The sequence below is a fragment of the Balaenoptera musculus genome, chromosome 14, assembly GCF_009873245.2.
Source record: "Balaenoptera musculus isolate JJ_BM4_2016_0621 chromosome 14, mBalMus1.pri.v3, whole genome shotgun sequence".
NCBI classification, from domain to species: domain Eukaryota; kingdom Metazoa; phylum Chordata; class Mammalia; order Artiodactyla; family Balaenopteridae; genus Balaenoptera; species Balaenoptera musculus.
Window position 1 is genome coordinate 67,106,441 of NC_045798.1, and position 144,179 is coordinate 67,250,619.

General features: G+C 39.8%; 3 protein-coding genes across 6 annotated transcripts; 2 read left to right on the forward strand and 1 right to left on the reverse strand.

The window, feature by feature from the left end:
• Positions 1-9,454: 9,454 nt before the first annotated feature.
• ELAC1 (elaC ribonuclease Z 1) lies at positions 9,455-24,677 on the forward strand. Of its 2 annotated transcripts, XM_036823590.1 has the most exons (5): positions 9,455-9,549; positions 11,026-11,274; positions 15,357-15,521; positions 20,968-21,435; positions 23,427-24,677. In XM_036823590.1, exons 3-5 carry the CDS (start codon positions 15,365-15,367, stop codon positions 23,891-23,893), a joined length of 1,092 nt encoding a protein of 363 aa, XP_036679485.1. In that variant the 5' UTR covers positions 9,455-9,549; positions 11,026-11,274; positions 15,357-15,364; the 3' UTR covers positions 23,894-24,677. The 2 variants fall into 2 exon arrangements, with proteins under 2 accessions (XP_036679485.1, XP_036679484.1); XM_036823589.1 differs by lacking the exon at positions 11,026-11,274 and having other exon boundaries at positions 9,456-9,549.
• Positions 24,678-33,530: 8,853 nt separating this feature from the next.
• Positions 33,531-60,338, reverse strand: LOC118906729. Its single transcript, XM_036874299.1, has 4 exons — positions 59,893-60,338; positions 37,514-37,626; positions 36,190-36,268; positions 33,531-33,662 (listed from the first exon to the last, which is right to left on the reverse strand). Exons 1-4 carry the CDS (start codon positions 60,336-60,338, stop codon positions 33,569-33,571), a joined length of 732 nt encoding a protein of 243 aa, XP_036730194.1. The 3' UTR covers positions 33,531-33,568.
• SMAD4 (SMAD family member 4) lies at positions 60,195-117,669 on the forward strand. Of its 3 annotated transcripts, XR_005022579.1 has the most exons (13): positions 60,195-60,326; positions 75,370-75,746; positions 76,620-76,794; positions 77,222-77,251; positions 81,945-82,157; positions 85,175-85,294; positions 85,389-85,505; positions 86,937-86,990; positions 99,498-99,681; positions 100,713-100,881; positions 109,503-109,641; positions 110,183-110,295; positions 111,141-111,277. XR_005022579.1 is itself a non-coding variant. In XM_036874259.1 (12 exons), the coding sequence occupies exons 2-12, from the start codon at positions 75,498-75,500 to the stop codon at positions 111,350-111,352; spliced, it is 1,662 nt and encodes a 553-aa protein (XP_036730154.1). In that variant the 5' UTR covers positions 60,196-60,326; positions 75,370-75,497; the 3' UTR covers positions 111,353-117,669. The 3 variants fall into 3 exon arrangements, 2 of the variants coding, with proteins under 2 accessions (XP_036730154.1, XP_036730155.1); XM_036874259.1 differs by lacking the exon at positions 110,183-110,295 and having other exon boundaries at positions 60,196-60,326; positions 111,141-117,669; XM_036874260.1 differs by lacking the exons at positions 60,195-60,326; positions 110,183-110,295 and adding an exon at positions 60,704-60,722 and having other exon boundaries at positions 111,141-117,669.
• Positions 117,670-144,179: the final 26,510 nt, after the last annotated feature.

Here is a 144,179-nt window from a genome sequence, read left to right on the forward strand (position 1 = left end):
TTATAAAAGATTATCAAGCGGATATTTGTTCTCTATCATTATTTGTCTTATGATATGACTTACCCTATCCTTTGTCTTTTCTTTCTCTAAATTATCAGCCTCTGGAGAAATGAGATTCTACATTCTCCTTTGGTAAGGAGTTGCTAATGAATTAAGACCAAAGCATAATAATTATCAAGGGGTATGGGGCATTATTTACTCTCAGATAACTGAGAAAGCCCAAAGGGGAGAGTAGAGGAGTGGGAGAAGTCTTGCCTTAGAAAAAATACTTCATCCCAATGCTCCTGTTGCTTTTCCCAAGCCCATTCAGTATCCCTCAAAAATAACCTCTTCAAACTTTGAACAGCTCCAAGGTTGAATTCACCAAAATGGGATCAGCTCTGTTGCGTGTACATACTTGAGAACATTAATATAAAGCTCAAAGCTCTCTACTGGGATTCCATTTAAAGGGACTGTCCTAAAGAATGAAGTAACACCAATATCGTATTTCCTCTCCACAGGTGCAGGTACATTGCTGACTTTATAGAAAATGGCAGAGAGATTCATTATTTACTTGGGCTCTCAACTGATTTATGATTTGTACTTTCATGTACATCTAGATGTTAAAATGAAATAAATCCTCCACAGACAAGCTAAATAAAGTAACATACTTAATATTTAAAATATTCAAGACAATTTTACTACAGAAAACTTACCTCTCATCTGAAGTCAAGATGTTTTAATGTAAGTGGACAGAAAGCTCAATGCTTTTTTCCAAATTGTATAAATTAATCTGGGCCTGATTAGGACAGGACTCTTATTGCATAATTCCCTTAATCCTTGCCAGCAGTTTCTCAAATAAACCAGTGATTAGATTTTAAAACAATAATTATTTTCGTTACTTGGATATGGAAAATAGTGCCTCTCAAAGAGAAAAAGTCAGGGTCTGGAAATGTGTACATAGTTCAGTGACGTAAAACACACAAATTACGTCAAATGACTGGGATGCTTTGTATATTTCTGTAACAGCTTTTTGCCAGTAAACTGACTCTTTGATATGGCTATTTAATCAATCTTGGTTTTCCCAAATAAAAACTTATTTTCCCCTTTGCTCTTTGGGAAATTACCCCTACATTCAGCACACTTTTAAAAGTTTTAAGACGAAGGGGAAATTTATGGGTATATACTACCCAATTTTCAGTATGTCCTTTTATGTTCTAGGAAAACTGTTCCCCTTTATTTTCCTAATTTTAAGTGTACGTCCTAGCAAATCATTGATTCCTACATAGTCACTGAATTATCACCAACACGTTAGGTATGTTCAGTTAGCAAATGATGATAAACTAAATTTTATGGATAGCACCTACTCTGCCGGGCATTGTTCTAAGCATCTCACATGCATCAGCGTATTTAATCCTCACAGCCACCTTCTGTCACTGTGCCTCTTTTACGGAGAAGGACACAGATGCTCAGATAGGTTAAAAGATTTGCCCAAGTTCTCTGCTGGTGAGAGGCAGAGCTGTGTGTCAACTCAGCCCTTCTCAGGGAAGAAGGGCCTCTGTGACTGGCGATTTTATCTGGATCTTAAATACCTTATCTTCAAGAATTGTTATTTCAGATGAAAATTGTTCACCTATTATGATATTAGTCTTAGGTCCTTTTTAACTTGTTTTACCAGTTCCTGTGATTTTTACTTTTTCCCATTTATAATTCAAATACAACATAAACCTATTTAATTTGTTAGTCTTAAGCATTTAAGTACTGGATGTAAACAAAAGAATTGGTTTTGAATTTGATAAATTACACCAAAAATTCCAGCTCACTCCCGTGTGCCACAACTACTGAAGCCCGCGTGCCTAGAGCCTGTGCTCTGCAACAAGAGAAGCCACCACAATGAGAAGCTCGCGCACCGCAACAAAGAGTAGCCCCTGATCTCCGCAACTAGAGAAGGCCCGCACGCAGCAACGAAGACCCAATGCAGCCAAACATAAATAAATAAATAAATTTTTAAAGTTAAAAAAAAAAAAAAAAATTCCAGCTCACTAACATCTTTAGATTTGCTAATCTTCACAAAACCACCAACTGCTATCACTCTGTGCAAATCAGTTTCAATAGTGCTTCTACACTTTGTATCTTGACATCTGCCAATGTCGATATGAATTGGAATTGTAAGATATATTTTTAATTATGTCTATTGCATTACATCCATATCTATAACTTCTTCCACTAAAAGGTCATAACAGAAAGTAGTAATATAAAAATGTATGTGTGGAATAAGGAATTTCTGAGATCTATTTTAGCTAAATATTTGACAAAGTAAAATTTCTGCCTAATGTTTTATTATACTTTGCCTAATGACCTTTAACTGAAATTAAAACCATATTTTGCAATTGATATTGTGTTTCCTTTGATAGCATCCCAAGCATTCATTATTGACTTGAAGGAAGCCACACGTAGCAAAAGTCATTGCTTACCCTTTCTCACCTTTGTATTTAAGATAAAGAGATGGAATAAGCCGTCTTCTGGTAATAGCTTATGGGAATACCAGTTTAAGGGGAATGCCTTGTGTAGAGTGTATTTTACCAGATTGACTTACTCCAGATGGTTCCAGGAGTCAGTCTGAAAACTTCCTAATGGTGTGAACTGTTTTCTTCTCATTCGTTATAAATTTCTTCTCATAAATTCTACTGAGATGTGTGTATTTTCTTTTTTTAAATCGAAGTATAGTTGATTTACAATGTTGTGTTAGGTGTACAGCACAATGATTCAGTTTTTATATATACACATATTCTTTTTCAGATTCTTTTCCCTTATAGGATATTACAAGATATGGAATATAGTTCCCTATGCTATACAGTAGGTCCATGTTGGTTATCTCTTTTAAATATAGTAGTGTGGGGGCTTCCCTGGTGGCGCAGTGGTTGGGAGTCCGCCTGCCAGTGCAGGGGACACGGGTTCGTGTCCCGGTCCGGGAAGATCCCACATGCCGCGGAGCGGCTAGGCCCGTGAGCCACAACTACTGAGCCTGCGCGTCTGGAGCCTGTGCTCTGCAATGGGAGAGGCCGCGATAGTGAGAGGCCCGCGCACCGCGATGAAGAGTGGCCCCCGCTCGCCGCAACTGGAGAAAGCCCTCACACAGAAACGAAGACCCAACACAGCCAAAATAAATAAATAAATAAATAAATATTAAAAAAAAAAAAAAAACATATAGTAGTGTGTATCTGTTCATCCAACACTTCGAGATGTGTGTATTTTCTTAATAAAATTTTCATATGCATCAGAAATGTATGACCTTGTTTTTAAAGGCTGCTATATATAGTGCACTCCTAAAACTTGGTATTATTTTAAACCTTAAAATTAACATGCACACTCAGAATACTTGATCCCTTGGGACTATGCTGCTAGACTGAAATTCACTGTGGAGCTAGTCATGCTCCCCATTTTTTCATTTCCTTCTGTTTGGTTCCCTACTCCCTTTCTCTCCTTATTTTGTTTAATCAGAGGAGTAAAGGAATGAGTTCTCACCTCTTCCCCCTACCACATACAGATTCTAAGACCCTAACGTTGGGATACTAAAGCAGGAAAACTATGTTGATTTTGTGATAAAGGGGGAAATGGTATAATAGCTCATACTTACTGAGTACTTCCTTCAAGCCAGGCACTGTTCTAAGTACCTGATACCCACTTACTCATTTAAACTTCACAACAACCTTATGAGGTGTTAGGTACTGATATTTTCCCCATTTTACAGATGTAAGGTCTGAGGCGCAGAACTCTTAGGGTCACATAGCTACTTAAAATGGCAAAGCCACTATGCAGAGCTCTTGCATCCTGTTTTGACAAAACTCTGATCCTGTTTAAACTAGATTCTCCACGTCCTCTGAGCACAGGCTGAGCAGCACAACACGGCTGTAGAACATTCCAGTCGTGCTCAGTCAAAATCACTAATTTCAAGACACCCTCAATGCTCCTGGCACTTGCCCGTCCAGCGACTCCGATACCTTCCCTGCTGTCAGATTCCCTGACATCCTCCCACATCCTTGCTCTCAAGACAGCTTTGCTTCCTATTTCACAGACAAATAAGACGATCAGAAGAGAATGTCCTCGAGCTCCCCTTCTCCCCATCTCCCCAGGAACCTTGAGAAAGTGAAAAGCAGCAGCTCCTAACTTCCAGGAGCTGGCCTGATACTAGGAACTCACAGCTAGGCCTCAGCCGGTGCTCTCCTGTTGAATGGAAACCATCTCACGTCAGACAGGAACGTCGACATCAGACAAGGCCACTCTGACCACAACGGATCAAGACCAAAACAAGGCTACTCCACAATCACGTCTACACACGGACAAACCTGAGCATCGTCCAAACCACAGAAATAACCTCCCTCGCGCCCTCCCCCCGGCCCCCACATTCTGGCTAATATGCTTGACTACAAGACTTTACCAATTACAGTTTTAGCCTCACTCTGGTCTGCATTCCCTATAGAAAAGGTTTATTGAGATAATCAATCATAGGTGTGTCCCCGCTTCCTGACAGCACCCAATCCAGAGTGAACCCCAGCTTCCGTGGGCCCTCTGCAAAACTACCCAACGAAACCCCGAATCCTGTAATAGGTGCTTCCTAACACACTCATACGGACACCCCAGAGTTCCCCATGTGTGCGCTCTCCCCGGCTGCAGTGAGTGAGAAACCCAACTTGGTCACAGTTACAGCTGTGTTCCTGGTGCTCTTTGGCTGGAGGGCAGTGGCAACCTGCATCTGCACCCACGTGCTTAGGAATGGGCCACACTCCTGTCAGCCAGGACCAGCCCCCCACTTGGGCATGAGGTACCATCTCCTCTCACCTGCTTAAGGGCCTTGCTCATCAGTTCTCCCCTCTCTGCATCATCCATTTTCCCTCTATTGGATCACTGTCATGCTGACTGGGGCCGGAGGACTCTTGACTCTTCTTCCCCTCCAGCTATTGCCCTAAGTCACTATTCTTTAAATCAAAACCCTTCAGTACTTCCTCTATACTTCCTGACTTCTATTCTTCTCCTTCCACTTGCTCTTGAACCTCTGCAATCAGGCCTTCATAGCCAGCATCCACAGAAACCTACACACTGCCAAATTCAAAGGTCACACTTTTATTTTAATTTTACTAGATCCGTAAGCATCATTTGTCACAGTTGATCACTCCCTCCTTTTCATTGTTATTATTTTTTAATATAGATATAATTTCAAACTTATAGAAATGTTGCAAGAACAGTGCAAAGAACTCCCAAGCGCCTTTACCGAGATTCACCAATTGTTAATATTTTGCACTATTAGTTTCGTCATTCTCTCTTTCTCTCTCACTATATAAATATTTATTTGCTGAATGATTTAAGAATAAATTGCAGACATGATGCCCCTTTACTCCTAAGTACTTCTGTGTGCATTTCCTAAGACCAAAGGTATTCTCTCACATAATCACAGAATAGGATTATTTATGTATAGTGTCATGTCATCTGCAAACAGAGTTTTACTTCTTCTTTTCCAATTTGTATTCCTTTTATTTCTTTTTCTTCTCTGATTGCCATGGCTAGGACTTCCAAAACTATGTTGAATAATTGTGGTGACAGTGGACATCCTTGTCTTGTTCCTGATCTTAGAGGAAATGCTTTCAGTTTTTCACCATTGAGAATGATGTTTTCTGTGGGTTTATCTCTGTGCTTCCTGGACTTGGGTAGCTATTTCCTTTCCCATGTTAGGGAAGTTTTCGACTATAATCTCTTCAAAGATTTTCTTGGGTCCTTTCTCTCTCTCTTCTCCTTCTGGGACCCCTGTAATGCAAATGTTGTTGCATTTAATATTGTCCCAGAGGTCTCTTAGGCTGTCTTCATTTCTTTTCATTCTTTTTTCTTTATTCTGCTCTGTTCTTCTGCCTCAGTTATTCTGCTATAGATTCCTTCTAGTGTATTTTCCATTTCAGTTATTGTATTGTTCACCTCTGTTTGTTTGTTCTTTAATTCTTCTGCGTCTTTGTTAAACATTTCTTGCACCTTCTTGATCTTTGCCTCCATTCTTTTTCCGAGGTCCTGGCTCATCTTCACTATCATTATTCTGAATTCTTTTTCTGGAATGTTGCCTATCTCCACTTCATTTAGTTGTTTTACTGGGGTTTTATCTTGTTCCTTCATCTGGTACCTAGCCCTCTGCCTTTTCATCTTGTCTATCTTTCTGTGAATGTGGTTTTTGTTCCACAGCCTGCAGGATTGTAGTTCTTCTTGCTTCTGCTGTCTGCCCTCTGGTGGATGAGGCTATCTAAGAGGCTTGTGCCAGTTTCCTGATGGGAGGGACTGGTGGTGGGTAGAGCTGGCTGTTGCTCTGGTGGGCAGAGCTCAGTAAAACTTTAATCCGCTTGTCTGCTGATGGGTGGGGCTGGGTTCCCTCCCTGTTGGTTGTTTGGCCTGAGGGGACCCAACACTGGAGCCTACCCGGGCTCTTTGGTGAGGCTAATGGCAGACTCTGGGAGGGCTCACGCCAAGGAGTACTTCCCAGAACTTCTGCTGCCCGTGTCCTTGTCCCCACAGTGAGCCACAGCCACCCCCCCGCCTCTGCAGGAGACCCTCCAACACTAGCAGGTAGGTCTGGTTCAGTCTCCCCTGGGGTCACTGCTCCTTCCCCTGGGTCCCAATGCACACACTACTTTGTGTGTGCCCTCCAAGAGTGGAATCTCTGTTTCCCCCAGTCCTGTCAAAGTCCTGTAATCAAATCCTGCTAGCCTTCAAAATCTGATTCTCTAGGAATTCCTCCTCCCATTGCCGGACCCCCAGGTTGGGAAGCCTGACGTGGGGCTCAGAACCTTCACTCCAGTGGGTGGACTTCTGTGGTATAAGTGTTCTCCAGTCTGTGAGTCACCCACCCAGCAGTTATGGGATTTGATTTTATTATGATTGCGCCCCTCCTACCATCTCATTGTGGCTTCTCCTTTGTCTTTCGATGTGGGGTATCTTTTTTGGTGAGTTCCAGTGTCTTCCTGTCGATGATTGTTCAGCAGTTAGTTGTGATTTCGGTGCTCTCGCAAGAGGGAGTGAGAGCACGTCCTTCTACTCCGCCATCTTGAACCAATCTCCCTGTAGCTAAGTTTTTAAAGAGAGTTTTGAATTTCTTTTATTTTATATTTTGATTTTATGACTAGAACAAACGAGCTGCAAAAAGTTATGAGATGATCAGGAAAATTTGAACAGTGACTGTATATTTGATGATGTTAACAATTATTGTCTTTGTATGATAATGATATTATGGTTGCACTTTTTAAAGTCCTTATCTTTATATTTATATTTATATACTGAACTGTCCACCATCATTATACAGAGATGAGATGTTTTAAAAAAGAAAAGATCCTTAAATGTTTTAGAAGTGTTTATGGGAAAAATGATACTGTGCCTGGAAATGAAAATAATCTAGGGCTTTTTGTCGCCTTTGGAGGGGCAGGGGTTCTAGGTGAAACAAATTGGACCAGGTGTTACTAACTGTTGAAGATGAGTGACGATTACACATAATGGTTCATTAAACATTTTCTCAACTTTTGTGTATGTTAAAAATTTCCCATAATGTAAAGTTTTAAAAATGAACAAAAAGCACTATCCAGTATTCTCTAAAGCTATAAGAACCTCTGAGGAGTTGTAAGAAACCTTGATTGGGGTATGGGTGGTGGGTGGCAGGAACCAGCCAGGAACCTCTGGAGTGGGCAGATCTATGGAGGGTACCGCTGTGGGGAAGCCCTAGCTGAGTTTTGATCGAGACCTAGCTGTAAAATGTGTCTTTCTGAGCACGTCTTAGCTAGGCAAGTGTCAGAATAAATAACGTTAAAGGTCCAGTTTTTAATACTTTGCTAAACCAGTCCCCACACAAAAATATCCACCTTATTTTTCCATTTCCAGAACACTAATCCAAGTCTCGACCATCCTACAAGAACCAGTTCAAGTCCGTTTCTTTTTTGGGGGGGGGGGGCACCCAGCGCAGCTTGTGGGACCCCTCGACAGTGAAAGCGCAGGGTCCTAAGCACTGGACGGCCAGGGTTTTCCCTAACCCTTTCTTAACTGAGTGATCTCCCTATTTCTATCGTCTTATCACTCCTTTTGGCTTCTCTTTTGTTCCCTCATATTGTTAGTGGCTTCCTGATACCTCTTTTCCCAACCTCAGTGTATGCTCCTAAAACCAGGGGCCATGACATACTTAAAAAACTCTCTCAGCATCAAAAATAATACTATCCACAAAGTCGGAGCTCAGTTAACACTTGAATAAATAAAAGCTTTGAAGAGGCCCAAAAGTAAATGATCTAATGGTTTACTGAGCAAAGCAGTCGGGGTCGGGGGGAGAATGGGATCTTGATCCCCCTATCCAGGTAGTTTTAAAAACCTCACATCCACAGCACTTCTATTCCTGTTATGAAGCTGTTGGATACTTTGACCACTTTGAGCATGCGAGCAAATGCCAGTGCATCTAGCACTGCATAGGAGCATGAAATTTTTAAATTATTATTATTTTTTTTGCCTGAGTTGGGTCTTCGTTGCGGTGTGCAGGCTTCTCCTTTTGGTGGCTTCTCTTGTTGCAGAGCACAGGCTCTAGCTGCACGGACTTCAGTAGTTGTGGCACGTGGGCTCAGTAGTTGTGGCTCGTAGGCTCTAGAGTGCAGGCTCAGTAGTTGTGGCACATGGGCTTAGCTGCTCTTCAGCATGTGGGATCCTCCCGGACCAGGTCTCGAACCCATGTCCCCTGCATTGGCAGGGGGAATCTTAACCACTGCGCCACCAGGGAAGTCCCAAGCCTGAAATTTTGAAAATTGGGATTTAAATCAATGAGTGTTTTCCCCGTGGTTTGTAGTCACTACATGCAGTTTAGGCCCCGGCTCTTCACTCGCGCGTCCAGCAGGCTATGCTGTGCGTTCACTAAGTGAACACACCTGCGACGCTCGTGCGTGCACAGCACAGGCCGCTTCAGATTTTCAGCAAACATTCCCACAGCACAGGCAGCTTCAGATTTTCAGCAAACATTCCGCTGTATCCCTGGAACAGCAAAGTGAAATGGAGCGGAGACTCAGGATCTATAGTAACGCTGCTATGAACTCTGATTCTAAGGCAGCGCAAGCTTACACTTTCAGATTTAGTGATTAAGATAGAACGATTCATCCCCACGAAAGAACAGACTTTACACAAAGATATGCCAGAGCAAAGCATCTGGTAGAACACTCTTGTTTGAAAACATTACACGGAAAACAAAAAGCTGAACAGTAGACGTTTTTCACCTTGGGGGCTCTGGTCCTCACGGGTTGCCGCCACCATCGAACCCAGCGCGCTGGTGCGGGCGTGAAGGAGAGGGAGCCCCACTGCAGGACAGAGCAGGCGCCCAGGGCCGCTGTCCAGCCTCCAGGCGCGGTTGAGCTCCAGCGGGAACCACCGAGCGCGGACCTCCGGCGCCTCCTAGAGCGGCCTCACGCGGGCACGGCCGGCGGCACACTTCCGCCCGCGCGCGTCGTCTCCCCGTGGACGGCTGGGCCTCGCTGCGGGCCTGCGCCTCCCTCGGCTCTTGCCGCGGGTCTCGGGGAGTGGGTGAGTGGGGCAGGGCGCGCCGGAGGGGGGCGGGCCAGGGTCTGCGCCGCCGAGGCCTCCCACGCGCCCGCCGAGCGGGCTGAGGGCGCGCTTCCTGCGGACTCGCGGGCCGGGACCGGAGCAGAGGACCCAGGCCCGGGAGCGCCGGGGAGCGAGGACGCGCCTCGTCCACCCCCACCCCCAGACGGGGGCCTCAGTCACCCGGCCCTCCTGCCGACGCCCACCCCTCCTTTTGCTACACTGATGCTGACTTGGAGGAGAGGCTGGGCTGGCCAACGGTTGGAGACCTGGCCTCTGGCCCTGGCTCGGCCTTGGCCGCTCACTCTTATCTCGCGGGCCACGCTTTATTCATCTCTAAAATGGAGGCTGGCAGTATCTGCCGTGCCTGCACCACTGGGTGATTGCAGGGCTGGCACTGCCTGCCTAGAAACTCGCTCTGAACCCGGCAGCCTTTAGAATCTTCTGGGAAGCCTTCCAAGTGCTGAGGCCCCAGAATCACCAGGTGTTTGTGATATGGAGCCGGGACTGAGAACCACTGGCCCAGAGTGTCAAGTGACAGTACTGCGATCGATCGTGTGCTGTGTTCTCGCCCGGAATGTGCACTTCCTCCAAAGTGGATCATAGTCATGAGAAAGCAAGCGGCTGGGTTTTTTCTTTTTTTGTCCAAAAAGACAGGGATCAAAATCTGGTTTGGTCACTTATTTCCTAGTGCTTAGAATGGTGCATGTCACAAAACATGCACCACTGATTAAATAAATTAACTTCCGATTACTTCCGACCTAGTGGAAGAGTTGATTATTTGGCTTGTTTTTCAACTTTTTGTTATGGAAACTTTCAAATATATACCAAAATAGAATCGTGTACTGAATGTACCAACTCATGTACCAACTCACAATCAATCAGTTTCATCTGGTACCTTCACCCCCCACTGGATTATTTTAAAGTAAATCTAAATGTACCATTTCATCCATTAAATACTTGTTTGTTTACAGAACACAGTAACTCCTTAAATATAAAACCATTATCAATCTCGTAAGAATTTCATGTTACCATCTATCCAGTGAACGTTTACATATCCCCTATTGTCTCTTTTTTTCCCTCCCATTATCTGGTTGTCCAAATCAGGAGTCAAACAAGCTACACATGCTACACTTGGTTGACGGCTCATATCTCTTCATCTCCTTCCTCTTTATTATTGTTTTTCCTTGTATTTCACTTGTTGAAGAAGCCAAGTCATTTGTCCTGTAATGTTTCTTACATACTGAAATTTGCTTTTTCCATCCCTGTGGTGTCCTTTAATAAACTGGTATTTAGATGACAGCCTTTTCCAGATGCAGGTTATACTTTTTGGCAAGAAAACCTCCTAAATTACTGTGTACTTCATATTACATCGCATCAGGAGTTGGATTAGGTCTTGTCTCTCTTTGTGGTGTCAAGATTGATCACTGGACCTTTTCCGTACAAATTGTATTGCAGGGTGACTAACTAATTGATCAGGGAAATACAGAAGGATGCCAGCTAATAACTACAGAAGGAATGAGAGAATATCACCTTGGCAACCCCTAATGAAATCATTGATCCTGGAAATGATCATTAGTGGCCGTTAACGTCAGAAAAAGAGAGACAGCCAGACAGCGTGTGCTCCCTGATGGAAGTACCCAATAGTACCACTTGTCAAGTGTTCTTAGACGATGGGTGAGGGATAAAGATGAAACAGGATTGACTGTGAGTTGATAATTGTTGAAGCTTGGTGATGGGTATGTGACAGTGCATTATACTAATCTGTGTTTGAAATTTTTCATAACAAAAGTTTTTTTTAAAAAAAGATTGACTAGTTGACTAGTGAGCTCACGTCAGCCTGATCCATCCATTATAGTTCTCCATTAGCCTTTCACTAAGTGGTTCTCAAAACTGACTGCAGGTTAGAATCACAGGGGAAGAATTTTTTTTTTTTAATTCTAAAACACAGATCTCTTGCAGAATTTCCTGTTTAATTGTTCTGGGATGGAGCCCAATCATTGATATGTTTTAAAAGCTCTCTAGGTGATTCTAATACTCTCATACTCTCCAGGGTTCTGTACCACTGGCTTAGATCTATTATTTGTTACACATGCAAAGTGATTATATTCTATTATACTTTCTGCATTTATTACCTTAAATTTTCAACTTTCTACATTCTGTGTATTCTTCCGCCTCTTGCAAACTGCAATCCAATAAGAAAGCCTCTGCAAATATTATCAGAGGAAGTCTTGATCTTGGAGGTGAAAATGTGGAGTGACACATGGAAAGGACACTAGCAATAACCTAAAGGCTTGTGTGGGGGGGTGGAGAGACGTACCACCCACCTGCTGTGTGAGGTGACTGTATCCCCAAATGGAAAGGGAGATCAGGTGATATGTAGTTAGAAGAGCATGTTCAGCATTATGACACATTTCTTAAAAATCATCAATATTAAGTAAATTAAATATAAAATATAAATTAAGTAAATTAAATATAAATTAAAAATAAATAAATGAAATGCTGCTTATTGCAACCAAAAACAATTCAAAGATTTAAAAGAAAAGTTAATAATCTCCACCATCACCACCATCATTTTAATCACCCCTGAGATAACCAATATTAGCAATATGGTGTATATCCTTCCTCACCAGACTGTCTTGTATAATGTAGAGGTTTGGGCATTGTTATAAAAATGAGATTATGCCATAGCCATCTGTAACTTTTCTCATTGTCATCCCTTCAGGACAAGAGTTACAGACCTGACTGAACTGTAGAATAAATAGTTCATGATATGAATAGACAATAAAATATTCAGTTGTTTCCCTATTGATATATATATATATATATACATATATATGTGTATGTATATGTATATATATATATTCAGATGGTTTCCAAATTTTAGCCACCTTAAAAGTAGCACAATAAACATCATTGTACACACATCCTTTATTTCTGTAAGGTCGATTCCCAAAAATGGGATTGCTGGGTTAAAGTATGTTGCTATTAGCAGCATCATTATTATTGGTAATATATATTGCCAGATTACTCTCCCAAAACATAATAGCAATTCATACTAACACCACTAGTAAAATGCAGGTACCCATTTTCCCTTGTCTTGGCTAGCACTGGATAGCATTAATATTTGCCAGCTGATGTGTGGAAAATAATGTATCTTTTTCTTTAATTTGCATTTCTTCTAACTACTGGGTGACTGAGCACTTTTCATGCTTATTGGCCGTTTGGATTTCTACTGTGAATTTCCTGTGTATATTCATTGCTTATTTTTTTATTTTATCAGTTTTTTTGTTTTTATTAATGCATTTACTTGGACCATTTCTTAGGGGCATTAACCCTTTATCATACAGTACAGTTTTCTCCAGGTGTTTTTTTTGGTCCTTTGACTTTAAGAATCTTGATATATGAAAGTGTAGTAAAAATGTCGTCTCAAAAATTTTCTGGGTTTCATGTCTTGCCAGTAAGGGCTTTCTCATCCCCAAAGTTATATACATATTCTCGTAATTTTTTGAACATATTTTTTTGGACCTTTCACATTTATATTTCTAAACCATATGGAATGTATTTTTATATACAATGCAAAATAAGAATCTTGCTTTCTTTTTTCTGCAGAAATAGCCAATTACGTCAGTGTTGTTCATTAAAAAAGCCACCCTTTTTACTCTTTTGTTGTATATTGATTTCTGTACGTACCTGGGTTTATTTCTGGACTGTCCCTTCTCTGTCACCTCTATTTTTGTGCCAATATTATTCTGTTTTCTTTATGCCTGATTAGTGTAGTATGTGTTAATATCTAGAAAAGTTAAGTCACTACTCAATGCTTTGTGTACTTTTCTTGCCCATTCTCAGACATGTATTTTTTCTTCCATGTGATCTTTGGGTTGCTTTTGTTCCAAGATAAATCCCGCTGGAAATCTGATAGAATTTACATTAAATATATATACATTAATTATGAAAAGATAGACATTTCTGTGATAGTAAATCTTCCTATCAGGGAAGCTAATGTGTATCTCTTTTTGGGTCTTTTACGGTCTATTCCTTTCCTATTAACTTTCTAGTTATTTTATAAGGCTTCTTTTTCTCTTGTGACTGAGGGTTTTTTTCCTTATTTTTATTTTTATCTGGTTATTGCTAGGACTGAGAAAAGTTTCTGATAGATTTTTTTTCCCTATAGATGATATATTTATCCAGCTTGCTGTCCAATTTTCTTGTTTTAGTAGTTTTTCTTAAACCTATATGTTTGTTTTCTTCCCTGTCATCAGTGTGGATGCTCTATAATTGTTTATATTGATATATAAGTTTGAGTTTGTGCTTATTTTATTTGATGCATATCTCCTATCACAGAAGTATATCAGAGATAGATGTGCCCAAAAGTAGTAAAAGGAAAAAGAGATCTCAGGAGTTGGCAGGAATCTACACACTCAACAGGTTATTGCTGATGACTTATAAGAGCAGAAGCCCAGGTGCTAACCCCTCATGGACTCTATTATTAGGGGAGTGAGACATTCACTCAGCATTGCTGTGTGGTATTAGCATTACTGTAGAGTGTTGTAGAGCATTGCTGTGGTTTATGATGGTTCAGAGAAAGGGCTGCTCACCACGGGCACCAGAGATATCACTTAGTGAGCATAATTAAATTCCAGCTCTTGCCCAGAATCTCACTAGAGTTGTTTATTTATTAGAAAGACTTTTTTAAAAAATTAATAAGGAGAAAGTACAGGGTTCTTATATACCCACGCCTCCCCCCAATTTCCGCTAATATTAACATCTTACATTAGTGTGGTAGTGATGAGCCAATATTGATACATTCTTTTTAAAAATATTTATTTATTTATTTATTTGGTTGCACTGGGTCTTAGTTGTGGCAGGCAGGCTCCTTAGTTGCAGCTCGTGGGCTCCTTAGTTGTGGCAAGTGAACTCTTAGTTGCAGCATGCATGTGAGATCTGGTTCCCTGATACATTATTGTTAACTAAAGTTTACATTAGGGTTCATTCACTCTGTATTGTATATTCTGTGGGTTTGACCAATGTACAATGACGTGTGTCTGTGTTTACTGCATCATATAGAATAGTTTTGCTAAAAAATCCCATGTGCTAAATCCCATGTCCTAAAAATCCCGCGTGCTCTACCTATTCATCCCTCACTCCCTTCCCCCAAACCACTGTCTTTTTTTTTTTTTAAACAACAGAAATTTATTCTTGCACAATTCTAGAGGCTAGACATCTGAAATTAAGGTGTCACCTGGACCTTTGTTATGGATAATAAAGCTACAACATAAGGAATGCTTAAGACAGAAGGTGACATGATAAGAGTTGCCCTGGAGCTAGTGTCCTGGTGTCTGAATCCCAGCTCTGCCACTTACTAGCCGTGGGACCCTAGGCAAGTCACTACCTCTCTGTGCCTCAGCTTCCCCATCTCTAAAATGGGGATGATGATATAGTACCCACCTTGTAGAGTCAAACCACTGTGTCCATTCCCATAGTTTTGCCTTTTCCAGAATCTCATATAGTTGGAATTCAATTATAGTTATTAATTGACTGGGTTTGGCTTTTTTAAAATTTATTTTTGTTTGTGTGAGCAGTCACACAAAGTTTGGTAATTTGTGGTTTTAACTGATTAAGAGTTACTAAAATCTTTCTTCAGATTTCTGTGGAAAACTATTAGAGAACAGGAATGCAAACTATTCTTAATAACCAAAACATAGGTAATAGTAAAACTCACAAGAACCTGTTTTTGGTGATTCTGAGCAGTGATGTGTAATAATCCCTAAGGGATCTTCTCGTTCCAGGGTGGAAGATGTCTATGGATGTGACATTTCTGGGGACAGGCGCAGCATACCCATCCCCAACCCGGGGTGCCTCTGCTCTGGTCCTTCGGTGTGAAGGCGAGTGCTGGCTCTTTGACTGTGGGGAGGGGACCCAGACACAGCTTATGAAAAGCCAACTTAAAGCAGGTTAGTGTGCATTCAGCTCTCTCATTAAGGCTGTCTCTTGTTCTGCTTCATTTTCTTGGCTTTCCTTGGGCCTTTTGCTTAGAAACAGCCCTGACAGTTGCACCCCATTTCAGTGCTGGAGCCCTGGCAATACTTGGAAGGTGCTGGGGTATCTGGCCACACCCACTAAACTATCTTTCTTCCTTCTTTCCTTCCTTCCTTCCTTCTTTCCTTCCTTCCTTCCTCCCTCCCTCCCTTCCTTCCTTCCTTTCTTCCTTTCTTCCTTTCTTCCTCCCTGCCTCCCTTCCTTCCTCCCTTCCTTCCTCCCTTCCTTCCTTCCTTCCTTCCTCCCTCCCTCCCTCCCTTCCTCCCTTCCTTCCTTATTTATGTATTTACTTTTCATTCTTCCTGTAAATGTTGAGAGCAAGGATTTCTATAGGCTTAGGGCATGGAGGATGGAGTGGGTTACATCAGACATATTAAATAGACATTGCCCAAGCAAAGGAACATACTTACGTCCACCAGGAGCTAGGTGTAAGTATCATGAGAGAATACAAAGGGTGGTAGATGTTCTGGGGAGTGAAATGTTCTTTTCCCCTTGGGGTCATTCTCAGAGAAGGTGATCTGTGAGTTGTTAAAGGAGGAGGAAGGGTTCCCTGGGCTGGGGAGAAGAAGGGCATTCCAGCCATAGGGAACAGGGTGAGCTTGGCACCGGCAGACTGAAGAGTACAGTGTCCGCCAGAGCCTTGGCCCAGAGTCAGGCAGACCAGGGTTCCAGTCCCAGCTGTGTCTCGGCTTATTACCTTAGCAGATCAGCCAGCTTAAGCTTTGCTTTCCTCACCTTGAAAATGGGGTTAAAAACTCGACGTAGAAGGGGTGTTGTGAGAACTGTATATAATAATCCCTTCTCTGTGTGGTTGTCTCCTTCTCATCAGTTAAATCTTAGCTCAAACGCTGTCTTCTCAAAGGCTGAACCTCCGGGGTTAAGTAATGTCTCCTCACCCCAGGCATTCTACTGTTTTGTGCTATTTTTATTGACTTCTTAGCATCCTCAGTATCTAGAATTATGCTTTTTAAATAGTTGTTTCTGTGGTCACCGTGTATTTCCCTGTACAATAAGGTAAACTCAGTGATCACTTACATACCTAGCAGATGCCTAGTAATATCTGTTCAGTTAATGCATGAATAAGATGTTCAGCACTTAGTACAGTGCCTCTCACTTGTTAGGTCTTGGTAAATGGTAGTTATTGAAATTCCTACCACTCGTCACAGTACCTAGCATTTGATGACTAAAGGAAGTATAGTTCTATCATCCAAGGATTCCTTGGTCTAGTGGTGAAAACTGACATGCAAACAGTCATGGTGTAATTTGATAAGTAAGAATAATGGAGGTGTTTTCTAACTACTTTTGAAGCACTAAGGAGGGGGACACTAACTGTATCTGTGTGTTCAGGGAAAGCAACCTAGAGATGGTAGCAGTGAGCTAGGATGTAGGAGATGAATAGAAGTTTCTCTGGGGAGAGGAGTAGGGATGGACCTTCAAGGAACAGACGACAAAGTGAGCAAGAGTTTCTAGGAGAGAAATGACATGTTTGGGGAATATTAAGCTATCCAGAACTTTCAGTACTTGGCTGGATAGATGAGAGATAAGAATGCTTAAGGAAGTAAGGGCAGACTATGAGGACTCCTGTGGTATTCTAAGGTATCTGGACCTTATTATTCTATTGGCAACAAGGAATCATTAAAAAATTTTAAGCCGAGCAATGACATGGTCTGATTTGTGTTTTAGGACAGTTTTCCAACGGCAAATATATTGGGAGAGAGAGATTGGCATCAGGAGACCAGTTCCAAGGCAGTGGCATTCACCTGAGAGAGAGAGATGAAGATGTTGAAGCAGGAAGTAGGGATAAGGATGAAGATGTTGAAGCAGGAAGTAGGGATAAGGATGAAGATGAGAGACTCAAAGAGATACTTATAGAGCCAACAGGAGGTGGTGACTGAGTAAATGTCTAGTATGTGAAGAAGTGAAGAATTATTACAAGTTACAGGTGATGATGTCCCAGACCAAGATTGGGAGTTAGGAAAAGAGCTGTTGGAAGAAGGGACTAATGCATATCACTTGGGACACGTGGCCTTGAGGTGTACACAGTTCAACCCTAATTATATACTGTCTTATGTTGAAACCCTGAGGTCAGAGCAGATATTATGCTTTACTTCCCTTGGATCACACAGGGGTTCCTTTCACGAGAACATGCCTCCACATGCCAAAGTGGAGGCTGTAATATTTAACATTTTAGAGAGTAGGGGTTAAGGTGGCAGGGTGATTAAAATAGAAACAAGTAACTGTTGTGTTAAGAGGTTTGGGTATAGGGTAAGTCTTCACTTTTTACTTAGTACCTGTATCAGTTATCTAATGCTGCATAGCAGATTATCAATTTAGTGGGTTATTTGCATTTATTATCTCATAGTTTCTGTGGGTCAGGGAGTTCGGGCCTGGCTTAGCTGGATTCTCTGCTTCAGGGTCTCACTAGGCTGCAGTCCAGGTCTTGGCCAGGGCTGCGCTCTCATCCACTAGGGGAAGAATCTGTTTTTAATGCTCCCTCAGGTTGTCGGCAGAATCCTTGTAGTTGTAGGACTGAGGCTGCCCGCAGCAACTAGAGGCCTCCTGTCATTCCTCGTCGTGGGGTTCTGCTTCCGGGTAGCTTGCTCGATTACTGCCAGCAAGGGGGAGACTCCAGAGCAAGTCTGCCGGCAAGATGGAGTCCTGTAAATGACATAATCGTATTGTATCCTTGTGCTGTATTTTACTGGTTAGGAGTAAGTCCCCAGTCCCACCCACACTCAAGGGGAAGGGATTACAGAAGGATATGAACAGCAGGAGGCAGGGGCCATGGTGGTACCCATGTACCACCTTAACTCTATCTGCCACAATACCTTTCTCTAGTGTTTTATATTTTACAGCTATTCTATATATTTTTGTAAACAGTTCACAAAGCTCGAGCTTTTTAAAATAAAAGTTTGGCAAAAAATAGTAATAATAATAAAATAAAATCTAAGGGAACCTTTAGTTTACAAAATTTTTGTTGACTTAAGAGAAAATTTCCTGGCCTCAGAGAGGAGGGTGATATGGTAATCCCAGAACATTAGCTGAGACACTCTAGTGCTTCAAAAGCCCCAGTCTCAACCTGGAATGCAGCACCCTCCATACATCTTGGTTTCTCTCAATAACCCAATATGGACCTATCGCTATTGGAGTCATTGAAGCCCTTTTAGCTTATACTACCTCCTGGGGTAATAATGTTTTATGGGTTTCATAAGGAAGTATTTTCTGTTTCTCTAGATATACTTCTTGCAAGTTTCCTTGGTCCTAATATGCAAGCATCTAATTAAAAAGTGTAGGTTTGCCATATCTAGTTTTTTCATAATTTTAAAGAGTGAGCTTAAGCCTTTTTTTCCTCAAAAATGATTACAAAAAGTATTATAAAAGTATAATTTTAAAAATGATTATAATAAGTATACATGCTCATTGTAAAAGTTCAAACAAAGCAGAAAAATATAAATAAGAAAAGCCTAAATCCTCCTCTCTTTGGTGAATTTTCTATACATGTAGACATGGTAATGGTGTAGGTGTATTTGTGTGTGTGTTTGTGTATAATTTTGCATAAATGGAATCAAACTATACTTGGTGTGATCTGCTTTTTTTCAACTGAATATTACGTATGAACGATGTATTGCAGACGTTTTCCTACGGCAGTAAATATCACTGCATTATCCCTTAGAGGATGCTTGGTCCTATATGGATGACATTTTCCCTGGTAACTTTCGTGATCTTAAGTGAAAGGGAACTCATGCATGTTTCTTTTTTCATTTGATAGCTTCCTCTTACCTTTGATAATTGTGGTTGCCATTCCTTCTCCCTCTGAAATCAACTTTCTTGAAAAATGAAATGTTTGTCTCCCCTGAAACTGTGATATCTGTGGGAAGTACCTTTTCTTACTTAATTTATCTCACTTGCTTTGAGTTCACAGATTGTTTTGGTGTTCAGTTTTGGCTGTGTTTTGCAGTAGATAGGGAGAGGCCCAGAAAGACTGATTTGGCAGTTTTGAGGTCAGCGTGAGACTCAACAACTGTTGTAGTTTTTTTGTCTGTTGAGTCCTCAGGTCACACTTGGGGGTGTGTTGGCAGCCCAGACAGCAGGAAGGGGGAAAGGAAAGGGTTCCAGAAGTCAAAAAACTGCAAAAACGAGGACTAAAAAGAGAAAACAAAAAGGAGCATGTTGAGGAAACTTCTGGCGTGCCTCCTGGCGATTTTCAAGGTTCAAGATCAGCCTCTGCCCAGTCTATTCTCTGCCACAGGGGCCTGGCTTGGTGTAGTAACACTGGGAACACTTGCTTGGAGAACACTGTTACCTAGAGGTCACAGGACAAATCCCATCACAGTAAACTATTCCTGTTCTTTTATGGCATCGATAAACTGTTCCTGTTCTTTTATGGTATCAAATGTTTGAAATGGGTGGGCCATGAGCTAGGACTGGAAGCCACTGTTATACTAAAAATGTGTTAATTGTGATTGTTGCTTTTAAAAGGCCTCGTGGTGCATCTGAGAAAAATGTTGATGTGGCATCCTGCCACATACCAGGAGTAAATTCAGTTTACCAATGGCTAAATCAAGTTACAACCTAAGTCAGTGTGCACTGGAAAAGCTGTTGTATTGGTTCAGATTGCGAGAAAGGGAGGGGCCCACATGCCTTTACATAGCACCATGGGGGATCTACCCTCTACACTGCACTCTGCGTCTATTGCCCACTTCCTCCCCCTCGGTTCTTCACCCCACTCCCTTTCCACCTCCCTCCTTCTCCCTCCTTCCTTTCCTCTCCCTCCCTCATCCCCCTTCCTTTTTCTCCCTCTTCAGCCTCACCCAGACAAGCACGCTCTGGCTTGGTTAGTTAATCTCTGTCCAGTGTGGAGTCCTTAAAAGGCAATTTTGAATTCAGGCACTGGTCCAGTCCGTTGGAGCCAGGGGAACATTTTTATGCTGGAAGTACTGTTCATATTTGCTGTTCTCAGAGGGAGCAGTAGGGGGCAGTGTAACTGCCAGATGTTTTTAACACTTGTGGCCTATCTGGTTACTTATATGAATCATTTTGGTACACTTTTTCCTTTTTTTTTTTTTTTTCAGTAAGAGGATGTGTAGGAAAATACTCTTAAAACTGTAACACTGTGTAATTTGAAGATGTTTTATGAAAAAAAGTTATATCTTATTAAAACCATCTAGTGAAATAATACCTGTCTTTCTTGCTTCTAGAATCATGTAGAAGAATATAAAGAAATAAGTTTATGGTGATAAGTAGAACTTCTAAATTCATTTTATTGCTTTCTATGTAAGTTGTTATGCATGTTTCAAGTAGCTTTGTATGGGTTTTATTTCTGAAAAATTCCCAAATTTATTTCTCTGCCTCAATCAAAAGGGAGAATTACTAAGATCTTCATCACGCATCTTCATGGAGACCATTTCTTTGGCCTTCCTGGCCTCCTCTGCACAATCAGCCTGCAGAGTGGCTCCATGGTCACCAAACAGCCGATCGAAATCTATGGCCCTGCAGGGCTTCGAGACTTTATCTGGCAAACCATGGAACTTTCTCACACGGAGTTGGTCTTCCCTTATGTGGTCCATGAGCTGGTGCCTACAGCGGATCAGTGTCCTACAGAAGAACTGAAAGAATTTGTGCACGTGAATAAAGCAGACAACCCTCCCAAAGACGGACAAGGAAGAACTATCCTGTTAGACTCAGAAGAAAACTCATACCTCCTGGTTGATGATGAACAGTTTGTTGTGAAAGCATTTCGCCTCTTTCATCGAATACCCTCCTTTGGATTTTCAGTTGTGGAGAAGAAACGCCCAGGTAAACTCAATGCACAGAAACTGAAAGATCTTGGTAAGTGTTTTTTTTTCCTTTCTCGTCAGTCTAGTTGTTGTTAACCAAAGCAGTTAGAAGTGTCATAGAAACCTTTTCTTGTCTCCCAGGCCTAAAACTGACATTTTCTCTACTTACTTCCTTTGCCCAAAGTTTGTTTATTAAGGGAAATTCTTGGGGCCAAAATATGCTATACAGAGCAAAAACCAAGTATCTATTTGAGTTCTCTCTTCAGCTCCCTAAATGCACATTCTTGATCTGTCTTATCTTCAGCTTTTACTATCTTGGTTGGTGGAGTAGACCTGCTGTCTCAGGTCTAGGCTTTTATTTTTTCATGTCATCTTTTTGAAATATGTTTGCAATGACATCTTTGGCCAGAGACTTTTTGCCATAGTTCTTAACCTTGCAACTCCAACCAACTGCTCTCTGGGTTTTCCTTATTGACTTTGCCTGGTCAGTCAACCTTGATTAAGTTAATTTGGTGTTTAGAACACTGCCTTAACCAGTTTTATATACCTGGGTTCATCACGCTCGGAAGCAAGCATTCAAAGATTGGCTTGGGGCCCATCAAAGGCTTTATACCTCCTCCATGCTAGGCCATCATGTGTGAAGAGTTCTTCAGCGCCTCTCCCAAAGCAGTGTCCGGGTACATCATTCCTCCAGCATACCACCTTCCTTGGCATGGCTACAACAGAGCCTGTGAAAACACGGTGATGGTGATGGTTTTTTGTGTGTCTCTTCTTTATTTACACAATGTCTTCTTTCTTTCCCAACTAAGACAAAATGCTAAGTAATGAGGAAAAGTGCCTTAGGCTAAAGGTATTTTTATTGTCTAAAAACCTGTGAAAAGGGCTTCCCTGGTGGCGCAGTGGTTGAGAGTCTGCCTGCCAACGCAGGGGACACGGGTTCGAGCCCTGGTCTGGGAGGATCCCACATGCCGCGGAGCGACTGGGCCCGTGAGCCACAACTACTGCGCCTGCGCGTCTGGAGCCTGTGCTCCGCAACAAGAGAGGCCGCGATAGTGAGAGGCCCGCGCACCACGATGAAGAGTGGCCCCCGCTCGCCGCAACTAGAGAAAGCCCTCGCACAGAAACGAAAACCCAACACAGCCAAAAATAAAAAAATAAATAAAACAAATGTGGGGTTTAAAATGTTCTGATTAAAAAAAAAAAAAAAGAGTTGGCTGTTTATTTAAAAAAAAAAAAAAAAGAAGCATTTGGGCCACCAAAGGCCCCTCTCCTACATGACGATGTTCATTTACCTGCTTCAAATGTATCAAAATGTATCAAGTCACAGTACATACATTATTACATAGCCATGTCCTGAAAAAAAAAAAAAAAAAAAAACCTGTGAAAATACTGTTGTATTGGGAAACTTTAAACATGATCTATGTTGGAATTAGTGAACACATTCTGTTTGTTTGTATGTGTTGCCCAGAGTGATGATCAGGTGTTATTCTCGATTAATATGAGATTTAAGCCCAGTTTGGTAAACATGGAACTGCCCCTATCTACAAAGAAGATTGATTATTTATAACTGCCTGAAACTCTGCTTGATCTTGTGACCCAGACAATCCCCTCTAACAGTTTTTTTTTTATTATATTAGTTTGTTGGTACCTTGTCATTTAAATGGGCTCTTTAATTTTACCCAAAGATGAGCTTATTAAATACAGCACTCTCAAATAATGTTATTCCCATGCACAGCAGAGAATCAAGGCTGTTATCTTGACTGTAATAAGGTTTTAGTGGGATTTAAGAGCTTAAAACTCATCTGACACGTGTGCTTGGAAATGTTTTAAGTACTCGGGCATTGCTTATATCAATAGCCAACAGTGAACTTTTAAAAATGTATAAATATTCCAGTTTTCCACAAGTAATAAAATATTTATAACAATTATGAAAAGAATTGGATGCCTTTTCCATTTGCTATTTGCTGTGCTGTTGAAACAGACTCTCTTAACAAGTCATAAATGCCATTCCCATGACGTGATGTTATCTGCCTCTGTCATTAGGTGTTCCGCCAGGTCCTGCCTATGGGAAGCTGAAAAATGGAATTTCTGTTGTTCTGGAAAATGGAGTTACAATTTCTCCCCAAGATGTCTTAAAAAAGCCTATTGTTGGAAGAAAAATCTGCATTTTGGGTGACTGTTCTGGGGTTGTGGATGATGGAGGAGTGAAGCTGTGCTTTGAAGCAGACCTGTTGATCCACGAAGCAACCCTGGATGACACCCAGATGGACAAAGCAAAGGAACACGGCCACAGCACGCCACACATGGCAGCAGCATTTGCAAAGCTGTGCCAAGCAAAGAGGCTCGTTCTGACTCACTTCAGTCAGAGGTACAAACCAGTTGCCTTGGCCAGAGAAGGAGAAACAGATGGGATCGTAGAGCTTAAAAAGCAAGCTGAATCAGTGTTAGATCTCCAAGAAGTGACTCTAGCAGAAGATTTTATGGTGATTGGCATTCCAATCAAGAAATGAAGCCAGCGTTCCTGAATGCATCCTGATGTGTCTGTGAATATGTTACTGAACCAACAGTCAAGTTTGTTGTTGTTGTCGTCGTCGTCGTTTTGGTCTAAAATTATTTGGGTCCTAACAGTCCTAACAAGGATGGAGCTGCATTGCTGAACTAACTCAGCATTGAGAAGGGAGCAAGCTTTGTGATAATAAATCACTTTAAAAAGAATAAAACCAGAATCCTTCTTCAAGTCCACACTTGACAAAATGATAGACTATTCAGGTGTACATGTTTTGTGGCTGCTGCCTCAGAGGGTAGCCAATACGCCATGCAATCCTGGGCTTAGCTTCTGCCCGGCTTTATTGCTGTTGTTGGCAAAGCAGTAGCAGGGCTTGGCCCTCCTGGCTAAAAATGGTATTTTGGCAGTTTGTGTTGAATCTGTTCATGTTATTAACAGAATAGAGAGAAATGTAATGAGACATTGGATATGAAGGATTGAAGCTGGCACGTTAAGTCTTGAATTCTTTGCTTGAATACTGAATGCAGAGCCAGGCGAGGTGTTTATCCTCCAATTAATATCTTATTGAACTTTCCAGTTTGTTTTAAACCTGTGGTTCTCAGTTGGAGGTGATACTCTCCCTTAGGTGGAGTTTTGAAATTGTGGGGATGTCTCTTGTCAAAACTAAGGGGGGTTACTACTGGTATTTAGTCAGTAGGGGCCAGGATGCTAGATCCTACAAAGTTTGGTCAGTCCTAAACAGTGAAGAATTATCTCATCCCAAAATGCATATTGCAGGCCTGCTGAGACACACAGCAAGTTAAAACTTATACTCCCACTGTGAATATACTTTATAAAAATTAGTGACATCCTGAGTTGAACTATGAGGTAAGTCAAATTCTACAACAAATCCTAAAAAACTAGCTAAGTGAATATGTTGGAATTGGAACGTCATATCAAATATTATTTGTCAGAAATGAGCTATGAGCTGGAGCTTATGAATCTGTAGGTTAAAAAATGATACCTGTCCAACTTGCGTTTACGCTTTCCAATAAATCATTCTTTGAGCACAATTTTAGTAAATGTTCTTTCTAGAATAGCTTTTCTTCCTGAGTTGCCTTCCACCTCCCTTCTGTCTTTCATGGGGTATCTCTGAGTCATTTGCCCACAATATTTCTCAAAATGTATTAATGGAAAGGTAGTCTCAAGTACTGATTCAGTCAAAAGGATTCCCTAATCAAATCAGTTTGGGAAACCCAAACTGTATGCTATGTGTCCCTCTGGCAGAGTTCTAGTGCCCACGAATACATTAAAAACAGCACTGCTTCAGGGATCACCAGCCAGTCTTTGGTGCCAGAAAGACCTGATTTCAGAGTCCCATTCTTTACCTCATGATGGCCCCTGTGTGCTCTGGAGCGGATTACTTACTCTCTGAGCTTTAGCTTGCTCATCTCTAAAAATGGGAAAAATAAGAATAAGACAGTGAAAAATTCTCACTGAAAAATAAGACAGGGAAAAAATTAAATAAGACAGTGTATAAAAGGAGCATAGCACATTGCTTCAAGGCATAAAGTCCTAAAGTACAGAGGCCTGTCAACTCTATTGAACCCCTTTCTGAGTCACATTTCACTGTATACTATCTATTAACATCTCAAGAACCTAAGAGTTTATTGTACACTTATTCAGAAATACTGTCATGGTGTATACTACTAAATTCCTTTGGGTTCTGGGGCTTTTCTAGTAAAAACTGACTCCTGGATGGGTCTGGAATCCCTAGAGTAGTGATAATCAAGATGGGTCTAGTTACTCAATATCTCAGTCATTCTGAAGCAGTCTCCAGAATGGTCTGATTCAGCCCCACTCCAGGCTCCCGGCCTGCCAAAGTACCAAAGTTGACCAGACTTCAAGTGTATCTTGATTTCTGAACTCAATTCAAACAAGCATTTATTAGATACCAACGGTGTGCCCAAACCTGTACAAGAGGGACTGGCTAGTACTAGTACCTCTAATGCCTGGAGCTCTTGTGGGTAAAGATTGTATCTTAGTCACCTCTGCATTCTTGGAAATACCCACCTGTAGTATGCACTCAGAAATATTTATTCAACGAAATGAGGCCTTGATGTCATGAATGCACAAAATTTATGACCTAAAGTTCAGAACCTGTGCCTAGCCCATTTTATTACTGTATTTGTCCAAAAATTTTAGCTGCCTGATTGGTGGTACCCCATTCACTGTGTTGGGAGTACATAAATGAATATAAGACAAAATTTCAGGCTCACTGTCTAAGTGCTAAAGACTGATAGGTAAACCAAAGTAAACATGCAGTTCCTTCAAGTGTTTCTGTAGCCTACCACTCAATTTTGCTGTTCCTGAGCATTTCTTGAGAGCTGACTTGAGCTCAAGCCTTTAGAATCAGGCTCTATTAATATGTGTGGGCTAAGCCCTCAGAGAACATGGGAATGTGGAACAAATTGATATGTTGGACTAAGTGTAGGGTATCAGTTCATGGTGAGAGTTCTTTCCTGGACTCTCTTCTGGCCTAGAATTTGTTCTTAATGGTAGAACACATTCTAAGAATTTGTGGAGCTAGAATTAAGAGTGAATCTTAAATTGGACTTCCTAGAGCTTGTAATTTGTTCATGGTTATGTGACTCCAGATGGGATTAGAATATGTGGTGTTCCCCAAATTTATTTGATCACTGAATCCTCTTTTGCCAAGGAGCACCTTGGAACACTGAGAAATGCTGTTTCTTAATACTTCTGAAAAGTATTATATTTATTACCTGCACAATTTATTGAAGTAATAAGTTCCATATCTACACCGAGTATAGTATTTTCTTTGTCTTAAACTGACTTTCCAATTGTCAGGAATTCATAGGTTCTTGCTTATTTTAAATAAATATGCACTTTCTGTTTCTCAAAAGGTATTTAGACTTACCCAAATACACCCCAAATCATCTCTGTTTTCAAATACCCATGCCTCATTAATATACTTTTAATAAACGTTTAAACATAAAAGCAGCATATGCTCAGTAGTTAATTATTTTTAAAGATTCAAGAAAAGAAGATGGTTACTCATAATTCCAGCATCCAGAGAGCTACCGCTTTGGTCCAGTGATCCTCAAACTGAGATGTGAGTCAGTATAACTCAAGGTAGTACATAGGTGGACAAGGGTGCATAGGTAGCCAGAGATCCTTGGGCTCTGATTCCGAAGACTCTAATTCAGTAGGTCTGGGGTGGAACCCAAGAATCTGCATTTTTAAAAAACCACCCCCAGGTGATTCTGAAGTATATGAGTGGTAGAACACATGAGGAGAAAAAGCTGTCTTTATTTATGCACTTTGAAAAATTGAGGTGCGTATAAATATTTTATATTTAAACATGCTTATAGATCTATGTATATTACACACATGCATATTTTTACATGTAGGTTGACCTCAACTGTTTTTCTCACTTAACATGAACATTTCCTCACAGTATTAACTGTTCTTTGAAAGCATGAATGTAATGATTTTATATTATTCCATTCTATAGAGGTAATATAATTTATCTGTTTTCCTACTTTTGGGGCATTGAGATTGTTTTCCATTATTATGAGTAATACTATCATGAATATTCTTGGGCATAAATCTTTGTATCGCTGAGTATTTCCTTAGGATTGATTTCTCTGAAGGTCAAAACATCTGATTTATTGTTTTGGACTCTGGGTAAGAATCTCCCACTTGTTTTCTAGCTCAAACCGCAGCAGCATGGGAGAGGCCTGTTTCACTACTCCATTGACAGATGATATTGAATATCATCAATTAATGACTTTTCTAACACTTCTCTTCCAAGACATTTGTCTTATAAAGATTATTTTTGCCTTCTGGTGAAAGTAACTTTATTATGTCTTTCAACCACCACATATAATTCAACTGTGATTTCCTTGAATATTCTTATGCCACCTTAAAATCTGACCGTTCTTTCTTAAAGGGGTAAAAATCCTTCCTGCTTCAAATATGTTCATGACATGTAACAGTGAAGGTAACTTTTGCTTCACAAAGATATAAATTTATGGTGAAATGTATTGATTCTGTCCTTACTGACCGATGGATTTTTTTAGGTACCGAATGAGTCAGTATTTTTTTTTTTTTAATATGGGGAGAATAAAAAGGAAACGCTGGTGATGTTCACTCTTTGGCAGGATAAGAATAGAGTTTAAGGGGGGTGCGGTGGGACATGGGTAAGAGTGAGAAATTCTTTTCTTCCATAGTACGAAGTAAAAAATAAAGAGCGCTTTAACCATATTATGTTTTTTAAAAAGGGGCAGGTGGCAGTAAATACTGGGTGAATAAGAGTGGAGGATTCATAGCGGCAGGTGCAAGGGACGTGGGGAGGGACAGGCAGAGGACTGTTTTCTATAAGCCTAAGAGCCCTAGTACTGTTTGGTATTTGGAACTACTTATGCGTGTACGTGTGTGTCATTTAGTTTAAAAATTACATTAAAACACAGAAACATAGATAAGACCCTGCTCCAAATAATTCTGTCAGTTAGTGTCTCCAGATGGGTGCTCCAGGCAGTTAACAGTTCCTTTCAAGACTTTTTAACATTCCGATCCATTCTCCATACCACAGAGAGATTTTTTTCAAAATGCAGATCTGAGCCTAGCGCGCAGATTTTAACGTTCTGGCCTTGCCCTCCCCTCCAAGCTAATCTTACTGCGCGGCGCCACTCGTTTGTGCAGCCCTGGCCACGTGGGCCTTTAGTCCTTTGTCAGAGGCTCGTGTTGGTGCACAGTCTTGGCATGGACTGCTCGCTGGGCCTGGACCCTGCTCCATCAGCCTGGAGCGCTCTTCCTCCTCTCCCCAAGTTAACCCTTGCTGGCCCCTCTGCTCCCAGCTCTGCAGTCACACGCTCCTGGAAGCCTTCCCAGACTTCCCCACTAGGGCGCGTGTGACTCTCAACAGTACCGGCACCCCACATCCCAGTTGCCTGTCACTTCAGATTTTCATTTTGTTCCTGTGAATATTCAGTTGATGTTTCTCTTTCCCGCTAGCACTGTAAGCTTCACAAGAGCAGAACTGTGTCTGATTTTGTCACCCTTTGTGCCCTAGCGCCTAGCTCAGCCCCTGGAACAAATTAGGCATTCAATAAGGAATGGTGACTGGTTCAATTTTCCTTGCCATCCTGTTATTCTATAAGATGCAATACCTTGTTCTCCTAGGGATTTTTCCTGATTAATGTTAAAAACAAAAAAGCAAAAATCCCCACCCTTAATCTCTGAACTAAAAATAGGGAGGAAGAGAATGGTTGCCTATGACCTTAAAATGAGGCAAATCTTTTTTTCTTTTTTAACATCTTTATTGGAGTATAATTGCTTTACAATGGTGAGGCAAATCTTTATAAATACTAATTCTAAAGCTTTAGCTTGGTGTCCTAAGATATGCAGACAGATAACCTAGACTCAGGGAAAGGGCTGGAAAAAGGAGTTTCTCTGCCTGAGAAAGTGGGATGTTGGCCTTCACTATGCATAGGAAACTCAGAACAAAGGTATAAAGAATGAGGGGAGAAGGCCAAGCCCCATGTGGGAGTCTGGAGCCCCATGCAGGGTAGGGAAACGGTGGAAGAACCTTAAGAACACAGAGGTCTGATGTTCAATTTTATCGTGGCTGCGTTGCTTGAAAGTAAGTCCCTCTATTTCCCGCAAACTTTCTTTGAAGTCTGCTGGACACATAGGATTTGGGGATCTCTCCTCAACACTTCACACCACCAAACTAGAACAAGTTCTGAATTCCATGACTGGGTTGACCTGGGTGGGAAAAGAACAGCAGGAGTGAAAGAATGAGACAATCCCAAACTAATACAGTTCAGAAGGAGCAGAGTCAGAGGTGACCACAAGAACCTAAGTCTCCCAGGAATTTTCAGAAGATTGTAAGGCGGGCACTGACCTTTACATAACCCATGGAATGGGGAGGTAATAGAGGGTTGAGCCAATTTCACATATATCTTAAAGGACAGGGTAACTCTAGCTGACACCTGGACACAGATATTTAGGTGCCCTCGACAGACATATTTTTAAGGATTAAAAAGCTATCACATCGAGGATAAGGAAGTTGAAGGGGGTGCCTAAGTTTATCCAAAGTAAAGAATATTTCTGCTCCTAAATAAAGCTAGCTGAGAAACACTGTTGCTCTGATGTCAGCGTGCTAATCATACTCAGCAGACATAGCAGGTACAAAGATTAAATTCGCCCACAAAAAAGTAAAAGGGGAAAGGCGAAGGATCAAGTTTCCCAGCTATATAAATCCCCCTGTAACTGCCAGAAACTATTCAGGCAGACTCAGGTAGAGCTAAGCAACACTGAGTTCAGTGTCACGAAATGTAACCAAGGCTATTTTGTCTAGGTTGTTCTCCTCATTGTTGTGGCTTCCAGATCATAGGCTTGTCTGAATGACACCATATCTCCATCAAACATCCTGGACTGGAGTTGACCTTGTAGACATATCCATGTCTGGGGCATCTGGGGCAGCAATCCAAGTGTTGTTCCTAACTGGCTTACAAAGGGTCTTACGTGGAACACATCTTCACACAGCTAGTAGCTACTGGACAGGGATCGATTTTCTCCCCCACACACCTACACTGAAAGGTAGTATCGCCTACCGCAAGTGGTCTTCAAACTAGGGTATCTGTACCCCTGGAGATATGCAAAAACTTTTCTAAGGGTATACAGGCATGCTTTCATATGAAACATTTCCTAAAATCAATCTTTCTGAGGACTAGCATAGGCAAAGTGTCTTACTGGTTCAATTGTACAATGCTCCAGGATACCAAAGAAGGGGATAATTGAATTATTGGTATTGGGGTGAAAACATGAATGACTGGGTAACAAATTCTTTTCAAGTTGGGTAGTTTCCAATGTGTTGCTTTGAATAAAACTGAAGGAGGATCTAGCCAAGTTCAGATCAAGGAGTAGCTAATCTGTCCAATGATAGACTTTAATTGCTTTATTGAGATATAATTCACATACCATACAATTCAATGGGTTTTCATATATTCATGAGGTTGTGCAACTATCACCACTATCAATTTTAGAACCTTTCAATTATCCCCAAAAGAAACTCTCTACCCTTTGGTAGTCACTCTCACTTTCTTCCCAAACCCCATGGCCCTAAGCTACTTTCTACCACTAATCTACTTTTACCTACTAATCTACTTTCTGTCTCAATAGATTTGTCTATTCTGGACATTTCATACAAATTGAATCATATAACATGTGGTCCCTTGTGACTGGCTTTTTTCACTTAGCTTAATATTCTCAAGATGTATCCATGTTGTAGCTTGTATCACTACTTCATCCTTTTTATGGCCAAATAATATTTTATTGTGTAGACATACCACATTTTATTTATCCATTCATCAATTGACCCAATGATAGATTATTAAAAGTATTTTTTACAATATACTTATATCAGGAATGCAAAATGAGACATGGCTACAGATCTTTTAATAAGTTAAAAGAAAATGATATAAATAACTTTAATTTTAAAGTAAATTACTAAAACACCTTCCTTAAAAAACACAATTTGCTAGAACTGACACAAGAAAAATATAGGACTATTCACATTTTCTATTTATTAAGGAAACTGAATTTGTGATTAAACCCTTCTTATAAAAAAACAAAACTCCAGGCCCAGATGGTTTCGCTAGTGAATCATTCTAAACAATTAAGGAAGAAATATACCTTTCTTCCACAGACACCTGCAGGAAACAGAAAAAGAGGGAACATTTCCTAACTCATTTTCTAAGGTCAGCATAACCTTGATGGCAAAACTTAAGGACATCAAAAGACAGGAAAATTACAGGCTAATTTCTCTCACAAAAACTCTTAAGAAAATAATTAGCTAATTGAATCCAGTGACATGTAAAAAGAATAAGACATTTGACAAAGGGAGTTTATTTAAGAATGGCAGTTTTGTTTAACATTTGAAAATCAATATTATTCACCACATTAACAAAAACTACTGGGCATATACCCAGAGAAAGCCATAATTCAAAAAGACACATGCACCCCAATGTTCATTGCAGCACTATTTACAATAGCGAGAACGTGGAAGCAACCTAAATCCATCGACAGGAATGGATAAAGAAGATGTGGTGCATATATACAATGGAATATTACTCAGACATAAAAAGGAACGAAATTGGGTCATTTGTAGAGGTGTGGATGGACCTAGAGACTGTCATACAGAGTGAAGTAAGTCAGAAAGAGAAAAACAAATATCGTATATTAATGCATATATGTGGAATCTAGAAAAGTGGTACAGATGAACCTATTTGCAGGGCAGGAATAGAGACGCAGACGTAGAGAACGGACATGTGGACACGGGGGGTGGGGGGAAGGGGAGGTGGGACGAATTGGGAGATTAGGTTTGACATAAATACACTACCATGTGTAAAATAGATAGCTAGTGGGAACCTGCTGTACAGCACAGGGAGCTCAGCTCAGTGGTCTTGGGTGACCCAGGTGGGTGGGATGGGGTAGGGGAGAGGGAGGTCCAAGAGGAAAGGGATATAGATATACATATGGCTGATTCACTTCATTGTACAGAGAAACTAACACAACATTGTAAAGCAACTATACCCCCAATTTTAAAAAATGGGGGAAAGTGGTAAAATAATCTACATAGGTACAAAATTTTCTTCAGTAAAATTTAATACTCATGTATAATAAGAACTCTTAGCATTATTAAGAACAGGAGGGAATGTCTTAATCTGATAAATATTATCTGCAAAAAATACAGTAAATATTACATACGTTTAGTAATAAAATATTGAAAGCTTTTTCCACGGGATGAAAAACAGACTAGGAGGCTCACTTAATACCACCTCTATACAACATTGTTTTGAAGGTCTCACCCAATGTATTAGGGCAAGAAAAAGGAATGAAAGGTCTAGCGATTGGGAAGGAAGAAATAAAACTCTCATTGTTAGCATATGATATGATTATGTACATAGGAACTCCAAAAGGATGAGCAGATAACTTGTTAGAATTAGCAGTGAATTTGCAAGGTTGCTGGATACTCAGTCAGTATAAAGAAAATCAATTTTATTTCTATATTCCAACAATAAACAGATTGAAATTTTATTTAATGATGCCATTTACAGGAACATCAAAACCATCAAGAAGCTAGGAATAAATCTAATGAAAGGTATGTGAAACCCCTCCATTGAAAACTACAAAACATTGATATTTATTAAAGAAGACTCAAAAACTTAGAATGGTATACCATGTTAGTAAATTTGGAAGATTCAGTATTGGAAAGATGTCATTTATCCCTAAATTTATCTGTAGCAATCCCAATCAAAAGCTCTGCAGCATTTTATGTGGATATACATATGATAAAATTGATAAGCTATTTCTGAAGTTTATATGGACATGCAAAGGATCAAAAATAGCCAGGAAAGTCTTGAAAGAAGAAAAAAATTGGAAGACTTAACACTAGCAGATATTTTACTTAGTGTAAAATTGCAGTGATTAAGACAATGTGATATTATTTTAAGAAGGACAAATCAACCAGTGGAGTAGGATAATGTCCAGAAAAAAACTCCTCTCATATATGGTCACTTTATTTATACAAATTTGGAATTCCTATGCAATGGGGAAAGGATTGCCTTCTCAATAAATGGAGGGTCAGTCAGATATCTATAATGAAAAATAGTTACCTTGATGCCTGCATTAAACGATGGTACACAAAAATCAGTTCCAAATGGCTTTTATGTAAATGTGAAGATAACATAGAATAGCTCCTTGACCTAGGAAAAGCAAAGATTTCTTGAAGAGAATACAACCACTAACAAATAAAGGAAAAGATTGTTAAATTGGATATTAAAATTAGGGACTTCTATTCACTAAAGATATTATCAAAAGAGTGAAAAGGCAAGCCACAGAGTTGTAGAACATATTTGATGATGCCTATAGCTGATAAAGGATTTGGATCTAGGATTTAATAGTAGTTATGCGTTGCTGCATAACAAATTACCCCAAAACATTGTTATTTATTATCTCACAGTTTGGTAGGTCAGGAATCAGTACAGTTTAGCAAGGTGCTTCTGATTCTAGATCTGTCATTAGGTTGTAGTCAAGCTGCCAGTTAGAGCTGTGGGTTCATCTAAAGACAACCGAGGGGGTCCACAGCTCCTATATAAGGAAGCTTATGTAGTTGTTGGCAGACCTTGGTCCCTTGCCTCATGGGCCTCTCCATGCGGCTGCCTCATAATATGGCAACTGGTTTCCTACAGGGCAAGCAACCCAAGAGAAAGTGAGCACTCAAGACAGAAGCCACAGTCTTTTCACAACTTAACCTTGAAAGTGACATCCTATTACTTCTTCCATATTCTATTCATTAGAAGTAAATCAGTAAGTCCAGCTCACACTCAAGGGAAAGGCATTACACAAGGGCATAAATACCAGGAGGCAGGGGTCATTGTGGGGGACCATCTGAGAGGCTGCCTACCACAATAATACATTAAAAAAACTCTTAAAAATCTTGACTTAGACGGGGGTTATATGGGTATATTCCTGGTGTGAAAATAATCGAGCTATTCAGCTGTGATTTGGGCATTTTTCTGTACGTGGGTTATACATCAATGAAAAGTTGACTTAAGAACATTTTTGAGTTATATGTCAACTATATCCAATAAAGCTGGTAAAAAAAGAACATTTTTGATGAAAAATTCAGGCAGAATTCTAAAGATTCTTATCTTCTGGCTATTCAGTCAAGCACTGATCTTAGGTACTGGTTGTAAATGGATTTTGCAAATATAATTAAAGTCCCAAGTCAGTTGACTGCAAGATATGGAAATTATCTTAGTTGACCTGACCCAATCAGGGGAACTGTTTGAGAGCAGTACTGTTCTAGCCTGTTTCTCAGGCTAGAGGGAGAAGGATAAGTTAGAGAGGTTTGAAGCATAAGGATTTGACAGTTTATTGCAGGCTGCAGGGGGGCACATTCAAGGACCTGAGAGTGGCCTCTAGGAGCTGAGAGTGGTGCCCAGCCAACAGCCAGTGAGAAAACAGGACTTCAGTCCTACAGCTGCAAGGAGCTTAATTCTCCCAACAGCAAGAATGAAACATGCTTCCCCAGAGCCTCCAGATAAGAGCCCAGCCCCTGTTAACACCTTAATTTTGGGATTGTGAGACCCTAAGCAGAAAACTCAGTCAACAACTACAAACCCCCTCCCTCACAACGCACTTCTCATCTACAAAATTGTGAGATAATAAATATATGGTATTTTAAGCTGCTAATTTTGTTGGTATTTTGTTATGCAACAATAGAAAATGAATACAGTCACTATGTAATTTTCAAACACGGTTCTATTGAGATATAATTTACATACCTCACAATTTACTCATTTCAAGTGTACAATTCAATGACTTTCAGTATATTCACAGAGTTGTACAACCATCACCATCATTAATTTTAGAACATTTTCATCACCCAGAAAAGAAACCCCTTACTCTCTAACTATCACCCCTCAGCTTCCCATCCCCCTAGCCCTGGGCAAGCACCAAATTTACTTTCTGTCTCTGTGGATTTGCTTATTCTGGACATTTCATATAAATGGAATCATACGTGATCTTCTGCGCCTGGTTTCTTTCACTTAGCATAATGTTTCAAGGTTCATCCAAGTTTATGTCCATGTATCGGAACTTCATTCCTTTTTATGGCTGAATAATAAATAGTCCGTTGTGTGGATATACCATATTTTGTTTAGCTATTCATCAGTTGATGGATCAGGCTTGACTCTTTTTTTCTGTAATTGTGGTTAAAGAAAACCACAAAAAACCCGCATAATATAAATTTACCCTAACAATTTTCAAGTGTATATTACAGTATTGTTAACTATATACACATTGTTGTACAATGGATCTCAAGTACTTTTTCATCTTGCATGACTGAAACTTTATACCCATTGAACAACAACCCCCTGCTTCCCCATCCCCCCAGCCCCTGGCAATCACCAATCGCTATGTAATTTTTTGTACACAATTTGGACATGGTTCAAAAACTTGAGTAACATTATTATTACAAAGTTATTTTCATCCCCATTTACTCACTTATAAAACAAGATTCTCAGGGCTCACATCTATAAAAATGAAAACTAGAGATAGTATGGATATTGAACCTGGTCATGCTTTAGTGTTAAGTAATATTTATCAATGGTCTTGGGCTGCACCCCACGGGCCTACAAAGCCTGTGCTTGCCCAGCTTCAAGACCGAAGAAAGAGCCCGGAGTCAGCAACAGAGACATCAATGGTTTAATGGATGGTGGAGCTTACACGTCTGAAGCAAGGTCCTGGAGCGACACCCCATCGTGTGTGGCGGCCCGCAGGCAGGACATGGTGGCAGTCTTCGCCTCTGGGGGAAGGGGAGATTACCAGTTATAGGTGAATTAATGTCAGGTGGACTCATTAGTTACCAGGGAAACCAGTAGAGGGGCACGCCCCTCACTGCCTCTTTGATAAGAACAATCACCAGCTGGGGCCTGGACCTAATACATAGGAAGGTCAGTCATGTGCGTAGGGTTTTGGTAAAGCAGGCACTGATCTAGCAGGGGATGTACAACCATCTTAAGTGGCCTGACCATAAAAATGGACACAGAACTGATTGTAAAAAAGAAAAAAGAATAAAGACACAGACCTACTAGAGAATGGACTTGAGGATATGGGGAGGGGGGGGGGGGGGGAGATGTGACAGGGTGAGAGAGTGTCATGGACATATATACACTACCAAATGTAAAATAGATAGCTAGTGGGAAGCAGCCGCATAGCACAGGGAGATCAGCTCGGTGCTCTGTGACCACCTAGAGGGGTGGGATGGGGAGGGTGGGAGGGAGGGAGATGCAAGAGGGAAGAGATATGGGAACATATTGTATATGTATAACTGATTAACTTTGTTATAAAGCAGAAGCTAACACACCATTGTAAGGCAATTATACTTCAATAAAGATGTTTAAAAAAAAAAAAAAAAGAAAGAAAAAAAAAGACTCATTGATCTCACTTAAGAAATGTATTTCCGGGGCTTCCCTGGTGGCACAGTGGTTAGGAATCTGCCTGCCAATGCAGGGGACACGGTTTCGAGCCCTAGTTCAGGAAGATCCCACATGCTGCAGAGCAGCTAGGCCCGTGCACCACAACTACTGAGCCTGCGTTCTAGAGCTCGCGCACCTAGAGCCGGTGCTCCAAGACGAGAGAGGCCACCGCAATGAGAGGCCCGCACACTTCAATGAAGAGTAGCCCCCGCTCATCGCAACTAAAAAGAAAGCCCACGCACAGCAACGAAGACCCAACGCAGCCAAAAATAAATTTTAAAAAAAAGAAATGTATTTCCAATAAAATTTAACTTTTCATATTAGTAACTTGTAATTAGGTTATTTTGATCAATTATAACTACTTATAATTTTAATGATAAGTCAATCCATAAGAAATTTTTTGGTCACAAGAAATATAAAAAAATTGTTTTCAATATATTCAGATTTTTGTTACAGAAAAATATGATAGAATGATCAATAAATGTATGCAAAAAAGCATAAGAATACTATTAATAAAGGTAAGTAGAATGGAAAACAAGCAAAAGGAGAACAGGAATGATGAAATATTTTACCGGGAGGACCACTGGTGTAGTAGATGGGAGCACAGACTCTGAAGTAAAACTGCAGTGTGGTCTTGAATAAATTATTTCGTCTCTCTTTTGCCTTAGTTTCTTCATCTGTGAATCTGGAATGGTAATAGGATTGCCATGAATAAATTGTTATGAAGATTAAATGATTTAACATAGATAAACAATTAAAACCAAAAGTACTATATACAAATTAGACATTATCATTGTCAAACCTCAAATTTGAGCCCGGGGTGTTCCCTCATCATTCACTTCACCTTTAACTCCCATGGAGTTTGGAAACTGCCCTCAGAGTACTCCACCAGCCCAGAGGGTGGGTAGGGAGTACCTACAAACCCCCAGTTTAGGAAGGTTGGGGCCAGGACACATTGCTTTGAATCTGTTTAGGCAACTAGCCACATGTGCTACTGAACATCTGAAATGTGACTAGTCCAAACCAAGATGTACTATAAGTGGAAAATATTCCCTGGATTTCAGACAATATGAGAAAAAGAATATAAAATATTTCAATCATTTTTTACATCGATTATGTGTTGAAATGATATTTTGGACATATTAGGTTAAATAAAATGTATTATTAAAATTAATTTCACCTGTCACTTGACTTTTTTAATGTGCCTACTAAACAATTTTAAATGACATATGTGGTTCTCCTTGTATTTCAACTGGACTGTTCTTCTTTACACAGTCTGCCTCAAGGTCAGCAGTCAGAGTGACCCTTTAGAAAGATAATTAAGGTCACGTCACTACTCTGCTCAAAATTCCCCAATAACATTGCATCTCACTCAAGAGTAAAGGTCAAAATCCCAACCAAGTTCTACCAGGTCCTAAGTGATCAGCCCTATCCACTGCCACCTCCAATCTCGCGGGTCTAGGGTGGGACCCAGATTTTGCCAAACCTGAGGCTTACACCATAGGTGAATAGGAGGGAAAGGAAAGAGGGACGTGGGTCCTTGCTAAGGAAAAGAATGCAAACTACAAATATAAAATTAGGTACAGAACTGATGTTAATTTAGAATTAGAAAATAAATCTCAACAATTTAATTCAGATCCCTTTCTTCTGATATCTCTTTAGGCAATTTATCAGACGTGCTTACACAGAAATTCTTCCAGATTGCAGCCTGGCTCCACCACCCCATCTAGAACTCTCCACAACTCCCAAAATTCCCCTCAGGAAGAGAGGTCCAGGCAAGTGCCATTGGCTTCATGGTAAATCTCACTCTGCTCCAATCTCATCTCCTATCATCCTCCACTCTTTCTGTCACCTCACTGTTCCTCACACCAAGCGTGTGCCCACCTTAGGGCTTTTCTACTTACTGTTTCCTGAGCTTGAAACATTCCATCCCCAGCTACATTCAGAGCTCGCCCTCTCATTCCCTTCAGGTCTCTGCTCAAATGTCATTTCATCAGAGCAGCCTGACCTAGATAGACACTCAAAAAAATCTGTTGAATGAATGGATGTATATAAACTGAATGACAGGGAGGCCCTATCATTTTTCAATATGAAATCATTTCTTCAAGGAAATAATTCACTCTGCACCCCCAGCCCATATCCTCATAGTAAATATGAAGTGAAGTCATAGGACATTCTGTTCCTTTCTATCTGTGTCTTTCTAGAAGAGCAGTTTAGCATGGTGGCTAAGAGTGCGATGTTTGAAATCCTAGCTCTGTCAGTAGCATGTGACCTTGGGCAAAGTCACTTAGTTTCTATGAGATTCAGTGTCTTCCTCTGTAAACTGGATAATATAACAGTTATCTATCTCACAGGGGTGTTGGGAGGATTAAATGGGTTAATATGAATAAAACACTAAGAATAGTGCCTGGCATATAGTAAGTTCTCAAAAAATGTTGGTAAACAATAGCATATGTAAATTATATAGACTATAAACTCCTCAGAAGCAGGAGCCCTGCATTCTTTGTAGCTCAGCTAACATGTAGAGCCCACTTAAGATTTTTCTACTGGTTTGGCTCAGCGGTATTAATTTATTAGCAGATGCAGGCATTGTCTTGCTCGCTGGTTTCTCCATCTGCTCTAAATTTAGTACTAAATAAAGACAGTTGTCGGGTGGAGGAGATTTTAGAGAGCCCTGGTCCAAATCCACTGGGCTTTTGTTTTGTTCAAAAGCTGTAATCTAGACAGAATTTAGAAATATCTGCTGAAGACTGTTTTTAGGCATGTGTTGCAGAAATTTGTAGCATCTATTTACATTGTTATGTGTACCCATACTTTGAATCTTCAACAATTTGCATATGGTAATATTCTGATATTCTGAATTTGATGCTACTCTGTGTATGAGCCCGCATAATTCCTAACTCATTATAATGTATGGATATTAAATAAATTGATTTATGAGAAGCAATCCATTTTTTCAATCTTAGAAATAGTCACAATTCTACAATCCCAGGTTTAAATAAAGATGTCTAGGAGTAGGGTTCCATTATTAAACTTTACATTTGTTTTAGTGCATAATAATACCTATGTCTGTATACCTTGTTTAATGTTTACAATCACTCAGTGAGGTAGGCAGGTAGGGGAGTATCATGAATCTCATTTTACAGATGAAGAAATTAGAACCAAGAGGTGTTAACTGACTTGCCTAAGTTTACTAAGTGGTAATAAATGGCAGAGCCAAGACTATACTCAGTTTTCTGACTATTAGCCAGTGTCCTTTTCCACTCTCCAGGCAGAGGGAAAAGTTAGGAATTCTTCCACCAAGTTTTACAGCCAGACTGTACGAAGGACCTGACAGTACTTGCCAACGGTGGTCTGTGTGTAAAGCCTCCTTTGGTCAGTCCCAGTTTGTAATGCTATAGGCCCATCCCCTTGACAATGAGGATTTATACCAGGAAAATGTTGCAGATAACCGTGTTTAACTGCATCTGCTAGAAATGAGAAACTTTGGAATTGAAAGATCAAAAACAATCATTGAAGAAATAACTTGAATAATGGCGGGGAATCTTCCAGTCAAGTACTCAACCTCTTTGCTCCTCACTTCAAGCTAAAGATGCCTATGAAACCCCACATAATGTGGCAGCAGAAGATATTTTTGTAGACAGAACTTTGAACAAAAGCGATCATAGTTTTGAAGAGTCTGTTTCCACTGGAAGAGAGCCACCACCCCAGAATTTCTTGTCACTAAATAGTTAGGAGGGAGCAGGATCTGAAGTAGAAAGAGAAGTAGCCTGAACATATAGCTGATGGGCACGGACTCTACTTGGTTTATGATGTAAAGGAGTTAGCGTGAGTGGCAGAGACAGAATGACTAAAATCTCCATGCAATTAGCATATATATTCTGATCAGATGAGTGTAAACTGGCATAGACAAGTATGAAACATTTGATGTTGGACATAGAAATGGGTGAAGCGAAAGCCAGACAATGTAAGGGATCTAGGCCACATAACACCCCAGTATGATAGTTAGGAGCCTTTATATTTCAAAGGACTGAATACCCATTCAATGAGCTTGAACAATAACAGAATTTATCGATTTCTTATAAGTCCAAAGAACAGGGATGGTACCAGCATCAGATGCAACTGGATCCAGAGCTCAGAGGAATCAGGGTTTTCCCTCTCTCTCCTTCTAACTTTTAACTCTGCTCTCCTCTGTTTGTTATCCCCTTTCCTACTGCAGATGGGCTTCCTCCGTGTAGTCAGAGACGGTTGCCAGCAATGGCAGTCCAATGATCCATCCTAGCATAGCAATCCCAGTACAAAGAAAAAGCATGGCTTCCATGTATAAATTCACAGAGAAGGATTGTGATTGGCCAATGTGAGCCATATGTCCACCCGTGGACCAGTCTCAAGCACTCAAGTGAGTTCCAGGATTCATCAATACTTGGTCACGTCTCCACACGCGAATCAAAGCAGATGGGGTCTGTTACCAGAAAATTGGTGATGAGGAATTTGGCTGGGCTATCACAATCCACTATAGTAGTAGTTCCAAAATTTGTCTGAAGGTAAAAATCACCTGGACCTTTGTTAGAAAACAGATTCCTGGGCTCCCCACTCAGACCAATGGAATCAGAATTTACAGGGGAGAAGAATGGTAATTTGTACGTTTAACAAATAACCCAGGTGTATTAGTTTACTACTGATGCTGTAACTAATTACCAAAATCCTTAGTGACTTAAAACAACATAAATTTATTATCTTATAGCTCTGGAGATGAGAAGTCCAGAATCAGTTTCAATGGACGAATGTCAGAAGGTGGAAAGGACTGGTTTCTTCAGTAGACTCTGAGGGGAAAATTAATTTCTTGCCTTTTTCAGCTCCTAGTGGCTTTCTAAAAACAAGGCTTTTTTTTTTTTTTTTTTCCTTTTTATCTTTGGCCGCGTTGGGTCTTTGTTGCTGCACGTGGGCTTTCTCTAGCTGCGGTGAGCGAGGGCTACTCTTCGTTGCGGTGCGCGGGCTTCTCATTGTGGTGGCTTCTCTTGTTGCGGAGCATGGGCTCTAGGCGCGCGGACTTCAGTAGTTGTGGCATGTGGGCTCAGTAGTTGTGGCTCACGGGCTCTAGAGCGCAGGCTCAGTAGTTGTGGTACACAGGCTTAGTTACTCTGCGGCATGTGGGATCTTCCCAGACCAGGGATCAAACCTGTGTGCCCTGCATTGGCAGGCGGATTCTTAACTACTGCGCCACCAGGGAAGTCCCTCCTAGTGGCTTTCTAGTGGTATTCCTTGCCTTGTGGCTCCATTTTCCATCTTCAAAGTGCACCACTTCAACTTCTGCTTGCAACATCACATTGCTTTCCCTTTGACTCCAAATCCTCCTGTGTCTCTTTAGTCAGGACCATTATGATTACATGAGGCCCACCCAGATAATCCAGGATAATCTCTCCACCTCAATATCCTTAATTTAATCGCATCCGAAAAGTCTCTTTTGCCATATAAGGTAATATTCATAGGTTCCAGAGATTAGGACATGGACACAGTTGGGCCATCATTCAGCCTATTGCACCAGGTAATTCTTATTATCAGGTAAGGTTGAGAAACACCACAAGGAATGGTTAGTTAACATAAGAACTGCAACATAAATATTCCAAACTATAAATACTGTAGAAGAATAATTAATTATTTAACTGTATATAATATATAGATGCCCAAATTGGGTGTCCCAACCACCATGTTTTGGCATGTATCAATAATTCATGACATTTTATTGTTGCATAGTAGGTCATTGAATGAATTTACCACAATCTGTTTGTACATTCACCTGTGGATGGACATTTGGGTTATTTCCAGTTTTTGGCTATTTTGAATAAAGATGCTATGAACATTTGTGTACAAGTCTTTGTGAAGACATATATTTTCAACTTGGGGCAGGGGGATAAACATCTAAGAGTGGAATTTCTGGGTCATATGGTAAATGTACATTTAATTTTTTAAGATACTGCCAAACTGCTTTCCAAAGTGACTGTCCCATTTTACACACCTACCAGCATTCCAGGTGCTCCACATCCTTGTTAGCTCTTGGCATGGCAAATCATTTTAATTTTATCTATCTTAGTAGGCATAAAGAGGTGTCTCATTGTGGTTTCAATTTGCATTTCACTGATGACTATTACTATTGAGCCTCTTTTCAATAGTATATTTTTGCCATTTGTATATTTTCTTCTGGCATTTTGTTTTCTTTGTCATATTTCTCTCTCATCACTCTCTCCTGATTTTTTTTTTTTTAAGATCCTACTAATGCAAATGCCCTCGAAGTAGCAGTGGTGGCTTCATCCGTGGTGGTTTCTGCTAAGTGAGGCCTTGGAAGGAAGTGATGACGGTAGATGAGATTGAGGAGGTGGGGTCTGGTGTGTTTAATGCTGAGGGCAGAGTGGGGAGGAGCAGTGAGAGGTTACAGATCAGGAAAAGCTAGGACAAGAGCAGCTGTAGTTTGGCTAGAAATGAAAGCCTTCCCCATCACCTTAGGGCTTTCCTCCCTCAGTTGTTCCTGTCGAAGTTTTATTATTTGCAACCAAAAGAGTAGTAACTACTATAACCTAACAGGTCACTGTGCTCCCTAGCTATCTGATCCAATATAAATCCTGACAATCCTCAGTAGTAGCTATGAGACTTCTTTGGATTTTTATCTTCTGAGCCTCTGTTTCCTTATCTATAAAAAAAAGAGTCAATGGCCATCATCAAAAAGTCTACAAATAATAAATGCTGGAGAAGGTGTGGAGAAAAGGGAACCTTCCTACACTGTTGGTGGGAATGTAGATTGGTGCAGCCACTGTGGAGAACAGTACGAAGGTTCCTTAAAAAACTAAAAATAGAACTACCATGTGATCCTGCAATCCCACTCCTGGGCATATATCCGGAAAACAAGAAAGCTCTAATTCGAAAAGATACATGCACCCCAATGTTCATAGAGGCACTATTTACAAGAGCCAACCTAAGTGTCCATTGACAGATGAATGGATGAAGAAGATGTGGTATATATATACAGTGGAATATTACTAAGCCATAGAAAATAATGAAATAATGCCATTTGCAGCAACACAAATGGACCTAGAGATGATCATACTAAGTGAAGTCAGACAGAGAAAGACAAATATTATATGATATCACTTATATGTGGAATATAAAAATTAGTACAAATGAACATATTTATAAAACAGAAACAGACTCACAGACATAGAAAACAAACTTATGGTTACCAAAGGGGAAGGGGCAGGGATAAATTGGGAGTATGGGATTGACAGATGCACACTACCATATATAAAATAGATAAACAACAGTGATTTACTGTATAGCACAGGGACCTATATTCAGTACCTTGTAATAAACTATAATGGAAAAGAATATAGATATATACATACATAAGCATAACCGAATCACTTTGCTGTACGCCTGCAACTAACAAAATATTGTAAATCAACTGTATTTCAATTTAAAAAAATTTTTTTTTAATTTAATAAATTAACTTAAAATGTTAATGGCACCTTCCTCACAGAATTATTGAATAGCTGACATGAGATCACACATGCAAAAATGCTTAGCAAATTTTTAAGTGCCCAAAGGGTGTAAAGTGTTGTTGCTCCTATGATTGTTAACCAGGAAGTGACTGACAAGTGCTGGCAATCAGTCATCTTGTGAAAGGGTATTCCCTTTCTAGATCCCTTTTGCCAACTTCATTCCGTACATCCAGGTGAAAAAGTCTGAGAGCCACTTGGAAATAAGAGTTTGCCAAAAAGGGATGGGGCAAGAGAACTAATCTTTGATTCTTGAATGTAGCTCATTTGATTCTCACAACAACCTTAAGTTTCTTTTGAGGATAAGCTCAGGAGTGGAACTGCTGGGGTTTAGGGCTACCCAGCCTTATCCTCACGCAGTAATGCCCAGGGCTCTCCTGAATGACCACGCCAGGAGCAGTCACTTACACTCCCATCGGGAGTACCTTAAGCGTCCTGTTGCCCTACCCACTGCCAGCAGTTAATGGCATCTGATTTTCTTTTCTCCAGTCTGAGAGGTGTAAAATGGTATTTAGTTTTGATTTACATTTCACTGATTACTAATGAGGTTAAACATCTCTTCCTAGACTTATTAGTCATTCAGGTTTCTCCTTCTGTGAATTGCCTCTTCGTATCCTATGCTCATTTAGTTTTCTGTCAGATTCCCTGTCTTTTCCTTAAAGCTATCTTAAAGGAGTTTTTTTGTATATTATAAATATTTATTTTGTGTTGATTTTGAATATTACAAATAACTTTTCCCAATTGACCACTTGTCTGTTAGTTCCATTTATGATGGCCTCCATAGGACAGAAATATTTAATTTTGATTTCATCAAATCTATGGATTTTTTTTCCCCTTAAAATTTGTGCATTTGGCCTCTTTTTTAAATTTATTTTGTTTATTTATTTTTGGCTGTGTTGGGTCTTCATTACTGTGCGTGTACTGTGCCCTGGCTTGCCACAACTACTCTTTCGTTGTGGTGCACAGGCTTCTCATTGCAGTAATTTGTGATGTCATTGAGAACTGAGATTTTGACATGGCAGAAAGGAGACATACATGTAAGATGGATGAGGTTACACAGTTCTGAACTTGAATTGAAAGTATGTGGGGCTTCCCCGGTGGCACAGTGGTTAAGAATCCGCCTGCCAATGCAGGGGACACAGGTTCAAGCCCTGGTCTGGGAAGATCCCACATGCCGTGGAGCAACTAAGCCTGTGTGCCACAACTACTGAGCCTGCGCTCTAGAGCCCGTGAGCCACAACTACTGAGCCCCCGTGCCACAACTACTGAAGCCCACTCGCCTAGAGTCCGTGCTCCGCAACAAGAGAAGCCACTGCAATGAGAAGCCGACGCACCACAACGAAGACCCAATGCAGCCAAAAATAAATAAATAAAATAAATGAATTTATTTAAAAAATATATATTTTTTTATCTTCACTTTTAAAAAACAAACTATTTGATCTATCAGTTTCTAAGGTAATACACACAGTCCCTGACCTATGATGGTTCAACTTAAGATTTTTCAAATATACGATGATGGGAAAGCTATACAGTTTCAGTAGAAACTGTACTTCGAATTTTGAACTTTGATCTTTTCCTGGGCTATCGACATGCAGTACAATACTCTCTCCTAATGCTGGGCAGTGGCAGTGAGTCATAGTTCCCAGTCAGCCACAAGATCACCAGGCTTGTTCATCACCAGATGAACAACTGATACATTTACAACCATTCTGTACCCATACAACCACTTTGTTTTTCACTTTCAGTATGGTATTCAATAAATTACATGAAATATTCAACATTTTATTATAAAATATGCTTTGTGTTAGATAATTTTACCCAACTGTTGGCTAATGTTAAGTGTTCTGAGCATGCTTAAGGTAGGCTAGGCTAAGCTATGATCAATAGGTTAGGTGTATTAAACGTGTTTTCAACTTTTTATCAGGATATAACCCCATAGTAAGTTAAGGAAGATCTCTATATTAAATGTCCAATTATGGTTGTTGATTCTTCTATCAGTTGTTGCTTTATATTTTTCTGAAGTGATATTGTTAGGTGCATATAGTTTATAATCTTTATAGCTTCTCAGTCTATACTGCATATGAAGTCCTCTTTGTCCCTTATGATGTTTTCTACTTTAAGGTCTATATTGAGTGATATTAAATGGAGTTCTTTGGGTTCATATTTACCCTGTATCTCTTTTTCCATCTCTTAATATTCAAATAATGATTCACTGGGCACTTTCCTAAGCAGTGTTGTATAATAGCATGGCAAGCGTCAGGATGCCCCTGAGTCCAAGTTCAGCTCCTAAGGTTACAATCCTGCACTGCACCCTGCTCATTTTCTTATTATTTTTCTCTCCCACGACTGTCTTGTTCATTATTATATCCCTATCTTGTAGCACTGTAGCTGACACCTAGTAGGCACTCAGTAAATATTTGTTCAATATGAACGCCCTCAAGAGCATACAGCCTTGTTAGGAAAATGAGATCCCTTCAAGAATAATTTATGGAACACTTACTACATGCTAAATCTTTCCCACGCATATTACCTCTTTGATCTTATCTCCAACCTTGCTCCTCTCTCTTACCCTGTCCTATCTGCACTGATCCTACTGTTGTTACATTAACACACTAGGCTCATTTCTGCTTCAGGATCTTTATACCTGCTCTCCCCAGATTTTTGCATAGCTCACTCCTTTACACCTCAGGTCTGCTCAGATGTCACCTCTTCAGACAACCTTCCCTAATCACCCTATTTAAAATACTACTCCACCCTCTCTCCAAATTTAGTCATTCTCTATGATCTTTTTGAAAAACAAAAAAATCACTATTTAATATTATATTATTTGTTTGGCTACATGTTTATTGTCTGTAGAATGTAAGCGCTTTAAAGACAAAGAATTTGTCTCATACACCACTACATCCCCATCTAGAGCAGGGCCTGGCAAACAGTAGACACAATAAATTTTTGTTGGAGAGAATTTTCAGTTAATTCTCAAGGAAAAAACTTTAAAGAAGTATGATGATACCTATTTTTACAGATGAAGTAACTAAAGCTGAGAAGATTCAGTAACTTGCCTAGGAACACAGTGATGGAGAAGGATTTGAACATAGGTCCCTTTGATTCCGAAGCTCATCCATAATGCCCACCGCTATTTTATTGTCTCCTAATGAAGGAGAATGCAAACATACAAGATGGTAGGAAATCACGTGCCAGTTGGGGGCTTGTGGTTTTTTGGATGAGATCAGCTGAGACCGAGTCACTGGTAGACAGAGGGTTGGGCCCTACGGATGACTGAGAGTTGGGAAAGTGGGGAAGGGAGGGAGGCAAACCCTAGGCCTGGCCTGTGATTGCCCACTGTGGCTTTTTCCTTTGCTGAAGAATCAGTTCTGATTTGCTCCCTGGGGGAGCAGTTAGGATGGAGGGCAGGCTGTAGGGGAGGAGGGCATAAGCCTGCCTTCCAGGGCCTTTGGGTCAAACCGTCCAACAAAGAACCCTATCCCAGGGGACTTTGTGGACTGCGGTTAGGATAGGATTTAGGACTTGCATTCTAACTAACCGGCGTAGCCTCAGGCAAGTTCAGACCAGAAAGCTCCCCTGCAAAGCCATTTATCTCTGTGCTGGGGAGGGCAGATGGGACATCCAGTCTGGAGGGGGCTCCTGAGCCAGGGCATCTTTTTTAGAGAGGATAGGTGTTATTGTTGAACCAGGTAGGAGCTGACCTGATAACCAGCATCCCTGAAAAGGAGAGAGAGGAAACAGCTCTGACCACCAGTGGCCTCCAGGGCCTTCTCATTTCCTTGGCGATTAAAGATGCGTGCATGGATATGCAGGTACCCAGCAATGGAGGAGAGTCTTGCTCGAACTCAGAAAGGGCTGTGGCCCCCTCGCAACTTAGGAGCACACCCTGGATCCTGCAGTGCTTCTCCACCAGGTTCACCTTGCAGGCCAGGCTCCGGCAAGCTCTGGGTAGCCATAGGCAGGGAGGGAGCGGAGGGCAGGAAGTGTAGGGACAGTTAAAAGGTAGCAGCTGAGCTGCATGAGCTGCTTGTATATTTTGGAGAAAACCATAATTCAAAAAGAGTCATGCACCACAATGTTCATTGCAGCTCTACTTACAATAGCCAGGACAAGGAAGCAACCTAAGTGTCCATCGACAGATGAATCGATAAAGAAGATGTGGCACATATATACAATGGAATATTACTCAGCCATAAAAGGAAACAAAATTGAGTTATTTGTAATGAGGTAGATGGACCTAGAGACTGTCACGCAGAGTGAACTAAGTCAGAAAGAGAAAAATAAATACCGTATGCTAACACATATATATGGAATCTAAAAAAAAAAAAAGAGTTCTGAAGAACCTAGGGGCAGGACAGGAATAAAGATAAGACGTAGAGAATGGACTTGAGGACACGGGGAGGGGGAAGGGTAAGCTGGGACGAAGTGAAAGAGTGGCATGGACATATGTACACTACCAAACGTAGATAGCTAGTGGAAAGCAGCCGCATAGCACAGGGAGATCAGCTCGGTGCTTTGTGACCACCTAGAGGGGTGGGATAGGGAGGGTGGGAGGAAGACGCAAGAGCGCGGGAAACGGGGATATATGTATATGTATAGCTGATTCAGTTTGTGATACAGCAGAAATTAACACACCATTGTAAAGCAATTATACTCCAATAAAGATGTTAAAAAGGGCTTCCCTGGTGGCGCAGTGGTTGAGAATCTGCCTGCCAATGCAGGGGACACGGGTTCGAGCCCGGGTCTGGGAAGATCCCACATGCCGCAGAGCAACTGGGCCCGTGAGCCACAACTACTGAGCCTGCGCGTCTGGAGCCTGTGCTCCGCAACAAGAGAGGCCGTAACAGTGAGAGGCCCGCGCACCACGATGAAGAGTGGCCCCCGCTCGCTGCAACTAGAGAAAGCCCTCGCACAGAAACGAAGACCCAACACAGCCAAAAATAAATAAATAAATAAATAAAAATTAAAAAAAAAAAAAGGCAGCAGCTGGGTGCAGCTTATCAGAAGTGCCAGGGAAGTGAAAGTCAGCCAGGCAAAGGAAAGGGGAAGAAGCAAAAGCAGAGAGGCAGCAGCTGCCACTGGGAAAAAGGGAAAGAAAACGCTCAGAGCAGTGGCAAGTGTTCTGGGAGCCTCAGAGAGGTGAGGGCTCTGCCGGCCTCCTCCTCTTGGAAGAGGGGGACTGAAAGGCTGAGTCTTGGAACCAGGTATCCTCACCCTTCACACGGCTCCTTCCTGAGGGTTAGATGTGGGGTATGTGCTGCTGAGATGCTCACAGCATCCTTCTTCTCCTTCAAGTACCTCCCCTCTAAAAGGGATTATCCTCAAATCTCTAAGAAAATCGTAACTGTAATTTTGGTTCAAGGTAGAGCTAATGATTTTCCTCAAGGTTGTCTCCCAGGAAAAATGCTTCAAAAATAAAAAGACGTTGGTGACGTTAAGGTATGATAGTTTCCCCCTTAGAGCTGAAAGCTACAAACCCTTTGTACAAATATTCATTATAAAATTCTTACATCCCTAAAATGATACCATAGCACAGATGCCAACTCTTTTTTTTGTTTGTTTTTGCTTTTGATGATATCATCATTTATAGCACTCCCTGCCTGCAATGTTCCCTCTTGTGCCTGTGACCTGAGGACATGGGGAGGAGGAAGGGTAAGCTGGGACGAAGTGAGAGAGTGGCATGGACATGTATACACTACCAAATGTAAAATAGATAGCTAGTGGGAAGCAGCCGCATAGCACAGGGAGATCAGCTCGGTGCTTTGTGAGACTGTTAGATGCCAATTTCACTTGTTGGACTAAAAACTGTCTAGATTTAAGGCTGATTTGGAGTCTCCTAGGGAAGGGGAAAGACTGGATAAATTATAACCCTTTCAGTTAATGTTCATCACCATTCAATTCCTTACTCTAAAGTATGGCATCCAGTAGGCTCACTCTGCATGTACATTGAATGAAAGGATGTTTGAAAAAAGAAAGCTGACCTTATGATTGAAAACCATTTGAAGTGCATAGAATCACAACTGTGGACTGTCTCCTAAATGTTCCTTACCATTATTGCCCTCCCCAATAAAATTTGCATTTTAGACCCTATAGTTCTGGGCCCTAGAGTCTAGGGCCTTGCCTCCGGAACTCTGATCTAGGGAGCAGCAGTACCAACCTCATCTGGGAACTTGTTAGAAATGCAGACACTCCAGCCCCACCTGGGATCCACTGAATCAGAATCTGCATTTTTAACAAGATCCCCAAGAGATTTGTGTGCATGTTAAAAGTTGGAGAAACACTGCTCTAAGGCACCTGGGCCACCTCCTTCCTGAGGCACCTGGTCAGGAGGCCCTCCGAGGCCCTGGCTTCAGCTTATAACTATAAGGGTCACCGGGCAGCTCCACACGGTACAGTGTGCGGCGGGCTGGAGGCTACAGAGGGTTCAAATTCCAGCTCTGCTGCTACAGGAACTTTATCACATGGGCAAGTGACTTAAAAAATTCAACTTACAGAAAATTTGCAAGAATAGTACAAAGAACTTCTGTATACCTTTATCCCTATTCACCAATTATAATATTAACATTTTGCCACATATGCTTTAATATTTTCTCTCTACCAATATAAATATTATTAATATTTCTGAACTCTTGGAGGGTTAGTTGCATACATTGGTATGCCTTTCCCCTTAATACTTCAGTGTGTACTTCCTAAGAACAAGGACATTCTCTTACATCATCACAACACCAGGGCCAGATCTAGGGGAAGGCAAGCAAGGCCTGGGAGTGAGTGATCCCAAGGGGGGGCTTCCTTAAATTTTGCACTCTAGGAGCCTTGCTTGCCACACCTAGTCCTGGCCCCACACACTACAGTCATCAAAATCAGGAAATCTAATATTGATTCTGTTGTCCATATTACAATTTTGTCAATTGTCCCAATAATGTCCTCGATAGCAATTTTTTCCCCACACCCAATTCAGAATCACGTGTAGAGTTTAGTTGTCATGTCTATTGAGTCTCCTTCAATCTAGAACCGTTCTTTAGTCTGTCATGACATTGACATTTTTGAAAAATAAAGATCAGTTCTCTTATAGAATGTCCCTCAACATGGGGACAATATTGAGATATAATTGATATATAACATCATTTAAATTTCAAGTGTACAAAGTGATGATTTGATACATGTATATATCACAAAATGATTACCATTATAAGGTTAATAAATCTATCACCTCACATAATTACATTGTTTTTTCTTTTGTGGTGAGAACATGTAAGATCTACTCTCTTAGCGACTTTTAAGTATACAATACAGTATTGTTAACAATAGTCAGCATATAATATTAGGTCTCCAGAACTTATTCATCTTGTAACTAGAAACTGGTACCTTTTGGCCAACATCTCCCTACTTCCCCTGCCCCCCAGCCCCTGTCAACCACCACTTTATTCTCTGTTTCTACGAGTTTTAATATTTTAAAGTGTACAATTCAGTGTCTTTTAGTACAGTCACAATTTTGTACAACCCTCAGCACCATCTAATGCCAGAACATTTCCATCACCCTAAAAAGAAACACTATATCTCCCAAGTCCCCTCTCTCCTATCCCCAGACAACCAATAATCTACTTCCTGTTTCTATGGATTTGCATATACATACAATATAACACTACTGAACAGTAAAAAGGAACTAACTACTGATACACACAATAACATTTTGGCTCTCAAAAACAACTGAGTGAAAGAATCCAGATACAAAAATCTGCATACTCTAAGATTTCATTTATATGAAATTCTAGAAAAACCAAAACCTTAGCAACAGGAGGCATGTCAGTGGTTACCTGGGGTCTGGAGTACAGAGGTGGGGATTAACTGCAGAGGGACAGAAGGGAACATTTTGGAGTGATGAAAGTGTTCTAAAACTGGATTGTGGTGGAGGTTATACGATGTATACATTTACCCAAATTCATCTCTCTACCTAAAAAAGTTTGTAAATGTAAAATTATACCTCAATAAAACTGTAAAAAAAAAAACCCCAAACATACCTGTCTTCCATTGTTCAACTCATCAGCATGTCTTCCTTCATAGGCTGGCCCCAAATCTATCTTCCCAGCCTCATCTCCCACCTCTCCCCTCCGTGCATTCACTCAACAAATATTCTAACATTCCATGCAAGGCCCAGTGTTAGGCACTCTGGAGAGAGTGAGAGAAGAGAACCTCTGTCCTCAGGGAACTCACAGCTTATTCTGGAAGCAGAAAGAAAGGGTGCTCAACCTTGAAAAACATCAGGGCTCCTAGAGGGTCACTGAGTCTTATAGGAGAGGAAGAAGAAGATACGTTCCAGTCGCTTTGAATTTCAAGTTGCAAACAAGTTTCAATTTAATTTTTTCAATAGGGAACACATTCACATGGTTCAAAAATAAAAGAAAGTGTACAGTGAAAACTTTCCTCCCACCCATCCCCCATCTGCCCAGTTCCCACTCCACTCCACGCAACCACAGCTGTCATAAATACACATTACTTTTCCTCCTTTTTAACAGAAAAGATAGCATAATATACACATTGTCCTGGGCCTTGTTTTGTCATTTGGCAGTAAACCTTGGAGATCTTTCCATACAGGTACAGCAAAAAATTTTACTCTGACAGTTATATAGTGTTCCTTTGTATGGATGTGCCATAATTTATTTAACCAGCCTCCTTTTGGTAAGCATTTGAGTTATTCCCAACAGCCTGTTACAGCAAACAATGCCACAATAAGTAACCTCTTATAAGTAGTGTACTATGTTTTGTTTTGTATATGGCCAAATATATCTGTGGCTACATACTGAAATTTTTTTAATCATTCACAAACACACCAACCGCTTCCACATCTCTAGGCTGTTTTCTCTGCCTTGAAAGTCCCCGCTCAATCCCTTTCTACTGGCAAACTCCTACTTTACCTCAAGATCTAGCTCAAATGTCACTGTCTTGTGAAGACTTCTGAACTCCCTCAGGCAAGATGGGGTTGCCCTCTTTTCTCTCACATATTCCATCCCCACATCACCAGAATTGTCTACTAACACTTCACTCTTCCCCCACTTGACTGGGAGGTACTCAAGGGCATGTGCTATAGTAGATTTATCTCAGAATCCCTTAGAACTCGGTACCTGGTAGATGTTGAATAAAACGTTCATCGCATGAATGGTTAGGACTGATGAAGAGGGCTTGTATTGCTCCTGTCCCACACTTTCAGCTGCCTCCCAGCCTCTGTTTATACTTAGAGGACTGCCACCAGACAAAGGTGGGCCGTGATTTCCCTTCCCCTCCCACCTAATTCCTTCCTTCCTGCCTTCACCCCCTTCCCCCCTCGGGAATCTGTCCACAGCTGCCCTTGTGGCCCTTGCTGGATCTAGCTATTATGGCGGTTTGGGAAGGAAGGAAGGGGAGAAAGAGAAAGAAAAGAAAGTGAAAGAAAAGAAAGAGAAAAGAAAGAAAGGGCAAGGAAGAAAGCAAGCAAGCAAGAAAGAAGGGAACTGGAGCCATGGCTCCACCCATCTTCTCTCTTCCTCATCAAGTCTGGCTTTGGCCGCCTCTAAAGCTAAAACAACAAATCACCTGATAGTCAAATGCACATCAGTCACCCTCAAGCATAACTTCCTACGCTTTAAGCCAGAGGAGATGACAGAGTTTACTATAGTGCTTTTAGGAATGTGGGAAACACAGTGGTTAATCAATGTTAAGTGATCTTCAGAGGCAACTTGGATAACTGGAAAACAAAACCAAAACACTGGGTTAACCCCAAAATGTTCATGTACTAACTCTTGCCTGGAGCTGTTAATTGCTATGTCATTTCCACAAGAATACTGTATATTATTCTATTCCTTCCTAGGTGGGCAGTACAGGAGGTGAGAGCTCTCTGTCTCCACCTCTGGGATGAAAAGTTTAAAACTCTGTATTCTCCTCACCCTGGGGAAGCTCCAGTTCATAGGAGGTGGAGCCATCAAAGAAAATAAAAGGGAAGGAAAGATTTCAAGCCTTTGCCTGCCCAGGACAGAGATGCATCTGGGAATTGAGACGTTTCACCCAGGGAGGTCTCAGGAAAGGTGGTAGCTTAGATCCTTTGGGGGCTGTGGTCTTCAAAATTTCTTGCTTACTTCCTAAAAGAAATTTGACAAACTATGTTTCTTCTTGTATTTTTAAAGGTCATATGTAAAATGTTTCATCTTAAGTTTAAATAATGGCAAAGTTTGTTATTTTTGGCATATTATAGGTACTGGCATTTAAAAATAAGATTGTTACATCATTCTTTAAGTGTATCCAAGGGAATCTAAATATCATGATGCATCTATCATCCATTTAAAAAATACATAAACAAGCATTTCTTTAAAAGAAGTTTAACATCATTCTTTATCTCTTTATCTTATATTTCCATTCCACTTGCCCCGGAATATTTTAATGTAATATTTTAGGCTGGAAAGTCTTTTATTGATCAGCCTATTTTATTTCCCTATAAAAATTAAAAAAAAAAACTTTGAGTCTCTAAGTTTAAAACATTTATCTCGATAGTATTACCAATATAATTTTGTTATTCTTTTGGTTCAGTTTTGAATATCTAATTTATCTAAATTACATACTATGAATTTTGATCAACCATTAAAGTGTAGAATATTTTTGCCAGAATAAAATAGGGTTCAGAGTGAACTCTATTTCTCATTTCCACTTGTATGGATAGAAGCATGAAACACCTTGTTCATTCATTCAACAAATATTTATTGAAGACCTCCTATATGTCAATAGGAACTCTAGGCACTTGGGATAACTTAGTAAACACTACAGATAAATCCCTGCTCTTGTGGAGCTTTCATTCTAGGGGGAGATGATAGACAATAAGCACTAAGCATAACACATAAGTAAATAAGACAGTATGTTAGAAGAAAAGAGCTATGGGAAAAGATAGAGCAGGGTAAGGGTGATCTGGGGTGCAGAATGAGGGTTCAGAATAGGTTGTGATTTCAAAAAGGTCAGGGTGGGCCTCACTGAGAAGATGACATTTGACTAAAGTAAGTGAGGGAATTAGCAATGCAGATATCTGGGGAAACGTGTGCTAGGCAGAGGAAACAGCTAATGCAAAGGTCCTACCTTGGGAACCTGGCTGGTGTCTTCTAAGGTCAGCTAGGAGGTCAGTAAGTCTACAGCAGAGTCATCCAGGAGAAGAGTAACAGGAGATGCGATTAGAGAGGTAATGATCAGAAATGTGGTGATGGTATAGGTCTCATAGAACCCTGTAGACTATTTTAAGGATATAGACTTTTACTCTGAGTGAAATGAGGAGCCACTGCAGGGATTTAAGCAGAGGAATGATATGATCTGACTTATATTTTAGGAGGATCACTCTGGCCGTTATGTTGAGAATAGACTCTAAGGGGCAAGCATGAAAGCAGGGAGAGCTTTTAGAAGACTAAGCCAAGCATGAGATGATGGTGAAACAGACCAGGGGCAGCAGTGGAGGTGGTGAGGGATATTCTGACTCTGGACTAGACATGGGATGAATAAGAAAGAGGGAAGTCCAGCATGACTCCAGGGCTTTTGATCTGAGCAACTTGAAGGATGGACTTGTCATCAACTGAGACAGGGAGGTCGTTGAGCTGAACAGATTTGAGGGAGGATATGTGCAGTAGGCTGCTGGGTATCATAATCTGGAATTTAAATGAGAGGTCTGAGCTGAAGATATAAATTAGGGAGTTGTCATCATATATGATGATCTCATGTATCTTAGATGGTACTGAAAGTCAGGAGGCTTGATTAGATCACCAATGAAATGTGAGTAGAGATAGAAAAGAGAAGAAATCCAAGGAATGAGCCCTGAGCCATTACAAGGTCTGGGAGAAGAGATGGAATCAACAAAGAAGAAAGAAGTAAGGGAATGAGGGATCTGATGAAGTGATGAGGAGGAAAACCAAGAGGGTGTAGTTAAAAAAAAAGGTGAATCAAGTGGTTAGCTGTATCAGTTGTTATAAAGAGGTCAATTTAAGATGATAATTGAGAATAGGTCATTGGACTTAGGCAATGTGAAGTTCATTGTTGACCTTGACAAGAACAGTTTTGACAAAGTGACAAAGATGAAAGCATGAATGGAGTGGGTTTAAGAGAGGGTGGGAGACCCTCTCAGCTGAAGACCTAAAATATCCCACATACGTAATCTCATGTGTGTTGTTATGATTCTATTACCTATGTATTAGTCTTAACATATACATCATATTTGGCATGTTTTTCAACTTTATATTAATTGTATCATATGGTATGTATTCTGTTGCTCTAGAATGGGAGAAGAACTAGAGACAGCACAGAAAACTCTTTTAGGAGTTTTGTTGCAAAGGAAGCAGAGAAATGGGGCAGTTACTGCCAGTGGAAGTGGGTCAAAGAGAAGATTTTGTAGGACTGGAGAAATAACAGCTGCTTATAAAAGTTTATGGGAATCACCCAGTAGAGAGGGAAACATTGATAAGATAGAGGGAGGATAATTGGTGGAGTGATGGTGACACCCTTGATTAAGCAAGATGATATTGGGGTCTATTGCCTTAGCAGAGGGACTGGCTTTAGCTAGCAGCATGGAAAATTCACCTACGTAATGGAAGGGAAGGTGGAGAAGAGGTTACAGATGCTGGTATGTGGGCATGGGTAGATGAGATGGCGAGATTCTGTGTAAGTTTTCGTCTCATTGCTTCAACTTTCTCACTGGAATAGGAAACAAGGTTATGAATCAAAAACGAGGATGAGAGGGAAGGAGGTACAGGTTGGAGGACAGAGAGGTATGACATCCAGAAGAATGGAAGAGGGAAGTAGAATTCCTGGGCAGCACTAAGGACCCACTTGAAGTTCCAGGTGATGAAATTAAAGTGAAACTAGTCAGCGTGATTGTGTTTTTCTTTAGCCACATTCAGATGCACGGGGGCTGATGTGAAGTAGATGGAGAGCTGGCTTGAATCAGGATTGTGGTTTTGCCCAGTAAGCACGGCAAAGGGGGAAGAGGAGAGGGGGTTGAGAGTATGTGCCAGGGAGTGATTGTAATGACTGGCCAGGAGTGTAAGCTGGGTAAGGATGGGAGAGAGGATAAGTGGATTGCAGAGTTGTTGGAGTTCGAGTACTACAGGGAAATATGGAAATAGGAGGGGGTGTTCAGAGTGTGAGGTGTTTGAAATTGTGAAGAAGTTATTGAGTTTGATTAGGCTCCCGTGATTATGCCAAGGGAATAAGTGGCTGAGTTAGGGTAGGACAAGATCCTTGGAGGAGACGTCAAGGAACTGAGAGGGCAGGGAATGGGGATGATCATCGGTTATATATTATAACCGCTTAGGATTAAGACTGAAATGGTATTGGAGTGACTGACAAGAGCAAATGATGAAAAAATGAAGGGGAATGAGAGCAGTGATGAGGGATACTGAATGACAAGATTTAAAGCTGCAGGTTAATGGGGAGGAGAGAGAGGGATGGTCTGGAAGCATTGTGGAGGAGCAAGCAGGAGGCCTACCTCACCTCCAGGCCCAGTCTATGAGGCTCATGGTTGAAAATACAGGACCTACTACTTGAGAGGGGGAGGGGAAGCAGTGTCCCAGGGGAAAGGCAGGTTTCCTTTAAACAAGGAGGCAACGGAAACTGAAGAAATTCTGAGGAGGTTGAGCTTAGAGGAATTGTCCTTTGAATAAATAAATAGAGACTCTAATGTGGCCCCATATGATCCCGCCTCCAGGTGTTCATGTCCTGTGTGCTCTCTTTCCCCTGAGAGGCGGTGGGACTTGTGATTTGCTTCTGGCCAACAGAGTACGGCAAAGGTGACAAGATGCATGTGTATAGATAATTGCTAGAGATAGCAATGGAAGAAGTTCAGATATAGCAATGTTACTCAATTCTTTTAACTCCTTCTGAGGTATACTGCCAAGAATCACATGTTGATCTATTATCAAATCACATAGTTAGGTTTTCCTTCAATTTTGTTGATAGCAAATAACTGAAAACCACCTAACTTGCAAGATAACTTATAACCATTCGCTTTGAGTCATTCACTTTCTCAGCACAGACACCAATTTCTGACTTGCTCCTCTGAATTGTCCTGGAGGTTTTTTACATCTTGGATCGATGCGCCTTAGTAATGGGTGAGAGTTTTTACTTTGGTTGGATGGCGGGAGTAGAACAGTTTTGAAAGGGGATGCTGTGTCTTCAGGTGCTTTCTCAAGCTGAGCAATTTTTTTTTTTTTTCTAAATCTTTGCCCGCATGCGGCATGCGGGATCTTAGTTCCCCCACCAGGGATCGAACCTGTGCCCCCTGCATTGGGAGCATGGAGTGTTAACCACTGGACAGCCAGGAAAGTCCCAAGCTGAGAAATTTTAGACTATAGTACACATTGCAGTGAGGCATCTGGAAATGAATTCCCTTAAAACTAGTCTTGGGACGTCTTCATAAACCCCAGGGAACACCAGTTTGAAGACGACAGTTTTAGAGGCTGTCGTGCAGAAGAGGAAAGAGCCCAAGCTGTGAAAGAGAGGACAGCATGGGATTAGGGAACTGGGTGTAAAACATAGGTGGGGGAATAGACAGTTTCTGGGCGACAAGACTTAAGACATGACTTTAGAGCCTTCCGATAGTAATAAGTCTTGGTGGGACCGCAACAGAAATATTTCCTGGTTGGTGAAAAAATATATATGTAATTAGTATATGTTTTCTGAAACTTTAAGAATATCAAATAAATGCATTCATCCTGTAAATTTTTCAAATAAAAGAAGTATAAAGTCAAGAGCAGAGTTTACACCTTTCCCTACCCAGCAGGTAACCTAGTTAACAGGTGTCTTGTAGGACCATGAAAGTCCCTTACAACTCCGAGGTCTGACTAAATCTCTTCCAACAGAAACCACTGACTTTTCGTAACACCTGTCCAGGCTCTCAAATCTATGGTTCTATGATTGGCCTGCGCACCTCTTCAACCTAACAAGGCATCTCGAGAGTTTAAACACCTTTGTCTCTAGTGACCCAGGGCTGCAGTCATCCTAGCCTCTTTCCAAAGTACTAAACTGCTACAACTACCTTCTCCCCAGAGCAAGCTGTTAAAGTCTAATTTTTGTGCCCACGCTGGTCCTCATAAACGAGGCCCGCTTGATCGCTATTTATAAACTTACTGGACGCCCACTACACGCCGAGTTCTCCCGCGCTGCTTGGGTACTTTTTGGCAAAGGGACGCCCATTTGTCTGATGACCACTCCCTCCAAGCGGCCTTTCCCCCGACCTTTGCGGGAAGCGCCCTCGGCCAGGGCGATCCCAGGCTGGGACTCTGGGCTCCCCGCCGACTGTGCTGCCCCGCGGGCGCCTGCGCAGAACGACCCTAGTCACTCCGGCTGGAGGCGGGGGCAGCCAAGAGAAAGGAAAGCTGCGGGGGAAAAGAGCCAAACCCTGAAATTACCCGGATGTGGTGTCTGCGCGCGCATGCTCAGTGTCCTCTCGACAAGTTGGCAGCAACAACACGGCCCTGGTCGTCGTCGCCGCTGCGGTAACGGAGCGGCTCGGGTGGCGGAGCCCGCGTTCGCGGCCGCCCGCTCTCCTCTGGAGGCCCTTCCTGCCCTCCCCTCGGCTCCACGGCCGCCCAGGGGGCGGGAGCGGGTGAGGGGAGCCGGGCGCCCCGCGAGAGGGGCCCCCTGCCGCGGGGCGGCCCGGGAGCTCGAGGCGGCCCGGCCCGCGCGGGCAGCGGCGCGGCGCCGAGGAGGGGCGGCCTGGCCCGGACGCCTCGGCGCGGGGGCCGAGGAGCGCTCCGGGCCGCCGGGGGAACGACGGGCCCGGCGCCCCCGCGGACGAGCCGCCGCGGGAGAGCGGACGCCCCTCGCCGTCGCCCGAGCCCAGGTATCGCGCCATGTCCCCTCCCCTTCTCCCGACCGGGCCCGCGCACCCCGCCCGCGGCTTCCCCGCCCCGGGGCGGGCTCCCGGCGGTGGCGGCGGCGTGGAGCGCGCGGGAGGCCGGCGGGCCGGCCGGGAGAACCAGCGCGGCCGCCTGACGGGCCGGCGGCCCCGGCGCGGGTCGGACCGAGCCCTGGTGCCTCGCGTCCGTCGGTCTCCGGGGTCGGTCCTCCGGCCCCGAACTCCCTTCGCAGTTTGTCGCGGAATCAAGTTGAACTCGGACTGGGACTCCTGCAGCGGCCGCCGCTGCTCTTTGTTGTTCTGAGTAGTTTCAGTGTCCCTCCTGGCCAAGCGAGTCGGGTCGGAGTGTACTGCCTTAGGTCTAAATGAAAGTTGTAAATGGTTTGTCTTAATTTCTTTTCTCAAGCAAATTTTTGTTTGCTCTTTGTCCCTTATTTTCTCTTCCTGGTTGAGTCATTCCAGTTATGTTTCTGGCTTTGGTTTGTTTACTTACTTTTTGAGTATTGTGGGTGATGGCGGTATGCAGGAAACATTCTTAGCAGCTAACTGACACCCGCCCCCCGCACTCCTAATGAAAAATAAAAGGCATAGTTTATCTTATTGCTAGGACTACAAGTACTGAGCGTGAAATTGGTGTGGGGTGTGTAGGGCGGTGGCTCCATCACATGCCCCAAACTGCTGTTACGATTTCTTAAGCTAGATTTTAAAAGATTTTCAAAGAAATTGGTGTGTTTTGTTAACTTCAACGGTTTTTGGGGGGGGGGGAATAGAGAGGTTTAAAAAAAACCCTATTGAAAATTGATAGTTATTCCCCCCCCGAAAACCTTAGTAAAATTAAAAATATATATATTTGCCTATTTTCAAATAGTTTATTTTGAATTTAGTTTCTTAACGCCTTTAGTTTTTGGACCGTAGTTTAAGGTGAAACTGCCAGTTATTTAGGAATAATAAATATAAGATAATGGGGAATCATTTTAATTAGTCTGAATTGACTTTCTAAAAGCATGTTGTCTTGGCTGATTTTTAACAACATTTGAGTTTTGCAAGAATTAGCATCCTTTTAGTCCTAGTAGCAGTTTGATTATTCGGGTGTTAAAGTAATTAGATTTAGAACGTTGCACTTGAATAGTTTTTATTGTAGTTTTCATAAATTGTCTTTGCTAAGTTGTACTTAGACTATATTTCAGCTGAAATATAGCCTGGGGAGTTCTAATGTGCAATTTTTCTTTTTCTGCTAAGGATTTATTTTCTCTTTTGGAAAGTTCTGATATGGTTAGTACGTGACATTTCAAGTTGTAAACGATTGATACAATTAACATCTTAAAATATGATTTTTTAGTTACAGTGTTTCTCCCATAGTGTTATGATTTTGAGTTTGTTACAGTACAAGTGTAATACAGGTAGGCCAAGCGTTTAAAATTTGGAGTATCTTTAGTCTAAGGGTGGTGATGAATTATGTAGGTATAAGTTGTTGGAATTAAAACTAAGAGTAGTTCTAGAGAAAATTTATATAACATTTTGTGAGTCTATTAATAGAAGTGACTTTTTCTTTGCTTTCCAGGTTTTTGGGTGAGGTTGCTTTAAGGAGGTATTGCATCTTAATTTTTTTATTTTTGAAGTGGGAGTGCCTAAGTAGAAACTTCTGTGTTTAGCTGAGTTTCTTCGTTGTATATCTTGAGCGTAGAAAAAACTGCAAACCCGTTTCAGATTTAATGAAAACTTGTGCTGAGAAAGTCACTTTGAAATTTTTCGGAGTAAGTTTTGTATGCATCATTGACCTTTTCCGAAGTCTTTGCTGCTCGAAGCAATTCTACTTGTGCTAGGAAGCAGCAAATCTTATTTCTAAAAACCTATACTACACTTTCTTAAGCTACATTTTAGTTGAGCTGTTTCACCATTTGTGTGTGAATTCATTTTTCTCATTCCCCTTCAGATTTTTCCCCCCAAATTAAAGAGCAAGTATTAAACTAATTTATGCTGTCCAGTCACACTCCAGCTCTCTGGCTTGGAAGCTGTTTTTTCTGATTGAGCCGGTGTTATAGTAACATCAGTAGACAGTATTCTAATTGAGCTGTGAATTGCTGAGGCCTCTACTAGGGCAGTTAACCCTACAGGATCTGCCTCACTCATTACATTTAAAATGCATATTTAGTCTTATCTAAAATTTTGTCTATTTTGGTGAGAACATACATTATTTTTCTTACGTTTATTAAGCTTTACTTATTTCAGTCCTGTTGTGTCGCCTTCTAGCTTATGCCTGACTTTTTTTTCAATTTTTTATTCAGTGATTTTAGAGTGAATCGTTCTTTAAACATGTTAGCCATTTCCCTGCTCGTTGTACATGTTTGGATTTCCTTTTTTTCCCCTAGAAGATAGTGTAGTTAGGCAGAAATTTTTGTTTTGTTTCAGTGATGATTAAAGGTGAGGTGACAATCATGTATAAAACTAACTTGACTGAAATGAGTTTGATTGATATCATTATTTTCTACACTAAAGTTAAAGGAGTTAGCTCAGCATAACACAGAATTTAATACCACTGTTAAATTATCAAATTTTGGCTTTTTTGTTCCACAGTTGATGAAGATTCCATTGTTTTAAAAAGAGAATTCAAACAGTTGACAAAAATGTCTAGATATTATTCATTTGAGCAAATTTTAGTATGGTACTATTACCATCATAATATGCCAAAACATATGCTTAATAATGAGTTAGATTTAGAATTTTTGGATTTTTTTTCTCATCCTACTTTGTGTAATTTTGGTGATAGGAAATGTGGCTAAATTCCAGTTTCTCAGGAACAAGATATTTTAGGTTGTGTCACCTTGACACTATTACGTGGTGTACTTGGCATCCAGGAAAATTTGTTTTAACCATGACAGTGGATAAAAACTAGGGTAGTACTTACTTATGTAAAACTAAGATGATAGGTCATCAGAATCTTATAATTTAAGTCTTGATTATTTACTACTGCAGATTATAGGTCAGATAGCTACTAGAGATTGTAAAGAGTGCCTATTTTTACATCTTAATTTAAAGTTGGTGATAATTGTAAAGACGTTTATAAGCTTAAAGACTGTACTTCATTATTTACATTTTAAATGAGAATTGTTTGCCGTTTGGAAAACTTGTAACTGTGTGGGGTTCGTCTTTTTATTGCTTTTTCACTCCCAAGGTTTAGGGCAGTGGTTCTCAACCTTGGCTACATTTTGAAATCTCTTGGGGAGCTTTACAAAATACCGATGGCTGGAACCCACCTCCAGAAATTGTGACTCAAATGGCTTGGGGTGCAGCCAGATCAGAGTTCCGAAATGGTTGAGCTGTTAGGGTCCTCTAACTTCTTCTTTTTTTTTTTTTTTTTTCTTTTTTTAACTGTTTCATTTGTGTCAGCTTTACATTCTTTAACACAGTGATATACACATGCGTGATATAATTATCTCACTTTCGACTTAACGGGTTCCTTGAAGGTATTGCCACATTTGTTTTGCTTCCAAATCTGTCCCTCTGTCTGTCTCTCTCCTCTTTGAATCTCTTTCTTCATTTTTCAATTAATTTGAATTGTCTGGTGGCAAGTTATAGGAAGCTGTATCTCCCCTGATGAGAAGTTGGTTTATCATTGCTATCCTAAATAGGAAGTTGATATTTTGACATATTCTAAAATGCTTACTTGGGCTCCTTTTAAAGACTAATGACTTTGTTTAGATGCCAAACTTTGCATCTAAATTCCCAGTGGGAATTTGATCTTCCTAGAGGTTAATCTGCTTGGAAACCATCACATTTTCTAGGCATCAATTAACTGGTCACTTTGCTGGTTCCTGAGAAGCAAGTTGCATTGATTTAGGTTTTACTATCAGAGGTTAACTTACACACTGTGAGACAGTTGCTCGACAAGCCCAGCTAGATCGCAGTTCTTTAGAGATCATCTGGGGGGGCATGTTCAGTTCTCCATTTATCAGTATATTACTTGAAGTAGTTCATAAGTGCTGGTCTACAAGTAGTTGCATCTGCGTCTCTGGAAGAGCTATTTAAAAAAAATAGAACAAAATATTCTTTGTCTCATCCCAAAACACACAGATTCAGGGTGAGAATGGAGTGGAGGAGGCATGGGAATCTGTATTGTTAAAAAAAAGACCTCTTGATTTTAAAGCCTTTGGATATTTTAGTGTGCTTATCTTTATTGCTTCATTTGTTTTGATACAGTACAAGCTTTACTTTGCAATCATTGGTGCACTGGAGTAATTTACTTAAAATTCATTGGGGTTCATCAAACCCCAATCTGCATGTTTAGAATGCAAATCTTATTTATGATGTCAAAAAAAGGACTTCTACTGAATATTTTGTTTTTGGTATGTAGTAAGGTATGATTTTTGTATCTTAGTGTAGATGAATGTATGTAATTCAGGTCTTTTTCAAGTCAAAATGTATTTCTAAACGTAAGACTGGATTAAGGTTATTTATCAGCAGTATTCACTAGTGAATTCTGGAGCATTTGATATCAGTATGTGGCCAGTCATTGAATCATCTGGTGAAAGGATTACTGTACATAAGCACACTAGGTGCATCTGTGTCATAGAGGTCTCCTACCAAAACTAGTTGAAGGAAGAATTTTATGTGTATAGATGTTGAAATTAAGCAGCTGGCTAATAGTAAGAAAAATGGCATAACTTCTGTGTAATTAATCTTTTAAATTAGTTTCATAAATTCTTGACATTGCAATTTGTTTCACTATCTTTTTGGTAATTCGTAAAGTGAAGCATGTGGACTAGCATAGACTACGTCAGTGCTTTGTAAAACTGACAACACCTCAGACTCCCAGGGTGCTTTTTAAAGGTAGGGCCCCACTCAATATATACTTAGTAGGCCTGGGCCTACTGCAGGGGGAAGTCTGATACAGCCCCTTTTGAAAGAATAAGCTAGATGACTTGATAGTCCCCTTCATTTAGAAGGTTTTATGAAATGTATTTTTCAGTTATCAGTTATTAAAATTCATCCTACTTCACGAATCTTTTAAAACGGTATTTTCCAAAGTGTGGTCCACAGACTCTTGGGGGTCCCCATGACCCTTATCTTCTAGGGGTTCATGAAATCAGAATTATTCCCATAATAAAATTGAGACATTATGTGCCCTTTTACTGTGTTGACATTTGCACTGATGGTAGGGAAGCAGTGGTGGGTAAACTGCTGGCACCTTAGCTTGAGTCAAGGCAGTGGCACCAAACACACTTTAAGCATTTGAAAAAATGCCGGTTTCACTTAATATCCTTGGTGAAGCAGTAAAAAGTTTTAATTTTTAAAATATCTACCCTGGAGTGCATGTCTTTTCAGTATTCGGTGTGATTAAATGGAAGTGTGCATAAAGTTCTTCTGCACATCAGCGTACAAGGTTCACCTCTAGGAAAAGCACGTGTGTGATTGAGCTGCACGCTAAACTATCTGCTTTTTTATTTTTACTTAAAAGAATGACTGATAGGTAAACTGTAGTTACTTAGACTTGGATATTTGGCAGGCATTTCCTTGAAAATAAGTGAAGTGAGCCTGCCACTCAAGGAAAATAACTATTTGCTGCCAATGATAAAAATACGATCTTTCAAGTGAAAATTAGATTTTTGGAAAACTTGTATCTACCACCATGGGCTTGCCAGCTTCCCAGTACTTAAAGATTTTTCTGATGAGATTGGTGATGAGATTTAGGAATGTGATTTTTAAAAATACATTGTGTAAGGAAATGTATCAACATTAGGAAGGTCCGTATAAATCATCGAACCAGTGTTTTTCCAGATGACCAATGTATGATGTTACAAATCATGCATGGGTAGGAGATCCATTCAAAGCACAATATGGACCAATGGATTTTTATACAGAAGAGCCAAGAAGTTCACTGATACAGTTTCAGATTCCACATTGCAACTAACCTTTAGGAATTGCCATTTGTTGCATTTTGGTGTTGAATAAAAGATGAATATCCATCATTATCTAAAAGGGCCATTAAAATATTCTTCTCTTTTCTAATTATCTGTGTGAGGCATATTTTCTTCATAAGCGTTAACCAAAACAACATATCACAATAGATTGAATGCAGAAGCAGGTATGCAAATCCAGCTGGCTTCTCTTAAGCTGGACATTAAAGAAATTTGCAAAAATGGAAAACAATGTCACTCTGAATACTGACTTTTAAAAAATTTTTATTTATTTTATTTTTGGCTGCGTTGGGTCTTTGCTGCTGCGCCTGGGCTTTCTCTAGTTGCGGCGAGTGGGGGCTACACTTCGTTGCGGTGCGCGGGCTTCTCATTGCGGTGGCTTCTCTTGTTGCGGAGCACGGGCTCTAGGCACGCGGGCTTCAGTAGTTGTGGCACGTGGGCTCAGTAGTTGTGGCTCACGGGCTCTAGAGCACAGGCTCAGTAGTTGTGGTGCACGGGCTTAGTTGCTCCGCGGCATATGGGATCTTCCCAGACCAGGGCTCGAACCCGTGACCCCCGCATTGGCAGGTGGATTCTTAACCACTGCGCCACCAGGGAAGCCTCTGAATACTGACTTTTTTGTTTGTTTTAGAAAATAGTTATTTTTCATAAAAGTTATTAATATGTAATGGGTTTATTATTTTAAATTAATTTGAGTAAATAAACATTTGTTTTAATTTGTGATATGGTAAATATTAATAGATGTAACTCATATAAACAAAGGCTATTTGGAATTCTCAATAATTAAGAATGTAGGTAAGTGGACTGGAGACCAGAGAGTTTGGCAACTGCTATTTTAAAGTAACTCGTTATCTGTATCATTGACAAGATTACGGGTTGGTTCCATTGTTTATATATGTGGTTTGTATTATATTGCTGCTGTTTCTGAGAATATTAACTCAGTTTTAAAAAAATTGAAGTATATAGTTGGTTTACAATGTGTTAGTTTCAGGTGTGCAGCACAGTGATTCAGATACGTATATATGGATGTAGATATATAGATAATATATATATATTCTTTTTCAGATTTTTTTTTCCCTTATAGGTTATTACAGGATATTGAGTATAGTTCCCTGTGCTATACCATAGGTCCTTGATTAACTCAATTTTTGTTCAGTTATGTACTGGGAAATATGTAGTAGTCAAGTTAAGTAAAAAGGGAATTCATTGGCTTCGTCTGGAATCAGAGCTGGCCTCAGAGTGCTGGATCCAGGGTCACAAGAAGTCAGTATCATCAGGATTCTATCTCTTGGCTTTGCTTTCCTTTCTGTTAGTTTAAGTCTCAGGTAGGTTCCAGACTAACTATTCTCAGCTTCAAGTTCAAGCCCAGCAAAGAGCTATTTGTTTTCCCCCGCTCTGTAGTTCCAACAAAAGTCCTGGAGCTGTGTTATTAGCCTGACTTGGGTCCTCTCCAATCTTTGAAACAGCTAATGTACCTAAGAGGTAGCTCTGGTTAGGACTGGGATTGTCCCATCTGTACAGATGGGGAGATTCTCCTTGGGAAATCAGAGTACTGTTATAGAAGGGGAATTATATGCTGGCAGACAAAAAACAGATGTCAGCTAGAGGACTTTGTTGATTCTTCTTTTAACAACCTTTAATTTATTCATTCAGAAAAATGTTAATTTTTAAATAAGATTATTTAAGGTGAAATTGGTGTACCAGTATGACATTTAAATCTAATCCCAATGGGTAAACAAGAAGCACATCTCTAAATTTGTCCCTGTAGTTCATCTTAAAAGTTACCACAAAAAAAAAGTTCTTTTTGTTTCTTTGATTGTGTTATTCCCATCTCATATCTTTATAATCATTAATACCTGCACATATAATTCTTTATGCTCTTGGAGGTTCTCCTCCAATTGCACTTATTTTGACAAAGCTCAATCTAGGCTGTAACTTGTACTGCAGGCAGTTGAACTAATCCTGTGCACCGACCCCTGCCCCCTGCCCCAGCTTGTAAGCCTATGATTAGAATTTCTTTCTAGTGATACTTCACCAGGCCAGGCTTTTTTTTTTTTTTTTTTCTTGTTAAACTTAAGCACTTTCTCAAATATTCCCATATTTGATCCTTGACCAAAGTATCTATAACTTCTAGAAAATATACATGTTTGTTTCACATAGTGTAGTCAGTAATCCAAAAGTAAACACATCCGAGAAATAAAAAAATGTCAACATTCATTAACTACAGTTTATGAATTTCCGTGAGAGCCTCTCAGGTCAGTACTCAGCCTTTTTAATTTTAGAGAGTATTTTAATTAATTTGGCTTTGTAGTCCATGGAGTTGCTTTTACACCTATGGTCAACTTCAGGTGACAGCTTATGTTTAACAGCAAGGCTAGAGACAAAACACAAAATAGGTAGATATAAGAACAAACCTCTGTCCCTTTTGCTGACTTCCTGCCTCCCGTTACCCCATCGCTGTGGGATGGCTTGTTCTATTACAGTGATTTTATCTAATACCTGCGTGTTGGAGATTTTCAAGTAGCTTTAACTTCTCTAATGAGCTCTTCAAACTCAGCATATTTAAAGCTGAATTTGTTACTTAACCTCTTTTAAATCTTTTCTTCTTTCTTTATATTCAGTTAACCTATCTAGGAAATAGGCCATCTTTTGACTCTCTCCTTTTTACTCCTTATACTTAGTTGACTAAAAAATCTAGTCTGTTCTACCTAGAAACGCCTTACTGGTTCCCCTTTTGTTTCCATTGCTTGTGCCCCTAATCTAGGCCCTGTCACTCTTCTGATCACTGTCTCCTGACTGGTTTTCTGTTCCGCTTTGCAAAGCTCTTCTCCATGCTCTCACTATAGTTTTCTTTCTAATACAGATCTAATGCTGTTATTCCTCCCCCTCTCTACCATAAACCTGCTCTAGACAAAACGTCTGCACTCTTGTCCCTCTGCTTTTTCCTATGATTTTCCTTCAGCCTGGCAAATTCTTATTCACATGTGGTAGTTGCAAGTACTCTCCCGTCCATATTCTGATGGCTCTCTTCTGGCACATGGTTAATATTTACTTCTCTGTCTCCCTCCCCCACCTTGAAATTAGGCATGGTCCTGGGTTCTCAGCTTGGGCACTAGTGACATTTGGGGCCAAATCATCCTTTGTTGGAGGGGCTGTCCTGTGTGTTGTTGAATGTTTAGCAGCAGCCCTGGCCTCCGCCCACTAGATGCCAGTGTACTGCTCTGCCTTCCACCTCCCCCTTCCAGTTGTGGCAGTCAGCATTGTCTCTAGACATTGCCAAATGTCCCTGGAGGGACAGAGTTGCCCTGGTTGAGAACCACTGGCATGGCCATATGACTTGGTCCATCCAGTGTGAGCAGAAGTGATAGTCAACCTTTAAAAGCCAGTGCATGAGTTACCTATCTTTTCCCCTGCCATTTAAGGACATATGTAGAAATGGAGACTTTGTTAGCCTAATCCATGAGAGATGACAGTGAGCAGTGATGGACACTGCTGTTATGGGCATGTATCTGTGATTGACATATAGTTTATGCAGAAAAGAAACCTTTGTTTTAAGCTACTGATATTTGGGAGTTGGTTGTCACTGTGACATAGACTAGCTTAGCCTGACTGATACATCATGCTAAGACTTAGCTTACCTGTGGATTTTCCATGCATTCCTATTTCCAGATCGCTTTAATTCCTACCTCTTTTAGGCATCTGTTACTTAGTGTAATGATATGTTGGATCGTCCGGATCAGTGGTTCTCAGTGGAGTAAGTACTGCCTCTTTAAGAGATGTTGTGGCAGTTACTGGGAGGGGCTTTGGTGCCTGGGGGCTAGGGATGCCATCCTGCATGTGAGAGACTGTGAAGAATTGTTTGCCTCCCACAACACTTTCAAATGCCCAGAATATTCATGTAGGAGGAAAACGTATAATTAGCCTAGAACCTAACTCCATCTTAATATATATTCAGTTTTTGGGAATTAAGTTTCTCATAATTCATTTCTTTTTTTGTTTGTTTTTTTAATTAATTTTTATTGGAGTATAGGTGATTTACAATGTTGAATTAGTTTCTGCTGTACAACAAAGTGAATCAGTTATACATAGACACACATCCACTCTTTTTTAGATTCTTTTCACATATAGGTCATTACAGAGTACTGAATAGAGTTCCCTGTGCTATACAGTAGGTTCTTATTTATCTATTTTACATATGTATAGTAGTGTGTACATGTCAATCCCATTAATTCAGTTTAATTGAAGTTGTTTTGTTTGGAACTTTATCGACAGTTAACTATTTTGCAAAATCCACGTCACCAACTGCAATGCCATTGTGCCAAAACAACACACCTGTCTTGGAGGGTCAGAATTTGTAGTTGTCATGTTTATGGTGATTTACTATATAAGTTTAGGCATCTGACCTCTTTATTATACTTTCTGATTTTGTTGATATGCCTGAGCATTTTTATTGAAGTACACACTTCATTATATATTAATCTTTTCCCCCTTTATATTATAATTAGGGCATTGTTAAATTTTTAAAAAACGTAAGTAGGTTAGAACTTTGTTTCAGGAGAGCTAATGGGGTGATATAAATTATTTGTTACAAAAATGGGGTGTTCTCAAAAGCAGGGGTCCCCAACCCCCTGGGCCGCACAGCAGGAGGTAAGTGGCAGGTGAGGGAGGGTAGCTTCATCTGCCGCTCTCCATCGCTTGCATTATAGCCTGAACCATTCCCTTCCCTCCCCCGTGCATGGAAAAATTGTCTTCCATGAAACCGGTCCCTGGTGCCAAAAAGGTTGGGGACGGCTGCTGGGTAGCATTGAGAACCACTTTCTGATTATGTGCTACTTGTTTTTTTATCTGTAGTGCTTTGCTCCTAGCGGATACAGTGTTTGCTGAATTGGCCAATTTATGGTCCCCAGATTGCTTTTATATCCTGTTGCATTTGATTACCATAGCCAGTCTATAAACTTGGCAAGGCAGATATTGTTTCCATTTTATAGATAAGAGAATTGAAAGAGATGTTAACTTGCCCAATCATGCTGCTAGAGCTTTGATTAGAATACATAATTTTGTTTATACCAGTTCAGTGCCCTTGTCTACTATCATTCCATACCACTCTTTAAAAAATTATAATCTAGAGCTATTTAATGTAGAACAACACCTATATACCCCTGCTGGTATTATTTTTTATACAAGGAACTTTTAAATTATGTTTCAGGCACTTGTGGTCATAGGAATATTTCCACTAGTGTTCAAAGAAATATGCAATTAAAACAGTTTCTGAGAAACTGTTAGGGCCAAAAATAGCTTAAATTTTAGAGATGATAACATCCAACAGGGATATTGTGATGAAATAGTTACAAACACTTTAATTACATTATAAATTGGAACAAATCTTTTGGAATATAATATCAGAAGATGATTTCAACAACATAAGTATTTGCATTCTTCAAAATTTGTTGCAAGGAAATGACACCAAATGAAAAAGCTGTAGTCAACTTGCAAGCATTTGCCTGGTATATGAAAGGAATGTGCACTGTACTAGGAATTTTTAAGATGAGAAGGTGTTGCTGTTTTCTTCTAAACTTACGGCAACAGGGTGTGAAACAAATACATAATCAAATAACTATAATATAATGTGTTGTAATTGGGGTGTGTGTTTAATTTGATGGAAGCATCAGGTAATATACTAGGGCACACAGTAAACACACCAGGGAAGTAATTCTCCTTCAGTATTGTGGGGAGAGGAGACAGTGTGTTAGGGGAAACTCTTGGAGAAATTGAGACATTTAAGCTGCACTTTGAAGGGTGGCTAGGGCTTTACCAAGTAGATAAAATGGGACTGGATATTTTAGGCAAAAGAAATAGCCTGAGCATGAATCTGAAAGCACATGCAGAAATGCATTCATTGAACAATAAGAGACGGTTATATGTCCTAGGAATTGGGCATATAATGATGACTAAGACGAGTACACTCCCTGTCCCTGAGAGCTTTTGAAGTCTAGAAATTATAATTGTGAGGTTGGCATTCTGAGATTTCAAACTGGTGATTCTCTTGGGCCAGATGTGAGTTGAAGGTGGGTTTGGTTTGGCATACACAGTGGTTGCTCTTTCTCCTTCCTTCCTTCCCTTTCCCTGCAGGTGTGTTGCCAATACTTATTTTTGACATATAAATAGGCATTGAAGATGTGGCAGCTCAAATGCCACTTCTGCTGGAAGTGAGTAGCAGCTATTCACTTTATTTATTTATTTGGCTGTGCCGGGTCTTAGTTGTGGCATTCGGGATCTTTTTTAGTTGTGGCATGTGGGATCTAGTTCCCCTGACCAGGGATCGAACCCAGGCCCCCTGCATTGAGCGCATGGAGTCTTAACCACTGGACCACCAGGGAAATCCCACAGCTACTCACTTTAGATGGACACGCACTTGTCCTCCTCAGTACTTTTCTTTACACCTGGCACGTTTTATTCGTTTATATAATTTGCCTGGCTTCTGTATGCCTTTGTGTTGTGAGTCCTGGATGGGTGGTTTACTACTGTTCCTGCCCTTCTAAATTTTCTTTGACAAATTTTAATAGGAGAAAATGCAGAAAAATACATAATGTGTTTTAGGAAAATCTCTTTTTAAAACAAAATAAACATTTTAGTATTCAGACAGTAGCTACTTTTTACTATACATTAATATCGATTTTTCACTTTGTATGCTCTCCTTTTAATCCATGTTCAGAGAGAATTTAAGTAACTTAGTTTGGCCCACTACTTAGTGTGAGAGCTGGGATTCTAATCCAGATCTCTAACTCCAAAACCTACCAGGCAGGTAATCTTTGGTTATCTGGAAAGTGTACCCTCTGCATGTGGGCAAGTGGTTAAGTATCAAAGGTATAAGAAAAACTGCTTTTTCTCTGCCTAGGTCAGGCATTTATGTAAAATAGATAACAATAGAGGGGAACACGTGTTAAATAGCAAGTGATATAAATTTAAAGGAAGCCCAAAACTACAGCAGTGTCTGGTAGAATAGAAATTAAAATGACTAACGTAAAGAATCATGTAACTTTGTGAGAGAATGTAGGGGGTAGTCAAAGAAAGAGGTAGGTCAAAGATGATTTACCAGGCTTTCCAACGCTGGGTAATCGAGTGGAGTTTAAGCTGTACAAGTAAAGGTCGTCAGAAGAGGAACAGGTTTTGGTAGGGACTGATGAGTTAGTTTTATTAATTTGGTCGTGGAGGGTAGGCTTTTAAAATTCAGGTAAATAGCCAAAGAAAATAAAAGCAAAATAAGCATGGAATGCAACACCATCAACAAACAAATGAAAAACAACCTGGCATAAGTACAGCCTCCACTCCTGCTTTATCTCGTTTATTCTTAGGCTGATGGCCTTTTCTTATTCCATGTGAGATTTTGAGGTTAGATAAGTTAGTTTGTGTTATGAGTGTTGAATGGATTTTTAATTAATATTCATTTTCTATATTTTAATTTTTTTGAAAATAATTTACCCTGTTGCTTTTATGGGTAAAATCGTTTGAGGAATTCAGTGGTCTCTCTTTTTTAAAAATAACAACTTTATTGATATATAATTCACATACTATAAAATTCACTCTTTTAAAGTGTATGATTTGATGGTTTTCACTATAGTGACAGAGTTGTACAACCATCAATTTTAGAACATTTTCATCACTCCCACAAGACACTCCATGCCCATTAGCAGTCACTCATCCCCCCGCCCAGCCTTTGGCAGCCACTAATCTACTTTCTGTTTTGGTCATTTGCCTGTTCTGAATATTTTATATAAATGGGATTATACAACACATGGCCTTTTGTGAGTGGCTTCTTTCACCTAACATGTTTTCCAGGTTCATCCATGTTGAAGCATATATCAGTACTTCATTCCTTTTTATGACTGGATAATATTGCATTGTATAGACATACTCATTTATACATTCGTCAGTTGAGGGGCATTTGGGTTATATTTACTTTTTGGCTGTCATAAATGATACTGCTGTGAACATTTATGTACATATTTTGTGTGGACATAGGTTTCTGGTAATTTTGGATGGAATTACTAAGGGTAGGATTGCTGGGTTATATGGTAATTCTGTGTTTAACATTTCGAGGAATTGTCAGACTTCTTTCCAAGGTGGCTGTACCGTTTTGCAGTCCCACCAGCAACATACGAGGGTTCCATTTTCTCCACTTTCTTGCCAAAAGTTTTTTTTTTTTAATACTTATTTATTTATTTATTGGGTCTTAGTTGCGGCACGTGGGATCTTTCGTTGCAGTGAGTGGGCTTTTTGTTGTGGCGTGTGGGCTTCTCTAGCTGTGGTGCGGGCTCCAGAGCGTGTGGTCTCTGTAGTTGTGGCACTTGAGCTCTCTAGTTGTGGTGTGCAGGCTTAGTTGCCCAGTAGCATGTGGGATCTTAGTTCCCCGACCAGGGATCGAACTGGTGTCCCCTGCATTGCAAGACAGATTCTTAACCACTGGACCACCAGGGAAGTCCCTCGCCAATACTTTTTGTCTATTCTTTTGATTTATCCAAAATGTGGATGTGAAGTGGTATCTCTTTGTAGTTTCGATTTGCAATTCAGTAATGACTAATGATACTGAGTACCTTTCATGTGCTTATTGGCCATTCTTCTTTGGAGAAATGAGTATTAGAATCCTTTGCCCATTTAAAAATTATTCATTTTTTTATTGTTGTCAGTGGTCTCTTATAACAAAGTTGTGTGTTGTTAACTGATAAACAGCATTTGGTACCAGGTGATGGTGAATTTTTCATGTGTAGTGATAGACTTCTAGGTTTAGCTAGTTGTTGATCAAGAATATTTTAAAGTGCTGGTCTTCATAAGTAATCTTTTTAAGAAGTTGTGTTAAGATTTTACTTTAGGGTGTAGTACAGTCGACAAGACTTGATTGAACCATACCTCTATAATAATGAGAAGGCCTAACTTTAACATTTTGGGAATGTCAAAAACAGAAACAGTTTAATTAAGTCATTTAAAATGCTAAGCACCACATTTTAATTATGTCCATTCAGTCTTTGACTTAACTGGAGCAATTCCATCTTTTCCCAAGAAATTGAATCTAGTTTGTGAAATGTGTTCTAATATCTGTGTCTCATTTTTTTTTTTAGGTTATCCTGAATACCACATGTCTAATAATTTTCATTGCAACATTAGCTGTTGTTTTTCACTGCCTCCAAAAGATCAAAATTGCTCCGGAAATTGGAAACATATTTGATTTAAAAGAAATAACTAACAAATGGACAATATGTCTATTACGAATACACCAACAAGTAATGATGCCTGTCTGAGCATTGTACATAGTTTGATGTGCCATAGACAAGGTGGAGAGAGTGAAACATTTGCAAAAAGAGCAATTGAAAGTTTGGTAAAGAAACTGAAGGAGAAAAAAGATGAATTGGATTCTTTAATAACAGCTATAACTACAAATGGAGCTCACCCTAGCAAATGTGTTACTATACAGAGAACATTGGATGGAAGGCTTCAGGTTAGTCTTGTTCTAGAAGCTTTTCTGTATCTTCTATAGTGGCAGATTTTTACAAATTCTTGTTTCCTCTTAAGTTACTATGGGAAATCTAATGCTTGCTCCGTCTCTTTAGATATCATAGTACATCCTGTACCAGTACATATTATGGGAACACATGGAAGAATGTATCTTCCATACAACAGAGATATAGCTTAAAACTTTTTAAATGTTTTGACTGAAAAAAAATGTTCTGTGTAGAAAATTTGGAAAATAAAAATAAAAATCAGAAGAAAAGCCACATCTTTAGTAACTAGGTATTCATCCTTGTATCCTTTTTTTTTGGTATTATATGCATATTTAAAAAACTGAGTTATACTCAGTTCTTTTATAATTTAGAAATCTGATATTGTATGTTCGGTACTTTTCATATGAAAAACAATCCAGAAGAATTCAAGCATATTTTTAATACTTGCGGAGTTAAAAACTTACATTTACAAATTTTCTTTACCTTTTATTTTCACTGATCAGATTTTTCATATAGAACTACATAATACATCTCCTGTATTTAATATTTTTAAAGAAACATATAGAAAGCTTATATTGTTAGATTAAAATTTTTTATTTCTAGATTTTAGGCATGGTTTCTTCTTCAAACTCCTACTTTTCTTTGCATTTTTAAAACCTGAGCATAAGCCTTGAAATCATACCTATGTTTATTGCTTTGTGACCATGACCAAGTAAGTTATTTTGAGCTTTAGTTTTTCTCATTTAAGAAATGGGGATTATAATACTGACTTTGTAGGACTGTAAGGATTAAATGAGAACATATAAAGTGTCTTGTATAACATGTGCTGTATAACTGATGCTCAATAAATGGTCATTTATTTTTCTTAGGTGGCTGGTCGGAAAGGATTTCCTCATGTGATCTATGCCCGTCTCTGGAGGTGGCCTGATCTTCACAAAAACGAATTAAAACATGTTAAATATTGTCAGTATGCATTTGACTTAAAATGTGATAGTGTCTGTGTGAATCCATATCACTATGAACGAGTTGTATCACCTGGAATTGGTAAGTAGACTTTGCTTTTATGCTTAGAAGCACAAAGGGAAAAGATCTCAATAGTGTTTTAATTTTTCTAAGTTAAATTACAAATTTGGAGATAGCCCAGGACTTCAGCTAAGGTTAAAGAATCAGACATTTTTAATGAAATACAAATATTTAAATTTGAATTCAGAACAAACTTGTATTTTGACTGCCAAAACTAAGTATGCATAGTTGGTATTTTGCCCATTTAGAACATTGTTTTTGAAAAATAAGATGGAAAGCATTTATGCATTGTTAGATAGCATTTATACTACTATTCTTGAATTGAAATGGTTCATGGAAGTTTTGAATCCCTGGCTTAAATTTACAATCTGTTATTTTAAATATAATGGAAATTATTTTCATGTTAATGATTAATGTTTTATTTTCTTTTCCCCTTTAAAAATTTAAGATCTCTCAGGATTAACACTGCAGAGTAATGGTAGGTAATTCGTTTCTTGTAACTTTCTCTTTTCTTTTACCCCATCCTCTTTATTCTTTATTGACCTAGAACTAGTTTGTGTGGGTGCTGGTAACATTGACAAGAAAAAAACTTACTGCTTTGGAAATGTAGATTTGCGGGGGGCATGCATCAGCATTTAAAACTGGATTTAAATAGGCTGTTGGCTCTTTGGCTTTGAACTGCTGTTTATGACCGAAAGTAGTCTAAAAAATGTGATAGGGGACATAAAACATACAAAAGAAGAATAGTTTTTGAATTGGTAAAAACTGGCTATTTTGGAAGAAAATCTCACAGAGCCAGTTTATTTTTTTATTTTTATTTTTTTTGAAAATCCTCAAAGTATTTATTTTAATTTAAATGGGTATAAATAACCTCTGTTTGATAATTTCGAATCATGTGTAATATAGTTTAAAAACACCAAAATTCTCATTTTTCTTCATTTCAGCCTAACTTATTTTTATGAATGGTAATTTTATGAAGGACTTAAAATTGTATACTATATTAATTTTTTTCAGTCTTGTTACATTTTGAGTAAATAAAACAAGGCGACTTTAAAGTATCTGCCAATCACAGATGTTCTAATCCTATTTTTAAAAGGAGAGAGTGTTTTGAGGTGCGGAAATGTAACATATGGGAGGTGTTTTTTGTGTCTAATATTTGAGGACAGAGGTCTGTTAAAACTTTAGCTCTGTTTCTTGGAACATGTTAATGAACTGAAATTTCTGTAAGAACTAATTTGCAGAGAAATTCTGATAAAAGAGCCACTGTCATCTTAGTAAGGTGTGCCATTGTTTTGAAGGCAGATTAGTGGCTCAGCACCTCTTTCGTTGCAGAATCTTAAGAGGTGGGTCAGAAATATCATCTGACCTTAAAATTTAGGAAGAGCATGGAAGTCTACTTGTTTTTATTCTCCACTTCTCTTCTATGTCAGTAATAATAAAGGAAGACTCTAGTGCCTTTTAATACTTGTTAAGGGTTGGTTGGTTTCTGAGAACAGTGGGCTGATAAGGGAAGCTGTTGTGGTGGTCTGAGAAGGGTAGCTTTACGATTGATTGGGTGAAGCCCAGTCTCTTCACCGCACAGACGTTGATATCATATCACCTCTTTTTGAAAGTAAACACTCTTCAGATCTTCACCATTCTCCATCTATGTTTTTGGAGAATGAAAGCTTTTAGCTCAGTGGGTGTTAGGGGTTGGGCAGCTGTAGTGATAACTATATCAGAATCTTCCTCGGGGGGTGGTTGTGAGGAGATCTGATTCTGAAGACTCATTACACTGCTTCCTGTCCTAAAATACTGCTGTTATGAGTACCTCTTATTGATGGGCTTGTGTGGGTTGATAGCCCCTTTTAGTTGCTCTAGCCCTATATTCAGCCTTATGGATCCCCCTAGTGGTGGCTTTGTAAAGGCTGGCTTCAGTGGCTTCTTTCCTCAGAAAACAACAGGTGTTTCTCACAGGGCCTTTTAGATTTGGACAAAGAAATAATATAAGGCCAGGTAGTTAAAAGTTAAGCAAATGGGATAATTCCTTCACTTTTGAGTGGGGATCTTGGTGGTAATCATTTCCAGCCTGTCTCATCTCTCTCATGAAACTTTCCATGACCACATTGACTTGTGTGTTGATTTAAACAAATATTTAATGAGCATGTATTGCCTGGTACTGTGTTAGGTTCCAGGGACGATAAGATAAATAAAGTATGTTTTTTCCACTTGAGGGAGCTCATAGTCTAGTGGAGGAAAGAAAAGGTAAATAGGACAGTGACAGTACCATCAGACAAGCTGTGACCTGCTTGCTGGTGGTAATAAAGAGCAGCGACCTAGGATGAGCTCAGTGTCTTCAGCTTTTCTGTCTGCTATGTGTTCTTTACTCCTCACAGAACATTTTACAATCTCTATATACACGTATGACCGCTCTAAGGGTATGGTTAAATCATAATAGCTAACACTTTCTAAGTATTTATTTTGTGTCAAAGTAATTTACAAATATTGTATCATCATTCTTATAATACTCCTACATGGTAGGTGGCATTATTTACATTTTATCAGATGTAGAGACTGGTGCCTGGAGAGATCAAGGAACTTCCCCAAGATTAGACAGCTAGGAGGGGCTGGAGTAATTTGTGCTCACTATTAGATATTTAAACAATAGAAAAATATCATAGAAGACTGTAAGCTCTGTGAGGGCAGTGATCTTTCTTTTGTTTACTGTTGTATCCCAAGTGCTAGAACAGTACCTGGAACATAGGTGCTCAATAAATATTTTTTCAGTGAATTAATTTGTTGAATGCTAGTCCATAAAGAGAAATACTTAATAGTTTGGTGTCTGTTGCCTGGACTTTAAAAATATATACTATATGTTTTTTTTAATCTTATTTTTTTGAATAGGCAATACATGGTCCATAAATCAAAATACTATAAAAAGGTATACAGTGAAAAGAAGTGCTCCCACCCCTGTCCCCATTCCCCCCTACCTCAGGTAATCACTTTTATTAGTTTCTGGTGTTTCCTTCCAGGGTTTCTTTGTGCAAAAATACATGTATTATTTCCCTTCTTTCTTACACAAAAAGCATATTGTGTGCACTGTACTGGACCTTGCTTTTTTACTTATATGATTTTTTAAGCATGAGTATGATCATAGTGTACAGTAGTGTTTTATAACCTACTTTTTTTCTCTTGGCAAAAGTATATTGCAGACATCTATCCTTGTTGATACCCAGTTTTACCTAAGAAACTTATGTTTTAAGTTATTTGATTAAAGAGACCTGTAGACTGGTAGAAGTCCCAGACTTACACTTGGGAAGGTTTAACCAACGTATTAGGCAAGAAAAAGTTATGAGGCATAACTGTTTAAAAGCAGAATTCAGTTGTTATTTTCAAATCTTTCTTTTTTTTGGGGGGTGGGGGTGGTGCTGCATCATGTGGCTTGTGGGATCTTAGTTCCCGACCAGGGATTGATTGAACCCGGGCCACAGCAGTGAAAGCACCTAGTCCTAAGCACTGGACCACCAGGGAATGCCCAGAATTCAGTTGTTATGATTGCCCATTAAGCCAAAGCGTCAACTGAAAAGCAGAAATAATGAGTATCAAGTTGACCAGCTATATCCTCAAATCAGTAAATTTCTCCTTATGTACTAGCAATACCAATATCTTGGTAAAAAGATCCCAGTCACTATAAACAGCAAAGAACCCTAAAATTTCCAAGAATTTAATAGAGATGTCAGGATCTATATGCAGAAAATCATAGGACTTTGTTGAAGAGTATAAGTTTTTAAAAATTGAATAAATACAGTCATACCCACTTTATGTCTCAAATGATTTTTTCTTTGCATTTTTATAATTTGGCCAACATTAGTGGTGAGTGGTTAGATCCACTTTTTTTACTGACATATAATGATATGTTGAGCTCCTTTCGGTTATCTCTGTTTCCATAGAATTTTCTAAAGAGAAACTCTTCGTAGTGAAATTTATGGGTCTTAAAAATATCAATGTCTTCATTACTTTTGATGCATGAAAAAGCCCTTTAAGAGATTGTATGTGGAAATCTGAACAATAGATGATTCTTACCTCTTTGAAATATTCTCAGTTTAATAAAAAAGTAGCTGTGTAACTAGTTAGTATTTATGTGTAATGGATTTTTTCAAAGATTAACATGGAGAAAGATAAGGAGCATTATATGCTGATTCTCAATGAAAAGAGAATGTCTTTTTGTGGACTGTTAACTGCTCTAAGAAAAGAACCTAGTGTTAGAGTTCAACGGATTATAAAATTCTAGGGTAGTGTTAGTTTAGATGCAGTAAAGCGTTGTTTGCTAAAGATAAAAAGCAAACCCCAAAACTATAGCCTAAAAAGAAGTGGGGAGGTTCTGGGCAGAGAACCATTGATTATTATAAATGCAGTTTCAATTTTCCTTTTTTTTCCTCACAACAAAGCCAACTAACTATTCCCTGGTTTGTTCAAGAAAAGGTGTTATATCAGCTAGAGCCTGGCTTTGCTTATTAAGGTGTAACCACGTGGGTGAAAGATGTTGTTTATCGAGTTTTTTCACACTACATATTTATCAAACATCATTATTTGGATTGGGTTTCTAGAAGGAAATTTCAGTTTGACTTACCAGTTGGGATTTTTCTGCTCATTCTAATCCTTTAGGGGACATTCAGTATACTTCACTTTCAAAGAATATGTTACTTAACAGTAATTCTAGATCTGGAATTGGATAGCTGTCAGATCCCACTCATATTTTTACACCGTGAAATTAGCAAAAAGATTAAAAAAAGTAATTATTTGATCTCAATTTGGTCGTCTTAACTAGGTAAATATTTTCCCCAGCCACTTGATTTTTTGTCTACTTTATGTTGTGTATTTAAGGTGATTATTACTTTTAGATTATTAATCAAGAAACTAAAAATACCTCTTTAGGACCATTGCTGGAGGTTGTTGGAATATAGTCTACCTCAGATTTCAAGGAGTCAGTCAGATTGATCTGATGCCACTACCTCTAAATAAATAGCTTTTGCTGATAGAATAGTATGCTTTAAAAATAGTACGAGAAAATTCTGAGTTAGACTGATATACACTATAGTTGATTTTAGGTGTTGCTATATTAGTTATAAGACTTTTTTTTTCTGGGAATAGAGGCTTATAAGATTTTAAAATATGTTTGCTTTTCTGTATAGCTCCACCTAGTATGTTGGTGAAGGATGAATATGTTCATGACTTTGAGGGACAGCCATCATTATCCACTGAAGGGCATTCAATTCAAACCATCCAGCATCCACCAAGTAATCGTGCATCGACGGAGACCTACAGCGCCCCAGCTCTCTTAGCCCCATCTGAGTCTAACGCTACCAGCACCACCAACTTTCCCAACATTCCTGTGGCTTCCACAAGTGAGTTGTAGAGTCAGATGTAGTCAGCAAGATAAATTTTCCTAACTATTAAATATTTATAGGTAGCCACTTGGAGGAAACCTCCAAGCAAGTGAAAATTAAAATTACTATGGTATCTTTCATAGGTAAACAAGCATTAAATAGGTGTTTGAGTTGTCCTGGAAAAAAATGGTGTTTGTAATTTATTTAAATGTTCTTATGTTGATGTATAGTCACTTGGAATTTAAGTAATGATTTAAATTAATGGTGTAATTTGTACCTTATTACATGCAGAAGTAAGAAGTCTCTTAAGTTTTCAGATTTATTTTAGAGAAATATTTAAGTTACCAACAAGTAGTTTTGAACCAAGAGGTTTATAAAAATCTGTGTTAATGGAATTGCAAGCTTTCCTCTAATCAGTATTTTTATTTTGCTTTACTGGCAGAATATTACTTTATAATAGTCATCTCAGTCTCCAATTGTGCAGACTTAGAAAAAGGAATCTTGACAAATTTGTTTGTAACATATAACCCTCAAGATAGATGTTAAGTATTTTAGTCAACTTTGAAATAAAGCTAAATTCTGTGTATCTAACTTTATTTTTTTTTCTAACAAGTCTATTTTCAAAAGGTTCTTCCCATTAAAGAGGTACTCACCTTCTCTGCCATGTCATGGAGGCAGAGTGCTATTAGGTTCAGCTTTTCTTGGGGCCTGGTCAAGGAAATAATGACCTTATTTTCATAGCCACCAAAGGTTGGACAGTTTTCAACTTGGCAAGTTGAGTGGCCTTTTTTTTGTTTTTAAATTAATCACAGAACAGGGTCTTGGCATTTGTATTGTGTTATTTGTACCTGCTTGCTAAGGAGATTGTATCTAAGCCCACATCAGCAGTGAATTGTTGATAGATCTGGCCTGATACTTTGTTAGTTGATATCAAAGGAAGCATTATTCTGTTTACTTTAATATCAGATCAGATTCAACATAGAAAGTTGATCTTTGGAATAAATGGAGGACTGATTTCTACAATTGAGTTTCAAATAAAGTATACCAAATTTCCCCCTCTTTAATTCATTTTACCTCTTCAAACAGTATCTTTTGGATTTGCTGCATGAGATGACAGTCTCACTATAGACAGCATATTCCAAGTGGGCCATATAGGTTAAACACATACTTTAGAACATGAACCTTTAACCACTTGGTGCTTCTGTTATCTGTCTACTCTTTATTCACCTATTTGGGAATATAGTTGACAAACAGTGGGTAGGGAAGGAGAATAAAAGAAGGTACTTACAGCCACTTGAGCATAGATTAGTGCCGCTTAACCTCTGTTGATACCACCTGGAGGTTGAATTTGCATGCCTTTGTTGATGCTTGCTAAAGTGACTTCATTTTAACTGTTACATTCCCTGGGGCCGAGTCCTTTTCAAGATCAAATAAAGTGATATGAATGAAATGTGGATAATTTTGTCTTGGTGTGTTTTGGATATATTTTCACAATGAGTTATGATTACCGTAAGTTTTAGAATTTGTTGCAGAATGTTTCCTTAGATCTCAAAAAGTGTATTGATAAAATTAGAAGAAAGAAAAGAAATTGGACTAAAATAGGGGAATTGGAAGACTACATGAGCTGATTTAGTTGTTTAATTTCATTTTATGTACTTGGAATTGTGTAATGGAAATACTCAGTACAGATAACTGCAGTGGGCTTTATGCTAAGCCCACTTTATGTTCATTTGGTACCTGAATATCTTCAGGGTTTCTTTCTAAATATCTGTAGTAAATTAAAATAATTTAATTTCTTCTGCATAGTGACAATTTTTGTAAGATAGCTAAGAGTATGTAACATGTACAGTTGTTAAAAAGCAAGAGTAAAAATGTAATTAACCTTTAAAGATAACCTGCAAAAATTTGAGGGGGATGGATAGGATGGTAGCTGAAAACATCGTCTTAAAAAAAAATAATTTAGGCAGTATTGAAGTAGTCTCTTTAGCTTTTAATTTTATAATCTTAGCCTTAAGGAAATGTGAGTTGTAGAGAGGAGAAAAATGTTCCTTTTTCTTGATACTTTGAGCTGTTCATTGCATATTCGAGCAATGGTGTCATTTACTCTCTTCTATCTGATTATACTCCCATATAGATGAGAAAAGATTGAGGTAATGCCAGTAGCAAATAACAATTATGGAATTTCATTGCTTTCCAAGTGAGATCACAGTTGACTTAATTAATACTTGCTTGAAGAAATTAAGCTTTTTCTGTACAAAAAATAAAGCCCTAAAATGTAAGCAATTTCTTAGAATGGTTTTGAATAGAATAGTTCTCCTGGTATATTACATACAGAGAGAGCAACTAATTTCTTGTGAATCCAGGAGTATGATAGTGTCCTTAGAGGCAATTCTTGATTTTTAAAAGCACATGAAAAAATTTCAAAATAGACTGATTTTTTGTTTTGTTTTGTTTTAACTAGCAGATGCTGTGTTGATTGGACAGTGGAGCTTACCTTTTTTTTTTTTTTTTAACTTTCCCACCTTACCCATCGCATTCCATTTAAAATATTTGCCTGCTGTCCTTTTCTTTGATCACCCTCTAGCATTCTGCCATTACCAGTACCAGTGCTGATAATAATGAACTTTCCAGTTTTCAACATTTTCTTGAGCCTGGACTTTTGGAGTCCTAGTCAGAAAGGTCCAGAGCTAGATGGAGTGGCTGGGAGTGAGCTGATGTGCTTCTGAAGAAGTTATTATGATAGGCTAGACCTGTAGTGCGGTTTTGCTGGCATTTGAAGAATATTTGTGAAGAAATGGGCCAATAAAATTAGCTAGATATTACTTAAAGATAGAATAATTTTGAACTTCTTCAAGTTAAGGTTTGCCTTTATAGATGACTGTAGGGTTTTTTATTATATAGGCCATGGGTGAATTCCACTTTTTGCTCATCTTTATAATTGTGACTATCAGATATAATTGATCCTTCATTTACTGTATAAAACCATAGGATTGCCTCTATAAATGTACCATATTAATGTCTTCTTGTTCCCCTAGGTCAGCCTGCCAGTATACTTGCAGGCAGCCATAGTGAAGGATTGTTGCAGATAGCTTCAGGGCCTCAGCCAGGACAGCAGCAGAATGGATTTACTGGTCAGCCAGCTACTTACCATCATAGTATGTATATGCTTTTTAAAATCTTCTAAGTAGTTGAGAAACAATAGGCAGAGTTTATAAAAGCAAATTAACCCATGTGGGCCTTAATTTTTAGACAGCACTACCACCTGGACTGGAAGTAGAACTGCACCATACACACCTAATTTGCCTCACCACCAAAACGGCCACCTTCAGCACCACCCGCCTCTGCCGCCCCATCCCGGACATTACTGTAAGCTCTTGTGTCTGTTGTAAGGGCCTTTTCTTTTTGAGAGCTTTGTTTGCTTTCTATTTTTTAAAAAATGTTTTTACATCTTTTATTCATCTTACAATTGAGTTTCATTAAATGATTAGTGCTTTTCAGTATTTTTTGTAAACAGTTTTATTTTTCATAGTTATGTTATCATACCTTTGTTTTAGAGGATTGATATTTACAAAATACTTTTATTTCTTTGTTGCTGATATTTCATTAACACCACATTGATTGCCATTCATTTGTTTGTTTGTTTTGTGTACGTTCTTAGATCTCATGTGTATCTGTATATCCACCCTAAGTGGATTGAAACTCCTTGAGTGTCAAGATCTCAAGGTTTCTCTCACCACAGAGTTCAGCATACCATAGACACTCAGATGTTGAATCTCATTCCTCTACTCTGTGCAGGCTTGATTGGGAGGGATACCCTACTGATAACCATAGCTTGTAGTTTCAGGCAGAATAGGAACATTGTTCATTTGGCCTAGTAAAATCAAGAGTATAAATCTTTCATGTATATTAAATCCCTTTTCCTCCATTATAAGTTTAATAATACCAAAGAAAACTTGGAAAATACACAGAGGAGTAAATAAGAAAATAAAAATTATCCAGAATCCTACTACCCAGAGATATCTACTTCTAATATTTTGTCACATTTTTCCTTCCAGTCATATAGTCGGGTATATATATAAATTTGGGGGGAGGAGGACATCAGACTGTGACTATGTTGTTGTACCCTGCTTTTTTACAGTTATGTTACTATTTTTCCATGTCTTAAGAGAATGTAATTTTTAATGGCTGCCTGGGCCAGCATAGTTGTTAAGGGTGCTGAGTTTGGACCCTTAACTGGCTGTGTGACCACTGGCAAGTTATTTAACCTCCCTAAACCTTAAGGGTAGTAATAGTAGTATCTATCTCAAGGGATGTTGTAAGAAGTAAATGTAATAATTCATGTGAGGTGTTTAGCACATGTCTTAACACATAATAATCTCTCAGTTATGTTAGCTACTGTGCCATTTTGTAAATATTCTTAATTTAATAAACCATAAACACTTGTTTTAAAATGGACCTAACAATTTGAATTCTTATTATATATTACATTATGAATTGTACTGTATTACATGGATAATTTATAATTACATTAAATTTTGCATGTACAACTATAGTAAATTGTTTAACAGTTGGCATACAGCACTAAAATGTTGGCTATTAAATAGCTACAAAAGTAATTCAAGAGTATTTGCTTATTATAAGTATAAGGTAAACTAAGCTTATAAGTTCTTAGACATTACATAAGCTTGATCTAAACAATTCCTAAGGTATGATAGTTATATTTAAGGTTTATTAAAAGTTTCAGCATTGGAAAACTTTTAATAAATGAAAATGGAATTTTTATTGTCTCTTCTTTAGGGCCGCCAGTTCACAATGAGCTTGCATTCCAGCCTCCCATTTCTAACCATCCTGGTAAGTGTATTTCAAAATGAATTCCCTACATTTAGCTTTTCTTTATGGCAATTGAAACACATATACACAGAGAGGTTTTAATATAACTGCAGAGTAACTTAACTTTTCAGATAAGTACAATACTCATTATGGCATTAGTTAATCAACAGTTTATGAGTAACCAATATAAGCACACATAAACTGTACATATTTGATTCTTTTTAACTGTCTCTGAAAGAAAAGACAAGAACTGCATTTTCGGCTAAAATATAAAGTACCAAAATGCCGGTTTTAAGATGCATGTAATACATAAATATGCAATAGAAGAAACTAGGTTTCAAAATAGAACAGCTGTAAAACTGTAGCTTAAAAAGCCAGGGAGAATCTGAAGTAGATGCTGAACAGAAAAATAATTCACTGTATCTGTCTTAGAAGATAGATTCAGGAATCTCTGGTTAACTGGAATTTAGAAACTATTTGCACTAAATTATGTTCAAAAGAGTAGATCAAATAGCTAAGTAAACTATAGAAGTAATAAAGTTCGGAAATAAAAGAAAATATTGAAGGCTTCTTAACATAAACAGTGGATTTTGATTTGCTTTTCTTCCCTCCATCCTATCATATCTGTTTTTCTTAGCTTAGAAAGATGCAGCTATATAATTTCAGTTCATCACCTTAATTTTCCCCCTAGTTTTACAAAAATTTTATTATGGAGAATTTCAACATATACCAAATACCAATACAGAAAATCCTCCTCATTGTACTCATTCCTCAGTTTCAGCTATTATCAACTAATGGCCTATCTTGTTTCATTTATACCCTCACCTACTTTTCATATCCTTACCTATTATTTTGATGGAAATACTATATAATCATTTGATACATAAATATTTCAGTATATATTTCCATTGAAGATTTTTTTAAAATATAACTACAGTAACCATAATGGTCAATTTAAAGAGTAACTTATAGTTCCTCAAATAGATACATAATTTTCTTAAACAGTGTTCTGCTATTTATTATTTATGTTGGTTCTAACTTTTCTTCTAGCTCTTAAAGAAAAAAAAACATTGAGGGTAAGATCTTTATGCTTATAATTCTTCTCATATTTCAGTTTCGGGGATTTGAAGAATTTCTGGATCAAAAGGCCACATTACTTTAGTGATCACATCAGAGTATGAGAACCAGTTTTGTCATGCTCACCAGCGGAAGATGTGATACTTTAATTAACTTTTACTGATTTGGGAGGCAAATATTTGTTTTGATAAGGAGAAAAATGCTGGTGGGACAGAAATATTTTTTAACGATACATATTTACTAGTTACATGTTTACATTTTTTAACATACATATTTTAAAATCATACATATTACTAGTTAAATTATCCACTTAAGTGGATTTTCTGTATGTTATTTGCATATTTTTGTGGTTTTAAACATTTTTTGTGGGTCAAGGGGTCTTGCCTTTCTATAAACATTTTTATTAAGAAATGTAATAAACAGAAGGTACATAAAACCAGTATACATACAGTCTGATGAATAACATTAAAGCCAACACGTGTGTAACCAACACCCAGACTGAAAATTAAAACATTGCAGCACCCCCAGAAATATTCCCTCCCCATGCATTTTGTCTCAGTGAAAAACTTTTCATCTCCTCCTGCAGAGATAACCACTATCCTGCTTTTTATGGATTTTATTTTTTTGCTCTTTGAAAACGATGAATGCATCCCTAAACAATCCAGTAGTTTGGTTTTACTGCTTTTTGAAATTATATAGATGAAATCATTGTATCAGTATCTTAATTCGTGTTAATAAATATATTGTGTTAAAAGAGGGAAATCTAGAGTCTTAAGAATGAGAATTTTGCTGGCTTCAAGGCAGCATCATTGAGAATCAGTAGGGACCCCTGGCAAATCGGGGGTTGTGGTTCTCAATGTTCATATGGCTTGGCAGAAGGTGGTCCACAGGAGTAGGGATAATCAGGGCTCTGAAGAAAGATCTACCGTGGATGAATGGTGGAGTGGGGTTGGGAATGGTGGCATTTAACTAGTTATTTGGACTCCGTTTTGGATTCAGCAATTGCTTTGGCCTCTTGATGGATTTACTTCATTCTCATGGTAGAACTCATGTTGAGGCCTAACAGCTCTTGGTGGTTAGGGAATAGCATTCAGTAGTTTTGAGGATATGCATCTGTAGGACCCTGCACTGGTATTAAAGCCTCTGTTTTTGAGTAGAACGGGAAGTGACTTAATGGCGAGGATGATACTGAAAGGTCTTTGTCCACGTGGTTGTGGGAGGGGTCAGCTCTGCGCCTGTACCATTAATGGAGTCAGCTTGTTGGAAGCCAGCTGGCTGTGAACTCTCTGACTGAATACAGATGGGCCCCAGAAGAGTTCTACCTCACAGCTGTTCTTCATTTCTCCTCTTGCACTGGTAAGAGAATATGCCGACTGGTCTCCCTAATGGGACAGCTTCCAGTCATAGTGCCATCCTCCGTACCATTTAATCTCTACTGCTACTCAGTATTTCTTTAAAATTTGAATCTAGTTATGTTATTTCTCTGTTGAAGAACTTGCACTGACTTCCCTACTTATTGCTTAGCCTATAGGATAAAGTCCAAATTCCTTAGCTGGGCAGTAAAGAATCTCTGATCCGGGACCCTGCATACTTCTCTAGCTTCATCTCTTCATACTTTAACCATCCTGAACTGCTTACCCAAGCTTGCTTCACTATATCATCCCTCTGTACTTTTTTTGTGCATGGTGTTCTCTGCCAGCTATGTTATATACTCTGTATTAGTTGTCTGTTGTCTGCTCTGGCTCATAGTCTCTTGAGCTTGCAGTCAAGTTGTTGGCTCAGGCTGCCACCATCTGAAAGCTTTAATGGGGTTGGGGAATTCACTTTCAGGGTGGCTTACCACATACCTGGCAAGTTAGTGGTATTGTGGGCAGGAAGCTCCAGTTTCTTTCTGCATGGACCTCTCTGTAGAGTTTCTTGAGTGTCTTTACATGGCAGCTTGCTTCCTTCAAAGTTGAGTGATCAAGAAAAAGCAAGACAGAACCTTGGGGTCTTTTAAGACTTAACCTGATAAATCACATCTTCATTTTTGTAAGATCCTGTTTTGTGGAGAGGGGACTATACAAGGATGTGAATATCAGGAGGTGAGAATCATTGGGGCCATCTTGATGCCCATACCTCACACCCCTACCCTCTTAAGTGTGGTGACCTCTTTTAAAGTCCAGCTCAAGTACACCACTGTTGTGAAGAAGCATTCCCTAATCCCTCGTGTCCCCTGCTATCTAGTACTTTGTAAACCCTAGTTAGTAGTTTACAAGATCTGCTATCCTTGTTTCATGAACAAATAGAAAAGGAAACCAAAGTAAAAATATTTTGTATTAGGTGTATGGTTAATGCAACCCTTTAAGATTTGATTAAGACCTGCTAAAATATTCTACCACTGACTTAGGACTGTATAGTTGGGAAATATGCGTATCTCTGAATACGTAAAATATTTTTAATAATTAAAAATCATCAATAATATATAGTATATCTATTTTGAGAAAGTGTTTTTGAATATAATTGCATGTATGTCTTAGGAAATATAAGTAATATAAATTGTTGAAAGTGAAAAAAAATTAGTATTGGTCTTTACCTTGGTATAAAAGATTTCAGACAGGACATATACTTAGTGATTTCTAGGCTTCGATAACTAAGTTGAAAAATATTTTTGGAAAAAGTTAATCATTTCATTTTTAATCATTTCTTTTTATGGACTAACACTCTTTTGCTTTTTTGTAAAGCTGAGATATATTCATTAAATTAAATATTGATTGCAAATTAAAGCGAAGAGTTTCCTCAGCGTCTTTGAGGTCGTTTTGGTCACTGATAAATGAATACAGAATTCACAGATTTTCAAATTCAGGTTGTGTTCTAGTACTTTGGAACTAACTACCATTTAAGAGAGTACCTTTATTTGTTCATGAAAGATTCTCATAGGACATCTCATTCAAATATAAATAATAAAAGGAATACTTCATAATGAGTCATTTAGATGCTTCAACGAAATTTCTAACTTTTTCTTGAATGACTCTTGTTTCAGAAATTAAAGATAATGCCTTGGAGACTTACATTTTCTATTATAATTGAATAACAATTTTTTGATAAAGCTGTGCTTTGTAATACGTTTTCTCATTACAAAAAATATTTAGCTGAGTTTTTATATTAAAAAAAATTCATGTTCTTAACTCGTCTTTCAAAACCTTTCCTCTGGTCAGTGATGAGCAAGCAGCCCATAGACTTCATGGGACCAGTTCAACCTCACTAATTTAAGGAACAAGAAACTAAAAATAGCAACGTCAGCAAGCACATAACAATCCCACTCCCTTTCAAATGAGTTGGGACGTTAAGAAAGCTCTCTTGGAAATGAGTAAATTCTGTCTTGCTGTTGAAACTAGTTTTGAGAGGCTGCAGACTTGTCACTTATGTGGCATTTGGTCCTTGGAGCAAAAGAGCACAGAGAGATCCAGAAAGGCCTAATGAGCGTTTCCTATTACCTTCTCCTGTTTTAAAAATAAGAGTGTTCCCTCCTGGTTGTATAGCAAATTGAGAGTGGACTAGAAAAGGTTTTCACAGGGTATTTTGTATCCCAACACCACTAACTTCTCTGGATTACCTATTAGGTTACCTCTAGCCCTGTCTCTCCTCACAGATAGTAACCCCCTTCCTCCTGCTTTCCTGGGCCTTAATAATCCTTTTAATTAGATGGTCATTTTTCATCCCTGGTCCATAGTGCAACTCTGATGTCACTTTCTTTTTTATATTCAGAGCTTGCCAAATGCAGCTTTATGTAACCATCATTGTTGTATGGTGTCTGAAATATTAGGCAAACAAAAACCCCTTTGGTGACTGGGAAATAAAAACATAATGTTTAAGTGTAGTTGCAGATGTTGCAATTTATGATGATAAAAGTTATTTTTCGTATTTAAACATGGGGATTATACAGCTCCCCTTTTCCCCCTCAGTTGACTCTCTTGGAAAAAAGATTGCTTGCCATGGAACTTTACTTGTAAATAGTGTTCTTCAGTATGAACTAGGAAATGCATGTACTTGGATCTCATTTTTTTAACCAGCGTTGAAAACATTCGTGACTTCAGGATATTGTTTGTAACCAAATTTACTGTTTGGGCTGATTGTTTAAAGACCTTTTTAAAGTGCTGTTACTGTTTATTGCTGCCAAAACATTGGGTAATTGTTATCTTGTCTTAAACAACCTCTTTAGTTTTCGCTTCAGCCAGTATACCTGCCTGTTGTGTTGGCTGAACCTTCTTGTCCATAGCATAATGTGATGCCTTTAATAAAGAACTTTACTGTAAGGAACAGCTGCATAAATATTTCAAAACTAGCTTTTTAAGAAGGCACTTCAGTATATCGCTAGTTTTCATGTTCTCATGATAATAAAAATATTTAAAGGAGTGTTTGTGATTAGTTCGTTGTTCTGTATGGCAAAACATTTGAATTATTAAGTTTTTGAATCACCCAGTTTTCATGTGGTCTCTTTTATTAATACTTCATTGGAAAGTACTTTTTTCCTTGACAACATTCTGAAAAGCAATTGGATACATAGACTTTACAGGATTTTTGTTTTTAATATATTTTAAGCATTAATCATACTTCATTTTAACATCTTTTGGGAGGTTTGAAAAAATGTATTTTTTTTTTGTCATTCTGAGTATCTTTTCATATTGTTGAAAATTCTAGGTCAGCCAAAGTTCATAAATGGCACAGTGAGATGCAGATAAATAATTGGTTTATCATAGAAAACTTTCAATCTCTAATAAATGGCACTGGCCTTTTTTCCCCCCTTATGTCAGACCCCTTTCTGCTCTAGGGCTTTTGCATTTGCTTTCCTCTTGAGATGTTCATTCAGTCTCCACATAGATACATGGTCTTTCAGGTCTGACTTTTTCAGATAGGATGTGCCCCTACTGTCTAGTCTGAAGTACCTTTCCAGTCATCTTCTGTCCCATACCCTGTTTTATTTTCTTCACAGTGTTTATCATTACCTGAGTTATCTTGTTCATTTATTTGCTTACTTGTCTGCCTCTGCACCTCCATGAAAATAGGACAGTAGCTGCCTTGTTTACTGCTGTGTGTGCCTACAGTGATTCTTATGTACCCCGTAAATACCTGTTATTTAAAAAAGGAAAATCAAATAATCTGCATGTATGTGGGCTCTATGTAATAACTGTATTCAAACAAAAATTAGAAATACTTGATCAGCTATATTTGCAAACCAAACCTAGTAGTGGCTCTCTTTTCCTCAGTTATTTAAAATCATTTATTCTAGTTCAAATGAGTACATTAAACACATTTTCAGAGTTAAAATTGTAGTAGTTTGAGTTATGTATAGTGAAGTGGATGGACCTAGAGACTGTCATACAGAGTGAACTAAGTCAGAAAGAGAAAAACAAATACCATATGCTAACACATACATGTGGAATCTAAAAAAAAAAATGGTTCTGAAGAACCTAGGGGCAGGACAGGAATAAAGACACAGACATAGAGAATGGACTTGAGGACACGGGGAGGGGGAAGGGTAAGCTGGGACGAAGTGAGAGAGTGGCATGGACATATGTACACTACCAAATGTAAAATAGATAGCTAGTGGGAAGCAGCCGCATAGCACAGGGAGATCAGCTTGGTGCTTTCTGACCACCTAGAGGGGTGGGATAGGGAGGGTAGGAGGGAGACACAAGAGGGAGGAGATATGGGGATGTATGTATATGTATAGCTGATTCACTTTGTTATACAGCAGAAACTAGCACACCATTGTAAAGCAATTATACTCCAATAAAGGTTTAAAAACCAGTTGTAGAGAGGGCAGACAGCAGAAGCAAGAAGAACTACAATCCTGCAGCCTGTGGAACTAAAACCACATTCACAGAAAGACAGCCCTCTGCCTTTTCATCTCGTCTATGTACCAGATGAAGGAACAAGATAAAACCCTAGAAAAACAACTAAATTAAGTGGAGATAGGCAACCTTCCAGAAAAAGAATTCAGAATAATGATAGTGAAGATGATCCAGGACCTCGGAAAAAGAATGGAGGCAAAGATCGAGAAGATGTAAGAAATGTTTAACAAAGACCTAGAAGAATTAAAGACCAGACAAACAGAGATGAACAATACAATAACTGAAGTGAAAAATACACTAGAAGGAGTCAATAGCAGAATAACTGAAGCAGAAGAACGGATAAGTGACCTGGAAGACAGAATGGTGGAATTTACGGCTGCAGAACAGAATTTTAAAAAAAGAATGAAAAGAAATGAAGGCAGCCTAAGAGACCTCTGGGACAACATTAAATGCAGCAACATTCTCACTATAGGGGTCCCAGAAGGAGAAGAGAGAGAGAAAGGACCCGAGAAAATATTTGAAGAGATATAGTTGAAAACTTCCCTAACATGGGAAAGGAAATAGCCACCCAAGTCAAGGAAGCGCAGAGAGTCCCATACAGGATAAACCCAAGCAGAAACACGCTGAGACACATAGTAATCAAAGTGGCAAAAATTAAAGAGAAAGAAAAATTATTGAAAGCAGCAAGGGAAAAAATGACAACATACAAGGGAACTCCCATAACGTTAACAGCTGATTTCTCAGCAGAAACTCTACAAGCCGGAAGGGAGTGGCATGACATATTTAAAGTGATGAAAGGGAAGAACCTACAACCAGGATTACTCTACCCGGCAAGGATCTCATTCAGATTTGATGGAGAAATCAAAAGCTTTACAGACAAGCAAAAGCGAAGAGAATTCAGCACCACCAAACCAGCTCTACAACAAATGCTAAAGGAACTTCTCTAAGTGGGAAACACAAGAGAAGAAAAGGACCTACAAAAACAAACCCAAAACAATTAAGAAAATGGTCATAGGAACATACATATCGATAATTACCTTAAACGTGAAAGGATTAAATGCTCCAACCAAAAGACACAGGCTCACTGAATGGATACAAAAACAAGACCCATCTATATGCTGTCTACAAGAGACCCACTTCAGACCTAGGGACACATACAGACTGAAAGTGAGGGGATGGAAAAAGATATTCCATGCAAATGGAAATCAAAAGAAAGCTGGAGTAGCAATACTCATATCAGATAAAATGGACTTTAAAGTAAAGAAGGTTACAAGAGACAAGGAAGGACACTACAGAATGATCAAGGGGTCAGTCCAAGAAGAAGATATAACAATTATATATGCACCCAACATAGGAGCACCTCAATACATAAGGCAACTGCTGACAGCTCTAAAAGAGGAAATCGACAGTAACACAATAATAGTGGGGGACTTTAACACCTCACTTACACCAATGGACAGATCATCCAAACAGAAAAGTAATAAGGAAACACAAGCTTTAAATGACACAGTAGAGCAGATAGATTTAATTGATATTTTTAGGACATTCCATCCCAAAACAGCAGATTACACTTTCTTCTCAAGTGCGCACGGAACATTCTCCAGGGTAGATCACATCTTGGGTCACAAATCAAGCCTCAGTAAATTTAAGAATATTGAGATCATATCAAGCATCTTTTCTGACCACAACGCTATGAGATTAGAAATCAGTTACAGGGAAAAAAACGTAAAAAACACAGACACATGGAAGCTAAACAATATGTTATTAAATAACCAAGAGATCACTGAAGAAATCAAAGAGGAAATCAAAAAATACCTAGAGACAAATGACAATGAAAACACGACGATCCAAAACCTATGGGATGCAGCAAAAGCAGTTCTAAGAGGGAAGTTTATAGCAATACAATCCTACCTCAAGAAACAACAAACATCTCAAATAAACAATCTAACCTTACACCGAAAGGAACTAGAGAAAGAAGAACAAACAAAACCCAAAGTTAGTAGAAGGAAAGAAATCATAAAGATCAGAGCAGAAATAAATGAAAGAGAGACAAAGAAAACAATAGCAAAAATCAATAAAGCTAAAAGCTGGTTCATTGAGAAGATAAACAAAATTGATAAACCTTTAGCCAGACTCATCAAGAAGAGGGAGAGGAATCAAATCAATAAAATTAGAAATGAAAAAGGAGAAGTTACAACAGAGACCACAGAAATACAAAGCATCCTAAGAGACTACTGCAGGCAACTCCATGCTAATAAAATGGACAACCTGGAAGAAATGGACAAATTCTTAGAAAGGTATAACCTTCCAAGACTGAACCAGAAAGAAATAGAAAATATGAACAGACCAATCACAAGTAATGAAATTAAAACTGTGATTAAAAATCTTCCAACAAACAAGTCCAGGACCAGATGGCTTCACAGGTGAATTCTATCAAACGTTTAGAGAAGAGCTGACACCCATCCTTCTCAAACTCTTCCAAAAAATTGCAGAGGAAGGAACACTCCCAAACTCATTCTGTGAGGCCACCATCACCCTGATACCAAAACCAGACAAAAATACTACAAAAAAAGAAAATTACAGACCGATATCACTGATGAATATAGATGCAAAAATCCTCAACAAAATACTAGCAAACAGAATCCAACAACACATTAAAAGGATCATACACCACGATCAAGTGGGATTTATCCCAGGGATGCAAGGATTCTTCAATATATGCAAATCAATCAGTGTGATACACCATATTAACAAATTGAAGAATAAAAACCATATGATCATCTCAATAGATGCAGAAAAAACTTTTGACAAAATTCAACACCTATTTATGATAAAAACTCCCCAGAAAGTGGGCATAGAGGGAACCTACCTCAACAAAATAAAGGCCATATACGACAAACCCACAGCAAACATTCTCACTGGTGAAAAAGTGAATGCATTTCCTCTAAGATGAGGAAGAAGACAGGGATGTCCACTCTCACCACTATTATTCAACATAGTTTTGGAAGTCCTAGCCACCGCAATCAGACAAGAAAGAGAAGTAAAAGGAATACAGATTGGAAAAGAAGAAGTAAAACTATCACTGTTTGCAGATGACATGATACTATACGTAGAGAATCCCAAAGATGCTACCAGAAAACTACTAGAGCTAATCAATGGATTTGGTAAAGTTGCAGGATACAAAATTAATGCACAGAAATCTCTTGCATTCCTATACACTAATGATGAAAAATCTGAAAGAGAAATTAAGGAAACACTCCCATTTACCATTGCAACAAAAAAAAAAAAAAATACCTAGGAATAAACCTACCTAGGGAGACGAAAGACCTGTATGCAGAAAAGTATAAGACACTGATGAAAGAAATTAAAGATGATACCAACAGATGGAGAGATATGCCATGTTCTTGGATTGGAAGAATCAGTATTGTGAAGATGACTCTACTACCCAAAGCAATCTACAGATTCAATGCAATCCCTATCAAACTACCAATGGCATTTTTTTGCAGAACTGGAACAAAAAATCTTAAAATTTGTATGGAATCACAAAAGACCCCGAATAGCCAAAGGAGTCTTGAGGGAAAAAAACAGAGCTGGAGGAATCAGACTTCCTGACTTCAGGCTATACTACAAAGCTTCAGTAATCAAGACAATATGGTACTGGCACAAAAACAGAAACAGAGATCAATGGAACAAGATAGAAAGCCCAGAGGCAAACCCATGCACCTATGGTCAACTAATCCATGACAAAGGAGGCAAGGATATACAATGGAGAAAAGACAGTCTCTTCAATAAGTGGTGCTGCGAAAACTGGACAGCTACATGTAAAAGAATGAAATTAGAACACTCCCTAACACCATACACAAAAATAAACTCAAAATGGATTAGAGACCTAAATGTAAGACCAGACACTATAAAACTCTTAGAGGAAAACAGGAAGAACACTCTGACATACGTTACAGCAAGATCTCTTTTGATCCACCTCCTAGAGTAATGGAAATAACAGAAATAAACAAATGGGACCTAATGTAACTTAAAACATTTGCACAGCAAAGGAAACTACAAAGAAGACAAAAAGACAACCCTCAGAATGGGAGAAAATATTTGCAAAGGAATCAACGGACAAAGGATCTCCAAAATATATAAACAGCTCATGCAGCTCAATATTAAAGAAACAAACAACCCAATCCAAAAATGGGCAGAAGACCTAAATAGACATTTCTCCAAAGAAGACATACAGATGGCCAAGAAGCACATGAAAAGCTGCTCAACACCACTAATTATTAGAGAAATGCAAATCAAAACTACAATGAGGTATCACCTCACACCAGTTAGAATGGGTATCATCAGAAAATCTACAAACAGCAAATGCTGGAGTGGGTGTGGAGAAAAGGGAACCCTCTTGCATTGTTGGTGGGAATGTAAATTGATACAGCCACTATGGAGGACAGTATGAAGGTTCTTTAAAAAACTAAAAATAGAATTACCATATGACCCAACAATCCCACTACCAGGCATATACCCAGAGAAAACCATAATTCAAAAAGACACACGCACCCCAATGTTCATTGCAGCACTATTTACAATAGCCAGGACATGGAAGTAACCTAAATGTCCATCGACAGACGAATGGGTAAAGAAGTTGTGGTACATATATACAATGGAATATTACTCAGCCATAAAAAGGAACGCATTGGGTCATTTGTAGAAACGTGGATGGATCTAGAGACTCTCATACAGAGTGAAGTAAGTGAGACAGAGAAAAACAAATATCGTATATTAACACATATATGTGGAACCTAGAAAAATGGTGCAGATGAACCAGTTAGCAGGGCAGAAATTGAGACACAGATGTAGAGAACAAACATATGGACACCAAGGGGGGAAAGCGGCAGGGGGGTGGGGATGGTGGTGTGATGAACTGGGAGATTGGGATTGACATGTATACACTGATGTGTATAAAATGGATGACTAATAAGAACCTGCTGTGTAAAAAAATAATTTAAAAAAATTGTAGTAGTTAACATGAATGGACTTCACTAAAAATACAGATGGGACAAATGACCTTTCATCCAAGAGACAATTGAAAATTTCTGCTCACAGAAACTGTCTGGTTGGAGTGTAATTAACCTTGACTCTAGTCTGTGATGTCTGACTTGGTTATGCCCTCTCTCTCATTTAGGGATCTATAATATATACCATAGATTGATGTTATTCAAGAACACTTCTCTGAAATACGTATTAGAATCAGTGTGCTTTAAAAAAAAATAAAAGTTCAGACTACATAGAAAATACTATGTGCAGTTAGATGAAACATCATGGTAAAAAAATTTATGATTCTAATTATTTCCCATCTTTAAATTTCCTGTTGATTGGGTACTTTCAGGTAAGAACCAAATTCCAGATTTTAAAAATGACTTTTTTTAAGTTTCAAGAATGTTAGATACTAAGCTGAAAAGTAGAAGACACGGCAGTGCCTACTTTATAATGCATTATATATTCATTTGGGTGCTCTCCCCTTCCTTCACCCTTTAAGAAAAGCTTTGTCATATGGAGTGAAAGTGAAAGCCTTAAATCTTTCTCACATGGTTGGCTCTTCTCTCCCATTTATCTCCTATAGCTCCTGAGTATTGGTGTTCCATTGCTTACTTTGAAATGGATGTTCAAGTAGGAGAGACGTTTAAGGTTCCTTCAAGCTGTCCTGTTGTTACTGTTGATGGTTATGTAGACCCTTCTGGAGGAGATCGCTTTTGCTTGGGTCAACTCTCCAATGTCCACAGGACAGAAGCCATTGAGAGAGCAAGGTATTGATTGTATAGTTAGATAGTTAATTTTTAAAATTAAACATAGTACATTGTCTTTTATTCAAAGATATCTTTCAATGTAAATTATGTTTTCGAATATAGATAAAAGAATAAAGATCGTCTTGAAAATTCAGAATTTGTAAGCATTTCATTTTAATTGTAGATGTTTGTTATTTAAAAGATGATAAAATACAGTCTTTTTTAAAAAGTTAGTGAGGTTTCTGTGTTTTGAATAGTAACTAGACCTTTTGGAACCCGGTTTGAAAACTAGTTTTTATCTCCTCTGACTGTATGGTATTTCTACAAATTTATTGAGAGGAAATAACATAAAATGAAGACATGTTTCCACAAGTGTTATTTATAATGGAAGACTGATAATAAAAGGGAAATGGTTAAGTAAATTTTAATAAACTTTCATTTTTATGCAGTCATTAAAATATAAAAAGTTTACGTAATCAAATGTAAATACTTAAGATGAAATATTAGAGGAAAACATACACAATTTTAGGTACTGTGTGATCTCAACTCTTTAAGGAAATGTGTGTGTGCATAAGCACATAATCTTGGCTCTATCACTAGCTGTGTGATTTTGGCAAATTATCTACTCTCTAAGCCAGTGCTGTCTAATAGAATTTTCTGTGATGAAGGAAATGGTTTATATCTGTGCAGTCCAGTATAGTAACTTCCAGCCACATGTAACTGTTGAGCAGTTAAAATTTGGCTCATGTAATTAACTGAATTTTTAAATTAATTTTAATTGAATTGTGACGGTTAAGTGAGAATTTATATTGAATGTTCCTGACACATAATAAGCATTATGTGAATGTTCATCATTATTACACATGAATAGGATACTATAAAAAGAAAGAAACATACAGAAATGTTAACAGTGGCTATCTTTTGGTTATGGTGTTATATAATGTCCTTTATTCTTTAAAATTTTTCAGTATTGGGTATGCTGTATAATCTGAACTAAAATTTATTTTTAAATACTTATCAAAATGAAATGTGATTCACTTTTTCTTCCTAAGGTTGCACATAGGCAAAGGTGTGCAGTTGGAATGTAAAGGTGAAGGTGATGTTTGGGTCAGGTGCCTTAGTGACCACGCAGTCTTTGTACAGAGCTACTACTTAGACAGAGAAGCTGGGCGTGCACCTGGAGACGCTGTTCATAAGATCTACCCAAGTGCATATATAAAGGTTAGTTGCAGTTTTACTCAAATATTTTAGACTTGGGAAGCTCTATTTGTTGTTTCAAGAATTGAGATGGAGGTGGGAGGAGTGTAAAAATGTCTTTTTATGTATTAAATAATCAGAAATTATGTTTGTATATAAAACACATTTCCTGGGGACTTTTATTGACATGATTGGTTATCTAGTTTTGTGGATGCATTCATGCCCTATTGTTTTATTAGCAAATTTGTTAAATGTTTTAGAGTAATACACAGGCTCTTGAAAATACTGAGTGAAACCTCCAAATTTCCTTTGATGTAAAATATGTAAAACTCAGACTCTGAAATTGCATCTTAGCCAACCTTTAGGATTTTATGAAAGGGAATTCTAAAAGTATAGCTTTTCAGATTAAGAACTGAGAAATGAAAAATTCTTCAGTACCACTTTTTTTAAGGTTATTTTGTGCATTAAATAGTTTTATTTACTATATTATTTTGCAAATTAAGCCTGAGGTATTTTTCATTAATTATTACATATTCAACCTATTTTCATTTTAATTTATAACATACACTGTTTTTGAAAGCGGAAGATGGTAATTAGATACCCTAAATATATTTCTAATTTCAGATTTTTCACCATCATCCTCAGCATCTTTAAGATGAGCTATTGTAAGTTAGTGGAATTAACTCTACCTCATCACTTAGTCCTAGGAAATTGCTTAGCACACAAATAGAATTATCTTTATTTGTGTTTTCTAATTTTTCCACAAGGAATTTTGCTTATTTGTGCTTTGTTATTATTATTATTATTTTTATTTTTAATATTTTATTTATTTATTTATTTATGGCTGTGTTGGGTCTTCGTTTCTGTGTGAGGGCCTTCTCCAGTTGCGGCAAGTGGGGGCCGTTCTTCATCGCGGTGCGCGGGCCTCTCACCATCACAGCCTCTCTTGTTGCGGAGCACAGGCTCCAGACGCGCAGGCTCAGTAGCTGTGGCTCACGGGCTTAGTCGCTCCGCGGCATGTGGGATCTTCCCAGACCAGGGCGCGAACCCGTGTCCCCTGCATTGGCAGGCAGACTCTCAACCACTGCGCCACCAGGGAAGCCCTGTTATTATTTTTAAGTGGTGCTGTGTTTCCTCGTATGCTTTGTAATCTATTTAATATTTGTTGGCAAGTTTGTCTCAAGAGATTTTTTTTTTTTTTTCCTCCCTGTCATTGCTTCTCCCTGTAGGGCAGTTTTGCCTTAGTCTGGCACCCTGGGATCCACATCTCAGGACCAATTCTTATATTTAGAAGGTAGAGGAATTTTTGTCCCTTGAGGAAATTGAGTTCCAATCCCCAGGTATGCTCAGGGCCTAATTCCTGTTGCATAGATTTCTCTGATGCTTACCTATGCCATGGACAAGAATTTTATTCCTAGTTGCATTTCTGAATTAACTGTCAAACTGTCTTACCAGCACTTGATTTATGGGCAGGTGCCCAGTTGTAGCCCTCGGAGAGCCTGTTTTCTCTTTCCATATCACTCTGAGAAGTCAAATTCCTGTCCTCCACACCAGTTTGGTGCTGGTACCCCAAGTACCTTCTGTCTTTCGTCCTTGCTCTCCACTGTGGATTTTGTTTATCCATCATAAGTTAATGGACATGAGTTGTTTCTACTTTTTGGCTGTTATGAATAATGCTGCTATGAATAGTCATGTACAAGTTTTTAGGTAGATGTATTTTTTCATTTTCTTGGATATATGCCTAGGAGTGGAGTTGCTGTATCATAAGATAACTCTATGTCTGACTTTCTGAGGGACTGCCAGACTGTGTTCCAGAATGGCAGTGCTGTTTTACATTTCCACCAGCAATGTATATGGAGGGTTTCTGTTTCTCTGTATTCTCACCAACACTTGTTATTATCTGCCTTTTTTATTTTAGCCATCCTAGTGGATATGAAGTGGTTTTGATTTGCATTTCCTTAATGGCTAATAATGTTGAACTTCTTTTTGTGTGTTTATTGGCCATTTGTGTATCTTCTTTGGAGAAATGTCTGTTCAGATCTTTTCCCATTTTTTAATTGGGTCTTTTAGTCTTTTTATTATTCTTGTAAGCGTTCTTTGTATATTCTGGGTATCAGTCCTTTATCAGATACATGATTTGCAAATATTTTCTTCCGTTCTTTGGCTCATCTTTCACTTTTTTCATGCTAATGATTTGCAGCACAAAAGTTTTAAAATTTGGTATAGTCCATCTATTCTTCGGTTGCTTGTGCTTTTGGTGTCATATTTAAGAAACCATTGCCTAAGGCAAGGTCATGAAGATTTATGCCTATGTTTTCTTCTAAGCATTTTATACTTTTAGGTCGTACATTTAGGTCAATGATCCATTTTGAGTGAATTTTTGTGTATGGTGTAGGGAAAGGATCCCACTTCGTTCTTTTGTATGAGAACCAGTTGTTCCAGCAACCATTTGTTCAAAAGACTGTTCTTTCCCTTACTGAATTATCTTGACACCCTGTTGAAAACTCAATTGACCTTAAGTGATAAAGGTTTTTTTTCTGGGCCATCAATTCTGTTTCGTTGCTGTATATATCTATCCTTGTGACAGTACTACCCTTTCTTGATTGTTGTAGCTTTGTAGGAAGTTTTGAAATTGGGGAGTGTGAGCTCTCCAACTTTGTTATTTTTCAGGATTATTTTGGCTGTTGCCAGCCCCTTGGATTTCCACATGAATTTTATGATTGGCTTGGAAGATATCTATTTTTAATAGTTTTTCTAGCCTTTGTATATGTTTGGAGCAGAGAGAGAAGGTGATTATGCGTAACTATGCATTCATCTTGACTGCAAGTCTCTGGATTACTTGTGCAATTAGAAGTGAATGGACAGAGGACTACAGTGTTGAATATATACTTTGTGCCAGACAGTAGTTATGAACTTAACGGATATGAGGTAGTATTTAAAACATTTAAGCTTAAAAAATGTGGAATCTTGTATAATTAATTTCTAAGATTGTCAAATAATGTAGTATCTCTATTTTGGTACAAATGGTCCTTGAAAAGCCACCCAGGTATGAGACATGTCATCACTTGATAAACCGCCGTCATGGAGAGATTTTTATAGCAATCTCAGACTTTTGCCTTGAACAATAAATAACTATCTTGTGATACATTTTAGTGGAGTAAAAAACATCCCATTTTTGTTGTATTAACTAAGATTTAAAAATAGTTATTTCTGTTTACTAAGTATATTGTTCTTCAGAAGAGTCTTCTTATTAGCCAGAAAGAGATGCAAGTTTATCCTAAATCTAACCATTGGCCTTTTCTTCATTTACTAATTTTTTGGGCCGCAGTAACTAAAGTTTAGGTTGTTAGGTAGATTTTCACCAGAAATCATGTTACTGGGGTGAATTGCGTACAGATACATGAACCCTTGGAAGGAGTGCCCTTACATTGGGGAGTCCACATGGGGGAATCCATCCCTACCCCCAATACACATACATACACACAAACACATTTTTTTCTTTTTAGTTGAAATGAGGAAAACATAGGTTTGAAGAACCATTCTTTCATTTTATAAACCAAGAAGCTAGGACTAAATTGTATTTTTTTTCTCCGAAGATGTTGATTTTTTTTTCCTGCTTCTCTCATGACATAGCAGTCACCTTACATTTATGAAAATCTGATGTAACAAAATGGCATTTTACAAGCTTTAAATGGAGCAAATGTTTGAATTCTCTTTAAGTGGCATTGCTCTTTTGCTTTCAAAAGTAAGGTCTGTTTTGTTTGTGTTGCTTAAGCAGTAGACACTCAGGTTTTTAAAGAGCTTTATTGGGATACTGAGATAATTCACATACCATGTAATTCACCCATTAAGAGTACAATTCAGTGATTTTTAGTTTATTCACAGAGTTGTGCAACCATCACCACAATCAATTTTAGAACATTTTCTTCACCCCAGAAAGAAACCTTGTACCCTTTAGCTGTTACCTCCCAACACCCCATTTCCCCCAGCTCTAGACAACCACTAATCTGCTTTTTCTCTGTATAGATTTGCCTACTCTGAACAATTTTTATAAATGGAATCATATAATGTGGTCTTTTGTGACTTCTTTCACTAAACATAATGTTTTCAAGCTTCATCCATGTAGCATATATCTGTACTTCATTCCTTTTAGGGCTGAATAATATTTCATATACCACATTTTGTTTATCCATACATCAGTTGATGGACATAGAGTTTCTACTTTTTGGCTATATTATGAATAATACCGCTATGAACATTCATGTACAGATTTTTGTGCGAACATATGTCTTCATTTCTCTTGCATATACCAAGGAGTGGAATTGCTGGATCATAAAGTAACTATGTGTAACTTTTTAAGGGACTGCCAAACTGTTTTCCAAAGTGGCTGTAGCATTTTATATTTACAGCAGCAGTGTATGAAGTTTCTGATTTCTCTACAGTCTCACGAATACTTGTTGTTATCTGTCTTTTTGATTTTAGCCATCCTAGAGGGTGTGAAGTGGTATCTCATTGTGGTGGTTTTTGATATGCATTTCTCTTATGATGATGAGTCAGGTTTGTTTTTGAACACATATATGTTAGGGACAGGGGGCAGGCTGTGTTTCTAAACCACAGCTGGACTAGGTTGAAGGTTATTATGATCCCACTTAAATTTATTCCCAGTTACTATATATCATGATTCTTACCTCCAGGTCAGATTACTTAGCAAGTCCTTAAAGCAGTCTTATATTCAGATGCCCAGTATACCACCAACACAATCATCTGTTTCTCTTTCTCGATTACTATTTTTTGGTGTTGATTTAAACAGAGTACTGTAATTGAACCTTATAAAGAAGAATGCCAAAATTTGACTCCTGGTTGAAAGAGAATATCCTGAAGATGTTGACAGTGATCTTTATAAGACACTCACCTTTGTTAAATAATAGGTTTGTAATAAACTTATATGAGAGTAACCACAGGAAATGTGTTTAAATAATGAAATCAGAGGTAAATTGTTGATTAGCCCAGGGGTCGTGATCAGAAATATGTTTTGGATCTGAGCCAAAAAGAATATTTAAATCCTTTGGTTACTTTGAATTGTTTTTATCAACAACTCAGTCAGATTTTGAAAGGAAGATGGTTACATTTCAATGAAAGCCTTAATTTTACTATCCAGTGTAACAGATGAAACCTATTATGGTATAGACAGACAGAGTATACAGTGAGGAGGCAGCCTGAGTTTTAGTTAGCAGTATAGCCAATAATTATGTCTTTCGGTGTGGGTGCTGTAATTACATAAATAACCCATGTGGAAAGAAGGTTTGCTGAGGTGCTTAATGAATCATTTTTACTACATCTGCAGATAAAAGTTTTAAAATGTCATCTTTGTGGTTAATATGTGCTCCTGGTGTTAGCATAGATTTAGATTAAGACAATCGTAATTATGATTGTTTATAACATATTGTAAAGAACCTATGTGTGAATATCTCTTGGTTATTTTTAATAACTCATGGTGGAGGTGAGGATATGTTGAGAACATATTTGAACCCTGGGAATTTAAGCTGTATTCCCTCCTGCCGGGCCATACTAGGTTAATGATGGTTAAAAAAAAAATTTTTTTTAAGTGGTTGTAAAGACCTAAATGTAAAAAATAAAACTCTTAGACGATAACATAGGAGATGACCTTGGGTATGGCAATGACTTTTTAGATACAACATCAAAGGCAGGATCCATGAAAGAAACAGTTGATAGGCTGGACTTCATTAAAATTAAAAATGTCTGCTCTGCGAAGGACAGTGTCAAGAGAATGAGATGATTAGCCACAGACTGGGAGAATATATTTGCAAAAGACACATCTGATAAAGGACTGTTATCGAAAATATAGAAAACACTTAAAACTCAACAGTAAGAAAACAACCTGATTAAAAAGTGGGCAAAAGACCTGAATAGATGCTTCAGTGAAGAGGATACATTGACAGCAAGTAAGCATATGAATAGATGTTCAAGTTCATATGTCATTAGGGAACTGTGAATTAAAACAACAGTGAGATACCACTACGTACTAGTAGAATGGCTAAAACCCAAAACACTGACAAAACCAAGTGTTGGCCAGGATGTGGAGCAACAGGAACTCTCATTCATTACTGGTGGAAATGCTAAATGGTACAGCTGCTTTGGAAGACAGTTTGGTAGTTTCTTACATAGCTACATGTATTCTAACCATATGATCCATCAGTCACACTCCTTAGTATCTACCCAAACGATTTGAAAACATATGTCCACACGAAAACCTACACATGGATGTTTATAGCAGCTTTATTCACAGCTGCCAAAAACTTAGAAGCAACCAACATGTCCTTCAGTAGGTGAATGGGTAAATAAACTGTGGTACATCCACAGAGTGGAATGTTATTCAGCACTAAAAAGAAATGAGCTATTAAGTCATGAAAAGACATGGAGGAACCTAAAATGCATATTACTAAGTGAAAGAAGCCAATCTGAAAAGGCTACATACATGTTGTATGACTCCAACTCTGTGACATTCTGGAAAAGGTAAAACTATGGAGACGGTAAGAAGATGAGTGGTTTCCAGGGATAGAGAGGAGGGAAAAACTCATAGGCAGTGCGCAGAGTATTTTTAGGGCAGTGAAAATACTCTATGGCACTACAACGTTGGATACGTGTTGTTATACATTTGTCTAAACCCATAGAATTATAAAACCAAGAGTGAACCCTAATGTAGCCTATGATTTGGGGTGATAACGCTGTGTCAGGGTAGGTTCATCGATGTAGCAGGGGCACCACTGTGGTGCGGGGCGTTGACGGTGGGGGAGGCTGTGCTTGAGTAGGAGGCAGAGCTCGCTTTACTTTTTACTCAGTTCTATCGTGAGCCTAAAACTGCTCTAAAAACTAAGGTTTGTTAGTTTCTTTCTTTAAAAAAAAGAAAGTGCTTGTAGAGCTATTTGGCGTTTCAAATATTTGAGTCCCACTTTGTACTGTGCTGAGTGATGCCTTCTAAGAGGTAAGAGAGCCCAGTGGAAAATTTCAGAATCTAATGGACTCTTGGGAATCTTGAAAAAACAGTGGTTTTTGTTCTGGGCATTGCGGGATTTCTGATTTCCAGACCTGACTTTGTCATGCTTTCTGTTCTGAAGCCTTTTAGGACTGATAGTTTGGTCAGGTAATAAATACATCTATATGTGACAAATTTCTGTCTCTTCAGAGAATGGGATAGTCTAAGTTTTTCCGTCATTGATGCTGGAAGATTGGCATTGAGTAGAGAAATAAGTAAATAGGAATGTGGTTTGCTATTTGGAGAGGGTTCTCTTGTTTATTGTTGTTGTATGCTCTTATGTTTCATGTAAATACCGTGGCTAAAAACAGTCACAATTTTTTCAGGCATCTGAAAACTAATGGTTTGGGCTCCAAACCTGTTGTTTATCTGATAAAGTACTATGTTATGCATTCTTTGATTTTTTTTATTGTCAAGGATAATTATGCTTGCTTATATTTGGGTTTTGTGCATACTAGAAGGATGTTTTTTTTTAATATAATTTACTCCTGACAAAGGAATATAGTCACATGGTTCAGAAATTAAAATGATATAAAAAGAGTGCATTGAACAGTCTTGCTTCTACTCTGTCCTTGTCTTCCTTTCCTACAACTTCTAAGATGATCACTCTGCTTGTGTAATCTTCCAGTGCTTTAAAAAATGCCAGCCCTTGGCATGGCTGATAAAGAACATTGAAATTACTTATGAACTCCTTAACTTATCCTGAAAGGTCAATGGCTACATGAGAGGCCAAAAATAAAATAAAATATAATAAGTAACATTTATTGACAGCTTACTGTATACTATGCCAAGTTTATAACAACCTTATAAAAAAGCATGTACACTTAGCATTCCCATTTTATAGATAAGAAAATTGAGGCCTTGGAGAGGTTAAGAAATTTAACACATGTAGGTAGCAGGTATCAGTGATAGGATTCAAAGCTAAGCATTTTTTTTTTTAATCACGAGCATACAGAAAGTAATGAGAAACTAGTTAATGAAATCCCATGTATCTATCACTGAGATTCAGTAGTTGTTAAGATTTTACATTTACTTGATCTATTCTTTTTCCTCTGTTTCTAAAGTATTTTAAAACAAGTCCTAAATATCATGTTATTTTGCTCCTATGGATTAAAGTATGCATCTCTGAGAAATGTAGTTGTTTTCTTATATAGTGACGGTGCTTTTATTCACTCCTCCAAATAGAATGATAAAGAAAAGAAGTTGGCCATATTGACCTAGGCCATCGATTCATCCTAAAGAAAACTCTCAGCAATTTGCTTATGAAAGGGAGGGATGATTTCTTAACTGTTCATTTTACACAGTGGTGTGGTTTTTCACAAGGACAATAATGGCTGCCCCACACTGAACTCTAGATAAAGGATACAGAGAGCTGTGGCGGCCAAAGCTGTCCTCATAGTGAAATGTGCCTCTTGGTGAGCTTCAAGCCACCTTTCCTAAGAACTACATATACATAAAAAATTAAAATTTTGAATTCTTTAATTCTGAGAGCTAAATCAAGCTATGAGTTTTAAATAAATTGTGCATTGGTTTTTGATGTATGAATATTTTCTGCTGGACTCATGGCATGAGACTTATACTTTTTTTTAAGGTCTTTGATTTGCGTCAGTGTCATCGTCAGATGCAACAACAGGCAGCTACTGCACAAGCTGCAGCAGCTGCCCAGGCAGCAGCCGTGGCAGGAAACATCCCTGGCCCCGGATCAGTAGGTGGAATAGCCCCAGCTATCAGTAAGTATACTTTTGATTTTTTTTTTTTTTTAAGTGTAATAGTTGGCGTTTTATCTCGATTGACTCAGTTGATTAGTTACTTTAAACAATAATAGAAATTAAAGTTCTTTTTACTGGGATAACATTTTTGAATTTGTAAAAAAAAAAAAAAAAGAGAGAACTGTTCTTCTGTAATAGTTGCCCTTTGTCTAGGACCCTGTGTTCATTCTTTTTGTATCAAAAAAGGGACTATGGGATAAAGGAGAAAGGGGGTTATTATATTATATTGATCAGTCTCCCCTTTTTTTTGCTGATGCTTTTAATTCTTGCCTCACCAGCCAGGGTGGGTTGAGATCACCGACATGCTTTGCTTTATTCTAGAAGGAAAGCATATTTCAGTTTCAGAGTTAGGCACCTCTCCAGTTTTTTCTTAAGTGTGCTAAGCATGGAGAGAAAACTAAGTGAGGGTGGTATTTTGGTAACTTGTAGACTTTTTTTTAATTTTAGGGTAAAATTGAACTGTGTGCCAGGTTTCACACTGATGGGGAATTTTTTACTGCAGAGTTAAACTCCTGACTATAGACTTTTATGATGGAAACACGTGGCACCCATCTTCCACGTCTGAAGGCATAACTAGTGATTCATTCAACCCCTGTTCTTAACCTCTTCAGTGTGGTAAGCAAATCACACTGGCTAAGAAAACTGCAGTGGCCCTGCAGGTTTCTCTACAGTACATACAAATTCCTCCCATTAGTTTCATTGTAATATTGATGAATGCAGATTGACTATATGACTGTATGTTCTGACTGGAAAATTAGATGCAGAGTCTACGTTGTGACTTATGTTCAGGAGTTTACAATTTAGAGGTAGATAAGGCATACTCATTTAGAAAATTTTATTTTTTAAAAGATTTGGGCATCTAAACCATTAATTTGCTAGTTTTGATGTTACAAACATACTTTTACTAAAGAATCCAGAACTATTATTAAATTTTTCATTCTCATCTACTGCCCCCTGTTGAGTAATTACATATTATCTCTGTTACATTGTGAAACTGAGAGACAGACATCATCTGGGTCATCCAAGAAGTCTTAGTGGAACCAGGACTGTTAACTGTCTCATTATTAGTCATGTCTTACTCTGAACTAGACTGTTTAGACAGACAGTAAGGTTCTTAGAACCAACCTGTAGGCATGCACTACCTCTTAAAAACAAGTTGTTTTTTATTCCTTCACCTCTACTTCTAAAGAGAAAAACAGGTGGGGTGTTGGTGGATTGTGGTAATTCATAATTGATGGTAGCTGGAAAGACCCATGTGGAATGTAGATGGTCTTAACCAAAAGTTTTCAGTCCCTGTTGATAAAGTGTAGATCTACACTTACTTTTTGGCACCTTGACAGAGAAGTTATATGCTGGGGAGAATGAAGTAAAGAAAGCTGGTCACCTTATTAATGTAAGATTTAGGGAGGATGGGAAGAGATCAGCTGTCCCTCTGACGTCATCCAAATCTTTTCTGTTAGGTTTGTCAGCTGCTGCTGGAATCGGTGTTGATGACCTTCGTCGTTTATGCATACTCAGGATGAGTTTTGTGAAAGGCTGGGGGCCTGATTACCCAAGACAGAGCATCAAGGAAACACCTTGCTGGATTGAGATTCACTTACACCGGGCCCTCCAGCTCCTAGATGAAGTACTTCACACCATGCCTATTGCCGACCCACAGCCTTTAGACTGAGGTCTTTTAACTTAATGTTGGGGCCCTTAACATTATCAGGATGGTGGACTATAAAATGCAATCCTGTTTATAATCTGAAGATATATTTCACTTTTGTTCTGCTTTATCTTTTCATAAGGGGTTGAAAAATGTGTTTGCTGCCTTGCTCCTAGCAGACAGAAACTGGATTAAAACAATTTTTTTTTCCTATTTAGAACTTTTCAGGCATGGCTCAGAGCTTGAAGATCAGGAAAAACACATTCTTATTATATCTTCACCAGTTATGTATGAAGGAATCATTCCAATGCTGGAAAATTTAGCCCTTTAAAATGTTTTAGAGCCTTTTATATGCAGAACATTAATATGTGTGTTATTCTACAGAATAAATTCAATATTGCTGATTTTAAAGGCAGAGAAGTTCTCAAAGTTAATTCACCTATATGTTATCTTGTGCGTGAGTTGTTATCGTTGAGCACACTTTACTCCAAAATATTGTGCCGTGTGGGTGAGTTAATTTTACCAAGAGCAGCTTTACTCTGTGTTTAAAAAAGAAGATAGTAATGTATTATAACCTTTTATGCAAAATGTTTTTTTCAAGTTAAACTAGTGAAGATGATTTCAATTCAGATTGTCTTGCGACTTCAGTTTTTCTTTTGCCAAGGCAAAACACTAATCTCTGTATATTGAGAATTCCTTAAAATTACCAAAGGAATATCATTTAAAATTACATTTGTTATCTTTGTTGGATAACTATTTATCACGAAATCTACTTTAGCCCTGTTAAACAGTAGATGTATTCTATATTTCTAGGCACAGGGTTGGTTACTAAGAAGCCTAGAGGAGGAATTTCTTTCCTTCATTAACATAGGGAAAGTTTTTGTATTTTTAAAAACACTAAAAGCAGTGTCACTCCATCTAATATCTTACCGTTCTGCAAAGGTGGCAGTGCTTAAACTAAATAATGAATATTTTGGAAACTGCTAAATTCTGTGTTAAATACTGTGCAGAATAATGGAAACATTACCGTTCATAATAGGTAGTTTGGATATTTTTGTACTTGATTTGATGTGTGACTTTTTTTTCGTATACTGTTTAAATCATGTATGTTATGACATTGTTTAAAATTCAGTTTTTGTATCTTGGGGCAAGACTGCAAACTTTTTTATACCTTTTGGTTATTCTAAGCCCTTTGCCATCAATGATCATATCAGTTGGCAGTGACTTTGTATAGAGAATTTAAGTAGAAAAGTTGCAAATGTATTGACTGTACCACAGATACAATATGTATGCTTTTTACTTAGCTAGTAGCATAAATAAAACTGAATCTCAACATGCAAAGTTGAATTCTAGGTTTGATTTTTAAGTTTTTTTTCTTTTGCACTTTTGAGTCCAACCTTAGTGGCGAGACACCTTCTACTAAATGACAGGCAACAGCCAGTACTATTGGGCAGCTTTGGTTTTTTTCTCCCACTCTACCAGGACTTCCCTATGGACATTATGTATCAAGTGTAGGGTTGGTTATTTTTTTTAACTTTTATTTTACTGTAGCAAAACTAGGCCTGATTGTCTATAAGATAAATAGGTTGTCTACAGGATAAATAGTGTGAAATAAATCAAGGATTATCTTTCAGATGTTTTTGCTTTCTTCATGGAGGGCCTTTCTAAGTATAATAAGATTATTTCAGGTGTGTTACCAGTTTGAGACATGAGAAACACTTAATGCATGATAGTCATCCTTACATCAACTTAAATCAACAAATCTTCTACTTCTTTGCTTAGGTCTTCTTATTAAGACCATCCTAGAAACCACTGAGTTTGCTTATTGCTGTGATTTAAACATATCTTGATCCAAGCTACTTGTATTTTGTTTTTTAAAATAACATTTCTACCAACTCATTTATACTCTGGAGTACTTACAGATACTTCTGTTAAAGACCTAATCTTAATCTGTAAAGTTTGGTGATTTTACGTTTTATTGGCAGATTTTTTAAAAGGTATCTTCATTCTCTAGAAATTTTTGACTTAGGTCTATTTTATTGTGAATGAAGAATAGGAGCAAGAGGAGAGAGTTTTAGAATAACAGATTTTTAAAATCGAGGTTATTTGATTAGAACCATAAGCATGCTATGATATAATCCATTGCCTCCTATTCTACTTTAAAGAAGGTTTACATGTGTAATCATCTAGGGAAAGTATTGTGGAAGATATTTGCTAAGTAGTCTGTCTTTCAGGGCAAGCCACCCACTTTGGTTTCTTTTTGCAAAGAGCCATAAAAATACGACAAGTACACAGAAGTACTTCTAGTTATTAATTGCTTTATACTTGTGCCTAGGTTCAGTCACATGCTTTTGAGAAAACATCTAGTATATTATAATCAGTTATTTCTGAGGGCTTAGTTGTTGAACAGTATTTACGTTTCTTAGTGGTAGTCATCTTTGATGAGTAAGACTAAAAGAATCGCAGTGTTTAAGATTTTATGGCTATTTTAAGAGTAGAATAGTGTCCACAGTTCTTGGAATCTGATTGCTCTGAGTATATGGTTCTGGGTGGGTTTTCTCTAGCTAGTTCATATCTCAGAGACTCTCAGAATATTGAATTTCAGTGGAAGCTGAGAGAGAGATGAACCAGGTTTGTACCTTTATAATCAATCCAGTATGAGGCCCATTCCACTTTTGTCTAGTGCCTTTCAGTGCATTATCAAAGGGAAATCCTTAAATCCAAAATGGTGTTGCCTTTATTTTCCAGGGAGTAGATTCTTTTGTGGGATATAGTCTATCATTTTTTATAGTATACTACCCCTGGTATACAAAGATAATGATGATAAATCACTGCCATATAACCTTGCTTTTCTAGAAGCATGGCTCGTTTGTATTGACCTAACAGGCAAATAGGTTGCCTGTCCCATTCCTCCTGTAAGCATTGTAGGTTTACAGGTTGAGTGACCTGGCTTAGGGATAACCATACTCAGAATACCCTAATAAACTGAACACATATGAGCCGTGTTGTATTTCAAAGTTAAAAATCCACTTTCGTGTGGAAGGGTGTAGTGTAGAGAGGAGGGGGTATTTGTAATAGAACATTGAAGGCAAAATAAAATGTCCTGTCTTCCAGATGATAAATATCTTATTTTAAAAGTTTATTGCAGTTGTCTTTTTGACCATGCCCATCTGAAGAAGGGAAATTTTACATGTTCCATGGTGCTCCTAAAGTATATGTGGAGGTTAAAGAATATATGGTGAAGTATTTCGATTCCTGGTTTGGTGGTAACTAGTTAGTAGTTACTAGCTATTATGCAAAATCAGATTAGTTCAGAACCTCTTTGAGAGCCTTTTGGAAGAAGAAGTTTTATTCTCAGTAAGGCAGAATCCTTTTTGTTGATAATTTCTATAGGTTGCTCCCTCCATCATTGAGTCATTTTACTGGCATTTAATAATAGCAGATTGGGAAATGGGAAAATGGTGAATTTTAGGTTACTGGGGTAAATGAGTGTATGAAAGCAATTACCTGTAAAGTCAGTTAACAACTCTTTTGTGGATGGGGTTTGGCTAAGACTAGCAGATAGAAGAAATGCTTTTTTTTTTTTTTCCTTCCTAAAGGCAGAACCCATTGTTGCGGATAGCTATCTGTAAATAATCACCTAAGTCCTCCTTTGCAAGATTATTGAAGATGGGATATGAGAATCTTGTGTGCAACCTTTCTATTTTTTCCTCACAACTAGATAATTTCTTTTCTCCGAAGATATGTCAGGAAGGATGTAAAAAGTTAGTGGCCTTATTCATAGCACCCTCAGGCCCAGCCTTGTCTGTAAGCACTTGTCCCAGTGTTGCTAGCTTGTTTATCTTATTTATCTGGTATCACTGTGGAATGGAATTTTCTGCATAATCCAAACTTGCCTTATTTAAGCAGTAAAACTTTTTTTTACTTTGGCCATTTTTTTGGGTGGAGTTATATGTATATTAGTGAACATACTAGGTACAGTGTTTCTTTTGTGCCTCCTGTCTTGTAGACTTCAGAGGCTGCTAAGACATGCGGGACTGTTTTACCTGCACTAAATGGTCGCAGACTCCTATGGTTTGGAATGTTTGGTTTTGTTATACTCCCCCCGCCCCTTTAATGACGGCAACCACTTCCTGTGTGTTACTAGTATACCTCCCCTTAGTTCCTTCTTCCCTTTCTGATTCATTTTCCCGACTGGGCAAGGAAGCCAGATAACCATACTTATTAGAACTTTCTTTAAAACACCAGGGCAAACTGGGACAGGAGCCGAGGAAGTGTCCTGTAAAGTATTGAAAAGAACTTCGGTGCTTTGGCGTTTGATATCAGTTTGACTGCTTAGTGTGCTTCCTGATTCGTGCTGAGTTTCAGGTAGTTGAGATAGAGAGAAATGAGTCATATTCATAATTTTCCCCTTTGAAAGGTTTTGTTGCTTCCACTTGAATGCTGCTCAAACGAAAACTGGGGTTACAAGTGTTGGTTACTAAGTTAGCGTCAATAGCTAGAGGCAATACCATTGCCTAGAGGACACCAGCAAAAAAAGCAAAAAAACAAAAACCTTGGAAAATGAGGGGGTCATTTTTGTTTTGTTTTGGTGTCCCCTTTTTGAGTCCTATCTTCTGGCCTTCCTCCTCTACAGATATTTTTGACCTTTAGGTGCCTTTATGAGAATTGAGGGTCTGATATCCTGCCCCAAGGAGTAGCTAAAGTGATTGCTGATGTTTTCAGGGATTTTAACATCAGACTTGAATGAGTGAATGAACCTTTTTTTCTTTTCCTTTCATCATCATCTTTTTTTTTTTTTTAAATAGGAAGAACTAAGGAGAAAACTCCAGTGAAGACAATCATTTCTCTCTACTGGTGTGGATAATTTTCAGTTTATTTCAGATGCTTTCTCAATAGGTCTCAGAACTAGTGTTCTTGTTCAACCTGAAACTAGTAGTGGCTCTGGGCTGGGGCCAGACAGTTGCACTCTCTAGTTTGTGCTCTGCCACTAATTTGATGTATGACCTTGGGCAAGTCATTTACCTTCTTTGGGCCTCAGTTGCCTCATCTGTAAAATGAGGGAGTTGGACTAGATGAGTTCTTCCAGCTCTGAAGTTTAAGTGACCTTGCCTACCTTGCAGCAGTTTTTGATTTCTTCCTTACCTTTGGTCTGCTGTCTGAGGGGGCTTTTTACTTATTTCCACATTATTCAAATGAGACTAGGCTTGATATTTTATTACTGTTCTGTGGACAAGAAGTTACATAATATGTCCTTAAAACTTAAATTCAACCAAAGGCCTAGCACCGCCTTGGAGGCTGCAATAAATACTTAAAAAAAAAAAAAATGGAGAAAAGCCTTCATTTTATTTTCCCATCATCTCTATTCAAGGTGTATTAAGGCTTTTTTTGGAGTCATGATATTCTACCTTTTGGGTTGGTATGTGTGTGACACCATCCTCTTAAGTACTGTGTGCTGGTAATTTTTTTTTTTAAACTAAAATGGATTGAAAACTTATTGTAAATGCCTAATGGTTATTAGAGGTCATTGCTTTGGGTCTTTGGTTTCTTAACTCTTCTGTTCTCAAAACAGGGAAATTCCCTTGAACTGTGTCAATTAAAATGGTTTATATGACTCAAGAAATCAATACCAGTGGATGATTTTTCACTTTATTTTTGGCTCTTTTTAGGTCCGTTTTGATTAGAAGACTTTTGGCTGGAGCATTCCTTTCAGAGTTCTCTTCCAGCCTATCCTTGGATGAGTATAATTAATGGACTTGTCTTTTTCAAGGACCTTGAGAACCTTCCTTGGGGGTGGGGTCAAGGGTAGGGGATTGGGGAGTCCTGGTAGAGGCCAGCTCTGTGGTAGCTGGAAAGGAAGGAATGAAACCAGCTGCTGTTGCTGTGGCTGCTTGTCATTGATAGAAGGACTCATGGGCTTGGATTGGTTGAAAAGCCAAACATGGAGTCAGCAAACTTCTTCCAAGTATGGGTTCTGGCCAATGCCTTGGACATGTGATTTAAGGGAAAAGTGTGAAAGCTCCTGGATGATGGAAACCTGGTGAGCTGCAGAACCATTTGGAGGAGGTGACTGGGGGTTGGGAACAGATTTGGTGATAGTATTTCCCAACTCTGTCTCCTCCTCTGAAGTCAGAGGAATGCAGCTATGCCAAAACTCAGAGAAGAGCCACACTTAGCTTCTGCTTTTGGGAAAACTGGTCAGCTAAGGCTCTGGTAGTTCCTTTGTGGCTTTCTGTATACTTTTGCCTGGTTGAAGTCTGTGGCTAAAAAATAGTTGAACCTTTCCTGAGAACTCTGTAACAAAGTATGTTTTTGATTAAAAGAGAAAGCCAATTAAATCATTATGTGCTCATTCTTTTTCTTAAAGCCTGTGGATGTTTTAGATCTAGAAAGAATTTCTAATCACGTAGTGAGTTCTCAGACTTGAGGACATTTTCCTTCATTGCTTTGTGACCATTGAAACGGGAACTACAGCATTTCAAATATGACCATGGGAGAACAGTCCCCATTCTTTCCTCATTTCTAAAAGGAGAGAGTGGAATGATGGTGGTTGAAGAGGTAGGTACTAGGGAATTATGAGAACCAAGATGCTTAAAGGAGAGACAGAAATTGGAAATTGGAGACCAACCCTATCATTGCCCGTCTAAGGATAAAGAAAGCTATTCCCCCCTAGCTGCCTCCTTTATGAAATGAAGGGTCAATGTGGGGCAGGGGGTGGTCAGGTAAGGTGATTCTTTGGCAATGGCTTGCAAAAAAAAAAAAAAAACGCACGACCAAACCAGTATTTTCTTTCTGGTCTTGCTGATGTGAGTTCCAGAGACATTTATCAGGCCGAGAGACTCGTTCTCGCCTGACCTAAAATTTACAGTATTTTAAGCTGAACTTGAAGAGGTTGTCGATTGGCATTCTGTTGAGGGGAAAAAAACAAAACACAAAAAAACATTCCTTTGTGAAACTCTTCAGGTGTAAGGGCAGTTTTATGTATTCTTCATCTCTCTCTGCCCTCTGCTTTTGACCCTTGATTCTTTGTGCTTTATTCCGTCTCCTGCCTTATCACAGCTCCCACAAATGACAACCTGAAAAGTCCCAACTCCTCTTCAAACCCTTCTCACCCTGTCTTCTCACTGTGATAAATTGTAGTGCCCTTTACCCTCAGCCCTTTCTGTTCTAAAAGAACAATTCTTTTAGTTCTGGCCCTACTTTGGGGATGGCATCCACTTCTTTATTTTGATGTAGTCCTTTTGGGCCAGACAGATGGACAGGATGGGTTCAGGGAATTTGTCACCAGTAGACCTACCCTAAAAGAATGGTTAAAGGAGTTTCTCTAAACAGAAAGGAAATGATAAAAGAAGAAAGGTAATATCAAGAAGAAATTAAAAATATGGTAAGCAAAACAATACATATATATGGTAAGCAAAAATATGTGTTAATACATAAATCTCATCTTGAGTTTTCTAAATTATGTTTGCTAGTTGAAGCAAAAATTGCAACACTGCCTAAGGTGATTCTAAATGTATACAGAGTAAATATTTAAAACTATGAAAAAGCTAACCAAAGAGATAAACTCAGAAATACTATAGATAAATCAAAATGGAATCCTAAAACATTTTCAGGTAACTCACAATGAGGCAGGGGGGAGAAAAAAACAAGCAACAAAACAGAACAAAAAGAAAATGTTTTTAAAAATGTCAGACTTATTATCTAACATATTAATGATTACATTAAATGTAAATGGTTTAAATATACTAATTAAAAGACAGATATTGGTAGACTGTATTAAGAAACATGACCCAACTATATACTGTCTACAAGAAACTTCAAATATAACAATAGGCAATCTGAAAGAAAAAAGTTTATAGGAAAATATATATTAGGTAAACAATCAAAGAAAAGCAGGATTGGCTATGTTAATATCAGATAAAGTAGATTTAAGAGCAAAGAAAAATGCCAGATAGAGAGGGACAGTATGTAATGATAAAGAGTTAATTCATCCAGACAGAGTTAATCCTAAGTGTGTATACACCAAGCAACAGAGCAAAATATGGGAAGCAAAAAATGATAGAATTGAATGGAGAAATATATCCACAACCATAGTTGGGGACTTCAACACAGCTTTTTAAACAGTTGATAGAATAGTTAAACATAAAATCATCAATAATATAGAAGAACTCAACACCCCCATCAACCAATATGATCTAACTGACACTTATAGAACAAGTCATCCAACAACAGCAAAATACTATGCTTTTCAAGTGCAGACAGAACATATACCAAGATAGACTCAAAACTTAACAAATTTAAAAGAATTGAAATCATATAAAATGTTCTCCAGCCACAGTGGAATCAACTAGAAATCAGTAATAGATAACAGGAAAATCTCCAAGCACTTAGAAACTAAACAGTATATTTCTAAACCATGGGTTAAAGAGCAAGTCTCAAGGGAAATTTTTTTAAAATACACTGAACTGAATGAGATGAAAGCATCAACATCTGTGGGATTCAGTTAAAGCAGTGCTGAAAGGGAAATTTATAGCACTAAATGCAAACAGAGAAAAAAAAATCTCAAATCAATACTTTAAAGCTTCCACTTCAAACACTTAGAAAAACCTAAAGCAAGCAGAAGGAAGGAAATAAAGTTGGAGCAGAAATCAGTACAATTGAAACAAAACCAACAGAAAATCAATGAAACAACAGGTTCTTTGGAAAGATCAGTAATATCAACAAACCTCTACCAAGACTGACAGAAAAATACAAGACACAAATTACCAATATGGGGAATAAAATGGGATATCAATACAGCCACTATAGACATCAAAAGGATAAGAAGGGAATACTACAGATAACTTTACACACATAAGTTTGACAACTTAGATGAAATTGACCAATGTTGAAAAACACAAATTACCAGCACTCACCCAACATGAAATCAATTATTTGAATAGCCTTATAGCTATTGAGATGGAAATAATTTTAAAATCCCTGAAAAGAAATCTCCAGTCCCCAGATGGTTTCACTGAAGATTCTACCAAGGAAGAATTAATACCAGTTACACAATATTATCCAGAAAATAGAAGAGAATGCTTCCCCATTCATTTTATGAAGCTAGTATTACCCTGATAAAAAACCAGACGAAGACAATACAAAAAAAGAAAAAACAACAGACCAATATCCCTCATGAATATATATGCAAAAATCCTTAACAAAATATTAGCAAATAGAATTCAGCAACATACAAAAAATTATACACCATGACCAAATGGAGTTTCTTTTAGGAATGCCAACCTGGCTCAGTATTTGAAAATCAATCTAACTACCACATTATCAGGCTAAAGAAGAAAAATATCTCATCATCCTACACACATTCATGATAAAAACTCAGAAAATAGGAACAGAGGGGAAATTCCTCGATTTAATAAAGCACATCAACAAAAAAACCTACAGCTAACATAATACTTAATGGTGAGAAACTAGACGCTTTCCACCTAGGATCGGGAACAAATCAAGGATGTCTACTTTCACAACTCTTATTCAGCACAGTGCTGAAAGTTTTAGCCAGTGTAATAAAGCAAGAAAAGGAAATAAAAGGCATACAGATTGAAAAGGAAGAAGTAAAACAATCCCTATTTGTAGATTACATGATTGTCTATGTAGAAATTCCCAAGGAATGTATTTAAAAACTCCTAGAACTAATAAGTGAGTCTACTGAGGTCACTGAATACTAGATTTACCTACAAAAGTCAACTGTAGTTTTATCATAAGCAATGACCATGTGGATGCTGAAATTAAAATACAATACTGTTTACAATCACTTGAAAAAGAAACAGGTGTAATCTAACAAAACATGTATAGATAGGACTTGTATGCTGAAAACTGCAAATGCTGATGAAATAAATTGAAGAACGTCTAAATAAATGGAGAAACATGCCGTGTGTTCATGGATTGGAACACTCAATATAGTATGTCAATTCTCCCTAGATTGATATACAGGTTTAATGCAATTTCTGTCAAAATCCCAGCAAGATTTTTTTTTTGTAGGTATAGACAAGATTATTCTAAAATGTACATGGAAAGGCAAACCAGAAGGTAAGACAATTTTGATAAAAGAATAAAGTAGGAAGAGTTAGTTTACTCGAATTCAAGACGTTATAAATATAGCGTATGTGTGTGTGTGTATACTGAATATGTGTGTGTATATATATATATGATTACTGTATATTGATTACTGTAGTCGAGACTGTGTGGTATTGGAGGGATAGACACACAGATCAATAGGATGAAATAGAGAACCCAGAAATAGACCCACAGAAATATGCACAACTGACTTTTTACAAAGGTGCAAAAGCAATTCAATGGAGAAATGATAGTTTTTTCACCAAATGGTGATGGAGAAGCTGGACACACATAGACAAGGAAACGGACCTTGACCCAAGTTTTATACTTTATATGTAAATTAACTAAAAATGAATCACAGACTTAACATGTAAAACCTAAAATTATAAAACTTTTAGAAAAAAAATCTTTGGGATCTAGGATTAAGCAAGAAGTTCTTAGACTTGACACCAAAATCAAGATCCATAAATGGAAAATTTGATAAATTGCATTCTGTCAAAATTAAAAATATTTGCTCTGTGAAAGACCCTGTTAAGACAATGAAATGACAATATCTAGAATATATAAATAATTCTCAAAACTCAACAATAAAAAAACCAAATAATCCCATTAGAAAATGGGCATAAGACATGAGACATTTCACTGAAGAGGATATACAGGTGGCATATAAGTACATGAAAAGATACTCAGCATCACCAGCCATTAGAGAAATGCAAATTAAAACCACAATGAGATATCGTTATACACCTATAATGGGTAAACTAAAAAATACAACATCATATGCTAATGGGGATGCAGAGAAAGTGGACCACACATACATTGCTGGTGGGGATGTAAAATGTTACAACCGCTCTGGAAAACGGGCAGTTTCTTTTTAAAAAACCGAACATGCAACTAATCACAAAGTCCACCAACTGCACTCCTGGGCATTTATCCCAGAGAACTGAAAAGTCATGTTCACACAAAAAACCTGTACCTGAATGTTTATAGCAGCGTTATTTGTAATAGCTGAAAACTGGAAACAACCCAGATGTTCTTCAACAGACAAATGGTTAAACAAACTGTGATACATCTACACCATGGAATACTACTCAGCAATAAAAAGGAAAAAACAATTGATACATGCACATCTAGATGAATCTCCAGAGTATGCTGCTGAGTAAAAACAAGACAATTCCTCCCAATTACAAATTATTCCAATTATAGAACATTCTTGAAATGACAGAAGTACAGAAATGAAGAGCAGATTAGTGGTTGCTAGAGGCCAAGTTTGGAGGTCAGTGGGTATACAGCAGAAAGGTAACAGAGGGATCCTTGTAGTGATGGAAATGTGTATCTTGACTGTACAGTTGACCTTAGACAACCCGGGGGGCAAGGGGTGCCGACCCTTTAGCAGTAGAAAATTTGTGTATCACTTTACTGTCCCCACAAGTTCCACACCTGTGCGTTCAATCAACTGTGTATAAGTGGACCAGCGCAGGTTAACCTGTGTTGTTCAAGGGTCAACTGTATTAACGTGGATAACCCGGTGTGGAATTGCTCTATAATTTAGCAAGATGTTACTGCTGAGGAATCTCTGTATCATTTCTTACAACTGCATGTGACTCTATAATTTTCTCAAAATAAAAAGTTTAATCTTAAAAAAAGTCATACTGTGAGGCTTATAATGAAAGACAGGTCTCTCTTTCTCAAGCCCTAACCCTAACCCTCACCCCTCTCTACTCCCATTCCTGTTTCTTAGCTCTTTATCTGGGTTTACCTCCATCTTTCTAAATCGCATACTTGTGTTGCCATTTCTTGGTTTAAAAAAATTTTTTTTTAGACATCCACTGACTTCCTACTCTGAAAAATGAGGATTTGGCTCTCTCACACCATCACTACCACCATTATTTCCCGTTCACTGATAGAATTAAGTCATAACTTTGATTAATTCAGTATTCATAGCTGAGCCACTTGGTGTGTATTTTCTTTCTTGGATAATTTTTTTTTGGCTTTTGCTTTTTTCCTGAAAATTAATTGCCTCAGTATTTTAATGTGCACATTTGCTTAGTTTATGTGTCTCTTACTTTAGCCTCCAACTTTGTAAAAGAACGATGAAACTCCTTTCATTATGGTCAGTCACATCAGATAACCTTTTAGTTCCATTAATTAGTTACTTTTCTGGAGGTGGCCTGTTTCACTGCTCCAGTGTGGATGAGGCCTGACTCCTAGTTGTCATCCATGGACATCTCCTCACTGTTAGTGATAGGATTCTTGAGGATTACTTGGAACCAGAAGGTGAAGGTAGGAGGAGGGGGATAGGACACTGTAGTGAGTTGCTGGTGAAAACCCTGGAGAAGTGGGCAAAGCTGAAGTCACCCCTCACACAGACGCTTAACAGAATATGCAGGATGGGATTTAGAATAGGTCAGGCAGCCACGCAGCTAGCTGATGGGACCGGGATGCAAGGGTTCCAGTAGGGATGGAGTCCATCCCACTGGTCCTGGCAGCAGTGACAGCTGGCGTCCCCAGCTTGGAATCAGAGCAGCCTGGTGTGACATCTAACCCAGCCTCAAACCGGAAGTCAGGACTGCCACCCATGCACGGTCCACGGCACGCTGTCCAGCGCTTACTAGTCATGTGCTTCCCAAGATACCTTAGAACTTTGCAAACATCCCCATTTGCTATAGTTCTTGGCAGTAAAACTTTTAATTAAATTAAAGCAATACCATGTACTATTCAAATGAACATAATATACAAGATACATGGAGTATAATGAGAAAATGAACACCCATAAACTCACTCCCCACGTTCAGAACTAGCACAGTTGTGTCAGGAACAACCTTTTACAAATCTCATATGAGTTTGGGTGCCCAGGGCTGCTGGGACCTTGGGGAAAACTTTAGTTGAGGCAAAACTTGCAGGATTGCCATGGCACACAGCCGGCTGCCACAGCTGCCATCTCAGGCAGCTCAGGTCACAGAAACAGGACGAGGGCAGGGCCGGGACACCTGCGACTGCTGCCGTCCCCTCTGGTGTTCCCATAGGACACAGCCCGAGGAAGCCCACCTTGGCTGTGAAGCATCCCTTCAGACCTCCCGTTTGCTAGAGGGGACGGTCCTCAGGAGAGCCGGAGGTCTCTCCAGCCACACTGGGTTCTCACACTTTACACTTCGTGTTCCACACACGAAATCTAGCCCTTGGCTGTATGTTTTAGGTGCTCCGTGAGATGTGTTGATTGGTGGACTGGAAATAAGCTGCATCCCTCTCAGTTCTGTGCTGCTTTCATTGGAGGCTGATCTCCAGGAACTAGAACTTGCTCCTGTGGGGCTGTTCTCCCTGAATGATGTCATCAGCAGGTTCTTCAGGACACTCTAGAGCTGCTTGCGGAGTGAGCCCTGAGAAGCTGTCCTCCAAGGTGCTGCCCGGAGGCTCTGGCTCTGAAGAGAAAGGGATGCTCTGATATGTTCCTCCAGACCGTGAGCAATCCTGGGGAACAGGGGGTCCCGGGGCCTGCAGGTCTCACAGCCCTGTGGTTATGGGGCGGGGCACCCCTCACTTCCTGCCTTTATGCTGGCTCTTCCACGCTAAGCCTCTCTTCTGAAAATCCCTCAATCACTGAGCAATCCCTCTCGCTCTGAGCCTCTAGCTTATTCTACCCAGTTTAACACTTGTGTAATACTATCTTCTTTGTTCCCTCTTGTTTCAGGGAATCTGTGTAAGCATCTTGTCTACAGTGCGAATTCCTTAAGGACCTGGTTTATCTAGTAAGCAAAGAAACCAACTCTGGTTAATTTAAGCCAAAAGGGAATTTGTTAAAAGGATCCGGCTTGGTAATTAGAATCCTAACTAGGGCAGGAGATGTGGGCTTGGAATCCACAGAGCCAGGCACTGCCAGTGTCACATTGCAGAACTTGTCTGCTGGGCCCTGAAACAGCAGTGAGCTTTGCCTGCGCTGCCCATGCTGGCCTGATGTCGTTGCCGCCCCTGGATCCTGGGGGGAACTGCAGAGGCAGTTCCAGCCACCCTTGCCAGCACGGATTCTGCACCGTCCCCAGGTCTTCTGTCAGTAGCCTACCAAGCGAAGTCTGAGTCAAGAACACATAATTGGAGAGCCTAGATCATCGGGTCCACATCTTGGCTGCAGGAGAGGCTGGGAGAGAAAGTATTTGGCAGGTTCTCCTTCTATAATGGGAGGTGGGCTCTGCCTGACAGGCGGGAATTCCTTAAGACTAGAGAACTCAGAGGCTAAGGCAGGGGCCATGACTTGCACTGCTTTGTGTGCTCTGTAGTGCCTAGAATGGTACCCGTCATATGTAATCAGTAGGTTGTTCCCAACTTGTGATTGGGGCATGACTTGGCTAAAATCTTGCCCAGGAATGAGCCACAGAGTAATAGAGGGTTCATGCATTTGTCACTATTTCTGGTTTTCAATTTAATTGGTTCTTTATTGAACCAGCCCACCTGGAGGCATTTCAGAATGTCAGAAACCTAATATCTTGGCAAAACGTCAAGGTTGTTTTACGTTTTCCCTATTATGCCTCAGGCTGCTATGAACATTAATGTACAAGTTTTTGGATGGATATCTGTTTTTATTTCTCTTGAGTAAACACCTAAGAGTGAAACTGCTTGCTTGTATGCACATATTTTGAGAAAGTACCAAATTCTTTTTCAGAGTGTTTACATCATTTTACTTTCCTACTAGAAAACTGTGAAAATTTCAGTTCTCCACATCCTCACCAACACTTGGTATTTTGAGTCTTTTTAATTTTACCCATGCTAGTGAGTATGTAGTGGTATCTCATTGTGGTTTTAGTTTGCATTTCCTTGATGACTATTGATGTTGAGCATTTTTTCATGTACTTATTGTCCATTTATATATTTTTCTGTGAGTCTGTTTAAATCTTTTGCCATTTAAAATATCAGATTGTTTGCCTTCTGATTGAACTGTAAGATTTTAAAATATATTCTGTAGAAAGATCTATATCAGATATATGTATGGTGACTATTTTCTCCCAACCTGCAACTCGCCTTTTCGTGTTCTTAATAGTGTCTTTCAAAGAGCAGTTCAAAATTTTGATTACATCAAACTTATTGTTTTTCATTTATTGTTTATGTTATTCGTGTCCTAAGAATTCTTTGCCTACCTCATAATCATGAAGATTTTCTCTTATCTTTCCTTGTAGAAGTTTTATAGTTTTAGTTTTTACATTTAGCTTTGTGATACATTTCAAGTTGATTTTTATGTGTGCTGTAAGGTAAGGGTCAAGGTTTTTCCCTATAAGAATATCCAATTGTCCAAGCACCATTTATTGAAAAGTCTTTCTGTTTCACCCATTAAATTATTTTGACATCTTTGTAAAAAATTAATTAACTTTACAGTAGAGAAACCTGACAAATTTTACCTCAGCCCGGTGATCAAGGTTCACGTAAACAGTGATAAAATCATGTTGATACTCTGTGCCCTTGACATAATGTGATGAAAATGATACTTTACATCTTTGATCTTCTTCCCAGTCTCATCATGAGAAAAACATCAGAAATCCCAACTGAGGCACATTCTACAAAATACCAGTACTCTGCAAAACTGTCAAGGTCATCAAAGACAAGGAAAGTCTGAGAAACAGTCACAGCCAAGAGGAGCCTAAGAATACATTATGAGTAAATAGAATGTGGGATCCTGGGTGGGCTCCTGGGACAGAAAAGGGACACTGGGGAAAAACTAAAGAAATCTGAATAAAGTATGGACTTAGGAATAATAATGTATCAATATCATTTCATTAATTGCAACAAATGTACCATTATAATATAAGATGTTAATAATAAAGGAAACTGGGGGTGGACTATATGGGAACTCTTTGAACTCTCTGTAAATCTAAACAAAAATAGTAATTTACCACATTTTCTTTTCACTTTGTAATTTTTTATTTTACATTTATTGGAAGAATTTACTTAGATGTTTACACAAAGTTTTTCTGGTATCATAGCTCATGTCCATCCAATAAATGGAAATATAAATAAATAAGTTGGTTTAGGTGTTTGCTAAAATTTCTGAATGTTTAGAATCTGACTCTTCCGAATCTCTTCTGACCCTGAATTGCCCATGACTGTTTTTACATACTGTGTCCTCTTTACACCATCAAGAGCCTTGTGATGCAGCATTTCTTAAAAGACCACTTCACTACAGTCTGAGGGAGTTTCCTCTAAGTTGTTAACACGCATTCTGCAATTTTTGATGCTGGCACTTTCTTCAACTGACAAGAAGTTAACAAAGTTTCCAGGCAACAGACAGCATTCATTGTTTCTTCACCAAATGGCCCTTTAATGGTTTGTGAAATTTTGAGGGTTCACGTATACTCAGCGAATATAGGCAGTGGGCCAATAGCATAAGGTGACTTCCGATTTTCAGAGATGTTGAAATGTGATAAAATATGTGTCTCAAAATGATTGAAAATATATGTTAGTATTTTGCAACTTTCTGTTCTCATCCAATGATATGTGCACATCTTTTTATGTTAGTTTATATAGACCTGCCTTATTTTAATATAACAGCTGCAATATTCCATAGTGTGGATATCCCACAATTTATCTAACCACTGTTCTAATATGGATATCTGACTTTTCAGAATATTATGAAAATGCTACAATAAATGTCTTTCACAGGGCTTTTTGAATATTTCTCTAAGATAGATATTTAGAAGTAGAATTGTTGGATTAAAGAGTTTGCCCATTTAAAATTTTAATTTTTTTTTTTTGTTGTTGCCTGCACCACACACTCGTGGGATATTAGTTCCCCGACCAGGGATTGAACCTGGGCCCCCAGCAGTGGAAGTGCAGCGTTCTAACTACTGGACTGCCGGGGAATTCCCAGTTTAAAATTTTAAATTGTCCCCCAGAAGGCCTTATCATTTTGCAGTCCCAACAAATGAGTATTAGAGTTCCCTCACCTTTGCCCACTTTGGATATTATCAACTTACAAATTGTGTCAGTCACACTGGGTTATGGGTGATGTATTACTATTATTTTATTTTGAGTTTTCCTGATTATTAGTAAGTTTAGAAGCTTTTCATACGTTTATGGCTTATTTTTTCGGTGACTTGTAATTTTAAATTTATTAGTATAATATTTTATATATCTGGACCTGGATATTTATCCTTTGCCTGTTATATATGTGTAAATGATTTCTTCCAGCCTGATTCTTGCTTTTAGTTGTGTTATTGGTCCCAATGTCTAATTGAAGTTTTGAATTGATGTAGTTAAATTTCTCAGAAGCTTCCTTACGCTTTCTGCGTTTTATGTTTTGCTTAGGAAAGTCTTCCCTACTCAAGGATTACAAAAATATTCTTCTACAGTTTTGTAACATTGTAATATTTTACAGGTTGTATGGTTATTTATTTTAGTCATTTAATCCAGCTGTAATTTTATATGTGGTGTGAGGTTGAGGGATCTAACTTAATTCTTCCAAATGGATACCTCATTGGTCCAACACCATTAATTAAATAAAACATCATTTATTCACTAATTTATTTATTGATATGCCTCTTTTATCATGAACAAAAATTTCATATCTGTATATTTAGTTCTGGGTCCATTGTATTCCACTGATTGGAATAATCTATCTGTATCCCTGAGCCAATACCAGGCAATTTCGATTCTTCTGGCTTTAAAATATACTTTAGGGACTTCCCTGGTGGTCCAGTGGTTAAGAATTTGCACTCCAATGCAGGGGACACAGGTTCGATCCCTGGTTGGGGAGCTAAGATCCCACATGCCGTGGGGCAACTAAGCCCTCACGCTGCAACTACCGAGCCTGCACCCCACAACTAGAGAGCCTGTGAGCTGCAAGGAGGAGTCTGCACGCCACAGTGGAGGATCTCGCATGCTGCAATGAAGATCCTGCGTACTGCAACTAAGACCCCAACGCAGCCAAAAAAAAAATATATATATATTTATGTATATATATGTATATACATATATATATGTGTATATATATATATACATATATGTATATGTATGTATGTATGTATATATATATATATATATATATATATATATATATATATACTTTAATGCCACTACCTATCTACAGTGGATTTGAGCAAGCTCTGTCCTGGAAGGGGCCCAGGGATTTGCCCACCTGGATTAGTTTTCCATTGCTGAGTCACAAGTTATCACAAACAGAACAGATTAAATGACACCCATTTATTAGCTCACAGCTTCCATGGGTCAGGAGTCCAGCACATTTTCACTGACCCTCTGCTCAGGGTCTCATGAGGCTGAAATCAAGGTGTTGGCCAGCTGCATCCACATCTGGAGGCTCCACTAGGGAATGAGCTGCTTCCAATCCTCCTCAGGTTGTTGGCAGAATTCAGTTCCTCATGGTTGTAGGACTGAGGTTCCCACTATCTTACTAGCTGTTGGTGTGGACTGCTCTTGGCCATGCTCAGGTCACTGCCATGTGGCCCCTCCATCTCAGCCATGGAGGACCTCTCTCGAGTCAAATCCCTCTCACACTCTGAGCTCTTGGACTTCCCGTTCTGTGACCAGCTGAAGAAAACTCTGCTTTTAAAGCATCATGTGATTAGGACCAGCCCACCCAGATAATTTCCCTATTTTAAGGTCAACTGTGCCATATAGCATAGCCTAATCACAGGAGTGAAAGCATCTTCATCACAGTCCTGGGGATTATTCAAGGCAGGAATTTCCTGGGGTGCAGGAAATCTTGGGGATCATCTTAGAATTCTGCCTACCACACCACCTAAAAGGAGGACAAAAGAGAGACCTTTTATATTGGGTAGGAGGTTGTATTTGAGCACTGCTCTGTGCTACACATAGGTGTGCATGCATGTGTGTGTTTGTGTGTGTGTGTGTGTGTGTGTCTGTATGTATAAAGGACCTCCAAAGAAGCCCAGGCATATTTTCTACAACGAGCTCATAGTCTAACAGAATCTTAGCAGCTGAAGGAAGCTTGGGGCACGTGCCTCATGGAAGTCTTCTCTTTTCCAAGTAAAAGAGCAACCTCAGCTATTCCTTGTATGAAATGGCCTCTAGACTTTTACTGCTTAGTAGGAGTAGGGCAAGTGAAGGAAAGACATAAATTTGCTTCAAAGCAGTGCATGGTCAGTGCCCTAACTGAAGCCCAACCAGGGCCTCTAGCCTTCTGAAGAGGAAGCTGGAGGGTCAGGAAAGCTTCCTGGAGGAGGTAGCCTTTGAACTTTGCCTTGAAGACTGGGGAAAATGTCAACAGAAAAGCTGGATGTGGGAAGGGGATTCCTCGAATGACACAGCAAAGCCATGGATGTGGAAGTCCAAGGGGCATTTCTGGGAAGGGCAGGCACCCCTTGAGTGTGTGAACCGAGGGGCAGCCCCAGGAAAGGCAAGCTGGGGCCGGACTGTGATGAGGCTTAAGGACCAGGCAGAGGAGCCTGGACTTCAGTGAGTATGCGAGGTCAGCCTGACCTATTTTGACATTAGAATGCTTCTTGCCACTGCCAGGGAGGGAGAGGCTATATTCCAAGTTAATATTCCATTTTAACACCTAACATGAAAGAGAGACAGAGGCACTTAAGCCTGGAGTAAACACAGTTGTACCGTGACCACAGAAGCATCACTGATGGACTAATAAAAAGGGAAAGGAACCAGGGGTGAAACGAGTACATCTTTGCAGCGTGTAAGGCAGCACCATCTCATAAACACTGCCAACCTTTTGCTTGCTGTGACAAACCAAGCCCCGGGAGCTTCAGTTTAAATTGAAAAACGGACCACAAGCAAATTGCCCTTAACAGTTGTTTTAGGTTGGATTGTGTCTTCCAAAAAGATATATTGAAGTTCTAATCCCTAGTACCTGTGAATGTGACCTTATTTGGAAATAGGGGCTTTGGGCGGGACCCTGTGAAGTCGGAGGCAGAGACTGGAGTGATGCATGTACCAGCCAAGGAACGCTAAGATAGCCGGCCACCACCCGAAACTGGAAGAGGCAACGAAGGCTCCCCTTACTTGGGAGCATGGCAGGGCCCACACCTTGATTTTGGACTTGCAGCCCCCAGAGTTGTGAGAGAATAAGTTTCTGCTGTTTTAAGCCATCTGGTTTGTGGCACTTTGTTACAGCAGCTCTAGGAAATTAACACAACATTCATTCCTTGATTCTTGAAACAGGTAAGGCATGCCCACTGAACTGGGCTGTGCTGGAGACCTTGGGCGGCTCTCGGAGGGGTGAGATGGTGGCAGCACAGGACGAGTGGGAGGTGGTGCCTTCCTGCCCTGGCAGGTTGGATTCTCCATGGAGAAGTTAGTTTGAGGCCAGCCCAGGCCATGTTGCAGTGTCCCTAGGGGGACCTTCTGAGAACCAGAGCCTCAGTCTGGAGGACAAAGGCTGAGAGGCAGACGCGGTGGGATGAGAGCATGTCTGCGATTCTCCCAGGACAGGGTTAGGGCTGGGGGGCCTGCTGATCATCTCCTGGGGCTCTGGAGGCGCCTTTCCTTGGTACATTGACGATCGGCAAATAGGAGCACTCAGACAGGAGGGTGGTGACTTGCAAAATCTACCACCAAGGGTGAAAACACTACTGCAGCGGTACCCTGTGCACCTGTGACTGGCAGACACCTGGAGACCGGGGATGTAGTGGTTCGAGTGTCTTGGCATCATCAGACCCACCCGCGGTTACTCATTGTTGCACTTTCGGCAACTTCTCTAACTTCTTTAAGCTTCAGTCTCTTTATCTGTGCAACACTGACAGGCATACTTAAGGTCTTAGGTTTGATGTGAGGATAAATTGAGAAAAATGTATGTGAAGTACTTAACAATGTGCCTGCTGCCAGGAAGGGGTTGATAGAGCTTAGCAGCCATCATCTTCACCATCATCATCACCATCATCACCATCATCATCATCTTCACCATCATCACCATCATCACCATCATCTTTGCCATCATCATCACCATCATCACCATCATCATCATCTTCACCATCATCACCATCATCACCATCATCTTTGCCATCATCATCACCATCATCACCATCATCATCATCTTCACCATCATCACCATCATCACCATCATCACCATCATCATCATCACCATCACCATCATCATCACCATCATCACCATCATCATCTTCACCATCATCATCATCATCACCATCATCACCATCATCATCACCATCACCATCACCATCATCATCACCATCATCACCATCATCATCACCATCACCATCATCACCATCATCATCATCATCACCATCATCATCACCATCATCATCATCATCATCAGAGCCTTAAAGGAAAACTGGTGTGTTTGGGGGCTGCCCCCCCTCACCATTGAAATGTACGGGCCTATCAACGTGCCCGGGGAAGGCGGGCTGTTGGGGGTCCTCATTAGGCACCTGGGGACTCCCGCCCTCCCCCACGCATGCCCCGTCACCTCTGGGGTGTCCGGAGGCCGACCGGTAGCCGGGTATAGGCATGGGGGGGGAAGCGGACTGCAGTCCGGGGTGTGGCGAGTCGGGGCCTGCAGGCCGCTGGGATCCGGGCCGGGAGGGGCGGAGGGAGCGGGGCGTGGGTCCACGGGGAAGGCGGGGCCGACGCGGGGCGAAGCCGCGGGGAGCCGCGGGGGCCCAGTGCGAGGGGTCTGGGGGTGCACTCGGGCTTTCCGCCTCCCGCGACAACCGCTAGGGGTCGCCATCGCCCCGCGCAGCGCCCTCCTCGGTGACGCCTCCCCTCCGCCCAGCTCCTCCCGGCTCCTCCCAGGTGAGTCGCTGGCCTGCGAGGAGGACGCGCCCGTTCCAGCCCCGAGCCGCTCGCCTGGTAGCCGAGCCCGGGGGCGGAGCCGGGAGCCGGACTAACACCGGTGGTCCTGCCCCTAGATTTCGGGTATTAGGGTTCTTTAATTCGATGTCGCAAGGACTCCGGGAGACAGCCTAGTACGGCTGTCGTTTTCGTCCACAGAGAGCCTCGACCTTGCGGAGGAACTAAGCCAGGCCCTCGTTTGCTCAGAATCTGGGGTCTGAGGCTGAAGGTCGGCCGGCGTCCTGAAACCCCTTCCCTTCCCGGGCCCCTTCCCTTCCTGGACCCGAATGGAAGCCTCCCCCTTGATGCAGATGGCTTGGCGCTCAAAGCATCGGAAGGATAGTTGGTACCCATCAGTCCCCCAAAGTGCTCCCGTTACTGAAAGGTTGGGGGAACACCGCCCCCCCCCCACCCCGTCCCCGGCCTGGGCCCGGGGAGCCACAGGCCAAAGAGGAAGTTCTAGGGCCAGGCCCCGGAGGCACGAACATAACAACAACAGTAATAATAGCAACAACTAACACTGAGTCAGCACTTACTATGTGCCAGGCACCGTTCTGAACTCGTTAACTGTAGTTATTCATTTAATCCTCACAAACGTTTTCCGAGGGAATATTATCACTTTCACAGATGAGGAAAGTGAGGCATAGAGATCTTAAATCTCTCTGGGTCTCAGTTTCCTGAAAATTCAACGCTTTTGAAGGAAAGTACCCCACCAGGTTAGTCATCAATTATTTTACTGAAATAGCAGCCAATTCATGGTAAGTGGAAAAGTGTAAGGGTGAGACCAGAAAAATGTGTTTTCTGGATGCGCTGCCGCGGGACAATTGCGTTAAAAAAAATTGCTGAAGAACCTAGAGGAGAAACGGCTGCTAAAGGAGCTGCCCGTGAATTTTTCTCTTAAGGCGCCCCCTGGTGGGAAGGGCAGTCAAGGCTGCCGCCTTAGCAAAGTCCCTTGGAGGTCAGCCTTGGAAGGGATGTGTTCCCAGCCTGGTGAGGGAAATACCAGTTTTGCCCTAAGTGTGAGAGCCTCTCGGTGTGGGCAAGAGGCAGGGTGACATGAAGCTGGAGGGGACAGTCATTGAGCCACCTTCCCGACTGATGGCCCAATGAGAGGCCACTAAACAGAGGACTGTGCGGGCATTTGTGGCATGTGAACCACGTGGCACAGGCGATGTCGGGCAGAGGTGGAACTGGAGGGGCAGGTAAGCAGTGTCTTGAAGCAGTCCCAGGACTGCTAACGGTGTCAGAAACTCCATCACCAGAGAGAAGAGGACGTGGCACAAGGCTGGGTCCCAATTTTGCCCCCCTCTGAACGTAAAAAATTCTTCCCAGTGCTGAGGCAAGCCCTGCCTCCCAGTAAGTTCCTTCCAGACCCAGAGCCCTGGTTCCCCCAGGGAGGGCATCTAATGCCCCAGGATGAATGAGCTCATCAGATACTTTCCAGTGTGTGGGTGGGGGGATCCCTGGGGCTGCTGGAGGAGGGTGCTGGCCCTGTTTCAGAGCTGCCTTTGCAGTTGGAGCTCAAACCACCACCATGGCTGTGGGAGCACTGTCACAAGAGCCCTCACACCACCTTTTTGGGTCAGCAAATAGCTGTTGGGTCCATTTGTCCTTGAGAATGATGTACCTGCATAGTAGGAGGAAGGGGCATTCAAGGCTATTGTTACAGAAGAGCCTGGCCCCCCAGTACGATTGCCAGCTCCAGGGCATAAGTAACCTGTCTCATGCTGCTGCTCTAAGGGTTGGGGTCTGTACTCAGCCTACCTGGTGTGGTTCTCACCCACCACGTGTTGACTTCAGCTTCTTCCCAAAGAAGGAAGCTGCCCTTGTCTGGGCCCAGTCCCCGCCCCCCATGCTAGCCATAAACAATGCAGTGTCAAGCACTGGGTGGTGTTTTATAATGTTTATTTAATAATGTAGTAGAAAGAACAAGAGCTTTGAAGTCAGACCCGCTTGTAAATATCTCACTGTTTATCAGCTAAAATATCAGGGCAAGTTTCCTCATCTATAAATAGTGGTCGTGGTGATGGTGGGGAATGAAAACTGTATTATGGGACATTGAGAAGATGAAAAGAACACCCATGGTGGGACTTCACAAACGGGAGACAGAGGCAACCCAGGCCCCCCATTCTTCAGTGGTGGTGTCTCCAGCAGGATTTCAGATTCTGCCCCGTAACAGCGCCCCCTGCCCCTGGGCCTTTGCTTGGCCTCGTAAACACTCTTGTGATGTGCCATTCCCCACTGCTGCAGGCCTTTGCCTGAGCTGGTCCCAGAAGGAAGGCCCTCAGCTCTATGGGATTACATGAAGGGCAATGTGGGAAGTAATTTAGAGAGAAAAGAAAATTTTAAAGTAACAGCAGCTAATACTTTGGAGGGGAGTCTAAAAAGTCAGATGATTAAGTCTGGGAAGGAAAAGACTAAAAAGAACTGAAGAAAGAGACTGAGACTAAGAATTCAGGTCAGAAAGGGGAGAATTTCCAGCAGAGGGAAGCGTGGGTGTGGGGAGCTCGAGGGGCTCAGGAGTGGTCTTCAGCGAGAACTCTGCAGCCAGACGGCTCGGGTCTCATCCCAGCTCTTGCACTTACAAGCTTGGCCTTCGTCCGTCTGTGCCTCAGTTTCCTCACCTGTAGAATCACAGCCCTCGGAGGGCTGTTACAAGGATGAAATGAATTCGTATGCAGGCATCACTCAGCACAGTGCCCGACTGGTGGTGAGTGCTCTGTGAGCGCTAGCTAGTGTTATTTTTCCTTTGAAATGAAAACTTACAGAATTGGGGAACATGAGTCAGGGCTGGAGGAGTCCGTAGGGACACCTAGTCTAGCCATTTCTTTTACAGGTGAGAAATTCGAGCCCAGAGAGCTGCTCTCCCCATAGCCCCTCACGGATGCTCCAGACTTGTGCCCGTCACCAGCTCCTTCTTTGCTGAGTTGTCAGACTGCTTCCGCAGCGCTCTTGGGGGTCTGGGTCTTGCCGAAGCACAGCACCTCGGCAGGGTCACCATGGCCTGCCTGTGCATCAGTCAGGGTGCTTGGGATGGGCAATCCAACTCAAAATCGTTTAGGGGAAAAAAAAAAGAGGTAACTGCTCATGTACTAGGAAGTCTAGGGCGCCTTTGAGGCACAGGTGGATCCGGGGCCTGAAATGATCCTATCAGGACACTGTCTTGCCTTTGTGTTTCTGTAGGTGGGCTTCATCCTCAGGTGGGCTCTCCTCGTGGGGGGTAAGGGGTACACCTGCAACTCTAAATGCACATTGTCCTCATGTTTTAAAATGTAGGATTTATTATTAGATATGGGAAGGCAGACAACTGCCTTCCCATGATCAGGAGACAATTGCCATTGAAAAGATACTTTGTTTCTCACAGTTCCCAAGAGGAGGGGGCTCACGGTGCAGGGCCACACGCGGAAGCATCACGGTGGGTCAGGAGGCAGAGGGCCCAGCAGGAGAACAAACGTGGGCAAGAGCCTTTACAGTGCTTGTGGGAAGGAATGGGTGAGCAGGGTAAGCACGGTAGTTTGAGTAGTTTCAACGGGCTCTGAGGTAGAGGGGCTGCCCCTGGATGCCTGACACCTGTCCCTGGGGTGATTAGGGGAGGGAGAGCGTGGCCCCTGAAATGTAAGAGCCAGTGAAGGAGGCGGTTGGGGGTGTGGGCTCTGACTGGTTAGTTTGCATATGGAAGGCACACACACTGATTTTCTATCTCTAGGACCTGGCTAGCCCTGGGAGGGGCAGTCTCATCAGGGCCAGCAAGCCCCCAGATGTCAAAGCATCAGAAATACAGAAAATTTAAAAACATGTAATGAATACGACTTACAACTCGCAACCCCATAAAGAACTTGCCTCTCTCAACATCACCTACTGACATCCGGGAGGGGTTCTGATTGGCCCACGCTTGTGAGACGCTCAAAGCCGCATGCTGGCGAGGACATGGAAAAACTGGATTTCTCATCCCTTGTTGATGCGAATGTGAAATGGTACAGATGCTCTGAAAACGGTTTGGCAGTTTCTTAAAAAACTAAGCTTTTAGCCTATGACCCAGCAATCTCACATTTATCCCAGAGAAATGAAAGCTTATGTCCACACACAAACACGTACACGAGTGTTCATAACAGTTTATTTGGAATAGTCCCCCAAAAGCCAATCTCAAAGATCACACACTGTATGATTCCATTTATACAACATTCTTGAATGACAAAATTAGGGAGATGGAGAAGAGATTCCTGTTTGCCCGGGGTTAGGAATGAGGGTGGGTGGGAGGAGCAGCACAAGGGAAACCTTTGTGGTGCTGGAGTGGTTATCTTGAAGGGGGTGTTGGTTACAGGAACCTGTCCAAGTGGTGAATGGCATCGCACTACATACATATTGTCTCAGTGTCAATTTCCTGGCTTTGTCATATTTGATCTCCTATGGTAGATGTTACCATTGTGGGGAACTGGGTGAAGAGTACCTGGGACTTCTCTGTCCTATTTTTGCAACTTCCTGTGAGTCTATAATTGTTTCAAAATAAAGAGTAAACAAATCTTAAAGAACTCTTAGCTCTGAGAGGAAATAAAAGCCTTCGTGGGGTCGCTGGTCGTGTTAGGTCAATGAAAAATCATAGTTGCCTTGACGGGGAGGCGTGGGTCTGGGCTGTGTTTTTCTGCCTGTGTCCTGGGAGAAGAAAGTCTCCGTTTTGCGCTCCCATTGACCCCAGTTGCAGCCATGATTGTGCTGAGTGAGGAGATTCAGAGCTAATCAACATGGTGAGCTTTAGAAATAAAGAAATAAAGACCGTGGTGGGTCTTTAGAAGCAAGAAAAGTGATGGAATTTTCTGTAACCAACCCAAATGAATCCTACCTGGCAACCTGGAAAACACTGATGATGTACAGTGAAACAATTAGGGGACAATTTTATGTGCCCTGTGATTGTATCCATATGTAAAACATAAAAGCATGTGGCTAAATCAGGAAGAAAATAGGCACAAGTGAATGCATCTGTGCTTTGATGGCAGTAGAATTAAGGGTGCGTGTCCTTCATCTGCTTTTTGCGCTCTTTAGGAAGTTGTTTGTGGTGTTTTTATTTTAGATTTTATTTTATTTTATATATTTTAAAATTTATTTATTTTATTTGTTTTTGGCTGCATTGGGTCTTTGTTGCTGTGCGCGGGCTTTCTCTAGTTGCGGTGAGCAGGGGCTACTCTTCGCTGCGGTGCGTGGGCTTCTCTTTGCGGTGGCTTCTCTTGTTGCGGAGTATGGACTTCAGTAGTTGTGGTTCGCGGGCTCTGGAGCGCAGGCTCAGTAGTTGTGACGCATGGGCTTAGTTGCTCCGCGGCATGTGGGATCTTCCCAGACCAGGGCTCGAATCCGTGTCCCCTGCATTGGCAGGTGGATTCTTAACCACTGTGCCACCAGGGAAGTCCCTAGATTTCATTTTATTTTTTAAATGTATGCTTTGAGATGTATTCCTTCTCCTTGTCCCCTAGCAACCACTTTTGTTTGCTTCTTGTGTATCGGTCCATATTTTCCTGATGTAAATCCAAGCAAGCCTGAGTAATATTCTTACTTTTCTTTACTCTACTGTAAAAGTAGAGCACTAAATGCATTGTTTCTGCTCCTTTTTTCACTTAGCAATCTTTCCGAATCCCTGCATGAGACTTTTTTCCTAAACAAACAAAGGGGAAAAACCAAAGAAGCAGATAGAAGTGTAAATGCCATGACTGCCAACATAGTAAGCAAACTCGGATCCTGCACTTAGAGGACCACCAGGTTGGCAGAGTTCAGGCCACCTTCCTCCAGTCCTCATCTTTCTCCCCGCCTCATTTCCTAGTGAAATGAAGGACACACAGCCTTTGCCTGGCGAGCAATGCTCCCCCGTCCAGGCGGCTGGGCAAGTATCTGTTTCCATATTGGTTCATCAGGTTTGGGGACAGAAGTAAATGGGCTTCTGCCAGCTGCTGGGGCATCTACCTGCTGTGCACTTGTCACTTACTGTCTTGCCCCCGCCCCCAAAGTAAATAATTTTGAACCATACAAGCAGCCTTAATTATAACTAGAACCCACTTCCCTCCCTTCTCCTCCCCTACTGGGGCAGCCTGCCCTCTCCTGCCTGTTCATTTGGCTACAGGAGACAATCCCAATCCATGGGTCTCCTGGGACGAGTAAGGACTTCCAAGCCCTTCAGTGGGGAAGCTGAGAGGCACCCCTGGCCCCGGGGCTGCCCCGTTCCGGTCAGGGTGCCAACCCCACAGGGCAGGCCTTGTCTGGACGAGGTTCTGAAAGCTGGGGGAGTCTGGGTGTGGCCAGCCCCGTACCCTGGGAGACAGGACTGGGCTCCAGAACCCAAGGGTAGGATGCCATCGGGGATGGAGGGAGGATGACCTGACATCGGGAAAAGCAGCAGAAGTGCCAGCGGTGATGGCCCTTTCTGCGGTTTCCTGCCCTTAGCGTGGCTGTGTCTTTCTCCTTCCTGTACCTGGATGTGGCTCTTGGGAAGAGCCCTCGGGAGGCTGACCGTATGGAAGTTTGCCCCCCAGGGGTACTTTATCTGTCCTTGGGACAGAAGCACCTGCAGCCCTGGCCAACAAATCCTGCTGACTTGGCCCTGGAATGCAGGCGAGCTGGAAAGAAGCCCCAGACCACAGGACACCCTGGAGCCGCCTCCTTGTACTCAGCGGATGGCGCCTCTGCTTTCTCCTGGAAAATGTGTAAAATGGTCGCCTTCCCTCTTGTCCTGGGACGCAGCAGAAGCAAATTAGGTCAGATGGCAAACTCAGGTGCCCACGGTAAGGAGGGACGTGATGCAAATGGGTGGAGCAGCTGGTAAAAAAGAGTTTTCTCCCCTGAAACAGGACGGCTTCTTGGCGTAGCTTTTATTTCTTCCCCTTTTGATAGCGTCCAAGATATGAAAGAACGACTGCAGTTTCCTCTTACCTCTGCCCTAAGGAAAACTGGAGATCAAGGTGATGACAGCTGCGCCTCTGGGAGGGAGGGGAGGGCCAGGTGAGTTCTGTGGGGAACGGAGGGTGTGACACCACCTCTGAAGCGGCAGCAGCTGCGGGGCCCGCAGGCTGCTGCCAGGCAGGACAACAAGCCCAGTGTCACCAGACCTAATTTTTTACGAGAAGTTGGAACCCGAATTTCTCTTGATGTTCCCTAAAGTTGGAACGTTGGCAAATGATTTAAAAAATTGTCAAACATCGCAGGCCAGTCAAAACAGGTCTGAGGGCCCGATTTAGGCCTCAGGCTGCCAGTTCGTTGACCTCAGACCCAGACCTCTTCAGGCCCTGTGCTGTCTGCTGGCAGGCACCCAGCCGTCTCCACCGGCAGCAGGCAAAGGTCTGCAGCCTCGCCGCCCCCCCCCCACTGTGAGCTGTCATTTCAGCTACGAGACACTGAAATACTGCATTTTATTTATTTATTATGATCTTTTAATTTATTTTTTTGTTGTAGTTGCTGTACAATATTATGTAAGTTACAGGTGTACAATATAGTGACTCAATTTTTAAAGGTTATACTCCATTTATAGTTATTATAAAATATTGGCTATATTCCCTGTGTTGTGCAATACAACCTTGTGGCTTATTTTATACCTAATAGTTTGTACCTCTTAATCCCCACCCCCTATATTACCCCTCCCCTCTTCCATCTCCCTACTGGTAACCACTAGTTTGTTCTCTATATCTGTGAGTCTGCTTCTTTTTTGTTATATTCACTAGTTGGTTGTATTTTTAGATTCCACATATAAGTGATATCACACTGTATTTTTCTTTCTCTGACTTAGGAAATGCTGCATTTTGAGCCATGTGTGTATGAAAGATTTTCTGGAAGTCTGGTACCCATCTTTCCCACTGCTTTGCAGGAGCAACTTGAAACGGCTCATGTGCTCCACAGTGACACTTGGTGACCTCGAGCCAGGCCTGTCACTTCTCTCTAGGCCTCAGTTTCATCATCTGTAAAATGAAGGAGTCCAGCTAGACACACATCCAGATCAAACTTTTGTTGGTTTTAGGACCAGTTTTTTGGAGGGGGTGGGGGAGGAGAAGGAGTTTTCATACCATCAGATTAAAATGCAACAATTTCACTCATGGTTTTAGCCAAGTCCTTAAGGCTGCACCGCCCAATGGAAATATAATGTGAACCCTGGATATAATTTTAAACTTTCTAATAGCCACATTAAAAAATTAAAAAGAAAGAGTTGAAATTAATTTTAATAATGCATTTTATTTAATGCAGTATAAAAATATTATCAGTTCAACGTGTAATCAATATAGAACACGTCTTTAAAAAAATTTTATTTATTTTATTTATTTATTTTGGTTGCTGCAGGTCTTAGTTGCGTGCGGCACGTGTGCTCCTTAGTTGCAGCTCGTGAACTCTTAGTTGCGGCACGCACGTGGGATCTAGTTCCCAGACCAGGGATCGAACCCACGTCCCCTGCATTGGGAGGCAGATTCTTAACCACTGCGCCACCAGGGAAGTCCCTAGAAAATTTTTAAAGATATTTTACATTATTTTTCATACCAAGTCTTGGAGAGCCAGTTTCACACTTATGGTACATCTCACGTGCTTGGTAGCCACTCGTGGCCAGTGGCTGCCGTGTTGGCCAGTTAGGCTCCAAGGCAAGAACTGCCAACTATTCCCACATTCCCAAGTGAGATGCCAGGTCACTTAAGGGAGTAGGTGAAACAGTGCACATCCTTCCCTCCTCCCACCAGATTTTTCTTCCCAATGAAAAAACGTCTTCACAGTGACGGACAGACTCACCACATTCAGTTTACCCAGCAAGCATTACTCTCTGACCCAGGAAGCTCTCTGTTTCCACCTTCTGTCCATCAGCTCTGGGGCCAGTTCCAGGTAGGCAAGCCCTGCAGAGGAGAGATGGAGTGCTCACTCTGGGACGTTTAGCTGACCCCCACCTCTAGCCTTGAGAGCCAGCGGGAACATCTCCCGCTGGTAAAGCGGGCCTTACCCACCACTGCCAACCCTGAAGGAGCCAGAGGCAGCTGTGAGCGGGAGGAGAAGAAACTTGAGGCGGGGAACAGAGAAGACTCGCACCACGCTTCCTTTCCAAAGGCAGGCTCCCAGCCTGCAGCAGCCCTGGGTGGGAGAGTGAGCTTGAACTCGAAGTTGGGAAGTCCTAGATTGTTCCACTGGGCTGGGGACTCATTCCTCAACGAAGGCTATTTTTGTTTCTGAAAGTAATTAGAGGATTTTCTGTAAATACTCCAGCAAAGACAAAGTGTGTGTGTGTTGCCTGGGGGAGGGGTGGGGAGGGAATGGGAAATGCCGAAACAAGCAGGACTGTTGATAATTGTTGAAGCTGGGTGACTGGGTACCTGGGGGTTCACGATACCATTTTCTTTATTTTTGGTGGTATGTGAAAATTTCCATCATATAAAGTTTTAAACAGTGACCAGAGGACTTTGTGAAATTGGGAGTGAACAGGACAGGCACAGAAGCTACTGGAGAGTCATTTATGGGTAGGATCAGAGCAGGTTTCAGTGGGTAAAAATTGTGGGCAAAAATTGTAAAATAATAAAACTGCTTTCTGGGTACACCCCATGAGACCCACTTGTCCAATGCACTGGTTTTTTCCGGGTGGTTGAATTTATAGGTTCTCATCCTCCAACCATCGTCTTTCCACATTCCTGGGGATGTTTTTTCTGGCTGAGACTCCCCCAGCGCTCGCCCCAGCAGGGCCTGGGCTCCCCGACTTTTTTGGGTGGTTTTATGACATAGTAGCTCCTTATGACAGACACCCAGATGGATGTTCCTGAAGCGCAGAGGCCCTTGGGGCACAGGAGGACAACCTCTGTGAAGGTATTGAGCACAGCAGGGACCATTAGTCACCAAGGAGCATTTGACATTTTGAAATGAACTCATGGTCTCCCATAAATAAGCTCAAACACTGAATCATCCCTGGGGCAGGGAGGCCATGGCTGGGGGTCAGCTGAAGTGCTGTGGGACGCTTGGTAAAACGTCTAAATGTGTGTAAATGTCTAAATGTGTGTAAATGTCTAAATATGTGTAAAGTGAGCAGCCTGGTGCGTCAAGGTCTCTCCATTTGGAGCTTCTGTCCCTGAAACCCACACCTGGGGCCTCCGTGGGCCTCTCCACCTCTCTGCATTTGACTTTTGTTCCTGAGTGTAATAGCTAATACTTTGTGAAGACTTCCTGAGTGTTAGGCACTGTCCAATGCTTGTGTGAATTACTTCATCCGTACAGCAATGCTGTGAGGAGGGGATTATCATTTCCCTGCTGTGTAGATGACAAACAGGGGCTCCCAGAGGTTTCTGCTGAGTGACTTGCCCAAGGACACACAGGGAAGGCCACCACTGTGGGATCCCACCCCCCCGGGGAGCATCAGGAAACCGGGCTCATTACTCAGACAAACCAAAAAGTGCCGGATGCCTGGGAAGGCTCTGGGGTGGGGCTCCCAGCTGAGGTCCTGGAAGAGTCCAGCAGCATTATGTTTCTTATGGGACATTCCAATACCTGCCTGGTGACATGTGGGCCCTGCCAAGCAGGGGTTCTTGGGTTACCTGGGAGAAGAACTGATTAAGAATAACTTGCGATGAGGTCAAATGTTTCTTTCAAAGTGCGAGAGAATGGTTTTCTGGGCCAACCCTTCCCTCCGCCCAGCCCAGGAGGCCACACCCTTTGTTTGCTTAGCAAATCCTTCCTCCGGTGGCCCCGCAGAGGCCGTCAGAGACGTGAGCTAAGAACATCTAACGCTTTTGAGTTTACGAAGTGCTTTCCTGACACCATCCTGCTTCTCTCTCCATAATACAGCAGCAGGCCTTTCAGACCCGCTGGAGAGATTAGGAAGCAAAGCCTGTGCTGGTCAGATCTACTGCTTGGCAGCTCAGCCAGGACTCAAACCACAAACTCAAAATCAGATTTCCCCCCACAAAAAAAAGGAAAGGGAAAAGAGGTGTCAAACTGATGGGATTTTATACAACCACCCCGTGTGTCTTAAGGACTTTTCTCAAGCCCAGTTCCT

What these genes read in the sequence shown, in the direction of transcription:
- SMAD4 (XM_036874259.1), top strand. Translation starts at nt 75,498, where the DNA reads ATGGACAATATGTCTATTACGAATACACCAACAAGTAATGATGCCTGT. An exon ending in AGTTGTATCACCTGGAATTG is followed by an intron (nt 76,795 to 77,221) that starts GTAAGTAGACTT and finishes TAAAAATTTAAG; the next exon opens with ATCTCTCAGGATTAACACTG. An exon ending in GAAGCCATTGAGAGAGCAAG is followed by an intron (nt 99,682 to 100,712) that starts GTATTGATTGTA and finishes TTTCTTCCTAAG; the next exon opens with GTTGCACATAGGCAAAGGTG.
- LOC118906729 (XM_036874299.1), bottom strand. Translation starts at nt 60,338, where the DNA reads ATGGCGCGATACCTGGGCTCGGGCGACGGCGAGGGGCGTCCGCTCTCC. An exon ending in CTACACCAGTGGTCCTCCCG is followed by an intron (nt 36,269 to 37,513) that starts GTAAAATATTTC and finishes CCCTTCCCCCAG; the next exon opens with AGGCGAAGACTGCCACCATG. An exon ending in CAGGACCTTGCTTCAGACGT is followed by an intron (nt 33,663 to 36,189) that starts GTAAGCTCCACC and finishes TGCTTTTCCTAG; the next exon opens with GTCAAGGAGCTATTCTATGT.
- ELAC1 (XM_036823590.1), top strand. Translation starts at nt 15,365, where the DNA reads ATGTCTATGGATGTGACATTTCTGGGGACAGGCGCAGCATACCCATCC. An exon ending in GAAAAGCCAACTTAAAGCAG is followed by an intron (nt 15,522 to 20,967) that starts GTTAGTGTGCAT and finishes CTCAATCAAAAG; the next exon opens with GGAGAATTACTAAGATCTTC. An exon ending in ACAGAAACTGAAAGATCTTG is followed by an intron (nt 21,436 to 23,426) that starts GTAAGTGTTTTT and finishes CTCTGTCATTAG; the next exon opens with GTGTTCCGCCAGGTCCTGCC.